Source organism: Oncorhynchus clarkii, chromosome 10, assembly GCF_045791955.1.
Source record: "Oncorhynchus clarkii lewisi isolate Uvic-CL-2024 chromosome 10, UVic_Ocla_1.0, whole genome shotgun sequence".
Taxonomy (NCBI): Eukaryota; Metazoa; Chordata; class Actinopteri; order Salmoniformes; family Salmonidae; genus Oncorhynchus; species Oncorhynchus clarkii.
In genome coordinates, this window is record NC_092156.1 from 20325714 (window position 1) to 20469892 (window position 144179).

Here is a 144179-nt window from a genome sequence, read left to right on the forward strand (position 1 = left end):
AGAACAATGATTCCAAGCACCACCCTCCTATTGAAGTTTTCAGTCTGTTATTCGAACTCAATCAGCATGACAGAGTGATCTCCAGCCTTGTCCTCGTCAACACTCACACCTGTGTTAACGAGAGAATCACTGACATGATGTCAGCTGGTCCTTTTGTGGCAGGGCTGAAATGCAGTGGAAATATTTTTGGGTGGCATTCAGTTCATTTGTATGGCAAAGAGGGACTTTGCAATGAATTGCAATTCATCGGATCACTCTTCATAACATTCTGGAGTATATGCAAATTGCCATCATACAAACTGAGGCAGCTGACTTTGTGAAAATGTATATTTGTGTCATTCTCAAAACCTTTAGCCAGGACTGTACTATCCAGGTCTGTGCCCAAACAATTCGAACTTCTACTTTTAAAAATCCATAAACAAGTTGCACACTGTTGCCGCTTGTTATAGACCCCCAGCTGTGCCCTGGACACCATATGTGAATTGATTGCCCCCATCTATCTTCAGAGTTTGTACTGTTAGGTGACCTAAACTGGGATATGCTTAACACCCCAGCCATACTACAATCTAAGCTAGATTCCCTCAATCTCACACAAATGATTAAGAAACCTACCAGGTACAACCCTAAATCCGTAACCATGGGCACCCTCTTAGATATCATCCTGACCAACTTGCCCTCTAAATACACCTCTGCTGTCTTCAAGCAGGATATCAGCGATCACTGCCTCATTGCCTGCGTGTGTAATGGGTCCGCGGTCAAACGAACACCCCTCATCACTGTTAAACGCTCCCTAAAACACTTCAGCGAGCAGGCCTTTCTAATCAACCTGACCCGGGTATCCTGTAAGGATATTAACCTCATCCCATAGTAGAGGATGCCTGGTTGCTCTTTAAAAGTGCTTTCCTTGCCATCTTAAATAAGCATGCCCCATTCAAAAAATGTAGAACTAAGGACAGATATAGCCCTTGGTTCACCCCAGACTTGACTGCCATTGACCAACACAAAATCATCCTGTGAAATTCTGCATTAGCATCGAATATCCCTCATGATATTCCAGGCAAGTCAAGAACCAATATACTCAGTCAGTTAGGAAAGCTAAGGCTAGCTTTTTCAAAAAGAAATGTGCATCATGTAGCACTAATTCCAAAAAGTTCTGGAACACTGTAAAGTCCATGGAGAATAAGAGCACCTCCTCCCAGCTGGCCACTGCACTGAGGCTAGGAAACACTGTCACCACCGATAAATCTACAATAATCTAGAATTTCAATAAGCATTTTTCTACGGCTGGCCATGCTTTTCACCTGGCTACCCCTACCCCGGCCAACAGCTCAGCAACCCCTGCAGAAACTTGCCCCGCTTCTCCTTCACCCAAATCCAGACAGCTAATGTTCTGAAAGAGCTGCAAAATCTGGATCCCTACAAATCAGCTGGGCTAGACAATCTGGACCCTATTACTAGCCTGTTCAACTTCGCTTTCGTATCGTCTGAGAGCCCCAAAGATTGGAAAGCTGCCATGGTCATCCCCCTCTTCAAAGGGGGTGACACTCTAGACCCAAACTGCTATAAACTTATATCCATCCTGCCCTGCCTTTCTAAAATCTTCAAAAGCCAAGTTAACAAACAGATCACCGACCATTTTGAATACCACCGTACCTTCTCCACTCTGCAATCTGGTTTCCGAGCTGGTCATGGCTGCACCTCAGCCATGCTCAAGGTCCTAAACAATATCATAACAGCCATCGATAAAAGCTAAGGCTTTCGACTCTGTCAATCACCGCATTCTTATTGGCAGACTCAATAGCCTTGGTTTCTCAAATGACTGCCTCGCCTGGTTCACCAACTACTTCTCAAATAGAGTTCAGCGTGTCAAATCGGAGGGCCTGTTGTCGGACCGGTGACACAGGGTTCAATTCTCAGGCCGACTCTTTTCTCTATATGTATCAATGATGTCACTCTTGCTGCTGGTGAATCTCTGATCCACCTCTACGCAGACGACACCATTCTGTATTTACAAAATATCCTCCAACACTTTACTCAGCAAACTCGATGTAGTCTATCACAGTGCCATCCGTTTTGTCACCAAAGCCTCATATACTACCCACCACTGTGACCTGTATGCTCTCATTGGCTGGCCCTCGCTTCATATTCGTCACCAAACCCACTGGCTCCAGGTCATCTATCTTTGCTCGGTAAAGCCCCGCCTTATCTCAACTCACTGGTCACCATAGTAACACCCACCTGTAGCACGCACTCCAGCAGGTATATTTCACTGGTCATCCACAAAGCCAACTCTTCCTTTTGCTGCCTTTCCTTCCAGTTCTCTGCTGCCAATGACTCTAACAAATTGCAAAAATCACTGAAGCTGGAGTCTTACATCTCCCTCTCTAACTTTAAGCATCAGCTGTCAAAGCAGCTTACCGATCACTGTACCTGTACACAGACAATCTGTAAATAGCACACCCAACTACCTCATCCCCATATTGCTATTTACCCTCTTGCTCTTTTGCAACCTAGTATCTCTACTTGCACATCATCATCTGCACAACTATCACTCCAGTGTTAATGCTAAATTGTAATCCCTACTCTTCTACATTTGCACAGACTGTACATAGATTTTTCTATTGTGTTATTGTTTATGTGTAACTCTGTGTTGTTGTTTTTGTCGCACTGCTTTGCTTTATCTTCGCCTAGTCGCAGTTATAAATGAGAACTTGTTCTCAACTGGCCTACCTGGTGAAATAGAAGCCAACACTGTTCCCTATCAGTGTTCTGGCTGGCTTTTGTAGAGTCAAATCAAATCCAACTTAATTCAAAGCACATTCAATGGACACTTTACATGCATGTGTTTTAGGTTAGGGCATACTGATACTCTACAGATGACAATTCTATGGAAGTCGGACACCTCAATTTAATCTTTGGATATTAACACTAAAAACAAAATCCAGGACCTTGATTTAACAGGCAGTTCAAATATTGTCTTTGTATGATTGTTAGACACTGGTCTGAGACAGCTGTGTTCTTCAATTAAATACAACTATATTTACCCAATCAGGGGCAATTAAGAAAACCATAGCCAGATTATATCAACATCCTCAACTAATACAAACAACAGACATCACCTGTCGCAATTACATCACCCTTTCTGTTGGTTATATAGGAAATGAGCGATGGTCCACAATTCCACCACTAGAGGGCACAGGAGGACAGAATGGATCCCTGGTGGTCCAAGAGTTAGAAGTCACTACTTTTGAAGTTTGCATGGAATCTATTAGTATTGACGTGCTTAAATCGTAAGTAAAGGTTTCTAAGCAAAGCAACCATCTTAAGAAATGTAACTAGTATCTTTGAATATGAGCTAAATATCAGTTCTAGATGTCTGACTCCTGACGCACTGTGGGCCTCAAAATACTTCTTTGTTATTGAAGATATCAAACACACCAGCCCATTATCTGTTCACATGATCTCTTCGACATCTATATTACAAACAGTTTTTAACATTTTCCAGAATATTGTATATGTTAGACTGACCGCATGTCGAAGCAGTGCAGGCGATTGTTTAAATGCTTCATAGAGTACATTTGCTTGGAAGCCATTGAAGATACACTCTGTTACTCAGGTCAATTCAGAATGTAAAAGCACCACACACTTATCAACTGAAGCTCAGACATTAATACAACACACACACACACACACACACACACACACACACACACACACACACACACACACACACACACACACAGTTTCCTCAGGAAAAAGCATAATTGTCAGCTACAATACAACCAGTCAGAAAAACCGGGTGAGCACAGTGCTCTCCTGAGCAACAGTGGAGATACACACACAGTGGATGACATTCCACTGAGACACTGCACAAGGTAAGAGGAATTAAGAATTTATCTTATTAAGGTGCAGCTCTGATTGCTGTGCCTCTTGCCGTCCTTTCTCTAAAACTTTAAAGCTGATACAATAATGCATATAGCTTTGCATTACCGTTGTGATGGTGTGTTCTGGTTTGCTCTAAAATACTGTCTCTGAGAGTTCATGAGATATCAAAACGTTTGATTGAGAAGGATACCTTACTGTAGTCTGTCTGTCATACGTATTATATTGTATCTTCAGGAAGTCCTTTAGATTTATAGCTCATAAAGTCTACCTTGTTACAAGGAAATAAAAAATGAAGTGTATGCCACTGTGGATTGTTTTGCTGTTCTTCAGAAACAGGTAGATGTTTGTTTACAATCATCTATGGTCTATGCTATAAGTACTTGAAAATAACAAGGTAATACTTTGTACTATTTAGTACTACAATTTGGTAACTAAATCCTAGGATTTGGTACATACAGGGTCATAATTAACCATTTCAGTGTGGGCCTTTTCAGACACTGACAAGGTTTCCAAGGAACAAAAAGGGAAAAACAAGTTTTATCATCAATATGATATATTTCTAGACAGGGCTAGGTATTTTCATATACCTTTAATGTTTCCATTTACCAGGACTTTAAGAACAACTAGTTACTATGTTGATTTCTAGAGATTAACCACTGTGTTCCACTTTATAATAAGTGTGGCTATAATACCTATACCTGTGCATTATACAGTAGTGTATGAGGACACATTGTTACATAGTAGTCTACAGTACTTAGTGTAATTACATACAGCAAACTAGTGTCCCAGGCAGCCAAGCACTAAAACCACTTGACCCAATCAATTCTTTCACCGTGAATTTAGGGAGGAATTTTAAGTGATTTCATCAAGACCGATGTTATATCAAGTTGTTTAAATACTTAAGTACTTTAGTGAAACAAAATAATGTAGACAGCCGCAGACAGACACCGCTTTTTATTTCCTGAGTTAAAAAGAGGGACTTTACATCAAATCTCCTCATAGAGTGGATATTAATTAATGTGCAACGTCATTTCCTTCCCAATATTTTATTTCAATAATTAAAATAAGACAACTAGACTTAGCTTTTAAGTATTACCTACTAAAGAATTTCAAAGTAAAACTGATAAAATGGATTTTAACACACTTGTGTGAAACCCCATGCCATAATCTTCCCCCGGGGTAACAGCACCCCCGGGGTGGGCCAGTTACCCATACACATGTTCTACTGTCGGTAACTTGAGAACGCTGCTGGGTAATCGTCTGTGTTTGTATTTAATCGCTGAGTAAAGCCAATACAGAATAGTCTCATTGCAACAGTTCTTATGCTATTATAATTTTCTGTAGGTCCTCAATTACAACGTTACTCTCTCATTCATTCTGGTTTTAGCTGGCATGTTCTGTTCAACCTTTTCCAGCCCACACTCATATTGAGCTCTTGGTATTGCTAGCCTAACTATGATCTGTGATCTCTTTCTCTGTTCTAACTAAGTGGCCTTGTGTCCTTGCAGTATTTGATCCCTGAGCACAAGCATCATGCCCATCCTTAAAAACCTTCCAGGGAGGACCAGGAGTAATCATGGGAACAGTGAACTCATCCTGCCCAGGTTAAACTTGGACCTGAGTCCCTTCGAGGAGGTGAACCTGGAGGAGGAGAGGAATGAGGGCGACCCCCCCATTTTGGTGGGCCGTGGAGCAAAATCCCTCCAGTGCAGGTTGTCGCGAGATGGGGAAGAGGAGGAGAATGAGGTGAACATGGAGAAGCACGGCACTGGGGCCCCTAAAGGAGGAAGTCCCCTGAGGGGGACTCTGGAGCGACTGTGCGGCTCTTCCCCCCTGAAGACCCTGGGGAAGTTGGGTAAGGGGCTGCGTATGTCGGGGTGCAGCGTGTGGGGGACCAGCCCGTCCCTGCGAAGCCCCACGGACCCCCACTCGCCCCCGCCAGAGAAAGAGAAGAGGAAGGGCATCCGCAGGAGCTCAGAGGAGATCATGACCCTGCTACGGTAAGTGGGATGGAGGGTGTTGATCTAGGATCAGATGCCTTTTAGATCATAATGAATAAGATTGCATGGACAGGGAGAACCATTTCCACTCTGAGACGCTTTATAAATACAGGTCCAGAGCCACAGATTAACATAAATGTAATGTCTCTCTATATATACAGTGCCAATAGAAAGTCTACACCCCCTTTAACTTTTTTCACATTCTGCTGCCTTAAAATGTAATCTTAAAAGGGATTCAATTAATTTGTTTCTACAGATCTACACAAACTAGTCGACATTTTCAAAGTGAAAGAAAGTACATTTTTCTAAATTATTATTATTATTATTATTATTTTTTACATACAGTGCCTTGCGAAAGTATTCGGCCCCCTTGAACTTTGCGACCTTTTGCCACATTTCAGGCTTCAAACATAAAGATATAAAACTGTATTTTTTTGTGAAGAATCAACAACAAGTGGGACACAATCATGAAGTGGAACGACATTTATTGGATATTTCAAACTTTTTTAACAAATCAAAAACTGAAAAATTGGGCGTGCAAAATTATTCAGCCCCTTTACTTTCAGTGCGGCAAACTCTCTCCAGAAGTTCAGTGAGGATCTCTGAATGATCCAATGTTGACCTAAATGACTAATGATGATAAATACAATCCACCTGTGTGTAATCAAGTCTCCGTATAAATGCACCTGCACTGTGATAGTCTCAGAGGTCCGTTAAAAGCGCAGAGAGCATCATGAAGAACAAGGAACACACCAGGCAGGTCCGAGATACTGTTGTGAAGAAGTTTAAAGCCGGATTTGGATACAAAAATATTTCCCAAGCTTTAAACATCCCAAGGAGCACTGTGCAAGCGATACTATTGAAATGGAAGGAGTATCAGACCACTGCAAATCTACCAAGACCTGGCCGTCCCTCTAAACTTTCAGCTCATACAAGGAGAAGACTGATCAGAGATGCAGCCAAGAGGCCCATGATCACTCTGGATGAACTGCAGAGATCTACAGCTGAGGTGGGAGACTCTGTCCATAGGACAACAATCAGTCGTATATTGCACAAATCTGGCCTTTATGGAAGAGTGGCAAGAAGAAAGCCATTTCTTAAAGATATTCATAAAAAGTGTTGTTTAAAGTTTGCCACAAGCCACCTGGGAGACACACCAAACATGTGGAAGAAGGTGCTCTGGTCAGATGAAACCAAAATTGAACTTTTTGGCAACAATGCAAAACGTTATGTTTGGCGTAAAAGCAACACAGCTGAACACACCATCCCCACTGTCAAACATGGTGGTGGCAGCATCATGGTTTGGGCCTGCTTTTCTTCAGCAGGGACAGGGAAGATGGTTAAAATTGATGGGAAGATGGATGGAGCCAAATACAGGACCATTCTGGAAGAAAACCTGATGGAGTCTGCAAAAGACCTGAGACTGGGACGGAGATTTGTCTTCCAACAAGACAATGATCCAAAACATAAAGCAAAATCTACAATGGAATGGTTCAAAAATAAACATATCCAGGTGTTAGAATGGCCAAGTCAAATTCCAGACCTGAATCCAATCGAGAATCTGTGGAAAGAACTGAAAACTGCTGTTCACAAATGCTCTCCATCCAACCTCACTGAGCTCGAGCTGTTTTGCAAGTAGGAATGGGAAAAAATGTCAGTCTCTCGATGTGCAAAACTGATAGAGACATACCCCAAGCAACTTACAGCTGTAATCGCAGCAAAAGGTGGCGCTACAAAGTATTAACTTAAGGGGGCTGAATAATTTTGCACGCCCAATTTTTCAGTTTTTGATTTGTTAAAAAAGTTTGAAATATCCAATAAATGTCGTTCCACTCCATGATTGTGTCCCACTTGTTGTTGATTCTTCACAAAAAAAATACAGTTTTATATCTTCATGTTTGAAGCCTGAAATGTGGCAAAAGGTCGCAAAGTTCAAGGGGGCCGAATACTTTCGCAAGGCACTGTAGATGTCTTGACACCCCAGAGTTAATACCTGGTGGAAGCACCTTTTGGTAGCCATTACAGCTGTGAATCATTTGGAATAAGATTCTACCAATTTTGCACTCTCTTATGGCAGCATATATCAATTGGTTTTTTTCCAAAAATTGCTCAAGCTCATTTAGTTTGGTTGGGAATGATTGATGAACAGCAATATTGAAATGTTGTTTCTGATTTTCTCTTTTAAGTCAAGATTGTGATTAAACCACTCAGGAACACTCAACACCTTTTGGAAAGCTATTCTGGTGTGTTTCGGCATAAATATTTGTGTAATTGTCTCTCTGAAAAATAAAACCCTATCCTAGGGTTAGGTTTTCAGAAGACTGAGGCTTTGCTCCTTTCATATTTATTTTGATCCTGACAAACTCCCCAGTCTCTGCCGATGACAATAGATACATTTTAGATACGATTTTAAGGCCACAAAATGTGAAAAAAGTCCAAGGGGGTGTATACTTTCTGTAGGCACTGTAATATGACTAAGTTAGACACTATTTTGTAGCACTGTGATAGCTGTAACGAAATGACGGAAATGCTCACAGCATATAGCATAATCATTTCCTAATTGGTTATGGAATGTAAAAATTCACCATGTTTATGTGTGGAACTCCCTTTGTTTGCTAATGCTATCTTGTGTACCTAAGCATTGAGTGAATGGCACTACGTATAACCGGGACATTGTTTTCACTTTGACTGTTGCAGCCAGGGAAAGGCAGCCATCAAAAATTCCAATCTGGATTGCTTAGAGCAGGGATGGGCAACTTTGATGGGGGTTGGGGCCACAAAAAATCAGAACTCATCATGATGGGCCGCAGTTTCTAACAGGTCTGTGTACCCACATCCATACCCACATCCATACCCACATCCATACCCACATCCAACCCACATCCATACCCACATCCATACCCACATCCAACCCACATCTATACCCACATCCATACCCACATCCAACCCACATCCATACCCACATCCATACCCACATCCAACCCACATCCAACCCACATCCATACCCACATCCATACCCGCATCCATACCCACATCCAACCCACATCCAACCCACATCCATACCCACATCCAACCCACATCCATACCCACATCAAACCCACAATTGACTATCAGTGACTGACATAATGAGAAACTGCTGATGCACAACCAAATTTTGAAATGGCACCTTGTGTGTTCTACTATTCTAACTATTCTACTATTCTTAGTTGAGACCCTGATTGAGTTCCTGGGAAATTTGGAAATTTAACTGAGGGCCTTCAAAAGGGGGGCTGTGGCCCCCAGTTGCCCATCCCTGGCTTAGAGCTACAAGCACCTCTCAAGCATTTAAATAACTGCTTATTTATAGCAAATGGTAGTCTGGATATGGTAGTCACCTGTTAGCATTGACCCTTACAGTATTTGATAACACGTATGTATCCCATTCCATTTATATTTGAGATGGAACCTTAATACCCACACAATATCTCTGACTCTGGGAATCCACACATAGCTCTTATCTCTCTTCAATGCCATATTGTGAGGTTGACAGCGTAACAAGCCATAATATAGTTCCTATTTTCTCCTGATGGTTCTCTTCTGCTTCTAGATTTGCAGGGCGGCGGAAGCAGACACAGCGTAGAGAGAGCCTGCCCTGCGGGGACCTGGGCATTGACAGCGAGGATGAGTCTCGCCGCCGGCCCTCCTTCCTCAGGATGGTCAACCTTAGCAAACTGAAGAGGGAGTCCCTGTCGGACCACAACTCCCAGGAGGCCGAGAAGGAGCTGGAAGAGGAAGAGCCAGTGGTCAAACCTAGGGAACCACTCTCAGGTATACAAGGTGCTCCAAAACAAACCAATCAAGTGGGGAGATATGGTATGTGTTCTGCTGGTCCAGCCAATCACAGGGCACATAATCTGAAACCTCTGAATCATGTAAGGATCAATGCAGGTTACCTCTGTCTGTGGCATGTCAGTCAGCGTTGTACGTTTCAGTGTTCACATTATGAGCCAACCTCACTTGAGTCTATTAAGTCGGAAACTCAGGAACTTCCTGGTCAGCTCCTGCAGTACTTCCTCCACCAATCCCACGCTGGTCTCTGATGAGCTGTGAGCGGTCCCCAGATCCCCTCAGTCATCGGGTTCAATCAGCACCAGACTATGAAAGCAGGAAATGACTGCACTTCCTCCCACTGCTGATCCCTTCAGATAAAACTTAATCCAGAGCTACTGTTCACAGAGCTCCGTAGGGAGCAAAGCAGACAAGGGACAGTCAAAGGACAGTATAGTATATAGCATGCCCAGAAAAAAAATTGCAGACCTCCACAAGTCTGGTTCATCCTTGGGAGCAATTTCCAAATGCACATTCATCTGTACAATCAATAGTACGCAAGTAAAAACACCATGGGACCACGCAACCGCCGTACCGCTCAGGAAGGAGACGCGTTCTGTCTCCTAGAAATGAACGTACTTTGGTGCGAAAAGTGCAAAGCAATCCCAGAACAACAGCAAAGGACCCTGTGAAGATGCTGGTGGAAACAGGTACAAAAGTATCTATATCCACAGTAAAAACGAGTCCTATATCGACATAACCTGAAAGGCTGATCAGCAAGGAAGAAGCCACTGCTCCAAAACCACCATAAAAAAGGCAGACTACGGGTTGCAACTGCACATGGGGACAAAGATTGTACCTTCGGAGAAATGTCCTCTGGTCTGATGAAACAAAAATAGAACTGTTTGGCAAAAATGACCATCGATTTGTTTGGAGTAAAAAGGAGGAGGCTTGCAACCTGAAGAACACCATCCAAACCGTGAAGCACGGGGGTGGCAGCAACATGTTGTGGGGGTGCTTTGCTGCAGGAGGGAGGGACTGGTGCACTTCACAAAATAGAATACATTTTGAGGAAGTAAAATGATGTGGATATATTGAAGCCACATCAAGACATCAGTCAGTTAAATCTTGGTCGCAAATGGGTCTTCCAAATGGACAATGACCCCAAGCATACTTTCAAAGTCGTGGCAAAATGGCTTAAGGACAACAAAGTCAAGGTATTGGAGTGGCCATCACAAAGCCCTGACCTCAATCCCATAGAAAATTTGTGGGCAGAACTGAAAAAGTGTGTGCATACAAACCTGACTCAGTTACACCAGCTCTGTCAGGTGGAATGGGCCAAAATTCACCCAACTTATTGTGGGAAGCTTGTGGAAGGCTCCCGAAACGTTAGACCCAAGTTAAACAATTTAAAGGCAATGCTACCAAATACTAATTGAGTGTATGTAAACTTCTGACCCACTGGGAATGTGATGAAAGAAATGAAAGCTGAAATAAATCATTCTCTCCACTATTATTCTGACATTTCACATTCTTAAAGTAAAGTGGTGATCCTAACTGACCTAAGACAGCAAATATTTACTAGGATTAAATATCAGCAATTGTGAAAAACTGAGTTTAAATGTATTTGGCTAATGTGTATGTAAACTTCCAACTTGAACTGTATCAGCACCCTTCAGTATGTCAATGTTGAAAACATGTACTTTTTCTCCTCACTTACCCCACACCTCCTACACATATGGCAATACTCTGTACAAACCAATAGACTAAATAGACTAAACAGTTTGAAAGGGATTCCTCTATCTGTCCTTTCCTCTCTTCCCTCAGTGCTGGAGATCCTACAGCTGGTCAACCAGAGGGACCTCCTCCTGGCCGACACACACATCCAGGAGCTGGAGCACGAGTGCGAGCTGCTGGCCTTCCTGCCACATCCCTCCACGCCTCCATCCACACCCCCCGTAGTGACCCCTCCTGGGTCCTTCGACAACCCCTCCAGTCCCAACGCTTCACGGGACGCCAGCAGGCGCAAGGCCAAGGATGTGGAGCTGCTGTATGAGGCCCTGCAGAAGGAGATGTGGGACGTGGTGAGGGAGTCCCTCCGCCAGCCAACGGCCGGGCCCAACCTGGGACTGGTGGTGCTGGTCATTCAGCAGGAGGAGCAGGCTGACATGTCCCAGGCCCAGAGAGAAGAGACCCAGACCCAGCCCGTAAGGGAGGGCCTCCAGCCCTATCATAGCCAGAGGCCCCGTCAGCTCAAGCTGAAATGGCGGCAGGCGGTGGCGGAAGCGGCAGACTGGAGCCTGCCGCAGCAGGTGGACACTCAGGCGGGGCAACTGGCCTCATACCTGGAGAGGTTAAGGGGACGCATGGTGGACGACCTGGACGCGGCACGGCGGAACGTGGTGTCGGTCTACCCGGAGGAGTTCCAGGCCTTCCAGGTGTATGTACAGAGCTACCACCGGGCGGTGGCCAGACGCCTGAAAATCATTACCAGCTCCCAGCTTCAGATCACTGACGTTTACTCTATGCTGGACTGGTTCTACAACATCTACAACAGGTCAGTGTCAGAAGTCATAACATAACAACATTAAATGTATACACTCTTAGAAAATAAGGTACTACCTAGAACCATAAAAGGTTATTTAATTGTCCACTTAGGAAAACCCTATGAAAATGGTTGCGTTTGAGCATATCAATTTTGTCAAGTCGCCTTTCAAAGTGTGTTACATTATGTGGATAAACATTTTCAGACTTGTGCCTACATGTCGACTGCATGAACTGCATGAACCACGTGATCAAAGGTTATGATGTTTTGACTGCAGTCAGCTGCAAATTCCGGCCGTTTCTCTTCATCAACTTCATCCTGCAGCCATCACCTGCATTGTTGGAGGCTCTATTGTCAACCAATCATTAGGGTGTTTTTGTTTGACCCGCGTGAAAGTCCATTGGTATACATTGGATATATACAAATTAATTATATATATATTTTCGCATCAAGTTTTTATTATTTCTATTCATGTATTTAAAAACTCCCACCCCCCATCCGGCAATCTGATAGCATATGTAAAATCAATCATGAGATAAACAAAAATAAACTAATACAAATAAATGCAATAGTAGAATAATGAATTAATAATACTCAATAATACATCACATTACATACATCAAAAAGAGTAACAAATCATAGAAACTCATTCATGGATGTACAGGTACTTTGGACAATAGTTCAGAAATTAATGTGATATTTGAGACCTCTCTCTCATCAACTGTACAATGTACACACATATGATTTCAGTTTGTGATTGTGTGATCTGGGGGTTAGAGACATGCTTATTTTGATATTATCAAGAAAAACTTTCACAAACAATGGCAACTACGTTGACACTGCCATGTTCATCTAAGCCTTGCTGTAGGAAAACCACAACAGTGTCTGACATTTTTGGCTGTTTCAGATGCACCTCCCCTGACTGCTCTTGTCGACATTCGTCTACAGTCGGCTACGTTAGCCTTACAACTCAAACGCCCCCATTATCAATTTTTGGTTCCAGTGGAACCCTTTCATTAATACAATGTTATACGTTCTTAGTAGAACCTGTTTCACCACCAAAAATATATATTTTTTAAATAAGAGTGTAAGACAAGAACATCAAGGAAGTCCATGTACGTGAATATTAACATAGATCTTTACAGGTATTAGTTCAGATCTGAAATGTGAGACTTGACTGGATGGTGACACATAGTATCTCTTCCTCACTCTCCCTCTTGTCTTTTTTAAGGGATGTCCTGGGCACCGTTGGCATGAAAACCCCAATTAACTACTCCCGACTGGAACCCCTACTGCACCAAGACACAGTGGACCAACTGGAACAGGACTGCCTGAACACTGTCAGGGTAAAATCACATTGCTTTTAAAGTGCAATTCAACCTCATATTCATTATCTCCAGCACCATACTAGTGTCTACATGTGTGAAAATGGCGCATTTATATGATCTGTGGTTGAAAAGATAAGGTCATAAAAAATGCTTCTCTTTTACATCACAGGGATGGGATTAAAAGTAAGAAAAACGGTTAGCTTTTCAAAACCTGTTTCTAGTCACTTTACCTTACATTCATGTACATATCTACCTCAAATACCTCATACCCCTGCACATTGATCTGGTACTCCCTGTATATAGCTCCACATTGATCTGGTACTGGTACTCCCTGTATATACCTCCACATTGATCTGGTACTGGTACTCCCTGTATATAGCTCCACATTGATCTGGTACTGGTACTCCCTGTATATAGCTCCACATTGATCTGGTACTGGTACTCCCTGTATATAGCTCCACATTGATCTGGTACTGGTACTCCCTGTATATAACTCCACATTGATCTGGTACTGCTACTCCCTGTATATAGCTCCACATTGATCTGGTACTGATACTTCCTGTATATAGCTCCACATTGATCTGGTACTGGTACTCCCTGTATATAGCTTCACATTGATCTGGTACTGGTACTAACCTGTATATAGCTCCACATTGATCTGGTACTGGTACTCCCTGTATATAGTTCCACATTGATCTGGTACTGGTACTCCCTGTATATAGTTCCACATTGATCTGGTACTGGTACTCCCTGTATATAGCTCCACATTGATCTGGTACTGGTACTCCCTGTATATAGCTCCACATTGATCTGGTACTGGTACTAACCTGTATATAGCTCCACATTGATCTGGTACTGGTACTCCCTGTATATAGCTCCACATTGATCTGGTACTGGTACTCCCTGTATATAGTTCCACGTTGATCTGGTACTGGTACTCCCTGTATATAGTTCCACATTGATCTGGTACTGGTACTCCCTGTATATAGCTTCACATTGATCTGGTACTGCTACTCCCTGTATATAGCTCCACATTCATCTGGTACTGGTACTCCCTGTATATAGCTCCACATTGATCTGGTACTGGTACTCCCTGTATATAGCTCCACATTGATCTGATACTGGTACTCCCTGAATATAGCTCCACATTTATCTGGTACTGGTACTCCCTGTATATAGCTCCACATTGATCTGGTACTGGTACTCCCTGTGTATAGTTCCACATTGATCTGGTACTGGTACTCCCTGTATATAGCTCCACATTGATCTGGTACTGGTACTCCCTGTATATAGCTCCACATTGATCTGGTACTGGTACTCCCTGTATATAGTTCCACATTGATCTGGTACTGGTACTCCCTGTATATAGCTCCACATTGATCTGGTACTGGTACTCCCTGTATATAGCTCCACATTGATCTGGTACTGGTACTCCCTGTATATAGCTCCACATTGATCTGATACTGGTACTCCCTGAATATAGCTCCACATTTATCTGGTACTGGTACTCCCTGTATATAGCTCCACATTGATCTGGTACTGGTACTCCCTGTGTATAGTTCCACATTGATCTGGTACTGGTACTCCCTGTATATAGCTCCACATTGATCTGGTACTGGTACTCCCTGTATATAGCCCCACATTGATCTGGTACTGGTACTCCCTGTATATAGTTCCACATTGATCTGGTACTGGTACTCCCTGTATATAGCTCCACATTCATCTGGTACTGGTACTCCCTGTATATAGCTCCACATTCATCTGGTACTCCCTGTATATAGCTCCACATTAATCTGGTACTCTCTGTATATAGCTCCACATTGATCTGGTACTGGTACTCCCTGTATATAGCTCCACATTGATCTGGTACTGGTACTCCCTGTATATAGCTCCACATTGATCTGGTACTGGTACTCCCTGTATATAGCTCCACATTGATCTGGTACTGGTACTCCCTGTTTATACCTCCACATTGATCTGATACTGGTATTCCCTGTATATAGCTCCACATTGATCTGGTACTGGTACTCCCTGTATATAGCTCCACATTGATCTGTTACTGGTACTCCCTGTATATAGCTCCACGTTGATCTGGTACTGGTACTCCCTGTATATAGCTCCACATTGATCTGGTACTGGTACTCCCTGTATATAGCTCCACATTGATCTGGTACTGGTACTCCCTGTATATAGCTCCACATTGATCTGGTACTGGTACTCCCTGTATATAGCTCCACATTGATCTGGTACTGGTACTCCCTGTAAATAGCTCCACATTGATCTGGTACTGGAACTCCCTGTATATAGCTCCATTCTTGTGCATTTTATTCCTCTTGTGCTACTATTTTTCTTTCTATTATGAATTTTAACTCTGCATTGTTGGGAAGGGCTCGTAAGCAAGCATTTCAAGTCTACACCCGTTGTACTTGGCCCGTGTGACAAATAACATTTTATTACATTTTATTTGGAGGGTATTTTCTTGCTCCCCAAGTCACCGCAAATCACATACTGTAGTGTTTGAAAATCATTGTTTTAACTTTCGATGATATCATCAGGTAGAACCTTTTAATTTTATATATCCTTCTACAAAACATAGAAATGCGCCATTTTCACATCTGTAGAGACTGGTATTGTGATGGCGATAATGAAAATTAGGTTGAAAAGTGGTGGAATTGTCCATTAATACTGAACACTGTCGGGGGGGAAAAATCCCACCTACCGAGGTAATGGTTCTGGCACTAATCTAATGGTACTGAAACTTCCCATACTTGTTTCTTGGGTAGGCAATGGACTTCATGGTTGTGTGTTCTGTTTATCGCAGGAGAAGGTGTCCACAGAGCTCACTCAGGTTCTGGATGAGGAGGAGAGGCGGTGGGCCCAAACGCTGCACATAGAGGAGTACCAGTCCAGTCTGGCCCGCTCTGTCATCCAGGTCTGTCACACTATCACTCAGAGACACTACTGTACAGTAGATCTGTAGGTCACCATTGGACATTGTGGCAAACAACTCAAAGACATTTGTAAATCTCCCATTAATATTGGAGTGACCTATTTTGGGTGGTTGGATTTTGAATTTCCTGCTCTGATCAGTATCTGTGCATGGTTGTTACAGAGACTAAAGGTAGACCTGGACAGATCCACAGCTGTAAACCCGTTTCTGGGGGCCAGGGTGGCCCGCTGCAATCTCAATGGACTGTCTGACTTCCTATATAGGTGAGGAGAAGATGTGTTTATAAAGACATGGACATTGAGTTCAATCAACAACCTCAATGTGAATCAATATATGGATTTAATTTCATCATGTTACTATGTCCAGTTTCCAGAGAAAGGTGGAGATGTTCCATGAGACCCAGGCTGAGTTTGGGGACCGGGGCGATGGATACGTCTCCAGGACCATCTCTCTGGTCAACTGCTGCCCGCCTCTCAGGTAGATACCCAGACAGAGAAGTCATCTCCTGTGGCATCTGTGTTAACTGATGCTCCAATCAAATGCTTATCAAAAACGTGTATTTTTCAGTTGGTGAAGTGGTGAATGGGACGAGAGCGTCTCCAGTTAGCTAGCTAACATTGCTTACAATTAGTTGGCAATCTTGTTAAAGTTGACAAGTAAAATTGTATTTGTCACATACGCCAAATACAACAAGTGCAGACTTTACCGTGAAAAGCTTACTTACGAGCCCCTTCCCAACAATGTAGTTAAAAAGTAAGACAATTAGCAAATAGATAACAAAGAAAATAGTAACACAATAAAATAACAATAACGAGGCTATATACAGGCAGTAGTTGGGGTGATTGATTGAGGTAATATATACATGTAGGTTTTGTTAGGTGATTGATTGATTGAAGTACTATGCACATGTAGGTAGGGGTAAAAGCAAAAAGTCTGGGTAGTTAGTTGATTAACTGTATAGCAGTCTTATGGATTTGGGGTAGAAGCTGTTAAGCAGTCTTTTGGTCCCAGACTTGACTTTCCGGTACCGGAAGATTTTTAGGTCCTTCCTCTGACACCGCCTGGTATAGAGATCCCGGATGACAGGGAACTCAGCCCCAGTGATGTACTGGGCCATACGCACTACCCTTTGATGCGCTTTGCGGTTGGATGCCGAGCAGTTGCCATGCCAAGCGGTGATGCAGCCAGTCAAGATGCTCTCAATGGTGCAGCTGCAGAACTTTTCAAGGATCTGAAGGCCCATGCCAAATCTCTTTAGCCTCCTGAGGGGGAAGAGGCATTGTTGTGTCCTCTTCACGACTGTGTTGTGTTTGCACCACGGTATGTCCTTAGTGATGTGGACACAGAGGAACTTGGCGCTCCACCGTCATGTCGTCAGCAAACTTAATGATGGGGTTGGAGTCATGTGCGGCCACACAGTCGTGGGTGAACAGGGAGTACAGGTGGGAGGTAAGAACGGGGGGACCCAGTGTTGAGGGTCAGTGTGGCAGATGTGTTTTTGCCTACCCTCGTCAGAAAGTATCCAATTGCAGAGTGAGGTGATTAATCCCAGGATCCTTAGTTTAGTGATGAGCTTGGAGGTCACTATGTAGTCAGTGAAGAGCATTCTCACATACGTAGGTGTTCCTTTTGTCCAGGTGGGGAAGGGCAGTGTGGAGTGCAATAGAGATTGCATCAACTGTGGATCTGTTGGGGCGGTATGCGAATTGTGGGTCCAGGGTGTCTGGGATGATGGTGTTGATGTGAGCCACGACCACACTTTCAAAGCATTTTATGGCTACATATGTGAGTGCTATGGGTCGATAGTCATTTAGACAGGTTACCTGGGCGTTCTTGGGCACGTGGACTATGGTGGTCTGCTTGAAACATATGTAAGACTGTAAGACCCATATGGGAGAGGTTGAAAATATCTGTGAAGACGCATGCCAGTTGGTCAGCGCATGCTCTGAGTACCCATCCTGGTAATCCGTCTGGCCCTGCGGCCGCATCAGATGAGCGTCAGAGCCGGTGTAGTAGGATTTGATCTTTGTATTGACATTTTGCCTGTTTGATGGTTCGTCGGTCGTAGGGGGATTTCTTATAAACATCCGAATTTGTGACCTTCTCCTTGAAAGCCGGAGCTCTAGCCTTTAGTTCAGTGCAGATGTTGCCTGTAATCTTGGCTTTTGGTTAGGGTATGCACGTACCGTCACTGTGGGGACTACATCGTCGATGCACTTATTATTGAAGCCGATGACTGATGTGGTAAACTCCTCAATGCCATCGGGTGAATCCTGGAACATGTCCAATCTGTGCTAGCGGAACTGTCCTGTAGCTTAGCGTCCGCTTCATCGGATCTCTTCCGCATTGAGCATATCACTGGTACTTCCTGTTTGAGTTTTTGCTTGTAAGCAGGAATTAAAAGGATGGAGTTATGGTCAGATTTGCCAAATGCAGAGTGAGGTAGAGCTTTGCATGCACCACTGTGTGTAGAGTTTGTTTCTCACTCTATTTGCACAGGAGACATGCTGGTAGAAATTTGTTAAAACAGATTTCAGTTTCCCTGCATTAAAATCCCCGGGCCATTAGGAGCCACATCTTCTTGTTTGCTTCTGGCCCTATAAAGCTTGTTGTGTGTGGTCTTAGTGCCGGCATAGGGCTGTTGTGGTAAATAGACAGCTACAAAAAATATAGATGAAAACTCTCTTGGTAAATAGTGTGGTATGCAGCTTATCATGAGGAATTTTAACTCAGGCAAGCAGAATCTTGAGACTTCATTAATATGAATGATCATGCACCAACTGTTGTTGACAAAGGGACAAATAGATCACATGGTCAAATGATGTTATCCACATTATTAAGGTTGTAAATGGTTCAAACGGGTTTTCCAAGTCAGAAATACGAGTTTCAGATCATTCTTACACTACCTGAACTCACCAACAGTGTTTGCATTCCACTTTTTGTGTAGATCCTTTGTACAGCGTTGCAGGCAGTGTGACCCACAGAGCAATGAGGAGTCCACACAGAGAGCTAACTCCTCCCTGGACAGGATTGTTAACCAATCAGTGAGGGTTCTGACGGAAAGACTATTTGAGCACATCAGGGTGAGGCAATGTGCTTTTTAAATGTGTCCTCTTTTGGTAGGGCGCAGAAAATGTTTTCCTTATAATTTATTGACACAAAACATACATTTATCTTAACATCCCTTCCCCAATACACAACTTGCCAATTCCACACTCATATATGACTGATCAAACACAAACACACATGCTCTAACGTTTACACAGATGTGCATTTTGCAATAGGAGCATAATGTTCATCACTTCATGTGGGTCAAAGCTGTGTATTTCTGTTCCAGCCGTTCTTTGACAAGCTGGTGAAAAGGAAGTGGCTAAACAACACTGAGGCCTTTGAAGCCATCGAAGCAAGCGTCAAACAACACTTTAAGAAGTTCAGAAGAATGGACTGCCCACCTTATCAGGTCTCCACCAATGACCACATACCTAACACATGATAACATGTTGCACAAAATACATGGAATAAATATTTGCCCTTTCTATCCCAATATATTTAGTTTATCAACAGTTACAGTGCCCTTGGAAAGTGTTCAGACCCCTTGACTTTTCCCACATTTTGCTAGGTTACAGCCTTATTCTAAAATTGACTCAATTGTTTTTTGTCAACCTACACACAATACCCCATAATAACAAAGCAAAAACAGGTTTTTAGAAGATGTTGCTAATTTATTGCAAATGAAAAACACATTTACATAAATATTCAGAACCTTTACTCAGTACTATGTTGAAGCAACTCTGGAGGCGATTACAGCCCTGAGTGTTCTTGGGTATGACGCAACAAGCTTGGCACACCAGTATTTGGGGAGGCAGGGTAGCCTAGTGGTTAGAGTGTTGGACTAGTAACTGGAAGGTTGCAAGTTCGAATCCCCGAGCTGACAAGGTACAAATCTGTCGCATGTCAGTTAAGAACAAATTCTTATTTTCAATGACGGCCTAGGAACTGCCCCTGAACTGCCTAGTTAAATAAAGGTTAAAAAAAATAAAACATTTGTGGAGTTTCTCCCATTCTTCTCTGCAAATCCTCTCAAGCTTTGTCAGGTTGGATGGGGAGTTTTGCTGCACAGCTATTTTCAGTTCTCTCCAGAAATGTTCGATCGGGTTCAAGTCTGGTCTGGGCCATTCAAGGACATCCAGAGACCTGTGCCGAAGCCACTCCTGCGTTGTCTTGGCTGTGTGCTTATGGTCTTGGCCTGTTGGAAGGTGAAGCTATGCCACAGTCTGAGGTTCTGAGAGCTCTGGAGCAGGTTTTCATCAAGGATCTCTGTATTTGCTCCGTTCATTGTTGCCTCAATCCTCAGTCCCTGCTGCTGAAAAACATCCCCACAGCATAATTATGCCACCACCATTATTAACATTAAGGATGGTGCCAGGTTTCATCCAGATGTGACGCTTGGCATTCAGGCCAAGAGTTCAATCTCGGTTTCATCAGACCAGAGAATATTGTTTCTCATGGTCTGCGGGTCTTTTGGTGCCTTTTGTCAAACTCCAAGCTGGCTGTCATGTGCCTTTTACTGAGGAGTCGCTTCCATCTGGCCACTCTACCATAAAGGCCTGATTGGTGGAGTGCTGCAGAAATGGTTGTCCTTCTGGAAGGTTCTCCCATCTCCACAGAGGAACTCTAGAGCTCTGTCAGAGTGACCATCCGGTTCTTGGTCACCTCTCTGACCAAGGCCCTTCTCCCCCTATTGCTCAGTTTGGCAGCGCGGTCAGCTCTAGGAAGAGTCTTGGTGGTTCTACTTCTTCCATTTTAGAATGATGGAGGCCACTGTGTTCTTGGGGACCTTCAATTCTGCAGAAATGTTTTGGTACCCTTCCCCAGATCGGTGCCTCGACACAATCCTGTCTCGGTGCTCTACGGGCAATTCCTTCAATCTCATGGATTGGTTTTTGCTCTGACATGCAATGTCAACTGTGTGACCTTATATAGACAGGCGTGTGACTTTCCTAATCATGTCCAATCAATTGAATTTAACACAGGTGAACTCCAATCAAGTTGTAGAACCATCTCAAGGATGATCAATGGGAACAGGATGCACCTGAGCTCAATTTCTAGTCTCATAGCAAAGGGTCTGAATAATTATGTAAATATGTTTTTTCGGTTCCAAAATTTCTAAAAACCTGTTTTCTCTTTGCCATTATGGGGTATTGTGTGTAGATTGCTGAGGATTCTTTCTTTATTTTTTCATCCATTTTAGAATAAGGCTGTAAGGTAACGAAATGTAGAAAAAGTCAAAGGGTCTGAATACTTTCTGAAGGCACTTTATGTTATGACTGAGGGACTGAATGGTTGAGTGGTTGACTGTTTGATTGACAGAAACTGGTGGGGGAGATACACAGGCGGGTTTTGGTGGAGTATTTGCGTGCGATCATGCGAGGACGGGTCATCTGCACATCATCGAAGATGAGGAAGAGGATGGCATTCCGACTGCAGGACGAGGCCAAGCAGCTCAAAGGGCTCTTTAAAGACCTGGTCAGTCATCCCTCTGATTTACGGTCGTAATGACCATAAACAACTACAGTTGAAGTCGGAATTTTACATACACTTAGGTTGGAGTCATCAAAACTTGTTTTTCAACCACTCCACAAATAGTTTTGGCAAGTTGGTTAGGACTGTGCCTTTGGTTTTAGAAGCTTCTGATAGGCTAATTGACATAATTTGAGTCAACTGGAGGTGTACCTGTAGATGTATTTCAAGGTCTACCTTCAAACTCAGTACCTCTTTGCTTGACATCATGGGAAAATCAAAAGAAATCAGCCAAGACCTCAATAAAAAAAAATTGTAGACCTCCACACGTCTGGTTCATCCTTGGGAGCAATTTCCAAACGCCTGAAGGTACCACGTTCATCTATACAAACAATAGTACGGAAGTATAAACCACATGTGACCGTCATACCGCTCAGGAAGGAGACACGTTCTGTCTCCTAGAAAGGAACGTACTTTGGTGCGAAAAGTGCAAATCAATCCCAGAACAACAGCAAAGGTCCTTGTGAAGATGCTGGAGGAAACAGGTACAAAAGTATCCATATCCACAGTAAAACGAGTCACATATCGACATAACCTGAAAGGCTGCTCAGCAGCATGTCCTCTGGTCTGATGAAACAAAAATAGAACTGTTTGACTGTAATGACCATTGTTATATTTGGAGGAAAAAGGGGGAGGCTTGCAAGCTGAAGAATACCATCCCAACCGTGAAGCTACAAAATACTAATTGAGTGTATGTAAACTTCTGACCCTCTGGGAATGTGATTAAATAAATAAAAGCTGAAATAAATCATTCTCTCTTCTATTATTTTCACATTCTTAAAATAAAGTGGTGATCCCAACTGACCTAAGACAGGGAATTTTTACTAGGATTAAATGTCAGGATTTGTGAAAAACTGAGTTTAAATGTGTATGTAAACTTCCGACTTCAACTGTATCTGAACGCGATAAGATGATTTAGTTTAACACTCCCAACAACTGTTTTGTAACCCCAATTAACCTCTTATGGTCCAAGATAGCACCTTTTATTCTAAGAATGTAGGACTACAAATCCTGATAGATGATGTTGGTATTAATGTCTATGGTACGTCCACACAGAGCTTTTGTTTCAGAAAATGATGGATTGCAACTATCTGTTGATGGCTGATGGACAATGAGATGATTGACCTTTGTACTTATGCAACTCGTCCATATCATTTGTTTTACAAATGTTTATAATTACTTATCTTACATAATATTTCCTCTTTCAGGAGTCAGGATCCTCTTGGCTGGACAGTGTCCTCACTCACCTGGCTGACATCATTCTCCTGGAGGACACTCCGTCCATCCAGATGGAGGTTGCTGTTCTGGTGAAAGAGTTTCCAGACATACGGTAAGGGTTTTCATCATTTTGGGGAATACAGTACTGCGCAATGTTTTGAAAGTCCAGAGTTGGAAAACAATGAACAAATTTGGCAAATGTCGTTCATTGGTCACCATTTCCTATATACGCTATGCCACAGTACTCAGAACCTGCATGTCACGGTGCAGTTTCACAAAGTGCTATTTTTGACATCTGGACAAAGGTAGCGGAATTTAAGTCCACGTATAGACTTTCTGTTGACATAATAGGTCAAAACAAGGGAAAAAAGCATGGGAACATACCATTATTAAACTTTTACACTCCTGCCCGTATACAAGTTGAAAATGGCAAATTTGGGCACTGATAAACGACTAAATTGGAACGCAGTGTCTGTAAAATAACAAGCTATACATGACGTCAGAGCTCTGGCTCTGAGTTCTTATGGCTGCAACCCCGCTAACGGGATGATATGACAACAGCCAGTGAAAGTGCAGGGTGCCAAATTCAAAACAACAGAAATCTCATAATTAAAATTCCTCAAACATACATTTATGCCGTTTTAAAGGTAATCTTTTTGTTAATCCCACCACAGTGTCCAATATCAAATATGCTTTACAGCAAAAGCACCACAAACTAATATGTTAGGTTACCACCAAGCCACAGAATAAACACAGCCATTTTTCCAGCCAAAGATAGGAGTCACAAAAAGCACAAATAGAGATAAAATGAATCACTAACCTTTGATGATCTTCATCAGATGACACTCATAGGACTTCATGTTACACAATACATGTATGTTTTGTTTGATAAAGTTCATATTTATATAAAAAAATCTTGAGTTTACATTGGCGCGTTACATTCACTAGTTCCAAAAATATCCAATGATTTTGCATAGCCACATCGATTCAACAGCAATACTCATCATAAATGTAGATGATAATACAAGTTATACACATGGAATTATAGATATACCTCTCCTTAATGCAACTGCTGTGTCAGATTTCAAAAAAACTTTACGGAAAAAGCATACCATGCAATAATCTGAGACTGCGCTCAGAAATATAATACAATTAGCCGCCATGTTGGTCAACAGAAACCAGAAATTACATGCTAAATATTCCCTTACCTTTGATTATCTTCATCAGAATGCACTCCCAGGAATCCCAGGTCCACAATAAATGCTTGATTTGTTCGATAATGTCCATTATTTATGTCCAATTAGCTACTTTTGTTAGCGCGTTTGGTACACCTATCCAAACGCTCGTGCATTTCTTCGGACAAAAACTTCAAAAAGTTATATTACAGGTCGAAGAAACATTTCAAACTAAGTACAGAATCAATCATTAGGATGTTTTTATTATAAATCTTCAATAAAGTTCCAACCAGAGAATTCCTTTGTGTCTTGAGGAGGAATGGAACGCAAGTCGATATCATGTGGAATGCGCGTGACCAGGAAATGGCTCTCTGCCAGTAAGCTGACTCATTCAGCTCTTATTCAGTCCCACAGCACAGTAGAATCCTCATTCAAGTTTCTAAAGATGGTTGACATCTAGTGGAAGCCCTAGGAAGTGCAATTTAATTAATATCCCAATGTGAATTCAATTGGGCCTGGTTTGAAAATCCACCAACCTCACTTACTGTTTGGATTTCTTCTCAGGTTTTTGCCTGCCATTAGAGTTCTGTTTTACTCACAGACATCATTCAAACAGTTTTAGAAACTTCAGAGTGTTTTCTATCCAATACTAATACTAATATGCATATATTAGCAACTGAGACTGAGTAGCAGGCCGTTTACTCTGGGCACCTCTGGGCACTTTTCACCCAAGCTACTCAATAGTGCCCCTGCAGCCATATGAAGTTTTCACAACGCTCTATGGGTTTTGACTGATAGCCGTTCTGAACATGATCACCTTGCGCGACAAGACATTGCCCCCATCCCTCCCACTAATTGGGCAACTTTTGCAAATGTTTTGTTGTCTGAGTGAGTGCTGTAATGCTGTAAATGCTGTAAATGCTGTAAATTAAGAGGACTATAATAAATACCACTTTGAAATCATACAAGCAAGCCAAACACCCATGAGTCCAAATGTGCACTTCACATTTCCATATCATAAAACTCATGTCATATACCGCGTCAATGTTTATGATCATTATGTTTGATGTACAGTTACAAGATGACATGGTGTCATACCCTGGTTTGTTCTGAACAGAATTAATATATACGTTTGTCTATTGTGAAGAAAATTAGCACGGAACAAGCACTAACATGATCTGATTCCCTGAATTGCATTGTGAAAGCCTAACGCTGTAATATCGTATTTTATAACCTAGTTAGTCATGTTTGCAATAGAACAAGCTTAAAAATGATGCCCACCTGGCCCAGATAGCAATTTATAATGGACTGTTCTTGAACAGTAATTGTGTGAGTGCTGGGATGCAGAGTTGTGTTCCAAACAAAAAACCTCCAAGTGTGCTTTCTGTAGTTCCTCAATTGCATAGCTAGGAGAGCTGAAAAAAACACCTTATAGTTGAAGACTCTACTTTGAGTCATGAAAGTGCATTAAAATGACTTAGGAACTGTGAACACTTTGGAGAGGTGTGTGGCCACTCTCACTCAAACCCTTGTAATTCGTTTTGGCTTATGTTGCACCTACCCCACATTTTCCAGGAATATTCCTTTCATATTACTGAATGTATCCAGAGTATTGTCAGATTTCGTTATCAACAAACGAAACGAAAGTACAGTAAATGTAAAATGCACATAAAATCATTGGATTCAGTATTGTGTCAGGTGAACTGTTGCGTCCTCACCTTTGTCCTAATAATTTTCCCATAATTTCCAAACTGTTTCCTACCATGGTTGTGCATATGCATTTCATATGTATTCTGTAAGAAACATTTCAATTTAGTCCATATAGGTTGAGTGTACTGGCTTTATTCTTGGAGAGGACCAAGTGGCTGTTTTGAGTGGCAGAGGCTGGAGGGCCCCACAAGGTCCCAGGCCCCTCGTTGTTTGTGTGTTTTGTGGGGTCAGCTAAGGGCTGGCTAGCTGGCAGCGTACCCAATGTGTGACGCATGACCTGTGGCCAGGCAGACAGGAAGCTGCTGCAGAGTACTTCCTGTTCCTGCCACCCTGTGAGAGACAGTCTGGTGCCACGCTCTGGAATCAAAGGAGGGAGCTGGAGCAGGTCAAGACAACCTGGACACATGTTAACTCACTCAGGCACAAGGAGTGTCTGCAAGCATCACTCTTTTGTTTTGTTACTAGCCGCCTGTATTTTCATAGATCAATGTCTGCCGCCTACCACTGGGACTCCCCCAAATGTCTATTTGGGGTGAAATATAATTGAAAAAATGATCAATAGATCAACTGAACATAATAAGTCATGGCCCTTTGCTCTACAACATGATTGAATCATGAAGCTACCTGAAACCACGAAACACACTAACATCGGTCTCTATCTTCCCTATCTTTCCTTTCTCTTCCTCCCTTCATCCTACCGCAGGAAGAAGCACATCTCCACCCTGCTAAATGTGCGGGGGATGATACGTCAGGCAGAGCGCCAAGAGATCTTGAACGTGGTCCGAGACTTTGAGAGCAGCAACAGCTCTGCCCTGCCATGCAGGGATCATGCCCTCTTCTCGGACATCCCTGTCACCTCCGAGGTACATTGCATCAACCTGGGCCTCATCCGTGTTGCCATGACCGTCGCCAACTGGTTCTCAGAGGCCCGGCTTCGACGACACCGTAAGAGAAGCCCCAGGAACAGAACCACGCTGCCACCGGAACAACTGAAAGAGGACAAGGATATGGATTATGATTGACTTCAAGGAAATCGTATGGAGTTGATGCAAATTAAGTGTTTGGTAGAACAGAGGCTCGCTCACCCGTAATTCTGTATCCATGTGTGCATCTCTATGACTACTTGATACTGATGGAGCTTTAAGATCGAATTGTTTGGATTTCTGCTTTAAATAAGAGAAGTAGAAGTTTGTTGATGACGACACTTCGAAGAGTACTCAATCTTAAATTCTGTCATATTACTATATGTGCTGCGACTACTACAATGGGGCAAAATCACAAATTACTGTGAAACTTACTACTACTGATAAGAAATGCAAAGTCCCCATAGAAACATGAAATTAAATGTTTTTAATTCTTCTGTAAATGATCTTCCCACTCATTTACAGACATTTGAATGGATAGCGATAAGAAGAAGAACTTGACATCAGGTACCATAGATACAAGCCCATCTACTGTACTTCAAGCTCAGATTTTTCTTCATGTTTAGAATAATTTTGTAAACCTCATTGGGTAACACTTTACATTAAGGTGTAATTGTATACATCCATAAGTAGTTAATAAACTGCTTAAAGATAGCTTACATGACTGCACAATTTTAACCAATGTGTTATAACTGTTTAACTAACCACTAATGGTTTATAAAATACGTATAAACCTTTAGTAAATCATTTTAAGTACACCTTAATGTAAAGTGTTACCGATTTAAATAAATTATCTGGTACTTTAGAATACCTTTTAGCCAGTAGTTCTGAAAGGACCACTCATGAGCCAAAAGTGGTCCCCAGAAATTGCACACTGTCACATACAGTATGTGCAGATATGTGCACTACGTCATTTTTCTCGCTCTCTCTCTCTCGCTCTCTCTCTCTCTCTCTCGCTCTCTCTCGCTCTCTCTCTCGCTCTCTCTCTCGCTCTCTCTCTCTCTCGCTCTCTCTCTCGCTCTCTCTCTCTCTCTCTCTCTCTCTCTCTCGCTCTCTCTCTCTCTCGCTCTCTCTCGCTCTCTCTCTCTCTCTCTCTCGCTCGCAAGATGTCACTCAAGCTCATTTGTCTAGAACTCAAATTGCTAGGGGCTAGCTCATGTAGGGAAAATGGCACAGCAGTCACTTTCAAAGTAGCGATGTCATCATAGCCGCGGGAAGTAGGGGTGCTGAGGGTGCTGCAGCACTAGAGTTTAATATTTTCCCGGTATTTTACAAACGTGCCATCTCAAGAATAAATAATTATTCTCCCGGGTAACCTGGTATTTCCTGCCAAAACAGTATGTGTAATTCAAAAGCATTATAAAACATATACAGTGCCTTCGGGAAAGTATTCAGACCCCTTGCCTTTTCCCAAATTTTGTTACGTTACAGCCTTATTCTAAAATTGATATAATAAAACAATTTAGAATTTACATAAGTATTCAGACCCTATTGCTATGAAACTCGAAATTGAGCTCAGGTACATGCTGTTTCCATGAATCATCCTCGAGATGTTTCTACAACTTGATTGGCGTCCACCTGTGATAAATTAAATTATTGCATATGATTTGGAAAGTAACACGCCTGTCTATATAAGGTCCCACAGTTGAAAGTGGATGTCACAGCAAAAACCAAGCCATGAGGTCGAAGGAATTGTCCGTAGAGCTCTGAGGCACAGATCTGGGGAAGGGTACCCAGAGGGGAAGCTCTGTCAGGTTGGATGGGGAGCGTTACTGCAACGCTATTTTCAGGTCTCTCCGGAGATGTTCGATCGGGTTCAAATCCAGGCTCTGGCTGGGCCACTCCTGCATTGTCTTGGCTGTGTGCTTAGGGTCGTTGTCCTGTTGGAAGGTGAACCTTCGCCCAAGTATGAGGTCCTGAGCGCTCTGGAGTAGGATTTCATCAAGGATCTCTCTGTTCTTTGCTTCGTTTATCTTTTCCTCGATGCTGACTAGTCTCCCAGTCCCTGCCGCTGCAAAACATCCCCACAACATGACGCTGCCAACACCTTGCTTCACCGTAGGGATGTGCTAGGTTTCCTCCAGATGTGACGCTTGGCATTCAGGCCAAAGAGTTCAATCTTGGTTTCATCAGACCAGAGAATATTGTTTCTCATGGTCTGAGAGTCTTTAGGTGCTGTTTGGCAAAGTCCAAGCGGGCTGTCATGTGCCTTTTACTGAGGAGTGGCTTCCATTTGGCCACTCTACCACAAAGGCATGATTGGTGGAGTGCTGCAGAGATGATTGTCCTTCTGGAAGGTTCTCCCATCTCCACAGAGGAACTCTGAGCTCTGTCAGAGTGACCATCGGGCTCTTGGTCACCTCCCTGACCAAGGCCCTTGGCCTGGCGGCCAGCTCTAGGAAGAGTCTTGGTGGTTCCAAACTTCCTCCATTTAAGAATGTTGGAGGCCACTGTGTTCTTTGGGACCTTCAATTCTGCAGACATTTTTTGGTTCCCTTCACACAATCCTGTCTCGGAGTTCTACGGATAATTCCTTTGATCTCAAGGCTTGGTTTTTGCTCTGACATGCACTGTCAACTGTGGGACCTTATGTAGATAGACAGGTGTGTGCCTTTCCAAATCATGTCCAATCAATTGAATTCACCACATGTGGACTCCAATCAAGTTGTAGAAACTTCTCAAGGATGATAAATGGAAACAGGATGCATCTGAGTTGAATTGTGTAGTCTCATACCAAAGGGTCTGAATACTTATGTAACTGAGTGATTTATGTTTTTTTTTTGGTAAGATATTAGCAAACATTTCTAAAAACCTGTTTTCGCTTGCTCATGATGGCTTATTGTGTGGATCACTTTTCGAAGGCAAAGTATTCAGACCCCTTGACTTTTTGACTTTTTCCACATTTTGTTAAGTTACAGCCTTATTCTAAGCCTTATTCTATTATATATATATATATGGGTCTGAATACTTTTTATTTAGGGGTCTGAATACTTTCTGAAGGCACTGTATATATATATATATATATATACACACACAGCGCCTTCGGAAAGTATTCAGACCCCTATATAAAAATGATTTGGACACACCTACTCCATGGTTTTCTTAATTTGTACTATTTTCTACATAGTAGAATAATAATGAAGATATCCAAAATATGAAATTTCACATATTGAATCATGTAGTACCTAAAGTAGCCACTCTTTGCCTTGATGACATTTTCTCAACCAGCTTCATGAGATAGTCACCTGGAATGCATTTCAATTAACAGGTGTGCCTCGTTAAAAGTTAATTTGTGGAATTTCTTTCCTTAATGCGTTTGAGCCAATCAGTTGTGTTGTAACAAGGTAGGGGCGGTACACAGAAGATAGCCCTATTTGGTAAAAGACCAAGTCCATATTATGTCAAGAACAGCTCAAATAAGCAAAGAGAAATGACAGTCCATCATTACTTTAAGGTCAGTCAATTCGGAATACTTTGAAATTTTCTTCAAGTGCAGTCGGAAAAACCATCAAGCACTATGATGAAACTAGCTCTCATGAGGACCGCCACAGGAAAGGAAGACCCAGAATTACCTCTGCTGCAGAGGATATTTAATTTACATTTGTTTATTTAACTAGGCAAATCAGTTAAGAACAAATTCTTATTTACAACGATGGCCTACATTAAAGTTACCAGCCTAAGAAATTACAGCCCAAATAAATGCTTCACAGAGTTCCACTAACAGACAACATTAACTGTTCAGAAGAGACTGTGAATCAGGCCTTCATGGTCAAATTGCTGCAAAGAAAACACTACTAAAGGACATAAATAAAATGAAGAGACTTGCTTGGGCCAAGAAACATGAGCAGAGGACATTAGACTGGTGGAAATCTGTCCTTTGGTCTGATGAGTCCAAATTTGAGATTTTTGGTTCCAACTGCCATGTCTTTGTGAGACCCTGAGTAGGTGAACGGAGATGATCTCCGCATGTGTGTTTCCCACTGTGAAGCATGGAGGAGAAGATGTGATGCTGTGGGGGTGCTTTGCTGGTGACACTGTCAGTAATTTATTTAGAATTCAAGGCACACTTAACCAGCATGGCTACCACAGCATTCTGCAGTGATACGCCATCCCATCTGTTTTGCGCTTAGTGGGACAATTTTCTTTTTTTTTAACAGGACAATGACCCAACACACTTTCAGGCTGTGTAAGGGCTATTTGACCAAGAAGGAGAGTGATGGAGTGCTGCATCAGATGACCTGGCCTCCACAATCACCCGACCACAAACCAATTGACATGGTTTGGGATGAGTTGGACTGCTGAGTGAAGGAAAAGTGCTCAGCATATGTGGGAACTCCTTCAAGACTGTTGGAAAAGCATTCCTCATGAAGCTGGTTGAGAGAATGCCAAGCATGTGCGAAGTTGTCATCAAGGCAAACGGTGGCAACTTTGAAGAATCTAAAATCTAAAATATATTTAGATTTGTTTAACACTTTTTTGGTTACTACATGATTCCATCCATATGTGTTATTTTAACGTATTGATGTCTTCACTATTATTCTACAATGTAGAAAATAGTAAAAATAAAGAAAAAAACTGGAATGAGTAGCTGTGTCCTAATTTTTGTCTGGTACTTAAATGTGTGTGGGTTACATGGATTGTAAATGTTTTGAACACTCACTGTGACTGGACGTGATATATGATATATCTGTTGCCACAGAGTAAATCGATTGGGTGTCAGAGTAAATAATCCCCAATTGATTTTGTGGATTGAACTAACGTCTCATTTAGTGGGTGGGGGGGAGCATTTATTTGATCATATAGAAGTACCTACTGTGTTTTTAGCCACATATGGGAGCAAACTAATCTTTAAAGGTGTAATCCGCAGTTGAAACAATAACAAAGCCATTTCCTACGTGAAATGCTGAGGGATGGGGCTGGAGAAATGTAACCACTCTCAAATTCATAGACAGAGCTTAACATGCAAGGTCGGATCATCCATGATACCAACATTATAGCATGTTTTGAGGCTATACAGTGTTTGTTTACATTTACCTTGTTTACAAACATTGGAGTAGAACAAGCTTATATTTTTGGTTCTGATGCCGTAGGACAGTTTAACTAAGCTAATGAGACATAAGTTATATTCTTCAAGAATCAATGGATACATATCAGTAATAAGTCCAAAAATGTATGTAGCAACTGCAGATTGCCCCTTTAAAATACAAAATGTCCTGTGCTTAGAAGCATCTGTTTGATGACGGAAAGGTGGTGCCCTGCCCAAGGGAGGAGTGCTGAATATCTTCAAAACAGAAGTGTTGAACAATACAAACCAAAGGGCCGTCTGACAAACTGATATAGTGTCTGACGCAGGATATGTTTGAGCACCTACAGTATATATACACCTCTGTTGTTTGTCTCTCTGTATGCGTGTTATGGCAGCCATGTCCAATTGGGCTCCACTGTAGCTCCTGTATGGACATAGCTGCAGAGAGAAACTGAAGGGTTGTACCTCCAGAGTTGACTGAAGGGATGTTTTGCAGTAAACAAAGGCTTCCTGTTGTCCACCACCAAGGTGGCAAACGGATGCTTTTATTGGAGCCAAGTTTACACCACGCACTAGGAGGGAACTTCCTTTTCACTGGTCGGAGCACAGGTTCAGCCACAGCGGATCTTTATGTTTGATCAATGCTCATGGGCTGTTCAAAACAAAGTAATGCGACCTCAGTATGGGTTCTGTACTGTGTGTTCCCTTCACACACTCCTTATATTGGACTGTATCTCAAAAAGCATGTTACTTCTCACTACATGTAACTTTCCATGGGGAAATTACAACACATATATAATATGCAGATAAGATGATTCACATCCAGGTTTTTCAATGCTTGCCAACAGTGCAGTGTGCCAATTCACCTGCATGGTCACCAGAATAAGTCCAAACAAGCCTGTTTATGTAGCAGCTTGATGAACAGGCACACCCTCTGGGCAGGCCCATATTTCACTCCTTACAGTGCCAAGCAGAGTTACATTTTTATAGTATTTGGTATTACTCAGCCAGGGCTTGAACTCCCAACCTTCCAAACTCAGCACAGATACTCTAACCACAAGGCCACTGAGCTACTAGGGTAGGGTGCACAATTCCGGTAACTTTACCAAAATCCTGGCTGGAAGATACCTGGACTCAGGACTCAGGAGGGAATATGTAGTTCTGTAATTCTGTAATTCTGGAAAATGTTAGACTTTTGGGAAGGTTACCGGATTTTCCTCTTGTAAACACACAAAAAAGTGCAAAAAGTAACCTAAATATTTTAAATAGTCAGGATGCGGAAGCTAACAAAAAACAAGTTACTAATACTGAGCTTGCGATTGCAGCGTCAGTGCAATAATACATTTAAAACAGGAAATAATAGACAAGACTTTTGCTCACAATTAAAAGATTTTAAGCTTTCATCAAAGCTTCAACTTAGCCAGTCCATGTTAATTGGGGCTAACATTTTAGCTGTAGCCATATTAACTTCTATGCTAACCCTGTTGAAACATTTAAAGTGTACAGAACACTGTGAGGCCAGGCTATTTGGCCTAGGAAAGCACATTGTTTTGTCCATTTAGGCAAGTCTTGTGAACACATTGAAGGACAGGAAGTAAATCAATTGAAGTTTGGCACTGCTTTAAATGTTGAGCTTGGCTGGCTGACTCTAACTCATATGGATATCTAACGGCATCATCAGACATCCTTTAATATACTTAGAAGACTACTGACACGGATGCCACCAGTGTGTATTTCAGGCAAGGACCAACTGTTCTGGCAGAGGCAGTCAGGTGGGGGCAGAAGCTAAACGAGCTCATGTACATGGAGGTTGCCCCTGATCAGGCCCTTTAATGGTGGAACAGCAACAGAACATCACAATGAAGTCCCTGGGAAGCACTACCCAGCTTCCTCCTAATTAATACAGGCCAGCACTGGAAAACACATCGGACGTTAATCACCAACAATCCACTGTTTGTTTTTGGAACAAGGCATCCTCAACCACCTCCCCCTCTCTTTTTCCGCTCAATCGATTATATTTTTAATGGTTTGGTTCCTCTATTTTTTTTGTTTTTGTTTGTTTACCCTGGAGTGCCTTGGCTGTTTTGAGGAGAGAAGGTGTTGTTCCCAGGTCTGGTTCATTCTAGATTGGCCCAGTCTGGAGCACAGCAGCCATCTATTCACATTGATTATAAATACAAGCTTCTGGTCTGGATGCGCCTCAGGGTTGTGTCCCCTCTCTTTTTCACTCCTAGTGGGTGACGTCCCAGCAGGGCAAGGGCTTGGCATTGACTGCTTACAGATTGCACAACAACATCCCTATAAATTCCCATCACAATGCAGGCCGCAATAACACGCCATGGCACATGCAGACAGAGAGGAAGACTCAATATAACCTCATGTCCTCTCCCACATATACTGTATATGCCTCATCCACGTCTGTCAGGATGTCTACCCACTTCAATCAAAACAATGCGGCACTTCATCAAACCTGATGGGATATCCTGATTTGTTATCACAGTGAATCCATCAGGTGACACTTTATTAAGCCTCGTAAGAAACGTATGGTTCAGCACCCTGTGAACTAAGAATAAGACTCAGGGTGCTTCTGAAATGGCACCCTACCCAGCTAGCACATTTGGTTACTTGGTAGTTGTGGGAACGTACGTTTTTGGTTTCCCATTGGTTCTGGGAATGAAGCCATACGTTTCCTGATCTGTAAAATGGAAAGCTTTTAAAACGTTGTAAGAACGGAAGTGAAAATGTCACGTGTTATGGGAAGATAGATTTTTTTGCTTGCAGGGCGGTTCTGAGAAAATTATACTATGGTACCCTGAAAGTTTTCCTGGAAGGTTTTATTAACGTTCCGAGAACGGAGATTCTAGGTTATTGAATAAATGAATGTTTCAATAAGACTTTTAGTAACACTGCTAGCTTAGGTTAGCTGTTTTGAAATCTAAGCACAGATAGAACACATGGAATTTAATTTGCTTAGGCATTAATCATGCAAACATTTTTATTTTTAATTGTGAGAAGGTAGCAGTGAGATTTGAACCTATGATTTTCAGTTTTTTTTATCATTGGAATTAGTCCAATGCGCCAGCAGGATGGAAGTAGCATGCCATGTTTTTTAAACATACAAACAACATTTTTGTCCATTGAAACAGACCCAATTTCAAAGGAAACAAGCACTCATTAAGATCAGGTGTAGCCAAGGCACCTGAACACACTTAACAAGATAGATGATAGAGAGCGTTTTGTTGACGCTCTAACAATATTACATGCTGACCAAACCGCCTGCGTTACGTGTTTGAGTGTTGCAAAATAAATGTACTGTACACATACATGTTATTCAATCATTTCATCCAAACTGCTTGCGTGCGTCCATGGTGACTGCTTACCCAGGTGCTAAACTCAACAAAAAAAGAAACATCCTTTTTTCAGGACCCTGTCTTTCAAAAATAATTCGAAAAAATCCAAATAACTTTACAGATCTTCATTGTAAAGGGTTTAAACACGGTTTCCCATGCTTGTTCAATGAACCATAAACAATTCATGAACATGCAACGGTCATTAAGACACTAACATCTTACAGACAGTAGAAAATTAAGGTCACAGTTATGAAAACTTAGGACACTAAAGAGGCCTTTCTACTGACTGAAAAACGCCAAAGGAAAGATGCCCAGGGTCCCTGCTCATCTGCGTGAATGTGCCTTAGGCATGCTGCAAGGAGGCATGACGACTGCAGACATTGCAATGTCCGTACTGTGAGACGCCTAAGACCTGGCCTGGTGGTGCCAGAATAACAACCTATCCCTCAACGTAACCAAGACTAAGTGGACTACAGGAAAAGGAGCACTAAGTGGACTACAGGAAAAGGAGCACCGAGCACGCCCCCATTCTCATCGACGGGGCTGTAGCGGAGCAGGTTGAGAACTTCATGTTCCTTGGTGTCCACATCAACAACAAACTAGAATGGTCCAAACACATCAAGACAGTCGTGAAGAGGGCACGACAAAGCCTATTCCCCCTCAGGAAACTAAAAAGATTTGGCATGGGTCCTGAGATCCTCAAAAGTTCTACAGCTGCAACCTTGATATAATCCTGACCGGTTGCATCACTGCCTGGTACGGCAATTGCTCGGCCTCCGACCGCAAGGCACTTCAGAGGGTAGTGCGTACGGCCCAGTACATCACTGGGGCAAAGCTGCCAGTCATCAAGGACCTCTACACCAGGCAGTGTCAGAGGAAGGCCCTAAAAATTGTCAAAGTCCCCAGCCACCCCAGTCATAGACTCTTCTCTCTACTACCGCATGGCAAGCAGTGCCGGAGTGCCAAGTCTAGGACAAAAAGGCTTCTCAACAGTTTTTACCCCCAAGCCATAAGACCCCTGAACAGGTAACCAAATGGTTACCCGGACTATTTGCATTGTGTGCCCCCCTCCCCCCAACCCCTCTTTTACGCTGCTGCTACTCTCTGTTTATCTTCTATTCATAGTCACTTTAACTATACATTCATGTACATACTACCTCAATTGTGGCCACACCAGATACTGACTGTTACTTTTGATTTTGATCCCCCCTTTGTTCAGGGACACATTATTCCATTTCTGTTAGTCACATGTCTGTGGAACTTGTTCAGTTTATGTCTCAGTTGTTGAATCTTGTTATGTTCATACAAATATTTACAGATGTTAAGTTTGCTGAAAATAACGCAGTTGCCAGTGAGAGGACGTTTCTTTTTTTCCCGAGTTTATTTTAGACTCTTGATGCACTGCAAGTCCCGCCTCTACCATTTACTCATTAGTTTTTAGGAGCATACTAACCCACATGGGTGATTGAAAGATGAACGATGTCCACACTCCAGTACAGTTGGTGATGTAATGCACCTTAAAGGGTGGCCAACTGGCATATTTATTTAAATGTACCTTTATTTCAACAGGGAGTCCAATTGAGAACAAAGTCTCTTTTACAAGGTTGCCCTGCATTTGACAATTTACACATTTTATAGAATACAAACAACAGCTAATACACAAACATCAAAAATACAATCATAGATAACATCTACATCTCTCAGATGCCAGGTCTTCAACCAATATCCTAAATGTTGTGGGAAGGTTGTATGCAAAAATAACCACACTCTCACCAAGCTCCAAGAAACACATGGTTCTCTGAACGTTATGTGCTAGCTGGGTATTCCCTATACAGTGGACTATGTTTGACCAGGGGCCATATGGCTTTGGTGGACCACTCACCCTGTTAGTGTAAGTGTCCACTGTAAATGATCACCCTTGACTAGAAGCAGAGAAGCGGATGTACATCTTTGTTCACGGGGCATCCTAAAATAACCTTGATAAAATCTAATCTGGCATAGAAGTCTTATGCAGATGTTCGCTGTAAGACTAAATCAGGTAAAAACGTGCCTGTGTTTGTGTCATGAAATGCACAAAAATAAATATTAATTGTGAAAACGTATCAAAACCAATGTGAGAACATACAGAAGAAGAAGGAAGATGAAAATAAAATCCGGGTGTAATAATTAAATAATTGCTTTACTCAAAGAGTTAACATTTTTGCCCACACAAGATATATTTTGTCTTGAGGGCAATTCATAATCCGGACAAAGTGATAGAGATTGACAGTATAAAAAATGATAATACAATCCCCCGAAACACAACACTAAATTGACTAAAGTAAATGTCCCTATACAGTGCATTTGGAAAGTATTCAGACCTCTTGACTTTTTCAACATTGTGTTACGTTACAGCCTTACGCTAAAATTGATTACATAAATAAAACATCTTCATCAATCTACACACAATACCCAATAATGACAAAGTGAAAACGTTTTTTTTCATGTTTTTTTGCAAATGTATTAAAAATAAAAACAGAAGTATTCAGACCCTTTGCTATGAGACTTGAAATTGAGCTCAGGTGCATTCTGTTTCCATTGATCATTCTTGAGAAGTTTCTACAACTTGATTGGAGTCCACCTGTGGTAAATTCAATTGATTGGACATGATTTGGAAAGGCGCGGGGGGGGGGGGGGGGGTTAAATAAATACATTTGCAAAAATGTGTAAAAACCTGTTTTGCTTTGTCATTACGGGGTATTGTGTGTAGATAACAATTTCATATATTTTAGAATAAGGCTATTAAAAAAAGTCAAAAGGTCTGAATACTTTCTGAATGTACTGTAACTATTTGGTTGGGTCTGAGCTCGCATGATGTCACGGACACTGTAAACATCCAAAGCGGCTGGGATATTTTTTTTCCTCTGTGTAAATTGTTTTGACATTTGAATAATAGTGAGAAAAAAAGGGGGATGCTTTATTCGTCATGTGTGCGTATGCAGCTGTCTTTATTTACGTGATCACATCCCCTGCCCTTTTAGACCTGGCTGCCATACAGGAGAACTATCTACACTCATCACACACAGGACAGGACACCTTACCTCACTTTCATAATGGAAACAGGGGCACAAATGCATAGAAATAAAGTACAATCTATTCTTTAATTATACATTTCCATGCCCAAAGTGGGGCGGCAGGCTAGCCTAGTGGTTACAGCGTTGGACTAGTAACTGGAAGGTTGCAAGTTCAAACCCCTGAGCTGAAAAGGTACAAATCTGTCGCTCTGCCCCTGAATAGGTGGTTAACCCACTAGGCTGTCATTGAAAATAAGAATTTGTTCTTAACTGACTTGCCTAGTTAAATATAGGTACAAAAATACTCAATAGGTGCCAACACTGTCTATTGCTTTATGTCTGTTCAACTCTTAATATTTTCTATATTTTATTTGAACAGACAGGGCAGTGACAGTGGCAGGAGACGTCGGAGAGATACAGTATACCAAAGAAATGGTGGGACCAGGATAGACCACACATGGACACATTTTATGTTCACTATATATACAAAAGTATAAGGACACCCCTTCAAGTTAGTGGATTTGGCTATTTCAGCCACACCTGGTGCTGACAGGTGTATAAAGCACACAGCCATGCAATCTCCATAGACACACATTGGCAGTAGAATGGCCTACTGAAGAGCTCAGTGACTTTCAACGTGGCATCGTCATACCTTTCCAACAAGTCAGTACGTCCAATTTCCGCCCTGCTAGACCTGCCCAGGTCAACTGTAAGTGCTGTTATTGTGAAATGAAACGTCTAGGAGCAACAACTGCTCAACTGCGAAATGGTAGGCCACACAAAATCACAGAACATGACCGCCGAGTGCTGAAGCGTGTAGTGCGTAAAATCATCTGTCTTCGGTTGCAACACTCACTAATGAGTTCCAAACTGCTTTTGGAAGCAAGGTCAACACAATAACTGTTAGTCGGGATCTTCATGAAATTGGTTTCCATGGCCGAGCAGCCGCACACAAGCCTAAGATCACCATGCGCAATGCCAAGCATCGGCTGGAGTGGTGTAAAGCTTGTCGCTATTGAACTCTGGAGCAGTGTAAACACGTTCTTTGGAATCATGAATCATGCTTCACCATCTAGCCATCCAACGGATTAATCTGGGTTTGGCTAATGCCAGGAGAACGCTAACTGCTCCAATGCAGAGTGCCAACTGTAAAGTTTGGTGAAGGAGGAATAAATGTCTGGGGCTGGTTTTCATGATTTCAACCCCAATAAGGTTGTTAAAATGTCATATTAAATTCAGTAAAAATGAACCCCAATTGGAATACAGTTAACTTCCGATCTCTCTGTAGGACAGGGTTGATCACTGCCTGGACAGATGTTTAGACAGTAAGAACAGTAGCACTGCTTCATCCTTGTGTGTGTGTGTGTGTGTGTGTGTGTGTGTGTGTGTGTGTGTGTGTGTGTGTGTGTGTGTGTGTGTGTGTGTGTGAAACTAGAAATTTAGTTAGCATATTTGGTTCCTTGGGAGTTGTGGGAACATATGTTTTTTGGTTTCCCCTTGGTTCTGTGAATGAAGCCAAACATTTCCTGACCGGTAAAAAGGGAAAACGTTTTTTTTAACATTCTGAGAATGGAAGTGAAAATTTTGCCTGTTCTGGGAATGTTATTTTGGGGTTTCAGAGAAGTTCTGAGAACGTTTTACTATGGTTTCCTGAACATTTTCCAGGGATGTTTTAATTATGGTTCTGAGAATGGAAATGATAGGTTATTTGAAGGTCATTAAATAATGTTCTGAGAACATTCTCTAAATGTTGTGAATGTTTTGAACAAAATGTAGAGCGTTTTTACTAACACTTCTAGCTTAGTTTGGGTTAACTGTTTTGAACTCCGAGCACAGATAGGATGCTTGGAAATTAATTTGCTTAGGCATAAATCATGCAAACACATTTCTATTTTTAATGTGGCACAACATCATTGAGATTAAAACCTATGATCTTCTCTTTTCTATCAATGAGTCTACAAAGCTGTTCTTTTTAGTCTATTCAAACAGACCCCATTTCAAAGTAAACAAGCACTCATCAGGTTTGGCCAATTATAGGGTGTGGCTAACACACCTGAAAAACACTTAACAAGATAGAGGCTAGAGAGAGTTTTGTTGGCGCTAAGAACGGTATGTATATGTTTTAAATAACATCCTTAGAATGTTATTTGAACGTTACTAATGTTTTCTTCCTGCATGAGAGCATCAGTTGTTCCGGTCAACTGTGTGATCACGCTCTCCGTAGTCGATGTGAGTAAGACCTTTAAACAGGTCGACATTCACAAGATGGATTATCAGGATGTGTACTGCAAGCTTGCGCTGAGCAACTGGCAAGTGTCTTCACTGACATTTTCAACCTGTCCCTGACTGAGTCTGTAATACCAACATGTTTCAAGCAGACCACTATAGTGCCTGTGCCCAAGAACACTAAGGTAACCTGCTTAAATGACTACCGACCCGTAGCACTCACGTCTGTAGCCATGAAGTGCTTTGAAAGGCTGGTCATGAATCACATCAACACCATTATTTCTGAAACCGTAGACCCACTCCAATTTGCATACCGCCCCAACAGATCCACAGATGATCTGATATCTATTATACTCCACACTGCCCTTACCCACCTGGACAAAAGGAACACCTACGTGAGAATGCTATTCATTGACTACAGGTCAGCATTTAACACCTTAGTGCCCTCAAAGCTCATCCCTAAGCTAAAGACACTGGGACTGAACACCTCCCTCTGCAACTGGATCCTGGACTTCCTGATGGGCCGCCCCCAGGTGGTACGGTAACAACACATTTGCCACATCCGCCACACCCTCAGGGGTGTGTGCTCAGTCCCCTCCTGTACTCCCTGTTCACTTATGACTGCATGGCCAGGCACAACTCCAACACCATCACTAAGTTTGCCGATGACACAACAGTGGTAGGCCTGATCACCAATAACGATGAGAAAACCTATAGGGAGGAAGTCAGAGACCTGGCCGTGTGGTGGCAGGATAACAACCTCTCTCTCAACGTTATCAAGACAAAGGAGATGAAGCGGTACCGGAGCGCCACGTCTAGGTCCAAAAGGCTTCTAGCCCCAAGCCATAAGACTCCTGAACAGCTAATCAAATGGCTACCCAGACTATTTGAATTGTTGTTGTTGTCCCCCTTTTACGCTGCTGCTACTATCTGTTTATTATCTATGCATATTCACTCCTATTCCTACCTACATGTATGTATTACCTCAATTACCTCGACTAACCGGTGCCCTGCATATTGACTCTGTACCGGTACCCCCTGTATATAGCCCCACTACTGTTATTTTACTGCTGCTCTAATTATTTGTTACTTTTTATTTGTATTTTTTACTTTTATCTATTTTTTACTCAACAGTTATTTTTCTTAAAACTGCATTGTTAGTTAAGGGCTTGTAAGTAAGTATTTCACTGTAAGGTAATACCTGTTGTATTCTGCGCATGTGACAAATACAATTTATTTGATGAGGAAACCTGCTGAAAATGTTACGCTAAAGTACTGAAATTCCCACAGAAGGACGTTGTTTCTTAACATTCTCTGAACTATTTGAGATCATTCCCAATGACAAACCAGTTGGACAACGTTAAATGTAACCATGTTTGAACTTTTAGGAAACATTCTGTTAAAGTAATGAAATACCAAGAAAATATTGTTATGTGCTGAGAATGAACTATCCTGCACCATTACCAGAACATTGTGGGAAGGTTGTATGCTAAATAACCATAAGAAAACCATGCTCTCACTAAGCTCTAAGGGGAGGGAGGGAGAAAAAGAGAGAGAGAGGAAACCCTCCAAAACAACTTCAGGGAAAAAAAGGTCTATTAATAGAGCGAGACAGTGAGTGATTGTGCTGTCAGATCTTTAATGGAAAACAGGGTGGACAAACGGACATCCTCAATGGCTGTGTATTCATTATGGATTATAAGGGGAAGTCCATGGGCCATGCTAGGTGGCTGTAGATTGATATTGTGATATTCTCTGTCAAGTCGTAATAATAGCAGTCTAGTCACAATAAGTTGACATTAATCTCATGAACTCAACGACAAAAGTTGCTCGTAGATTTGTGTTTGTTGATGTGAGCTCAATAATTACGCTGAAGAAAAATGTTGATTTAAATTGTGATTTAATTTATAATTTATAAATATGACACTCCTAATACAGCAAATATGTCTGTATTGCGAAATGTCTGTATTACCCTCTTCTTACCTCTCCTTAATGTGACCTTTATTTTAAAGCTGCTTTTGGCAGAGTGTCAGAGTTCTGAGCAAATGGAGCTAATAGCTATAGACAAAGCGAATGATAAAGACAGACAACAACTAAGAGGCCTCCCCCACTGGGTTTAGATTTTTCATTCACCTGCTACCAAAAAAATATGTTTCTGCAGAACAACAAATGTATTGGCGCGACCTGATCCCAGGAAAGGAAACTACTTTGCATGGTAAGAAAGAAGTCTAGAGCACAAACAATGGTGCCTCTCGTGAAATATGGCAACAGGGCCTCACCTTTGGCTCTGTGTGCTTTTCTCCCCCTGCCTTATTTACGTAAGCAAGGCTGTGTTCCCTGCTCTCTCGTACCCGATCAGGAAGAGGCGTTGCAGGAAGCACAAACCTGTGGTAGAATCCAGGGTAAACTCACAGCATTAGAACCCCTGTGTGATCCTTATCACAGATCTTAGAGCACCATGCACTCGGCTTGCCACTTCCCCCTCCTGGTGAGACACGTGCTGACTTTTGGACCTCCTTGGTGCCCTCTCTAAAGTCAGCCAATGTGGTACTACTACTGGGTCGTATTTATTAGGGCACACCGTAGCAAAAAAAATTGCAACAGAAAACAAAAATGACTGTTTCTTATTGGACAGGTTCAACAATAGCCCCCTTCGTCAGTCTGTTGTCTTCCGTTTGGTGCCTAATGAATATGACCCTGGACTCCCTATCAGATGTTATTGTCAAAATGTAGACTATATATAGAGCTGTGGTTTAGTTGTAAAACCCACTATTGTGAGTCAACATAACTATTGTTGAACATCCAGTACATCAAGACAGTCCCTAAATCATAAGATTGGATAGGATAGGGCAGTACGTAGCCGCGGGAGGTAGGGGTGCAGAGGGTGCTGCAGCAACCCATGAAAAATAAATATATACATATAAACAATACATATATATATATATATATATGATTTTTTCAAAAGTAGTGCACTGGGCCTTTACTAGTATTGTGGACCGATATAGATGTCTGTAGAGCTAGATGTCTGTAGAGAGGGTAACAAATGTTTCCAGCATCTCCACTTTGCCAAAAAGGTTGTTGTATAATTAAGAACAGTATCTTGCAGGATTCAGTAGTTGGAATTGTAAGAGTTGTTGCCCTGTCCCTTTCTCCATGATTGTACTTTTAATGGAATCAAGAAAGAACAAAACTCTGTCCTCAAACATTGTCACTCCCTGACCATAGAGAGCCCTTGGTTCTCTATGGTGTTGTAGGTCAGACTAGGGGGTGTTCTAGTCGCTGTATTTCTATGTTTGGGTTTGAGTATGATTCCCAATTAGAGGCAGCTGATTATCGTTGTCTCTAATTGGGGATCATATTTAAGGTGTCCCTGTTTCCACCTGTATTTGTGGGATATTGTTTTGTGTATGTGCATGTTGCACCACGTAGGTCACGTTTCGTTGTTTGTTTAGTGTTTTGCTGAAGTTTCACTTTAAATAAAGATGTGGAACTTGAATCACGCTGCGCCTTGGTCCGTCTAGCATAACAACCGTGATAGAATATCCCACCAAGCAAGGACCAAGCAGCGCGTTCATGAGGTGAAGAGCGTGTCATCAGTCCGTTGCCATCTGTGCCGGCTCCACGCACCAGGCCACCAGTGCGCCTCCCCAGTCCAGTATGTCCTGTGCCGGTTCCTCGCACTCGCCATGAAGAGCGTGTCTTCAGTCCGCTGCCACAAAAACCCCAAGATTCTTTAGGGGGGAGGCACATGGAGCTGGCAGCTGAGCAGAGGGAAGAGCCAGAGACCATCAGGGAGGCGATGAAGTTGGGGGAGAGAGAGAGGAGAGAGATGTTGGTCAAGTGTGTTCTGCTCAACATTCCACCTGAGGAGCCTGTCAGCAGTCTGGTGAAACCTGTGCCGGCTCCACGCATCTGGCCTCCAGTGCGCCTCCCCAGTCCGGTACGTCCTGTGCCAGCTCCCCGCACTCGCCCTGATGTGCGTGTCAACAGTCCGGTGTCACCTGTGCCGGCTCCATGCACCAGGCCTCCAGTGTGCCTCCCCAACCCGGAGCGTTCTGTGCCGGCTCCACGCACTCGATCTGAGGAGCGTGCCATCAGTCCGGTGCAACCTGCGCCGATGCCCAGTCCAGGCACGGCGTCCAGTCCCGCTCCAAGGCCGGAGCGTTCCTCTGTGCCGGTGCCCAGTCCAGGCACAGCGTCCAGTCCCGCTCCATGGCTGGAGCCCTCCTCTACGCCGGTGCCCAGTCCAGGCACGGCGGCCAACCCAGCTCCATGGCTGGAGCCCTCCTCTACGCCGGTGCCCAGTCCAGGCATGGCGTCCAATCCAGCTCTATGGCCGGAGCCCTCCTCTGTGCCGGTGCCCAGTCCAGACACGGCATCCAGTACCGCTCCAAGGCAGGAGCCATCCTCTACGCCGGTGCCCAGTCCAGGGTTGGCGTCCAATCCAGCTCTATGGCCGGAGCCCTCCTCTGTGCCGGTGCCCAGTCCAGACACGGCATCCAGTACCGCTCCAAGGCCGGAGCCTTCCTCTGCGCTGATGCCCAGTCCAGGCATGGCGTTCAGCCCGGCACCATGGCCGGATCTGGGGTCTGGGAGTGGGCTACAACCCCGCACCGGAGCTGCCACTGACACTAGTCATCCCCCCAACCCCCCCCCATTTTGTTTAAAGTTTTCTGGACGGAGTCCGCACCTTCGGGGGGGTATTGTCACACCCTGACCATAGAGAGCCCTTGGTTCTCTATGGTGTTGTAGGTCAGGGCATGACTAGGGGGTGTTCTAGTCGCTGTATTTCTATGTTTGGGTTTGAGTATGATTCCCAATTAGAGGCAGCTGATTATCGTTGTCTCTAATTGGGGATCATATTTAAGGTGTCCCTGTTTCCACCTGTATTTGTGGGATATTGTTTTGTGTATGTGCATGTTGCACCACGTAGGTCACGTTTCGTTGTTTGTTTAGTGTTTTGCTGAAGTTTCACTTTAAATAAAGATGTGGAACTTGAATCACGCTGCGCCTTGGTCCGTCTAGCATAACAACTGTGACAAATATATACATCAAAAGGTGCAAAGTTTTAGGCAGAGACACAAAACATCCAAATTAAATATTTTTCTTGATCAAATAACATGGAAAACATCCACTTTTTGTGCAGTATTGATTTACTATCCTTACTAAACACTTAATGTAAATTTCATCACCATCAGTAAAACAATGTACAATACAGTAATTGAGTACATTGAGACATCAAGTGGTTTGTGATGATGTGGCTCAGTTGGTAGAGCATGGCACTTGCAATGCTAGGGTTGTGGGTTTGATTCCCACGGGGGACCAGTATGAAAATGTATGCACTCACTCTGTAAGTTGCTCTGGATAACAGTGTCTACTAAATGGAATAAGGAGTGAATCGACCATTTCAGTTTTCACATAGAAATAAGTTACATTTGCAAAGTATTTCAAGAAACTGGAAAACATACACTACCGTTCAAAAGTTTGCGGTCGCTTAGAAATGTCCTTGTTTTTGAAAGAAAATAAAAAGATTTTAACATCAAGAAAATAACATCAAGTTGATCAGAAATACAGTGTAGACATTGTTTATGTTGTAAATTACTATTGTAGCTGGAAACGACAGATTTTTTAAATTAAAAATCATTAAACATCTGCCGTTTCCAGATACAATAGTCATTTACAACATTAACAATGTCTACAATGTATTTCTGATTAATTTGATGTTATTTTAATGGACATAAAATCAGCTTTTCTTTCAAAAACAAGGACATTTCTAAGTGACCCCAAACGTTTGAACGGTAGTGTATATCAAGCCAGTATTTTTATATTCTACAAGCAGTATCAGATGAACCTTTTTCCACAGATAAATATCACACTCAAGTAAAAAATGCTGGTAAACACTAAATACATTTAGTTAAACCAGTCCTGTATTAGCGGACCGATAAATCAAACGAAATGTAATGTTATTGGTCACATACACATGGTTAGCAGATGTAGCAGATGTAGCGAAATGCTTATGCTTCTAGATCCGACCGTGCAGCAGTATCTAAAAGGTAATATCTAATAATTCCACAACAAAACCTAATATCTAACAAATTCCACAACAAAACCCAATACACACAATCTAGTAAAGGAATGGGATAAGAATATATAAGTATAAAATATATGGATGAGCAGTGACACAGTGGCTAAGATGCAATAGAGAGTAAAGAATAGATAGACTCAGCAAAAAAAGAAGCGTTCTCTCACTGTCAACTATGTTTATTTTCAGCAAACTTTACATGTGTAAATATTTGTATGAACATAACAAGATTCAACAACTGAGACTTAAACTGAACATGTTCCACAGACATGTGACTAACAGAAATGGAATAATGTATCCCTGAACAAAGGGGGGAGCAAAATTAAAAGTAACAGTCAGTATTTGACTGCATTAGGTACTGCATTAGGCACTGCAGTGCATCTCCTCCTCATGGACTGCACCAGATTTGCCAGTTCTTGCTGTGAGATGTTGCCCCACTCTTCCACCAAGACACCTGCAAGTTCTGGGGGGAATGGCCGTAGCCTTCACCCTCCGATCCAACAGGTCCCAGATGTGCTCAATGGGATTGAGATCTGGGCTCTTCGCTGGCCATGGCAGAACACTGACATCCCTGTCTTGTAGGAAATCACGCACAGAATGAGCAGTATGGCTGGTGGCATTGTGATGCTGGAGGGTCATGTCAGGATAAGCCTGCAGGAAGGGTTCCACATTAGGGAGGAAGATGTCTTCCCTGTAATGCACAGTGTGGAGATTGCCTGCAATGACAACAAGCTCAGTCCGATGATGCTACGACACACCGCCCCAGACCATGACGGACCCTCCACTTCCAAATCGATCCCGCTCCAGAGTACAGGCCTCTGTGTAACGCTCATTCCTTCGACGATAAATGCAAATCTGACTATCACAACTGGTGAGACAAAACCGTGACTCGTCAGTCACTTTTGCCAGTCCTGTCTGGTCCAGCGATGGTGGGTTTGAGCCCATAGGCGACATTGTTGTCGTTGATGTCTGGTGAGGACCTGCCTTACGACAGGCTTACAAGCCCTCAGTCCAGCCTCTCTCAGCCTATTGCAGACAGTCTGAGCACTGATGGAGGGATTGTGCGTTCCTGGTGTAACTCAGGCAGTTGTTGTTGCCATCCTGTACCAGTCCTGTGCAGGTGTTGTTAAACGTGGCCGGCCACTGCGAGGACGATCAGCTGTCCGTCCTGTCTCCTTGCAGCGCTGTCTTAGGTGTCTCACAGTACATACATTTAAATGTATTGCTCTGACCACATCTGCAGTCCTCATGCCTCCTTGCAGCATGCCTAAGGCATGTTCACACAGATGAGCAGGGACGCTGGGCATCTTTCTTTTGGTGTTTTTCAGAGTCAGTAGTAAGGCCTCTTTAGTGTCCTAAGTTTTCATAACTGTGACCTTAATTGCCTACCGTCTGTAAGCTGTTAGTGTCTTAATGACCGTTCCACAGGTGCATGTTCATTAATTGTTTATGGTTCATTGAACAAGCATGGGAAACAATGTTTAAACCTTTTACAATGAAGATCTGTGAAGTTATTAGGATTTTTACGAAATATCTTTGAAAGAGAGGGTCCTGAAAAAGGAGTTGGAGATGAGTAATGCGAGATATGTAAACATTCTTAAAGTGGCATTATTAAAGTGACTAGTGTTCCATTTATTAAATAGGCCAATGATATCACGTCTGTAGGTACGCAGCCCCCTCTCTGTGCTAGTGTTGGCTGTTTTACAACCTGATGGCCTTGAGATAGAAGCTGTTTTTCATTCTCTCTGTCCCAGCTTTTATGCACTTGTACTGACCTCGCCTTCTCGATGGAAACGGGGTGAACAGATAGTGGCTTGGGTGGTTATTGTCCTTGATGATCTTTTTTTTCCCTTCCTGTGACATCGGGTGTTGTAGATGTCCTGGAGGGCAGGTAGTTTGCCCCCGGTGATGCGTTGTGCAGACCGCACCACCCTCTGGAGAGCCCTGCGGTTGTGTGCGGTGCAGTTACCATATCAGGTGGTGATACAGCCCGACAGGATGATCTCAATTGTGCACCTGTAAAAGTTAATGAGGGTTTTCGGTGACAAGACCATTTTTTTCAGCCTCCTGAGGTTGAAGAGGTGCTGTGCGTGGACCATTTCAGTTTGTCGGTGACATGTACAACGAGGAACTTAAAACTTTCCACCTTCTCCACTGCTGTCCCATCGATGTGGATAGTGGGGTGCTTCCTTTGCTGTTTCCTGAAGTCCACAATCATCTCATTTGTTTTGCTGACATTGAGTGTGAGGTTATTTTCCTGACACGACACTCTGAGGGCCCTCACCACCTCAAACTTGATGATTGAGTTGGAGCCGTGCATGGCCACGCAGTTGTGGGTGAACAGGAAGTACAGGAGGGGGTTGAGAACGCACCCTTGTGGGGCCCCAGTGTTGAGGGTCAGCGGAGTGGAGATGTTGGTTCCTACCTTCACTACCTAGAGGTGGCCTGTCAGGAAGTCCAGGACCCAGTTGCACAGGGTGGGGTTGAGACCCAGGTTGAGACCTAGCAAGACATTGATGTCCACGACGGGGCTGGTTTTCTTTTTGTAATCTGTGGTAGTCTGTAGACCCTGCCACATACGTCTCGTGTTTGAGCCATTGAATTGCGACTCACTTTGTCTCTATACTGACGCTTTGCTTGTTTGATTGCCTTATGGAGGGAATAACTACACTGTTTGTATTCGGCCATTTTTCCAGTCACCTTGCCAGGATTAAATACGGTGGTACGTGCTTTCAGTTTTGAGCGAATGCTGCCATCAATCCACGGTTGCTGGTTAGGGAAGGTTTTAATAGTCAGAGTGCGTACAACATCTCCTATACACTTCCTTATAAACTCGCTCACCGTGTCAGCGTATACGTCAATGTTATTGTCTGAGGCTACCCGGAACATATCCCAGTCCATGTGAGAGAAGCAATCTTGAAGTGTGGAGTCCGATTGGTCAGACCAGCATTGGATAGACCTAAGCACGGGCGCTTCCTGTTTCAGTTTCTGCCTATAGTAGGGGAGCAACAAGATGGAGTCATGGTCAGATTTGCCAAAAGGAGGGTTGGGGAGGGCCTTGTATGCATCGCGGAAGTTAGAGTAGCAATGGTTGAGCGTGTTAGTCGCTCGTTTATTGCAATCGATATGCTGATAGAATTTAAGTAGTCTTGTTCTCAAATTAGGTTTGTTAAAATCCTCAGCTACAATAAATGCAGCCTTGGGTTATTTGGTTTCCAGTTTGCATAAAGTCCAGTGAAGTTCCTTGATGGATATACACAGCTGTGACGATAACCGAGGAGAGTTCTCTTGGGAGAAAATACGGTCGGCATTTGATTGTGAGGAATTCTAGGTCAGGTGAACAAAAGGACTTGAGTTATTATATGTTGTTACAATTACACCATGAGTCGTTAATCATGAAACATTCACCCCCGCCCTTCTTCTTACCGGAGAGATGTTTGTTCCTGTCGACGCGATGTACTGAAAATCCGGTTGGCTGTACGGACTCCGACAGCATGTCCCCAGCTAGCCATGTCTCCGTGAAACAGAGTATGTTACAATCCTGGATATCTCTTTGGAAAGCAACTCTTGTCCTAATTTAATTTACTTTGTTAACTAGGAAATGGACTTTAGAGTAATATACTCAAAAGCCGTGGACGGTGTGCGCACACTCGAAGCACCCTCTCCTCCGGCGGCATTATTTTGGGTCGGCCTCTGGAATCAGTTCAAATGCCCTGGGAGGTGTAGACAAAGGATCCGCTTTGGGAAAGTTGTATTCTTTGTCGTAGTGCTGGTTGTGTTTGTAAATTGACATCTCTCTGATATCCAATAGTTATTCCCGGCTGTATGTAATAACACTTAAGGTTTTCTGGGCTAACAATGTAAGAAATAATACATAAAAAAAACAAAATACTGCACAGTTTCCTAGGGACTAGAAGCGAAGCTGCCATCTCTATCGGCGCTATCATTGCTTACCAGATCTACTAATATAGACGTCTTTAGCGCGGGTATATTTTTAAGCAACCCCCCCGCAGGGGTTATATGGTGTTGGGTTCTGAGAATATGAAATGTACTTATTCATGTCACTGAGGTTTAGAGGTTCTACACCAGAAGTTAATGGCTATCTGTAGGAGTAAGGTATATAGTGTGTGCAATTAAGCTTGGAATCTACTGAGTGTAGGGAAAGCGATCACATGTGGCAGGCATTGATAAAGGGAGAGAGCCATGGATTAATGATGAGTGGGGGTCGAGATCAGGTCAGGTTAAGTTAAGGGAGAAATACAAGTTTATGGCCCATATTACTTAGTTTCCTGCTTAAGCAATAAAGATACAATGTTTGTTCAGATGTGTAGGAGGAGACTCAGCATAGAGAAAGGGTTAAATATCCGTGCTTGTGTGAACAATGTCTTTGTCTAATTGCAGCTGTGTTGACCCTCTGGGAAGAATAGACATGGGTTAAACTTTCATAGCGTCCGTTGAGTTTTTACTCTGAGAATTAGAACCTATCAATGGGCAGGCAACAACAATAAAAGTCTAGACTAAAATCATTCCAAACCTGATTTAAAATGCATTTGCTGTGTACGAAATGGATGGCTTCAGGACCATGTGGACCATTGCTCAGAGAGTAGCTGCCAGCCTGTGCAACTTTTCTGTCATTTTTAGAAAGCAGAGGGCAGTGACCGGGCCATTTGCTTTGCCGGTCAGTTGTTTGGGCAGTGCACCGAGTGCTTTGAATTTGATGCTGGCATTTGAACTTGGCCTTTATTGCTATTAAAAGATAGGTTTTGATAGCTGTAAGCATAATAGTTATTTTCATTTTTTCGCCCAGTAGGCTAGTGAAATGTGGTTTCATGTACACCTATTGGTATGAAAATAAACAACTGGACAACTTGGTATTTAAAGCATTTCCTCAAAACACATGTCTTGTTTTTGGCTTCAAAGACAGTAACAATTATAGGCTATAACAAATGTGCATTGTCATGCAGTGACAGAACGACAATTGAGATAATAGCGTTGGCTACTACACTGCTCAAAAAAATAAAGGGAACACTTAAACAACACAATGTAACTCCAGGTCAATCACACTTCTGTGAAATCAAACTGTCCACTTAGGAAGCAACACTGATTGACAATCAATTTCACATGCTGTTGTGCAACTGGAATAGACAACAGGTGGAAATTATAGGCAATTAGCAAGACACCCCCAATATAGGAGTGGTTCTGCAGGTGGTGACCACAGACCACTTCTCAGTTCCTATGCTTCCTGGCTGATGTTTTGGTCACTTTTGAATGCTGGCGGTGCTTTCACTCTAGTGGTAGCATGAGACAGAGTCTACAACCCACACAAGTGGCTCAGGTAGTGCAGCTCATCCAGGATGGCACATCAATGCGAGATGTGGCAAGAAGGTTTGCTGTGTCTGTCAGCGTAGTGTCCAGAGCATGGAGGCGCTACCAGGAGACAGGCCAGTACATCAGGAGACGTGGAGGAGGCCGTAGGAGGGCAACAACCCAGCAGCAGGACCGCTACCTCCGCCTTTGTGCAAGGAGGAGCAGGAGGAGCACTGCCAGAGCCCTGCATAATGACCTCAAGCAGGCCACAAATGTGTCTGCTCAAACGGTCAGAAACAGACTCCATGAGGGTGATATGAGGGCCCGACGTCCACAGGTGGGGATTGTGCTTACAGCCCAACACCGTGCAGGACGTTTGGCATTTGCCAGAGAACACCAAGATTGGCAAATTCGCCACTGGCGTCCTGTGCTCTTCACAGATGAAAGCAGGTTCACACTGAGCACATGTGACAGACGTGACAGAGTCTGGAGACGCCGTGGAGAACGTTCTGTTGCCTGCAACATCCTCCAGCATGACCGGTTTGGCGGTGGGTCAGTCATGGTGTGGGGTGGCATTTCTTTGGGGGGCCACACAGCCCTCCATGTGCTCGCCAGAGGTAGCCTGACTGCCATTAGGTACCGAGATGAGATCCTCAGACCCCTTGTGAGACCATATGCTGGTGCGGTTGGCCCTGGGTTCCTCCTAATGCAAGACAATGCTAGACCTCATGTGGCTGGAGTGTGTCAGCAGTTCCTGCAAGAGGAAGGCATTGATGCTATGGACTGGCCCGCCCGTTCCCCAGACCTGAATCCAATTTGAGCACATCTGGGACATCATGTCTCACTCCATCCACCACGTTGCACCACAGACTGTCCAGGAGTTGGCGGATGCTTTAGTCCAGGTCTGGGAGGAGATCCCTCAGGAGACCATCCGCCACCTCATTAGGAGCATGACCATGCGTTGTAGGGAGGTCATACAGGCACGTGGAGGCCACACACACTACTGAGCCTCATTTTGACTTGTTTTAAGGACATTACATCAAAGTTGGATAAGCCTGTAGTGTGGTTTTCCACTTTAATTTTGAGTGTGACTCCAAATCCAGACCTCCATGGGTTGATAAATTGATTTCCATTGATAATTTTGTGTGATTTTGTTGTCAGCACATTCAACTATGTGAAGAAAAAAGTATTTAATAAGAATTTTCATTCATTCAGATCTAGGATGTTATTTTAGTGTTCCCTTTATTTCTTTGAGCAGTGTAGTAAAAAAAATGACTGAAGTATGTTGATACAGTTCTTATATACATGTGTAATTGACAAAAAAATCGAAAGACTTTCGAAAAAACGGGGTGATAAGTTTTGTCAAATTTTTTGCTATTTTCGACTTTTGACTTTTGACTTTCTATGAAATTATATTGCAAATGGACAAAACATATGCCTTATGGACAAGTCTTTTTTTATTTGTATTTTTTACAAATTATGATAATAAAATTTGACAAAAGTATGTTCATACAGTTCTTATACATGTGTAATGGACAAAAAAATCGAAAGAATTTCGAAAAATGGTCCAGAAAGCACTTTTCTAAGGGGGTGATACGTTTTTGAAATTTTTTTCAAATTTTCAACATTTTACTCTTGGGTCTTGACTTGTGTTACATTTGCAATATGAAAAATTACGGTGGAGCGCACTCGCCATCTATTGGCTTTTTGCAGTGTTACACTTGGTATTTGCCATATGGCATTTGCAATCAACTTTGAATGAAAGACGTCCAATTGAGTGGTATTGGACATTGTGTATATGTTTCGTATGGTGCCAATATGTTCCCATTCATTTTTGTCCATTTCAGGGGGGTGTTCCCTTACATAAGTACTCAGACCATTTATTCAGTACTTTGTTGAAGAACCTTTTGCAGCGATTACAGCCTCGAGTCTTCTTGGGTATGATGCTACAATTTTGGCACTCCTGTATTTGGGGAGTTTCTCCCATTCTTCTCTGCAGATCCTCTCAAGCTCTGTCAGGTTGGATGGGAGTGTCGCTTCACAGCTATTTTCAGGTCTCTCCAGAGATGTTTGATTGGATTCATGTCTGGGTTCTGGCTGGGCCACTCAAGGACATTCAGAGATTTGTCCTGAAGCCACTCCTGCGTTGTCTTGGCAGTGTGCCGTGACCAAGGCTCTTTCCCCCCTGATTTCTCAGTTTGGCCGGCCGGCCTGCACTAGGAAGAGTCTTGGTGGTTCCAAACTTCTTCCATTTAAGGCCACTGTGTTCTTGGGGACCATCAATGCTGCATAATTATTTTGGTACCCTTCCCCAGATCTGTGCCTCGACACAACCCTGTCTCGGTGCTCTACGGACAATTCCTTTGAACTAATGGCTTGGTTTTTGCTCTGACATGCACTGTTAACTGTGGGACCTTATATAGACAGATGTGTGCCTTCCCAAATCATGTCCAATCAATTTAATTTACCACAGGTGGACTCCAATCAAGTTGTAGAAACATCTCAAGGATGATCAATGTTAACAGGGTGCACCTGAGCTTACTTTCGAGTCTCATAGCAAAGGGTCTGAATACTTATGCAAATAAGGTATTTCAGTTTTTTTATTTTTTTATACATTTGCAAAAATCTCTAAAAACCTGTTTTTGCTTTGACATTATGGGGTTTTGTGTGTATATATGAGGGGGGAAATAGTTTAATTGATTTTAGAATAAGGCTGTAACGTAACAAAATGTGGAAAATGTCAAGGAGTATGATTTACTTTCCGAACGCACTGTATGTGGTACATTTTCATAACTCTTAGTACAAAACTCCAAACTGGTCACATGTAAGGCAGCCAAGCTTTCATTAAAAACATGTCATTGTGCATTCATTTGGATTGTAAACATCTCTCACCAAACGACCATGGATTGAAAATATAAGTTGTGAAATGTAATGAGAACATTGGTTTAATCACCGAAACCCAAAATAATGATATATTTTCAAGTAGTTTTAACTACCAGTTAATCCAATAGCAAACAATGCAAGATACACGTTTGAAATCGCTCTTAGAAGTGCTGAAAGTAATATGCTACAGTACTATAAATTACAGTTTTCACTTTAGGCAATACACTTACATTACTAAACAAAATGTACAGAAAATCTACAATTTCCATAATATCTATGCAATGTGTAATCGAAGGTGATTTCAATGAAGACATCCTCTACAATCACTCATGCAAAAAAAACATTTTTTCAGATATAATTGCAACGTACTGCCTGTAATCAAATGTAAGAAATTTAATTAAACGAATGTCACAACTAATTAAATGAATGTCACAGTGAATGTCATTGTTTATGCACCGCGGGAAAAACCTTTTGGCATGGCGAATCCAAGTTTGAGGTTGTGTGCCTCATCCATGGCCAGAAGTAGGGTGGCACGCTCATGGTGATCGTAAACACATTCCACCTCTATGCTGAAAAAAATAGGGTTGAGGAAAGGAATGTATGGGGGCAGGTATAGGGTCAAGAATTGGGGAAGGGCCCAAAACCATTCCTGAAAAACCTCTGCATGGTGGAACCTGACATTGTCCCACACAATGACATAGGTGACCCCTTCACCTTGACAGGCCTGCTCAATTTCATTGAGAAACACAATGGGGTGCACAGCATTACAGGATCCAAGTAATGGCCTACGTGCTACGATACCATCGTCAGTGATGGCTGTGCACATGGAGATGCTTCTCCCACGTTGTCCAGGCACTTGGACGGTCGCCCGTTTACCAATGAGGTTCCGCCTACGGCGCTGAGTTTTGGTCATTTTGAAGCCTGCTTCATCAACAAAGATATACTTGTGATGGTTCACAGCAGCATCAAGCACCATCACCCTCTAAACATATATTTTGATTAGTTAATTTTTACAATATAGATCCAATATGGTATTGTGAAGTAACATGTGCATCATAGTAACTGTAATACAGTATATAGTGCTGCACCTGAACATACTTGGCCAGCAATTGTTTCACCAGGTCGTTGTTTCTCTCAAAAGGTACCAGGTAAATGTGTTTCAAAGATACCTGGTGCCGCCTCAAAAGGCGGGATGATTGTTGGTAGGCTGATGGATGCCACATCGGCAAAGATGTCATCGTTCTCCTCAATGGCCTGCTTTATTTCGGACAGCCGTATGTCATTCCTGGCCCTCACCCTTTCAACCACTGCTGGACGGTCAGCACACGGCCACCACCATAGGGTCCTCTATTACTTCTGAGGGTAGGACAGAGTATACAGTCAATAAATCATACTGTAAGAATACTGTAACATGTTCCGTGAATTTACACGCATTATAATGTAATTTACTGTAAATGTAATGGTAAAGCATAGTATATATCCTGCAGATTTATCTGTTTTCTTGGTGAAGCGTTTCCATGATCGAATTGACAGTTGATCTTGTCAGACTGAGGTGAACTAATCTGTCAGCCTCTGCCATGGTAAGGCCTATTTTTATCACATGGTCAACAACGATGGCCCGGAATTCATTAGACACAACAGTTCCCTCTCTCTTATGTCCACATATTTGACGGGGCCCATGCCCATCTCGCTGACGGGCCCCTTGTCTACAAGCTCTTTGATTTCTTCCTCTCCCTTGCTATCTATCCTGCTCTATCTATATTGAAAGAAATTGCAAGTGTTCACACACACCCTTTTATATGGTGAACATATTGTGGCTATCACTATGTGAAATCAATTAGCAATAACGAGTAGTCATTATGTATGCTTATCAGGTATCATACATGTAATTTAGATGTTTATACTTAACAAAATCAAAATCCATTTATAGTAGACAAACCAGTTTAAAATCTATAGGTTTATCAAACGGTGAAGTGATTAAACCTTAAGCGCAGTTGGATTAAGTGATGGTCAGATGTATTTAAACAAATTAAAAGAGAATCATATGAAAAGTACTGTGACCATTGCATTGTGAAAGGCAATAACTTTATATGAAAGTTATTTCTAGATTAGGTTTGGTGAAAAGGTTACTGTGTGATTTTGTGACAACACACTAGTACCATCTGCTGGAAGCTTTAAAGCACTGCAGAGTTGTGCCCCTGCTAGGTAGACCAAGGGATTGTTTAAAAACATCTTTCCTTCCATCCTTTCACCCTTCCTTGAAGTAATCACCTATCTAACATCAAGATTTCCACTACATTAATTTCACCAATTCACATAAGCTCAACGGAGGAAGGAAGGGATGAAAGATGCATATTGTGTGTATTTGAACAAGGCCCATACCTGAATAGGAAAGGATCCCAATCTACTTGGTTGCTCTAGCATCAATATGACCAAACTCATGGGTTAGTATGTGCTGATAGTATATGTGTTAATAGACAATGCTGCATATAGACAGGATTTACGTCCCAAATGGCACCCTATTCCCTATATAGTGCACTACTTTTGACCAGAGCACAGGGTCAGCCACAGCAGCTCTGCTGGATGGAGTGCAATTTAGGGTTAAGTGCTTTACTCAAGGGCACAATAGCATTGATTTGTATGGTTTCAGGGAAATTCTTAGGATTTGGGATGTAAATTTGTATCCCTCCATTTAGTTATGTTACGTTACGAATGGAATTGCAGTTGTACAATATAATCTGAATTAGAGTACGTGTTATCATACGTTTTACCCGTCATATAATATAATCTGAATTAGAGTACGTGTTATCATACGTTTTACCCGTCATACAATATCATCTGAATTAGAGTACGTGTTATCATACGTTTTACCCGTCATACAATATCATCTGAATTAGAGTACGTGTTATCATACGTTTTACCCGTCATACAATATCATCTGAATTAGAGTACGTGTTATCATACGTTTTACCCATCATACAATATCAGATGAATTGGACGTAGCTTGTTTCTTTATTAGAATTTGTGATAAAGACAAAGTTCAGGAGAATTTATGTTGCAGCTTAAGAGAACTAATGACAAAGTTTAGGAGAATTTATGTAGCAGGTTTGGATAAATAACGCAGCAGGTTAAGAGATTTAGGTTAAGGTTAGGAAATGGGTTAGTTTAGAGTTGCCAAATTCCAGTAACTTTCCCCAAATTATGTTTGGAGGAATTTTGCAACCCTATGACTGAGATATTGTTAGATCCTATTTTTACCCCATTGCACCCCCACCCAAATCAAAATTCACAATAACAAAGACTGGCCTATATTTGCTCAAATCAAAATATCAACATTGTTGTTACAAAGGCTGCTTAACTGTTATAACCATGTAATTACACATTGCTACATAGTCTACCCTCAGCGGCGGCTTGCATTTTATAACACATACCATTTTTGTTTTTATATATGATTTAGATGTACAAACATTTGAATTCCTGTATTTCTTATACACTTTAATATTAGGCTATACACTTTAGGCCTAGTCCTGATTTTATCTGCAACATAGTTGTAACTAGGCTAGTCTACAATACCGAAAGTGATGTCCAATTAACTCTCCCTTTTGGAATCATTTATTCATATTAATCTTCATATCATAAAAAATGGCCAGGCTCCCGATTTGACTAGAGAAGGTATATTGGTCGATCTGTAGGCTAGCCTACAATAATCCCAATGTGTGCACCTGCTCTGGAGTGATGGCTTTGGTTGGGAGAATACCTTAAAAATGGATTGATGCATTGGAGAGCGTGGCGGGGTGTTTGTTTATCTAAATACTGGTTTAGGCTATAGCTAACCAATCAGAATAGCACCGATCGTAATGTACTCAAACGGTTTGGATACAAATGCAAGAACAAACAATAGGCCACATAAATGATGCAGTAGGCCTATAATACATATTGAAGATGGGTCAGTGATTTAAACACGCTCATTCCCTCTGCAGTTTTGGATAGGTTTATATTACGCTCAAGTTTACGCTCATAAAATAGGCAGTGCGTTTTCGGTCGGTGGATGTGTCAGTAAGCGTCTTTGACGGGAGAATTGGCGCATCTCACGGAGCAGCCACCAGGACAATCGGGTTATGAACGATTCGGCCTTTTTGCAAAAATACCCTATGTTTTCCCGTGGAGTGATGCAATCACCGTCGGTTGCATGCAGGACAGCGATGGGCCATTGGTAGATCATACAGTTGTATTATTATAAACGGGGACGCTCCTCCCGAAGCCATATTTGTTTTGTATGCCAAACTGAGGCAGGGGGTGGAGAGTCGCTACAGAAACATTGGGCTTTGGCCAAACATCACCCTGTATTAGTCCATAATTTACGTTTAGTCGTGGGTTTGCGTTCCTTTTCGTGCAAAATTTCCGAATTGAGCGAATTTTGCCAGAGAAATGCAGCTTGCTTGAGGACACCCCCGATATCGGTTGGCTGCTGCTGCCATGATTGGCAGAAGTCTCCTCTCGATCACTGCTTCGCGGGTTGGAGAAGAAGCAGATTGATTTGGACCTGGTCTCAGCTGCGGAACTGCCGATGTCGGATGTTATTATCAGTGGAGCCTGATCCTGTAAATATTAGAAGCGCAAACAAAGAGTAATTCTGGAAAAACTCAGGGAAAATGTCTTCTCGTTCTGCGTTACCGTCTGGGAACGACAGGGGCACGGACCATGTAAGTGGAATTATTAGGCTATCCCCATAATTTGTGTGCATGCAGAAATTCTGCATCCTATGTGGATTATTGTTTTATGTCTCATAATATGGTGCCTTACATTCACCATATGTATTTGTAGCGCATTTTGCATGGTGTGCATTTTGGTTGTTTGAAAAGGGAGCCAGTTTATGAGAGTGGATGGATATTTAGCATAGCAGGTTCTTTCAAAATGGGCCGTATCCTTGAACGTTTTAACAGCGAAAGAGATGATGGCAAAGGCGAACAGACCGGGATGAGTCCATCCGCATACGATAACACTCAGTCAGTGGATATGCGCAGAAGCTTCATACTAACCGTCACCTATTTATAACGCTGTATAGATAGTGATGTCACGTACTGCCGGTGTATTCCAGCCGTTATGACTGGCATATTGTCGTACACTATTAATAAAAACCAGAAAACTTCACTAGTCCGATTGATTTTAAGATAACTCTTTCGGATCATTGCATACAATGTTGTGCAAATGCAATTGATTGCTGCGTATAGCGGACTATACAGAGCTATCGGGTTAAACAGCGCAGCGCCATCCGCTACAGCCTCTAGCCAGTAGCAGTCGGGCCCGGACAAGCAACAATAGAGATTAGTAATAAACATAATCTATCTATCTACAGCGCCTTCGGAAAGTATTCAGACCCCTTGACTTTTTCCATATTTTGTTACATTACAGCCTTATTCTAAAATGGATTAAATGAAAAATCCGCAATCTACACACAATACCCTATAATGACAAAGCAAAACAGGTTTTTAGACATTTTTGCAAATGTAGTAAAAAAATATACTGAAATATGACATTTACATAAGCATTCAGACCCTTTACTTAGTGCTTTGTTGAAACACCTTCGACGATTACAGCCTTGAGTCTACTTGGGTATGACACTACAAGCTTGGCACACCTATATTTGGGGAGTTTCTCCCATTCTTCCCTGCAGATCCTCTCAAACTCTGTCAGATTGGATGGGGAGCGTTGCTGCACAGCTATTTTCAGGTCTCACCAGAGATGTTTGATGGGTTCTAGTCCAGGCTCTGGTTGGGCCACTCAAGGACATTCAGAGAATTGTCCAAAAGCCACTCCTGCATTGTCTTGGCTGTGTGCTTAGGGTCATTGTTCTGTTGGAAGGTGAACCTTCATCCCAGTCTGAGGTCCTGAGCGCTCTGGAGCAGGTTTTCATCAAGGATCTCTCTGTACTTTGCTCCATTCATCTTTCCCTAGATCCCGACTAATCTCCCAGTCCCTGCTCCTGAAAAACATCCCCACAGCATGACGCTGCAGCCACCATGCTTCACCGTAGGGATGGTGCTAGGTTTCCTCCAGACGTGACGCTTGGCATTCAGGCCAAGAGTTCAATCTTAGTTTCATCAGACCAGAGAATCTTGTTTGTCATGGTTTGAGAGTCCTTTAGGTGCCTTTTGGCAAACTACAAGTGGGCAGTCATATGCCTTTAACTGAGGAGTCACTTCCGTCTGGCCACTCTACTATAAAGGCCTGATTTGTGGAGTGCTCCATAGATGGTTGTCCTTCTGGAAGGTTCTCTCATCTCCACAGAGGAACTCTGGAGCTCTGTCAGAGTGACCATCGGGTTCTTGCTCTAGGAAGAGTTCTGGTGGTTCCAAACTTCTTCCATTTAAGAATGAATGGAGGCCACAATGTTATTGGGGACCATCAATGCTGCCGAAATTTTGCGGTACCCTTCCCCGGATTTGTGCCTCGACACAATCCAGTCTCTGAGCTCTATGGAAAATTCCTTCGACTTCATGGCTTGGTTTTTGCTCTGACATGTACAGTCAACTGTGGGACCTTATATAGACAGGTGTGTGTTTTTCCAAATCATGTTCAATCAGTTTACCACTGGTGGACTCCAATCAAGTTGTAGAAACATCACAAGGATGATCAATGGAAACATGTGCACCTGAGCTCAATTTCGAGTCTCATAGCAAAGGGTCTGAATACTTATGTAAATAAGGTATTTATGTTTTTGTTTTTTTTATACATTTGCAGAAATGTCTAAACCTGTTTTTGATTTGTCATTACGGGGTATTGTGTGTAGAATGATGAGGAAAAGTTGTATTTAATCAATTTTAGAATAAGGCTGTAACATAACAAAATGTGGAAAAGGGGAATTGGCCTGAATACTTTCCAAATGCACTGTAGGCCTATCTAATTTGCTTAACGTACTATACGCACTTGTGTATGGGGGTTCCTCTTTAGATGTGATTCCATAAATGGTCATTTCTCTGCTGAAATGTGTGTTTATCAAGGAACTGTTTGATGAAGCAATCTGTCATTATTACGAATCCCAAATGTTTGTGTGGAGATTGTGGTTGCATCCCAAATGGCACCCTATTCCCTATAAAGTGCACTACTTTTGACCAGAGCCCCATGGACCTCTTCCTTATTTAATGGACATAAGCATTTCGCTACACTCGCAATAACATCTGCTAACCATGTGTATGTGACCAATAAAATTTGATTTGATTTGATACTTTTGACCAGATGGGCCCTGTTCAAAAGTAGTGCATTTTAAAGGGAATAGGTTACCATTCAGGCAGAGAGCAGGAGGACATGCTGAGGGGATGGAAGTGTTACGCCTCAGGCCTCGAGACCGGCCAGGGACCACTGTGCCTGCATCTGCTCTCTCGCTCACTCACTCTCTCTCTCGTGCTCTCTCTCTCTCTGCCTCTCTCTCTGTCCACCTCTCTTTATCTCTACCTCTCTCTCTCTGCCTCTCTCTCTCTCCACCTCTCTCTCTCTCTCTCTCTCTTTATCTCTCTCCACCTCTCTCTACCTCTCTCTCTCCACCTCTCTACCTCTCTCTCTCTCCACCTTTCTCTCTCTCTCTCCACCTCTCTCTCTCTCTCTCTCTCCACCTCTCTCTCTCTCTCTCCACCTCTCTCTCTCTCTCTCCACCTCTCTCTCTCTCTCTCTCCACCTCTCTCTCTCTCTACCTCTCTCTCTCTCCACCTCTCTCTCTCTCTCTCCACCTCTCTCTCTCTCTCTCTCCACCTCTCTCTCTCTCTACCTCTCTCTCTCTCCACCTCTCTCTCTCTCTCTACCTCTCTCTCTCTCCACCTCTCTCTCTCTCTCCACCTCGCTCTCTCTCCGCCTCTCTCTCTCTCTCCGCCTCTCTCTCTCTCTCTCTCCGCCTCTCTCTGTTTCTCTCTTTTCTCTCGCTCTCTTACTGGCATCTTATTCTCGTGTTTTTTTGGGCCCTGTTTCCTTTTGATCACATGACAATTTTTTTCTTATGCTCTGCTGCCTGCCTGAATGACTGAAAACTAGCCATGACTCAAGCTTTGGATTGGATCTTCACAGCACCTATTACTAAAGCTGTTGGGTTCTGGAATCGAGCACTTACTAGCATGTGATGCATACCAGTCCTGGGTTCAAATACTTTAGCTGTGTTTGATTGAGCTTGCCTCTTGCAATAGAAACTCCCAAAATTGCAAATCCTGCACAAATGACACTCCAGGCAGTTTAAAACAAACTCAGCTCAGTATTTGTAGTGCTAGAAGTAACATCAGTGATCTTGGCATCTTGGCCCCTGACTAAGTATTTAACACGGACATTATGTGACTGGTCACCAGTGGTGTAAATGACTTAAGTAAAAATACTTTAAAGTACTACTTAAGTCTTTTTGGGGGGTATCTGTACTTTACTATTTATATTTTTGAAAACATTTCCTCTTACATTCCTAAAGAAACTATGTACTTTTTACTCCATACATTTTCCCTGATACCCAAAAGTAGTTGTTACGTTTAGAATGCTCAGGCAGGGTAGCAATATGGTCCAATTCACACACCTATCAATATAACGCGTTGTCAAACCTAATACTTCTGATCTGGCGGACTCACTAAACACAAATACTGCGTTTGTAAATGATCTGAGTGTGCTTCTGGTTCTCCCTAAATTAAAAAAAACATGAAAATGGTGCCATCTGGTTTGCTTAATATAGGAATTTTGATGTATTGCATTTACTTGTGCTTTTTACTTTTACTCAAGTATGACAATTGAGTACTTTTTCCACCACTGTACTAAAGTACATTTAGAACCAGATACGTTTAGACATTTATTCAAGTAGTATTTTGCTGGGTGACTTTCACTTAAGTCATTTTAGATTAAGGTACCTTTATTTTTTACTCAAGTAGAACAATTGGATACTTTTCTGACCACTGATAGTCACCTCACACAGTAGTACATTTGTCTCAGGTATCAGACAGATCAGAAAGTCCAAAATTGGCACAAGATGTTCTATGAAAGTAGTATTTATAATGACATATTCATATGTTCAGCAACATCTGTTACCTAGAAGTGAATGATCTCCCGTATTTCTATTCAAGCCGCACTAGGGCCACGTTCCATAGGTAAACCTTGTGAAGCATCGCAAATATAAGTATCATGAATAGAACATGGTTCTTTAGTCTACATGTTTGTAGCGAGACATCTGTTCTACATTATATGTTTCTATCTAAACGTTCCAAAACATTGTGCATTGTGCCCAGCAGCCCAGGCATGATGTTGTCCAAATCAAAGATAATATACCAACTTAGAATATAATTTCAGTGTAGAACTATGGTATACCAGCAGTCCTGGGTGTTGCTTTCAGTCCATTAATCCTCCGCCTACAGTTGAAGTCGGAAGTTAACATACACTTAGGTTGGAGTCATTAAAATTATTTTTTCAACCACTCCGCAAATTTCTTGTTAACAAACTATAGTTTTGGCAAATCGGTTAGGACATCTACTTTGTGCATGACACAAGTCATTTTTCCAACAACTGTTTACAGACAGATTTTTTCACTTATAATTCACTGTATCACAATTCCAGTGGGTCAGAAGTTTACATACACTAAGCTGACTGTGCCTTTAAACAGCTTGGAAAATTCCAGAAAATGATGTTATGGCTTTAGAAGCTTCTGATAGGCTAATTGACATCATTTGAGTCAATTGGAGGTGTACCTGTGGATGTATTTCAAGGTCTACCTTCAAACTCAGTGCCTCTTTGATTGACATCATGGGAAAATCAAGAACTCAGCCAAGACCTCAGAAAAAAATTGTCGACCTCCACATGTCTGGTTCATCCTTGGGAGCAATTTCCAAATGCCTGAAGGTACCACGTTCGTCTATACAAACAATAGTACATAAGTATAAACCACATGGAACCACACAGCCGTCATAATGCTCAGGAGGGAGACGTGTTCTGTCTCCTAGAAATGAACGTACTTTGGTGCAAAAAGTGCAAATCAATCCCAAAACAACAGCAAAGGACCTTGTGAAGATGCTGGAGGAAACAGGTACAAAAGTATCTATATCCACAGTAAAATGTGTCCTATATCGACATAACTTGAAAGGCCGTTCGGCAAGGAAGAAGTCACTGCTCCAAAACCGCCATAAAAAAGCTAGACTGTGGTTTGCAACTGCACATGGGGACCAAGACCATACTTTTTGGAGAAATGTCCTCTGGTCTGATGAAACAAAAATAGACCTGTTTGGCCATAAGGACAATTGTTATGTTTGGAGGAAAAAGGGGGAGGCTTGCAAGCCGAAGAACACCATCCCAACCGTGAAGCACGGGGGTGGCAGCATCATGTTGTGGTGGTGCTTTGCTGCAGGAGGGACGGATGCACTTCACAAAATAGATGGCATCATGAGGAAGTGAAATTATGTGGATATATCGAAGCAACATCTCAAGACATCAGTCAGGAAGTTAAAGTTTGGTCGCAAATGGGTCTTCCAAATGGACAATGACCCCAAGCATACTTCCAAAGTTGTGGCAAAATGGCTCAAGGACAACAAAGTCAAGGTATTGGAGTGGCCATCACAAAGCCCTGACCTCAATCCTATAGAAAATGTGTGGGCAGAACTCAAAAAGCGTGTGCGAGCAAGAAGGCCTACAAACCTGACTCAGTTACACCAGGAGGAATAGGCCAAAATTCACCCAACTTATTGTGGGAAGCTTGTGGAAGGCTACCCATAACGTTTGACCCAAGTAAAAAAATGTAAAGGCAATGCTACCAAATACTAATTGAGTGTATGTAACTTCTTACCCACTGGGAATGTGATGAAATAAATAAAAACTGAAATAAATAATTCTCTCTACTATTATTCTGACATTTCACATTCTTAAAATAAAGTGGGGATCCTAACTGACCTAAGACAGGGAATGTTTACTCTGATTAAATGTCAGGAATTGTGAAAAACTGAGTTTAAATGAATTTGGCTAAGGTGTATGTAAACTTCTGACTTCAACTGCATGAACAAATGGATCTAGGGAAAACAATGTTACATCAGTGTTATCTTGCTTAGAAGTCTTCACTCTCAGTATTACCATAAGCATGCCCCATTCAAGACATTTAGAACCAGGGACACCAGGGAACCAGAGAACCTTGGTTCACCCCAGACCTGACTGCCCTTAACCAGCACAAAAACATCCTATGGCGTTCTGCATTAGCATCGAACAGCCCCCGTGATATGCAGCTTTTCAGGGAAGCTAGAAACCATTATACACAGGCAGTTAGAAAAGCCAAGGCTAGCTTTTTCAAGCAGAAATTTGCTTCCTGCAACACTAACTCAAAAAAGTTCTGGGACACTGTAAAGTCCATGGAGAATAAGAACACCTCCTCCCAGCTGCCCACTGCACTGAAGATAGGAAACACTGTCACAACTGATAAATCCACTATAATTGAGAATTTCAATAAGCATTTTTCTACGGCTGGCCATGCTTTCCACCTGGCTACCCCTACCCCGGTCAACAGCACTGCACCCCCCACAGCAACTCGCCCAAGCCTTCCCCATTTCTCCTTCTCCCAAATCCAGTCAGCTGATGTTCTGAAAGAGCTGCAAAATCTGGAACCCTACAAATCAGCCGGGCTAGACATTCTGGACCCTTTCTTTCTAAAATGATCTGCCGAAATCGTTGCCACCCCTATTACTAGCCTGTTTAACCTCTCTTTCGTGTTGTCTGAGATTCCCAAAGATTGGAAAGCAGCTGCGGTCATCCCCCTCTTCAAAGGGGGAGACACTCTTGACCCAACTGCTACAGACCTATATCTATCCTACCCTGCCTTTCTAAAGTCTTCGAAAGCCAAGTCAACAAACAGATTACCGACCATTTCGAATATCACCATACCCTCTCTGCTATGCAATCTGGTTTCAGAGCTGGTCATGAGTGCACCTCAGCCACGCTCAAGGTCCTAAACAATATCTTAACCGCCATCGATAAGAAACATTACTGTGCAGCTGTATTCATTGATCTGGCCAAGGCTTTCGACTCTGTCAATCACCACATCCTCATCGGCAGACTCGACAGCCTTGGTTTCTCAAATGATTGCCTCGCCTGGTTCACCAACTACTTCTCCAACTACTTCTCTGAGTTCAGTGTGTCAAATCGGAGGGTCTGTTGTCCGGACCTCTGGCAGTCTCTATGGGGGTGCCACAGGGTTAAATTCTTGGACCGACTCTCTTCTCTGTATACATCAATGATGTCGCTCTTGCTGCTGGTGACTCTCTGATCCATCTCTACGCAGACGACACCATTTTGTATACTTCTGGACCTTCTTTGGACCCTGTGTTAACAACCCTCCAGGCAAGCTTCAATGCCATACAGCTCTCCTTCCGTGGCCTTCAATTGCTCTTAAATACAAGTAAAACTAAATGCATGCTCTTCAACTAATCGCTGCCTGCACCTGCCCGCCTGTCTAACATCACTACTCTGGACGGCTCTGACTTAGAATACGTGGACAACTACAAATACCTAGGTGTCTGGTTAGACTGTAAACTCTCCTTCCAGACCCACATCAAACATCTCCAATCCAAAGTTAAAACTAGAATTGGCTTCCTATTTTGCAACAAAGCATCCTTCACTCATGCTGCCAAACATACCCTTGTAAAACTGACCATCCTACCAATCCTCGACTTCGGCGATGTCATTTACAAAATAGCCTCCAATACCCTACTCAACAAATTGGATGCAGTCTATCACAGTGCCATACGTTTTGTCACCAAAGCCCCATAAACTACCCACCATTGCGACCTGTACGCTCTCGTTGGCTGGCCCTCGCTTCATACTCGTCGCCAAACCCACTGGCTCCATGTCATCTACAAGACCCTGCTAGGTAAAGTCCCCCCTTATCTCAGCTCGCTGGTCACCATAGCATCACCCACCTGTAGCACGCACTCCAGCAGGTATATCTCTCTGGTCACCCCCAAAACCAATTCTTTCTTTGGCCGCGACTCCTTACAGTTCTCTGCTAGCAATGACTGGAACGAACTACAAACATCTCTGAAACTGGAAACACTTATCTCCCTCACTAGCTTTAAGCACCAGGTGTCAGAGCAGCTCACATATTACTGCACCTGTACATAGCCCTCCTATAATTTAGCCCAAACAACTACCTCTTTCCCTACTGTATTTATTTTATTTATTTATTTATTTTGCTCCTTTGCACCCCATTATTTTTATTTCTACTTTGCACATTCTTCCACTGCAAATCTACCATTCCAGTGTTTTACTTGCTATATTGTATTTACTTTGCCACCATGGCCTTTTTTTGCCTTTACCTCCCCTATCTCACCTCATTTGCTCACATCGTATATATACTTGTTTCTACTGTATTATTGACTGTATGTTTGTTTTACTCCATGTGTAACTCTGTGTCATTGTGTGTCGAACTGCTTTGCTTTATCTTGGCCAGGTCGCAATTGTAAATGAGAACTTGTTCTTAACTTGCCTACCTGGTTAAATAAAGGTGAAATAAAAAATAAATAAATACCCTGTCCTATTGGAGAGCCAGAGCCACCATGCTATAATGGCAGTCCAGTCCAGTAGAATAGTACCTTAAACACTACCATGCCGAGCCAAACTGTAATGGCCTGGTTACACATCCACCATAGTTGCTGAAACCATGCTGGAAGGGGCCATTTGAAAATAAAAATTCCTTCCATCCAAGCCAGCACAGTAGTGTGGTTCAGGTCATCGGTTGGCACAGTAGTGTGAAAGGGCTATTGGTCTCACAGTTGGTCTTGTACCCTTTTCAGCCCGCCGAGCTGTACTGGGCTGGCCTGGTTACGCATCCACCATAGTTGCTGGAAACGTACTAGAGAAGGCAATGTGAAAATAAAATATCAGATCCAGCTAAGTATACTGCACAAACATATAAACGCAACTGTCACGTTCGTCATATTGATGAGACCAAGGCGCAGCGTGATAGGAATACATACTTCTTTAATTAACAAAGAACACTTAAACAAACTAACAAAATTAACGTGAGGCTATAAGTTGTGTGCTGACATGCAACTACACTTAGACAATAACCCACAAAACCAAAATGGCAACCTAAATAGGATTCCCAATCAGGGACAACGATAAACAGCTGTCTCTGATTGGGAACCAATTCAGGCCACCATAGACCTACATATACCTAGACAATACCAAAACCCCATAGATATACAAAAAACCCTAAAAAACACACATACCACCCTCGTCACACCCTGACCTAACCAAAATAATAAAGAAAACAAAGTTAACTAAGGTCAGGTCGTGACAGTATCACCCCCCCCCCCCCCCCCCCCCCAAAGTCTGCAAACCTAAACCTATATGGGAGGGTCTGGGTGGGCATCTAACCTCGGTGGCGGCTCTGGTTCTGGATGCCGCCCCCCTTCCGGGCTGGTGACCGTCGCTGGAGACCCCAGGCTGGGGACTGTCGCTGGAGGTTCCGGACTGTGGCCCGTCGTTGGAGGTTCCGGACTGTGGCCTGCCGCCGGAGGTTCCGGACTGTGGCCCGTTGCCGGAGGTTCCGTACTGGGTACCGTCGCCGGAGGTTCCGTACTGGGTACCGTCGCCGGATGTTCCGTACTGGGTATCGTCGCCGGAGGTTCCGTACTGGGTACCGTCGCCGGAGGTTCCGTACTGGGTACCGGTGGTGGTACCGGGTTGGGGACACGCACCTCAGGGTGAGTGCGAGGAGCAGGAACAGGGCGTACTGGACTGCCGAGGCACACTGTAGGCCTGGTGCATGGTGCCGGCACTGGTGGTACTGGGCTGGGGACATGAATCTCAAGGCGAGTGCGAGGAGCAGGAACAGGGCGTACTGGACCCTGGAGGCGCACTGGAAACCTGGTGTGTGGTGCCGGCACTGGTGGTACCGGGCTGGTGACATGCACTTCAGGGCGAGTGCGGGGAGGAGGAACAGGACGTACTGGACTGTGGAGGCGCACTGTAGGTCTGGAGTGTAGAGCTGACACAACCCGTCCTGGCTGGATGTTTATTTTCAGGGCGCTGGCACAGGACGCACTGGGCTGTGCAGACTCACCGGAGACACAGTACGCAGAGCCGGCGCAGGATATCCTGGTCCAAAGAGGTATACTGGAGACCAGGAGCGCTGAGCCGGCATCCCCCTTGGGCTGGATGCCCATTCTAGACCGGCCAATGCGAGGAGCTGGAATAGAGCACACCAGGCTAGAATAGCGCACTGGAGACACCATGCGCTCTACCGCATAACACGGTGCCTGACCAGTAACACGATCCCCACAGTAAGCACGAGGAGTTGTCTCAGGTCTCCTACCTGACTCAGGCAATCTCCTCATGTGCACCCCCAACATTATTTTATTGGGGCTGCCTTTCGGGCTTCCGTGCTAGCCGCGTACCTTCATATCGTCACCGTTCCTCTATTCTCCTGTATTTCTCCTCGTAGTATCGCCGTTCCTTAGGACGCCGATACTCCCCCGGCTGTGTCCAGGGTTCTGCTCCATCTAATATCTCCTCCCAGGTCCATTTCCCCATTAAGCACCGTTCCTCCTTTTCACGCTGCTTGGTCCTGGTTTGGTGGGTTATTCTGTCACGTTCGCCATATTGATGAGACCAAGGCGCAGCGTGATTGGAATACATACTTCTTTAATTAACGAAGAACACTTAAACAAACTAACAAAACAACAAAATGAACGTGACGCTATAAAGAACACGTGCTGACATGCAACTACACATAGACAATAACCCACAAAACCAAAATGGAAAATGGCAACCTAAATAGGATCCCCAGTCAGAGACAACAGCTGTCTCTGATTGGGAACCAATTCAGGCCACCATAGACCTACATATACCTAGACAATATCAAAACCCCATAGATATACAAAAAAATCCTAGACAAGACAAAACACACATACCACCCTCGTCACACCCTGACCGAACCAAAATAATAAAGAAAACAAAGATAACTAAGGTCAGGGCGTGACAGCAACATACAACAATTTCAAAGATTTTACTGAGTTACAGTTCATATAAGGAAATCAGTCAACTGAAATAACTGAAAATTCATTAGGTTCTAATCTATGGATTTCTCATTACTGGGCAGGGGTGTGGTTAGGGGTGGGCTGGGGGGGCATCATCCACTGGAGAGCTAGGCCCAGCCAATCAGAATGAGTTTGTGGAGGTCCTGGGCTGGCGTGGTTAAACATGCTCTGGGGTTGTGAGGATGTTTGGACGTACTGCCAAATTCTCTAAAACGCAGCTTATGGTAGAAGGCAGCTCATGGTAGAAAAAGGTACATTCAATTCTCTGGCAACAGGTCTGGTGGACATTCCTGCAGTCAGCATGCCAATTGCACGCTCTCTCAAAACTTGAGACATCTGTGGCATTGTGTTGTGTGGCAAAACTGCACATTTTACACACCTATGTAATGATCATGTTGTTTACTCAGCTTCTTGATATGCAACACCTGTCAGGTGGATCCATTATCTTGGCAAAGGATAAATGCTCACTAACAGGGATGTAAACAAATTTGTTCACCAAATTTGAGAGAAATACGATTTTGTTTCTATGTACTGTAGCATTTCTGGGAATTATTTGATCAGCTTATGAAACATGGGACCAACACTTTATATGTTGCGATTTATATTTTTGTTCAGTGTATGTTTCGGGTCACCAGGATAGTGTGAAAAGAGTTTTAGAGTTCCCAGGCTTTGCGTGGTCGTTGTCATCGGGGTACTGGTGGTGACCCCCCCCCCCCCCTTTCCCATATATTCTCTCCCCCCAGCATGTGACCCTGGCTGCCAGCCGCTCAGACAAGGGAACCAGCCTGTCCAGCCGCTCGCTGGGTGCCCGCTGCAGGAACTCCATGGCCTCCTGCTCTGACGAGACTCCGCACATCGGCAACTACCGCCTGCTCAAGACCATCGGCAAGGGCAACTTTGCCAAGGTCAAACTGGCGCGCCACATCCTGACGGGCAAGGAGGTGAGGCTGGGGCACAGGGAGGGTGGGGGGTTGTTGGGTAAGGTACATGATGCAAAGGAAGGGTGCTAGTCATAGAAAGCGTAGAAATAGTGTACATTTCTATGGTAGTGAGTTGGACGGATGCATGGGGCCCAATCCCAAATTGACCCCTAGACCCAGCATAGCCAGAAGCTTCACTCTAGTGTTTATACCAAGCAAATTATCTCAAATCTCTTCAGATGCATAGGATGTCAAGTCTAGGGCAGGGATCATCAACTAGATTCAGTCGCGGGCCGATTTTCTTGGGCGGCTGGTCGGGGGGCCGGAACATAATTACAAATAATTTGTAGACCGCAAATTGACTGCAAGAAGCCTAAACAGATATAATATTTGAATTAAACATAAGAATTTCAAACCTTGCTTACATTTGTATAGCATCACATGTCTCTCTATTATGCTTGGGAATACTTGGGAACAGATTTCCAAAATTAAAATCACTTGGAGCTGATTTCCTGGTGTTTTTACATTATTTTATGTCCAACAATTACAGAGAGAGGCACGGGGAGAGAAAAAGAGCGGCACAGAGAGAGAGAGAGAGCAGCGTGGAGAGAGGGAGAGAGGCGGGAGGGAGAGGAGGAGGAGAGAGAGAGGAGGAGGAGGAGGGAAAGCAAGAGAGATGGAGAGAGAGCAAGCGGAGGCAAAGAGAGAGGGGGAGGTGGGAATAAAACCACCCACGGGTTGTCAGTTGGGGAACCCTGGTCTTAGGTTTGGGTTGTTGTAGTGATTGGGGGAGACATGGGATATAGGGCAGAGATGTGAGACTTGGTCATGGATAGGAAGTGGATGGGAGGGGGATCTGTAGTTGTGGTTGTTCTTTTATTTAGATGGATCCCCATTAGCTTTGGCCTTAGCGACCACTAGTTTTTCTACTGGGATGTTTTTGTCTTCTTGTTGTGCTTTTTTGTAAAATGTCCTTCTTTGCTTTCTCTGACCCCAAGTTCTCCTCATGCCTCCTCCAGGTTGCAATAAAAATCATTGACAAAACTCAGTTGAATCCAACCAGCCTACAAAAGGTGAGTATTGGCCATTTGCATTTTTAAATTATCAAACTGTTTTTTTTCAGTCACAGTGGACGTGACTTTAATAAACGCTTAATGAACACTTAATAAATGCTTAATAAACTCCCTCTTTTCCCATTGACATTACACTGAGTAAGATCACCATAAGTCTCACAATCAGGCAGGGGCATCTTTATTAAGTGAGTTTTTTCAATGACTGAATTACTAAAGTAAAGCACCAGGAAACCTGCAGCAGGATCAGTGTTTTTGTGGAACGCTGCTAATCTGGTCTCCCGATTAGTGAGAGAGCAAGAGAGAGAGAGAGGGACGTGATACTGTTTGGCAGGTGCTGTGAACTGCATGACTGTATTACTGACTGAAAGGAAGGATGTCTGGATGACTGGTTGACTAGATGGAAGGATGTCTGGATGACTGGTTGACTAGATGGAAGGACGACTGGATGACGAGTTGACTGCATAATTATATGACTGGGTAACTGGATTACTGGGTGACTGGATAACTGGATTACTAGATGGAGGATGGCTGGCTGACTGGATAGAAGGACGACTGGATGACTGACTGGGTGACTGGAACATGGAACAGCTGTGGATTTGAAGGTGTATAAATTGGTTGTTGCTGTGAAAGCAGCTATTTTGTTTTGCGGTTGGCATGAGTTGCAAGTGTGTCTTTGGGAATGGTGAGGTCTGTCACAGTGAGATGATTTGATGTTCATCAGCACGTTCAGGGTATATCCCGAATGATAGACAGTGGACACTTGGGTTTTACCAGAACCAGAATGGTGGACAAACAGGCTAGTTGTTCCTGTGCATAAATGGAAGACCCACAATGGACGCTCAGGGTTTGCTGTGCATGAAGGGTATAAGAAACATGGCTGACAATCAGGGATCATTGACCATTGGCTACGTTCCAATGTCCATACTAGCACATCGCTTTCAATGCATGCCCAATATATTGCCTAATTTTAAGTCGTATGCTAGTATATGGATATTGGAACCGAGCCTTCAGGATGACGCCAGGATTTTTCCTGGCTCAAAAAAAGGTAGTAGGTGGTAACTCAGTGAGGCAGTAGTCACGGTCAGCCGACCTAAGAATTCACTATGCAGGAAAAACCCTGGACTCATCACATGCAAGTATCTTGATCCTATCATCCAACTACCTCACAATACTGAATGCTAACTTACTTCCTGTTTTGAGAATATTTCTCAGGTCACACCATCAGGGCAGAATTTAACATGCAACACAAACATGCAATACTCAGAGTAAAGAGAGAAAGGGAAAATGTAAAGACACAAATACACATATAGTACTTTAACTTGTAGTGCACATGGTAACATTGCCTCATAACCCCCCACTTGCACATACATGTTTGTTTCACGTTTGTTTTACTATACTTGTTGGGTCCAAACAATTGAATCCCATTCAAAATCCTGTTTCCCTTACCCCTAACTTAACCCTAAGATTTGAATGGCGCTGACGGAGATGGCAGCATCGCAACTAGCTGTTTTTTTGTTTTGTTTGTTTATGTATTATTTTTTCCGTTATTAGCTCAGGAATGGATTTGTGTCATTACATACAGCCGGGAAGAACTATTGGATATTAGAGTGGCAGTAACTCACCAGAACTTCCAGCATTAATACCAGGATTAGGACTTCAAGTGGATCCTTTGTTTGCTCTCCCCAGAGCAATTTAACTTATTCCAGAGGCTGACCCAAAACAACGCCGCCGGAGGAGAGGTACTCGGGGCGATCTTCTGGTCCGACTTAGGAAGCGTGCACACCACCCACCGCTCCCGAGTATTTTACTCGCTAATGTCCAACCTCTGGATAATAAAATTGATGAGTTCAAGGCGAGAGTTGCTTTTCAGAGAGACACCAGGGATTGTAACATACTCTGCTTCACGGAAACATGGCTCTCTCGAGATATACAGTCTGACTCTGTAAAACCAGTTGGGTTCTCAATACATCGCGCCGACAGGAACAAACATCTCTCCGAGAAGCAGAAGGGTGGAGGTATATGTTTTATGATTAACGACTTATGGTGTAACTGTCATAACATACAGGAACTCAAGTCCTTCTGAATATCTCACGATCAAATGCCGACCGTACTATCTCCCAAGATAATTTTTGTCAATGATAGCCACAGCGGTCTATATCCCCCTCCCAATCCCCCTGATGGCCCTCAAGGAACTTCGCTGGACTTTATGCAAACTGAAAACCACATATCCACAGGCTGCATTTATTGTAGCTGGTTGTTTTAACAACGCAAATTTGAGGAAAAGGCTCCCGAAATTCTATCAACATATTGATTGTTGTACTTGCGCTGCTAAAACGCTCGACCATCGCTATACACCTTCCAGAATGCATATAAGGCCCTCCCCAGCCCTCCATTCAGCAAATTGGACCACGATTTCGTCTTGCTCCTCCCATCCTACGTATAGGCAGCTACTCAATCAAGAAGCACCCGTGGTAAGGACTATTCAACGCTGGTCTGACGCTTCAATATTCCACGCTTCAATATTTTGATCACGGCGGACTGGGATATGTTCAGAGTAGCTTCAGAAAATATTATCGACACATATACCGATACGGTGAATGAGTTTATCAGGAAGTGCATATGAGATTATTGCATAGGAGATTGAGACAGTTGTACCCACTGTCACTATTAAAACCTACCTCAACCAGAAACTGTGGCTAGATGGGAGCATTCACGCGAAAAACTGAAAACGCGAACCAACGCATTTAACCAGGGCAAGAAGACTGGGAATATGGAAAAATACAAACAGTGTACTTATTCCCTCTGCAAGCAATCAAGCAAGCTAAACATCGGTATAGGGACAAAGTGGAGTCCCAGTTCAAAGCTGACTTCCACAATTAGTCACTTTAATTGTGTGTAAATATTGCATCACCCATCTCATATATATATATACTGTACTCTCTACTATGCCATTGTATCTTATCCAATGCCTCTCTGACATATTTATTTATATTCTTAATCCATTCCTTACTTAGATTTACATGTATTTTGGGTATATGTTGTGAAACTGTTAGATATTACTGCACTGTCGGAGCTGGCATTTCGCTACACCCGCGATAACATCTGCTAAACACGTGTATGTGACCAATAACATTTTATTTGATAACCTCAAACCCCTAACCCTGACATCTAACCTCTAACCCCACAAGGATAGTAAAACCAAACACACACACACACTATGTCGACTCAGTGCTGAGATGTGTCTCCCTCGTTGTGCTAGTCAGAGGTCCGTCTCTCTCTCTCCTCTCTCTCTTTCTTCTCCTCTCTCTCTCTCTTTCTCGTCCTCTTTCTCTCTCTTTTTCAATTTGTCCTCCCCTCTCTCTCTCTATCTCTTTCTACCCCCCTTAGCTCTGTGGCGGCACACATGAACTCCTCCACTGGGGGGCACGAATTGAACAGACCGGAAGGAGCCAATCAAGGATGAAATAATTGTTCATAATTATGCGCTGTGTGTGTGTGTGTGGGGGGGGGGATAGTGTTGGATTGGGAGAATGTCTGTAGTGGCCAATAAAATGGCCAATACTCACATAAATATATCTTACTATTTAGAAATTAATGCACTTATCATGTCCAATAGTAACTAAATGATGGATGATATCTGGAGTAATTTTCTTTCTAAGTGTGGAAATAAGAAGTTTGTTAATACTTCTCAATTGATCCTGATAATACCATGATAAAGAAAAAACATGAATGGATCATGAATAATGATGCACAAAAAACATGCTAGCCACTCACCTTTAGGAATAAAAGGGGAGGTTAGCATTTTTTGGGGGGGGGTATGGTCTTTGTGCCTCTTTGGGACTTTTTTGTGTTTAGGAACCTGTTCTATTCTCACTTACCAAAAAAGTGACTCCAAAATGACACAAGACATTATTCAATATTCACTTACTATTGGACAAGACATTACCCAAAACACAGCCAAAGCAAACTGTAAATTAATCTAACACGAAGATGATAATGAAGCATAATGATGCAGTTATTGTGTGCAAGGGATATGAGACCATATACTTAACTTTTGACTACTTTAAAACACTATAAGTGGATCTGTCCAAATACTTAGGGCTTCTTACTTATGGGACTAGATACATAAAGTGCTTTTTATGGCTTAATGGTAAAACTGATATATATATACATATACATACAGTGGGGCAAAAAAGTATTTAGTCAGACACCAATTGTGCAAGTTCTCCCACTTAAAAATATGAGAGAGGCCTGTAATTTTTATCATAGGTACACTTCAACTATGACAGACAAAATGAGAATGGATGATAGCGGGGTGAACAGGCAGTGGCTCGGGTGGTTGTTGTCCTTGATTAACTTTTTGGCCTTCCTGTGACATCGGGTGCTGTAGGTGTCCTGGAGGGCAGGTAGTTTGCCCCCGGTGATGCGTTGGGCAGACCGCACCACCCTCTGGAGAGCCTTGCAGTTGTGAGCGATACAGTGATGTGTACGGCGAGGAACTTGAAGCGTTCCACCTTCTCCACTGCGGTCCACGATCAGATCCTTTGTTTTGCTGACGTGTGGTGAGAGGTTATTTTCCTGGCACCACACTCCCAGGGCCCTCACCTCCTCCCTGTAGGCTGTCTTGTCATTGTTGGTAATCAGGCCTACTACTGTTGTGTCGTCTGCAAACTTGATGATTGAGTTGGAGGCGTTTGTGGCCACGCAGTCATGGGTGAACAGGGAGTACAAGAAGGGGCTTAGTACGCATCCTTGTGGGGCCCAAGTGTTGAGGATCAGTGAAGTGGAGGTGTTCTTTCCTACCTTCACCACCTGGGGGAGGCCCTTCAGGAAGTCCAGGACCAAATTGCACAGGGCAGGGTTCAGACCCAGGGCCTCAAGCTTAATGATGAGCTTGGAGGGTACTACGGTGTTGAATGCTGAGCTATAGTCAATGAACAGCATTCCTACATAGGTATTACTCTTGTCCAGATGGGATAGGGCAGTGTGCAGTGTGATGGCGATTGCATCATCTGTGGATCTATTGGGGCGGTAAGCAAATAGAAGTGGGTCGAGGTTGTCAGAAAAGGTAGAGGTGATGTAATCCTTAACTAGCCTCTCAAAGTACTTCATGATGATGGGGTGATAGTAATTTATTTCAGTTACCTTTGCTTTCTTGGGTACAGGAATAATGGTGTAATGATGAATAAATAAATAAATGAATAATAATGGACATGTTGAAGCATGTGGGGATAGCAGACTGGGATAAGGAGAGATTGAATATGTCCGTAAACACTCTAGCCAGCTGGTCTGCGCATGCTCTGAGGATGCGGCTAGGGATGCCGTCTGGGCCAACAGCCTTGCGAGGGTTAACTCACTTAAATGTCTTACTCACGTCGACCACGGAGAAGGAGAGCCCACAGTCCTTGGTAGCGGGCCGTGTCGGTGGTACTGTGTTATCCTCAAAACGGGCGAAGAAGGTGTTTAGCTTGTCCGGAAGCAAGACGTGACTGGTTTTCCCTTTGTAATCCATGATTGTTTGTAGACCCTGCCACATACATCTTGTGGCTGAGCCATTGAATTGTGACTCCACTTTGTGTCTATACTGACGTTTTTCCTGTTTGATTGCCTTACGGAGGGAATAACTCCACTGTTTGTATTCGGCCATATTCCCAGTCACCTTGCCAATCTTAAATACGAATGTTGCCATCTATCCACAGTTTCTGTTTAGGGTAGGTTTTAATAGTCACAGTTGATACAACATCTCCTATACACTTCCTGATAAACTCAGTCACCGTATCAGTGTATTCGTTGATGTTATTCTCTGAGGCTACCCGGAACATATCCAGGTCCGCGTGATCAAAACAAACTTGAAGTGTGGATTCCGATTGCTCAGACCAACATTGGATAGTTCTTAGCATGGGTACTTCCTGTTTAAGTTTATGCCTATAGGAAGGGAGGAGCAAAATGTAGTCGTGATCAGATTTGCCGAAGGGAGGGCGAGGAGGGCCTTGTAGGCATCCCGCAAGTTGGAGTAGCAAGGGTTGAGTGTTTTAGCAACGCGAGTACTACAGTCAATGTGTTGATAGAACTTCGGTAGTGTTTTTTGGCTTGAGGGGGAATATACATGACTGTGACTATAACCAAAGTGAATTCTCTTGGGATGTAATACGGTCGGCATTAGATTGTGAGGTATTCTAGGTCGGGTGAACAAAAGAGCTCGAGTTCCTGTATGTCAGGGGGTTCTTAATCTTTTTCAGCCTGGGACCCAAATGAGATTTTCTGTATTTTCTTGGGACCCAAGCTTAGGAAAATATGCAACTATACATAAATATTTATAGAATAAATATTTAATTGCCCTTATGCCTAAAACAAATGCAATATAGACAAAACAAATAACATGGAAATTAAATATCCATATAAATATCTATTCAGGTTTATTTTCCCCCATTAAAAACTCTTACATATCTGTCTAGGTTGGAACTGGTGCTGTTAAAATACAATACATGATTTTTATTCTGAACTGAAATAAACTGATCGATCACATCACACAGATATAGACCAGAAAACACACACATACACTGTCCTAATGAGAGGTGTGTGGCTGGTTGACGTTTTCAACAGGCATGTCTATTTGGGCTCTGTTTTTTAAACCATTTCTGTACTTGTTTTTTTAAGTATGTCAGAGTTAAGAACCCTGACTTGCATAGGTATGTGGTGCCAAACTGGATGAGAACATCTACTGCTTTCTCAGTCAGGCAGGAGACCACTTTCTGCTGTAGATGAGCAAACAAGAACTGTGTGAGTGACAACAATGCCTTGCTAGCTGACTTACTTTTCCACCGTTGAAGCACTGTTTCCTGAAGCATTCTGCCCTGAAGCATTCTGCCCTGATTTTCAAGAAAACTGCAGAAAAAAGATCCGGTAAACCGTGAAACACACAGCATCTCCTTCTCCCACTAAGCAGAGACCGCTGCTAAGCAGAGAGCGCACTGAACAGAGAGCGCAGATGCACTTGGCCAAATCAATTCCAGTAATTAATGAAATAATTATAAATTTACTCTCACACGTCGCGACCCACCATTAACAGGTCCGTGACCCACCCATACTTTAAGAAAGGCTGCTGTATGTTATCACAATCACACCATGAGGAGTTAATCATGAAACATACACCCCTGACCTTCTTCCCAGAGAGATATTAATCCTGTCTGCGCAATGAACTGAGAACCTAACTGGCTGTACGGACTCAGACAAGCTCAGGGACTCGCCCTGAGCTCGTCAACTTTATTATCCAGAGACTGAACATTAGCGAGTAATATACTCGGAAGCGGTGGGTGATGTGCGCGCCTCCTGAGTCGGACTAGAAGTCCACTCCGAGTACCTCTCCTCCGCCGGCAGTGTTTTGGATCAGCCTCTGGAATCAGTTTAATTGCCCTGTGGGGTACGAACAAAGGATCTGATTCGGGAAAGTCGTATTTCTGGTCGTAATGCTGGTAATGCTGGTTACCGCCAGTCAATATACCCAAAAGTTCTTCCCGGCTGTATGTTATAACACACAAAAAAATCTGGGCTAACAATGTAAGAAATAACACATTAAAAAACACTGCAAAGTTTCCTAAGAGCTAGAAGCACGGTGGCCCTATCTGTCGGCGCAATTTTAACAGAATGTAGAAGCATGGTGGCTAGGAAAAACTCCCTAGAAGGCAGGAACCTAGGAAGAAACCTAGAGAAGAACCACTCTCTGAGGGGTGGCCTGTCCTCTTCTGGTTGTTCCCGGTGGATATTATAAGAGTACATGGCCATTAAGGCCAGATCATTCTTCAAGATGTTCAAACATTCATAGATGACGAGCAGGGTCAAAAAATAATCACAGTCGTGGTAGAGGGTGCAACAGGTCAGCACCTCAGGAGGAAATGTCAGTTGGCTTTTCATAGCTGAGCATTCAGATGTTGAGACAGCTGGTGCGGTAGAGAGGGAGAGAGAGAGGGAGGGAGATACAGAAAAATACCCTCAAATAAAAAGTGACATTCTGTCTCCTCTAAATTTGATTTCAAATCCAAAATGCTAGAGTATAAAGCCCAAATTCTAATTGTATCTTCACTGTCCATAGATGAGAACTGTATTATGTTATGTATGTAATTTATAGAATGAACTTGGTGTGAGAGTCTTAATGATCGTATAACATTTATTTTTGATCTATTGTACCTGTTATTTCTTTGAAGATATATAGGATGATTCAAATTCATCATCTTTCAGATGGCCACTGTGTGGGTTCTAATGCATGGCTACTTTGTATTTCCTTTGAGATAGCACTGTTCTTGCCTGGAGGACATGTCTTACCAAGATCTGTGATCTTATGCCTATGCCCTTCCTTGATAGGTCCACCTGAATTCTCTCGCTTATCTTCTATTGGGCAGCAGTGCAAGAGAGGAGACTGATTGGATGGCTGCTTGAGACCAAACAATGCGATTGGGCCATTGTCAGAGACAACACCTACTGTCTATCAGATTTGGCCTAGATTGATGAGAGTGGTCCAGGATTGGCAAGCAACGACAATTGGCGTTGATAACATGCTGCTTTACATACCCGTGGCTAGAGAAAATCCTCAATACAGAAGACATGAAAGAGCCCATATTAGCATAATCTGGTCTGTTACGCATAAAGAAGGAAGGGGTAGAGGGGAAGAGAGAGTTGGGGGAGGTAAAGAGACAGAGGAGAGAGTTTGGTGAGAGAGTGACGTGTTGGGAAGTGTTAATGCTATCTAGAGGTGGTCAGAACTGTGTCAATTTTAAGTACTTGTCACTAATAAGCCTCACAAGATGATTATACGACGGACAATCGAATGCATCTGTACCCTATATACTGTATTAATGGTATATCAATGACAGTAGGTCAGATAGACGTTTGTGATAGCAAATGTGCTGGGGCATGTTTGGTCTGTGGAATTATGGAATTTCTGGACGACGACGGCAAGACATCAGGGGGCGGCATCATCGTATCCCATAATTCCCTCTGGCACAGCTGAAGAAGCGAGGAAGGGCCTAGTCTTAATACCCGGGTCGCTATGGCAACAGTGACGTTGGGCAGTGCCGGAGTCTTTAGACTGAGAAAATAAGGGATTGAATGAAGGAGGAAACGGAGGAAGAGAGAGACATATAGAAAGAGGGGGAGGAATGAAGAAAGAGGATATTAAAGCTTATCATACTATCTTTTTTTTGAGTCTGACTTGAACCCCACCATATTCCTGCAAAATTAGACACGTGGCTGACGTTAAACCACGCACTTCATGCGAGACTTCCTACCACAATCTACCACTGTTTAGACAGCAGGAATATGGTGCGGTTTGGACAAAAGTTGGATTAAAATGTTTATTTTGATATCAAGGAACACATTTCACTTAACGTAGAGTTGCTACAGATTATACATATGCTTTTGTTTTTTTTTGTGGTATGGTTATTTTTCCTTCGCCAGATGCACAACTCAGAGACTCCAACCAATACACAGACTCTCGATGTTGTGTCACAAAGCTAGGAGCTTATATATATTGTGAACCAGATGAGTCAGATAGATGGTTCAAATAAAAAATCCTTCTTTGTGACAATGCATTTGAACTGATTTCCTCTAATACTGTAAGTGTAAGCCTTACAGCAGTTTGAATTGAAAATGCATAACATTTTGAAAAAACACATGGTACACATTGCTGTAACATTTTCTCTCAGTTGAAAACCCCATATGGATATGTTCTATATAGATTATTTTTATTCTATTCACTTCTAACAAAAATCCTAATGCCTTTCGCAGCTTTTTCGAGAGGTTCGGATAATGAAAGGTTTAAATCACCCAAACATAGGTAAGGGCCTGCATTAAGAGTGTGTGTGTGTGTGTGTGTGTGTGTGTGTGTGTGTGTGTGTGTGTGTGTGTGTGTGTGTGTGTGTGTGTGTGTGTGTGTGTGTGTGTGTGTGTGTGTGTGTGTGTGTGTGTGTGTTTTGTTTATGTTGATACATGCTGTGTTGTATCTATTCTATATTTCTATCAAGCTTTTGTGCTAGTATGTACTGAACTGTACCACCATCCTATGCATTTGTGCTGGTGTTTATGCTGTTTGTCTGTCTTTCACATGATCACACTATGACTATATGTAGGCTATTACAGTGCTGTATACTTATGTTGTGGCCATGGCTTAAATGTACTTTTAGTCCGCAGTCAATGTTCTAGTCCATGTTGTTTGTGTATAGTTAGTATAGCATAGCATAGTATAGCATAAGATAGCATAGCATACTAATAGTAGTGTGTGTAGTCTAAATGGCTGGTCCACTCCTGTCTCATCCACCCAGACAGCAGGATTTTGTCTAGGCCTCTCACTGTATGTGTTGAATAGACTATACTACTAGAACATACAGTTGCTAGCTAGACGTGGGGAAGGAGGGCCCAGGGTTGGGTTGGCAAGGGGAACGGGATTTTCTAAAGCTGAAATGTGATCAAAATAAATAAAAAACACATGGCATGAGACTAGACCGCTTTCATGCCCTGATGGATTTATCAGATATGTCTTTTTTTCGTTTTTTTTTTACAAAAGGAGATTTTATTTATTTATTATTTTTTATCTGATTTTGTTTGTGCCTATTACAGTGCAGCTGTTCGAGGTGATTGAGACTGATAAGACCCTTTACCTAATCATGGAGTATGCCAGTGGAGGTGGGTGCATCTGCCTTCCTGTCTGTTTCAATAGACCTAGCTACTATGTCTCCGTAATGGCGGATTAGCTTGTGTTTGATTGACAGGGGAGAAAGGTATAAATAAACCAATGGAGATGACTCAAAACCATTACCGAACACAATGGTTGTACAGTACGTACTACTACTGTATGTGTAAGTAAACATAACCTAATGTTGCGTATTTTACCTTTGGTGTTCTACGAAATTATATTGTAAATGTAGGGGGGGATTTCGGTAATAGGCTTATAGCTAATGACAGGGTTTAGTGGCCAGGGAGAATATTTCTACCAGCTGAAATGTCATTAGGATCAAATCTGGGAGGAAGCAGGCCACAGCCCCACAGTCTCTGTCACTATAACATTAGTGTTAGGCCTTTGATATTAGCTACTGGAAAGATATTAGTTTAACTGTTAATGATGGTTGAAAATACTGCAGATTCAACGAGCACAATATGAGTACATTATGTAACCAGGAAAGGGTTTAAGGAAGATTGAGTGTACAGTATGATGCATTGAAACATATTTTGTCACATACAGTATTTCCCTCATCATGTTGACTACTCTCTTTGTTTTAAGGTGAAGTATTTGACTACCTCGTATCTCATGGTAGAATGAAGGAGATTGAAGCCAGAGCCAAATTTCGACAGGTATGACGACCACGGTGCCTCGCACACTTGTCTGTCTGTCTGTTTCTCTGGATGTCTAGCTGTCTTTTTAGTCAGTCTGTTTGTCTGGCTTGCTGGCTGGCTTGCTGCTTGCTAAAGCTGTCTGTCTGTGTGTGTATATCAATCTGCCTGTCTGTATGTATGTATGTTTGTGTGTCTGTTTGTCTGTCTGTCTGATTACCTGTCTCTCTGCCCTCTAGATTGTGTCTGCTGTCCACTACTGCCACATGAAGAACATTGTCCACCGAGACTTGAAGGTGAGAATGCTAATTGAATATACACTTAGCAAAAATATAAACGCAACATGCAACTATTTCAGATTTTACAAAGTTACAGTTCATAAAAGGAAATCAATCAATTTAAATAAATTCATTAGGCCCTAATCTATGGATTTCACATGACTGGGAATACAGATATGCATCTGTTGGAAACAGATACTTTTTTAAAAAGTATGGGCGTGAATCAGAAATCCAGTCACTATCTGGTGTGAACACCATTTGCCTCATGCAGCACATAGTGTTGATCAGGCTGTTGATTGTGGCCTGTGGAATCGTGTAACACTCCTCGTCAATGGCTGTGTGAATTTGCTGGATACTGGTGGGAACTGGAACATGCTGTCGTAAACGTCAATCCAGAGCATCCCAAACATGCTCAGTATGTGACATATTTGGTGAGTATGCAGGCCATGGAATAACCGCAACATTTTCAGCTTCCAGGAATTGTGTACAAATCCTTGCGACATGGGGCCTTGCATTATCATGCTGAAACATGGTGGCGGATGAATGGCACGACAATGGGCCTCATGATTTCGTCACAGTATCTGTGCATTCAAATTGCCATCGAGAAAATGCAATTGTGTTGTCCGTAGCTTATGCCTGCCCATACCATAAACCCACCACCACCATGGGGCACTCGGTTCACAACGTTGACATCAGCAAACCGCTCCCCCACATGACGGCTGCCATCTGCCCTGTACACTTGAAACCGGAATTCATCACTGAAGAGTACATTTCTCCAGCCATGGAAGGTGAACATTTGCTGGTTACAACGCTGAACTACAGTCAGGTCAAGACCCTGGTGAGGACGACTTGCACACAGATTAGCTTTCCTGAGACGGTTTCTGACAGTTTGTTCAGAGATTCTTCGGTTGTGCAAACTCACAGTTTCATCAGCTGTCCGGGTGGCTGGTCTCAGAAGTCCTGGGCTGGCGTGGTTACACACACAATTGGACGTACTGCCAAATTCTTTAAAACAACTTTTATGGTAGGGAAATTAACATGAATTATCTGGCAACAACTCTGGTGGACATTCTTGCAGTCAGCATGCCAATTGCACATTCCCTCAAAACCTGAGACACCTGTGGCATTGTGTTGTGTGACAAAACTTCACATTTTAGAGTGGCCTTTTATTCTCCACAGCACAAGGCGCTCTTGTGTAATGATCATGCTGTTTAATAAGCTTTTTTATATGCCAGACCTGTCAGGTGGATGGATTATCTTGGCAAATAAGAAATGCTCACTAAAAGGGATGAAAACAAATTTGTGCACAAAATTTGAGAGAAATAAGCTTTTCGTGTGTATGGAACATTTCTGGGATATTTTATTTCAGTTCATGAAACATGGGACCAACACTTTGCATGTTGCGTTCATATTTTTGTTCTGTGTAAATTATTTGTGATTGTAATCGTCATTATAATCCTAAACATAAAAATTGTGACCTTGCAGTCAGTCATCCTCCTATTTTATAGATGTGAACATTTATGGATGTACAGTACATGTATTTATAGATGTGGAATGGGTAAAGGAAATAGATATGTCTTCTGATTATTATGGTATATTATGTCCCTAAACATAAGCACAGACAGACGCAGTGTGAGTCACTTCTTCTCCCAGTCTTTCCGGACTACTCTATCTATATAAATCCTGGATGACTGCTCTCCTTCTCCATCTCCCCACCTCCATCCCTCCATCCCTCCCCCTCTATCCCTCCGTCCATCTGCTCCATGTATCCCTCTACCCCTCCATCCTTCTTTCCCTCTACTCTCTCTCCGCCCTCTCTTTCCTCCATCCCTTCTCCAGGCCGAGAACCTCCTGCTGGACGCCAACGCCAACATCAAGATCGCCGACTTCGGCTTCAGTAATGAGTTCACGCTGGGCAACAAGCTGGACACGTTCTGTGGCTCCCCGCCCTACGCTGCCCCGGAACTGTTCCAGGGGAAGAAGTACGACGGGCCCGAGGTGGACGTCTGGAGCCTGGGAGTCATACTATACACGCTGGTGTCAGGGTCGCTGCCCTTCGATGGGCAGAACCTCAAGGTGTGTGTGGGGGGGAGGTGAGGCAGTGAGGCGGGGGGGGGGGTATAGGATATAGTGTTGTAGTGAGTGCAGAGTGTATTGAGTGTACAATTGGTGTCTTATTTCTTCTGTACTGTATGTCTGTGTTGGTGTCGGGGTTGGCCTGTTGTTTGATGTGTGTTTGACTATTTCTGTTTTCTTGTGCTTGACATCAAGTTTGGTGTGTGCTTGACGATGTGTTTTTGTCTGTGGTTGACAATCCGCGTTTGGTGTGTGTGTTCGGTGAGTGTTTAAAAACGTGTGTGTATGTGTGTGTGTGTTTGTCACTGCCCACAGGAGCTGCGTGAGCGCGTCCTGAGAGGGAAGTATCGTGTGCCCTTCTACATGTCCACAGACTGCGAGGGGATCCTACGCCGGTTCCTGGTGCTCAATCCCACCAAGCGCTGCACCTTAGATGTGAGGAGAACCAATCACACATGCCTGATTCACACTATAGGACCAACCCAAACCATATTGTGCTGGCTTGGATATTGTCTTTTCACATTGTCCTTTGCATAGTTTTAACAATTATAGTGGATGTGTAACTATGCCAGCCCAGTACAGCTTGGCTCGGTTCGGTTTGGCTCAGTAGTGTAAAAAGGGTATAACATGTCACACACTAATACCCCAACATGTAATAAAGCTCCAAACCACTAGGCCAGGACCATACCAGTATCGCAACATTTTTTACACAAAGCAGACCAATACACTTTGGTCCTTTAAAAACCTCCTGTATGTTAAATATTGTGTGCTGTAGCTTGGAAAATAAATACATATGTCTCTGGATGACAACATAATGGTTTTTTCCAACATTTGGGTGGTTCAATCCACTTTGTGTTTTGTTTCCTTGCCACGATACTAACGAGTATTACGATACTGGTATCGCCACCGGCCTTACAAACCACCACAACATGAATTTCACCTACATCCCCAAAACTCACACACACACACACGCACACACGCACGCACGCACGCACGCACGCACGCACGCACACACACACACACACACACACACACACACACACACACACACACACACACACACACACACACACACACACACACAGGTTTCCAACTTTAGCTACTCTCTAACATGGAATCTTGTTGTGATCTCCACAGCAAGTCATGAAGGACAAGTGGATAAACGCAGGGTATGATGAGGATTCCTTGAAGCCCCATATAGAGCCTGTTGAGGACTACAGTGATGCCGCTCGCATAGGTGAGCCAGCTTAGCAATGCCTTGCTATCCACCATTTCGGCACTAAAGGCAATGTGTTACTCTTCCACTTTGGCTCTGGTGGCTTATTTAGCCAGGTCACTTCATGCCTTTTGACATTCTTATGAAACACATTTCAGATACAGTATCCTTTCAGTTAATATCTGATGATTTCCAAAATGGCCACCTTCTTTTTCCCCATCTCCCCTTATTTGTGGTCTTCAGAGGTGATGGTGGGGATGGGCTTTACTCCCGAGGAGATCAAGGACGCTCTGCTCAACCAGAAGTACAACGAGGTCACTGCTACCTACCTATTGCTGGGCCTCAAGAATGAGGTGAGCAGTCTGGGCCTGGCCACCAGAGGGCAGCACAAGATATCAATGTGCTATTACACAGAAAAACACTGCAGCCCTAGTAATCAGTATGTATACTGGATTTAGGTAAGAATATGTATTTTTGTAAGAACATACTAAAATGCTTATTTGATTAAGAATTATGTAGACAAACAAAATAGGTATTTTGAAATTTATATAGGCGTATTATGTGAATGTAAAACAACATATCGGTACACGGAAAGCCACAGTGCTCTTGGTGGCTCCACATTTAGTCCATGCATCTAGTTAACACCCGTGCTGTGGTTGTCTTGGTAACAGGATGGTGGCGAGTCTCGTTCGGCCAGTACCCTGTCCCTGGCACGGGTCCGGCCCAGCCCCATCACTAACGGGACCAACAAGCACTCCTTGGCCACTGCAGGCTCCTCTTCCTCCTCTTCATCCTCCTCACACAGCAAGACCCAGCGTAGCGCTTCCACCTATCACAGGCAGCGGCGGCACAGTGACTTCTGTGAGTGTTCAACTGTGCATTCTGCTGCACCTTCTACTGTACCCTCTTGTTTACTTTCTACTGTAGATTAATTATACTGTACCTTCCCTCACCATCTCATATCCCCCCCCCACAAACACAGAAATCCCAATTCCGCTAATGGTGTAGTGGACATTGTTTAGGTGCCGGAGCGCAATACAAATGTAAATAACATCATAATTTCTCAAAGTTTCTACCAACAGATAGTCTATTGAATATCATTATATAAAATGCATTCTCCAATTGCGACATCTGACCACATATTGTAACAAGAAAATGTTATATTTTTTATACCCTCTAACACCAAGTTAGGCATACCTCATTTCAAAATAGGCCATCATCACTGTCAATCGTGAATGATAATTCTTCACGTTATACGGTCATATGTCCAAACGGCATATGCATGCCAATTATTTGATCTCAATCAGTTTAATGGGAATATGCATTTAGTTCTTCTTGAATTACCGTGAGCATATTAGAGCAGATGGTGTTAAACTATGTAGACTTCCTGTATTTAGTTTCAATCAAAGCACATTTTGTCTAGTGGCACACGCTGTTGAGTTTTGGCCGCATTAAATTTTTTTATTTACTATTCTGCTATCCAATCATAAAATCTCATAAGAATGAGGTGGTGTTTTTGGTGTAAGAGCAACGTTATAGTATTCATTTATATTTGGTTCTGTTATGTAGAATATCAATTCATCATTATGTGATCTTCCAAGACATCATATTGAGCTTTGATCTAACTTTCCTAAACTATCCCCATTGTGAGAAGTGGCAGAGTGGTCGCTCAGGTGCGCTGCGGCTGCACTACACTCCTGCTCCTGCTGTTAATTGAGTTAATTGAAGCGCACCTACTGTACCCTATTCTTTTGCAGCACTCAAAATTTGGTGATGCAGAAATGAGAAACCACATGTTGCTTTTTTTTATGAAAATCTGGGAATATGTGGCCAAGGAAACATTTCTGGTTAGTCTCGGGGAATGTTAATCAGTTACGAAGAGAGACTTTTAAAATGTGGTTGAGTGAATTAGTAAATATGTTGAATGAACAGCTAATGAGTATGGAGTGCCTCACACGTTTGATGAAATTACCTTATCTTTCAGTCTAATACGGCTATTTACTTAGACAGAATCACACTTTTGTAAGTAGTTAGGCCTAATTGTCCTCTCCAAGATTAGCTGGAATTTTGTTGAAAGAATTTGAGAAATGTGATTGGTTGAAATCTTGTTTTGCGCTGCGCAGAATATTAGATCTCAACAACGATTGGAGAAGTGTTTAACATCACCAGTACCACATTCTTATGATACATATATTTTAAGCTCAACATGAGTTCGTGACTACAAGAGACAGGTTGGAATTGCAGTCACATTGAGCTTAAAATATATGTATCATAAGAATATTAAATAATGGCGTCGGTGGAGATGGCTGCCGATTTACGGCGTCCTAACCAATTGTGCTATTGTGTGTGTTTTTTTTGCGTTATTTGTAACTTATTTTGTACATAATGTTTCTGCCACCGTCTCTTATGACCGAAAAGAGCTTCTGGATATCAGGACAGCGATGACTCACCTCAAACTGGACAAGTATTTTTTCTTTAACGAGTCGGACGCGTAGGATTTACTTCAGACACCCGACAAGGCCCACATCCCCGTCATTCACATGAAGAAGAGACAGAGATATTGGGGACGTAGGTCATGGTGCCTGGTAAGGAGCCGATGGCGTGGAGACTCTCACACGTTTGACGAAATGACCTTATCCTTCAGTCTAATACGGCTATTCACTTCATCAAACTGGACCATGTTAGCCCCTATATGGTCCAAGCACACCAAGACAGTCGTGAAGAGGGCAAATCTCAAAAGATTTGGCATGGATCCTTAGATCCTCAAAAAGTTCTACAGCTGCACCATCGAGAGCATCCTAACTGGTTGCATCACTATCTGGTATGGCAACTAATCGACCTCCGACCGCAAGGCCCTACAGAGGGTAGTGCGTACGGCCCATTACATCACTGGGGCCAAGCTTCCTGCCATCCAGGACCTCTATACCAGGCAGTGTCAGAGGAAGGCCCTAAAAATTGTCAAAGACTCCAGCCACCCTAGTCATAGACTGTTCTCTCTGCTACCGCACGGGAAGCGGTATCGGAGCACCAAGTCTAGATCCAAAATAATTCTTAACTTCTACCCCCAAGCCATAAGACTCCTGAACTGATATTTTTTTATTTAACTAGGCAAGTCAGTTAAGAACAAATTCTTATTTTCAATAACTGCCTTGTTCAGGGGCAGAATGACTTGTCAGCTCGGGGATTTGATCTTGCAACCTTTCTGTTAGTAGGCCAACACTCGGCTACCTGCCACCCTAATCAAAAGGCTACCCAGACTATTTGCATTGTCCCCCCACCCCCTCTGTTACGCTGCTGCAACTCTCTGTTTATTATCTATGCGTAGTCATAGTATCTACATGTACATACAGTTGAAGTCAGAAATTTACATACACTTAGGTTGGAGTCATTAAAACTCATTTTACAACCACTCCACAAATTTCTTGTTAACAAACTATAGTTTTTGCAAGTTGATTAGGACATCTACTTCGTGCATGACACAAGTCATTTTTCCAACAATTGTTTACAGACAGATTATTTCACTTATAATTCACTGTATCACAATTCCAGTGGGTCAGAGGTTTACAGTGCCTTGCGAAAGTATCCGGCCCCCTTGAACTTTGCGACCTTTTGCCACATTTTAGGCTTCAAACATAAAGATATAAAACTCTATTTTTTTGTGAAGAATCAACAACAAGTGGGACACAATCATGAAGTGGAACAACATTTATTGGATATTTCAAACTTTTTTAACAAATCAAAAACTGAAACATTGGGCGTGCAAAATTATTCAGCCCCTTTACTTTCAGTGCAGCAAAATCTCTCCAGAAGTTCAGTGAGGATCTCTGAATGATCCAATGTTGACCTAAATGACTAATGATGATAAATACAATCCACCTGTGTGTAATCAAGTCTCTGTATAAATGCACCTGCACTGTGATAGTCTCAGAGGTCCGTCAAAAGCGCAGAGAGCATCATGAAGAACAAGGAACACACCAGGCAGGTCCGAGATACTGTTGTGAAGAAGTTTAAAGCCGGATTTGGATACAAAAAGATTTCCCAAGCTTTAAACATCCCAAGGAGCACTGTGCAAGCGATAATATTGAAATGGAAGGAGTATCAGACCACTGCAAATCTACCAAGACCTGGCCGTCCCTCTAAACTTTCAGCTCATACAAGGAGAAGACTGATCAGAGATGCAGCCAAGAGGCCCATGATCACTCTGGATGAACTGCAGAGATCTACAGCTGAGGTGGGAGACTCTGTCCATAGGACAACAATCAGTCGTATATTGCACAAATCTGGCCTTTATGGAAGAGTGGCAAGAAGAAAGCCATTTCTTAAAGATATCCATAAAAAGTGTTGTTTAAAGTTTGCCACAAGCCACCTGGGAGACACACCAAACATGTGGAAGAAGGTGCTCTGGTCAGATGAAACCAAAATTGAACTTTTTGGCAACAATGCAAAACGTTATGTTTGGCGTAAAAGCAACACAGCTGAACACACCATCCCCACTGTCAAACATGGTGGTGGCAGCATCATGGTTTGGGCCTGCTTTTCTTCAGCAGGGACAGGGAAGATGGTTAAAATTGATGGGAAGATGGATGGAGCCAAATACAGGACCATTCTGGAAGAAAACCTGATGGAGTCTGCAAAAGACCTTAGACTGGGACGGAGATTTGTCTTCCAACAAGACAATGATCCAAAACATAAAGCAAAATCTACAATGGAATGGTTCAAAAATAAACATATCCAGGTGTTAGAATGGCCAAGTCAAAGTCCAGACCTGAATCCAATCGAGAATCTGTGGAAAGAACTGAAAACTGCTGTTCACAAATGCTCTCCATCCAACCTCACTGAGCTCGAGCTGTTTTGCAAGGAGGAATGGGAAAAAAATTCAGTCTCTCAATGTGCAAAACTGATAGAGACATACCCCAAGCGACTTACAGCTGTAATCGCAGCAAAAGGTGGCGCTACAAAGTATTAACTTAAGGGGGCTGAATAATTTTGCACGCCCAATTTTTCAGCTTTTGATTTGTTAAAAAAGTTTGAAATATCCGATAAATGTCGTTCCACTTCATGATTGTGTCCCACTTGTTGTTGATTCTTCACAAAAAAATACAGTTTTATATCTTTATGTTTGAAGCCTGAAATGTGGCAAAAGGTCGAAAGTTCAAGGGGGCCGAATACTTTCGCAAGGCACTGTACATACACTAAGTTGACAGTGCCTTTAAACAGCTTGGAAAATTACAGAAATCAAGGTCAAGCTTCTGATAGGCTAATTGACATCATTTGAGTCAATTGGAGGTGTACCTGTGGATGTATTTCAAGGCTTACCTTCAAACTCAGTGCCTCTTTGCTTGACATCATGGGAAAATCAAAAGAACTCAGCCAAGACCTCAAAAAAAAATTGTAGACCTCCACAAGTCTGGTTCATCCTTGGGAGCCATTTCCAAATGCCTGACGGTACCACGTTCATCTGTACAAACAATAGCACACAAGTATAAACACCATGGGCCCACGCAGCCGTCATACCGCTCAGGAAGGAGTTCTGTCTTCTAGAGATGAACAGATTTTGTGTGCGAAAAGTGCAAATCAATCCCAGAACAACAGCAAAGGACCTTGTGAAGATGCTGGAGGAAACAGGTACAAAAATATCTATATCCACAGTAAAACGAGTCCTATATCGACATGAACTGAAAGGCTGCTCAGCAAGGAAGAAGCCACTGCTCCAAAACTGCCATAAAAAAGCCAGACTACGGTTTACAACTGCACATGGGGACAAAGATCGTACTTTTTGGAGAAATGTACTCTGGTCTGATGAAACAAAAATAAAACTGTTTGGCCATAATGTCCATCGTTATGTTTGGAGGAAAAAGGCGAGGCTTGCAAGCCGAAGAACACCATCCCAACCGTGAATCACGGGGGTGGCAGCATCATGTTGTGGTGGTGCTTTGCTGCAGGAGGGACTGGTGCACTTCACAAAATAGATGGCATCATGAGGAGGTGAAACTATTTGGATATATTGAAGCAACATAAGACATCACTCAGGAAGTTAAAGCTTGGTCGCAAATGGATCTTCCAAATGGACCCAAGCATACTTCCAAAGTTGTGGCAAAATGGCTTAAGGACAACAAAGTCAAGGTATTGGAGTGGCCATCACAAAGCCCTGACCTCAATCCTATAGAAAATGTGTGGGCAGAACTGAAAAAGCGTGTGCGAGCAAGGAGGCCTACAGACATGACTCAGTTACACCAGCTCTGTCCGGAGGAATGGGCCAAAATTCACCCAACTTATTGTGGGAAGCTTGTGGAAGGCTACCCAAAACGTTTGACCCAAGTAAAACAATTTAAAAGCAACGCTACCAAATACTAATTGAGTGTATGTAAACTTCTGACCCACTGCGAATGTGATGAAAGAAATAAAAGCTGAAATAAATCATTCTCTCTACTATTATTCTGACATTTCACATTCTTAAAATAAAGTGGTGATCCTAATTGACCTAATACAGGGAATTTTTACTAGGATTAAATGTCAGGAATTGTGAAAAACTGAGTTTAAATGTATTTGGCTAAGGTGTATGTAAACTTCCGACTTCAACTATATTACCTCAATTACCTCGACTAACCTGTGCCCCCGCACATTGACTCTTTACTGGTACCCCCTGTATATAGCCTCGCTACTGTTATTTTACTGCTACTCTTTAATTATTTTTTATTTTTGGCTTATCTATTTTTGACTTAATACTTATTTTTCTTAAAATTGCATTGTTGGTTAGGGGCTTGTAAGTAAGAAAGTAAGCAAGCATTTTACTGTTATACCTTATATTCAGAGCATATAAGGTATAACAAACAATCATGCATATAAGGTATAACAAACAATCATGTCCCGCATTTCAAATTTAATTTGATTTGGAGAAAAAAAATGTCTGACTTACATATGGGACAAAAAAAATGTGGTGTTTGAATTTCTAAAATGCGGGACATGATTGTTTGGTTACGGGACAAAATGTGGGACTGCCCTGCACAATCCGGGACATGTGGTCATCCTACCCATATCCTCAGCTCCTCTCCTGTCCACTGACTAAGTGTCTGTGAGTGTGTGTATCTATCTGTCTGCCAGTGTTAACATGTGTGTTCCCCCCTCAGGCGGGCCCTCCATGCCGGTCATGCACCCCAAGAGAAGCCCCACCAGCACAGGTGATCGGGAGCTGCGGGAAGGGCGCATGCCCCCGCGTAAGGCCAGCTGCAGCGTGATGGGCAGTCGCTCGCTGCCACCCTCCAGTCCCATGGTCAGCAGTGCCAATAACCCCAACAAGTCAGAGATCCCCGACCGCCGAAAGGAGATGACTGCCACCACGGTGAGAAACAGTGAGGTAGGATGGGTGGGTTGGTTGGTGGGGGGGTTATAGCGCTGCATTTGAAATGGCACCTTATTCCATAAGTAGTGCATTACTATACAGATTACAATACCATTTCGGACGCGCCCTGGGAAAGATATGCGTTTTAAATGACTTCCTATTCCCTAAGTAGTGCACTACTACACAGGAAATAGGGTACCATTTTGGAACACAACTCGTCTACAGAAGGCCAGTTTTATTGCTTCTTTAATCAGGACAACAGTTTTCAGCTGTGCTAACATAATTGCAAAAGGGTTTTCTAATGATCAACTAGCCTTTTAAAATGTTAAACTTGGATTAGCTAACACAACGTGCCATTGGAACACAGGAGTGATGGTTGCTGTTAATGGGCCGCTGTACGCCTATGTAGATATTCAATAAACAATCTGCCGTTTCCAGCTACAATAGTCATTTACAACATTAACAATGTCTACACTGTATTTCTGATCAATTTGATGTTATTTTAATGGACAGAAAATGTGCTTTTCTTTCAAAAACAAGGACATTTCTAAGTGACCCCAAACGTTTGAACGGTAGTGTATATCAATAGCAATTAAACCCGCATAAGCAAGCAATGGCATTAAGAATCTTTGAAGAACACTGAGTGGGGTCCATTTGTTGTTGCTGGCTCTGGTTGAGATTTCACTTTGCAAAAATATGCAAACCGCAATAAACTCTGCTTCCACTGGTTACATTTTGGATAAATCCAACAGGTCGTCAGTTGCTTGTGGCTAGAGTAACGGAGGTGCAGGTGCTTGTTGTGATGTTAATCTCGTGCTGTTGGTGCTAGGCTCTGGCTCGTCTCGATCTTGTTGGTCAGTAGGCAGCGTAAGGGATGGGCGAATATTCCATTTGATGCTAGGCTCCTCAACCTCCGTGGTCGGGCCAGCAGGCTGTTCAGTGAGCTAGGGATCGCTCTCGACATGGTGGTCCTCAGTGTTTTGCTCTTGGCAGTGCCCAGCCATTAGCCAGCTATAATTATCCAGCTTGTCGCTACCAAAACTTAACAAAACTAGAAAATACTAGCTAGACTAGTATTAGCTGTAGCTGTCTGCAAAAGTGAACTTTTTTTCCCTCTGTGTGTGAAAAAAACGGTCAATTTGACCCCGCCCTGGTTGGGATGCAATGACATTCCTAAACAAGGTAATGAAGGCGTACCTTATGAAATTGCATGGCTAGGTGCCCAATCAGAATGCATTGGATTTGAACTACTACATGTTACATTATTACATCCCCCCTCCTCAGATCTTGAGCACTGACCCGGCATATAGCCTCTGGCAAGCCCGGCAGCGCTACACTGGCAAAACCAACCAATTTGTTATGTTTATGGGGTAACAAAATTGCATGGGCACAAATAATTTTTCCGCCTTTGCCACCCCGTAGAGCTGGCCCATGTAGTAGCCTACTCCGCATCGGATGCGCTTAGAAATATTGTATTGCATGCAGTTATTGTATTGCATGCATTTACTCAAATGCTTGCAGTTAAACAACCAATAATACTGCGGGACTCTGATTGTTCAAGTTTGTTTATTCGTCATATACACATGATGTACATGGAGTACACAGTGCAATGAAATGCTCTCTTGCAGGCTCATCTCTCAACAGTACAACAACAATAGAGAAAGTCAATGGGTAAAGAAGGGTAATAAAAATACAAAATGTATATATAAAATAAAACTCAATGAGATAAAATAGAATAATAATTTTAGCAAGAATGTCCCTGTCCCAGGTTGTAGTCCCCACATGTTTCAAGACAACCACCATCATACTCTTCTTTGGTAGTATGATGTGACATCTGGTATCTATGGTAACGTCTGATATGATCATTTGCCCTCTTACTTTCCCAGAACAACATCCCGGGAAGTGCCATGACCCGGCGGAACACATATGTCTGCACGGACCGCTCCAGCACCGACAGACACTCCCTGCTGCAGAATGGCAAGGAGAACAGGTGAAGGACATGAAGGGACAAGGGAAGGAGAGCGAGAGAGAGAGAGAGAGAGACTCCCAAATATATCCCCACTTGTCCCCTGATGATGATTAAGATTAAGAGATTAAGATTAAGATCAATTTATTGGTGAATTGAACACTAGGCCCAACCCGAAATTTGACTTCTGCTTTGAAAGGAGAAGTTTTAGTTTTTACAAGCAAATATATATTTTGTATGTAAAGTACCAGTCAAAGGTTTGGACACACCTACTCATTCAAATCTAAATAGATTTTAGATTCTTCAAGTATCCACCCTTTGCCTTGCATTTCTATTTGTATTTATTATGGATCCCCATTAGATGCTGCCAAAGCAGCAGCTACTCTTCTTGGGGTCCAGCAAAATTAAGGCAGTTTATACAATTTTAAAACATTACAATACATTCACAGATTTCACAACACATTGTGTACCCTCAGGCCCCTACTCCACCACTACCACATACAGTCGGGAGAACAAGTATTTGATACACTGCCGATTTTGCAGGTTTTCCCTCTTACAAAGCATGTAGAGGTCTGTAATTTTTATCATAGGTACACTTCAACTGTGAGAGACGGAATCTAAAACATTTTTTTAATTTTTTTTGATTTTTAAGTAATTCATTTGCATTTTATTGCATGACATAAGTTACTGCCACTGTCTTAGACGTCTCACAGTACTGACATTGCAATTTATTGCCCTAGAAACATCTGCAGTCCTCATGCCTCCTTGCAGCATGCCTAAGGCACGTTCACGCAGATGAGCAGGGTCCCTGGGCATCTTTCTTTTGGTGTTTTTCAGAGTCAGTAGAAAGGCCTCTTTAGTGTCCTAAGACCTTAATTGCCTACCGTCTGTAAGCTGTTTTTGACCTCTTATACACTATATTAGGCCCAGCCTTTGGAACTTTGGTTTTCCTAGATATGGCTATTACGTTGTGATCACTACATCTTATGGATTTGGATACTGCTTTAAAGCAAATATCTGCAGCATTAGTAAAGATGTGATCAATACATGTTGATGATTTAATTCCTGTGTTGTTTTTAACTACCCTGGTAGGTTGACTGACAACCTGATCCAGGTTGCAGGCACTGGTTACAGTTTGAAGTTTTTTCCTGAGTGGGCAGCTTGATGATAGCCAGTCAATGTTTAAATCACCCAGAAAATGTACTTCTCTGTTGATTTCACATACATTATCAAGCATTTCACACATATTATCCAGATACTGACTGTTAGCACTTGGTGGTCTATAACAGCTTCCCACAAGAATGGGCTTTAGGTGAGGCAGATGAACCTGTAGCCATATTACTTCAACAGTATTTAACATTAGATTTTTATCTAAGCTTTACAGGAATGTGGTTCTGAATATAGACCGCAACACCGCCACCGTTGGCATTTCTGTCTTTTCGAGTATCTTCTGTTTCCAGAAGGTGTCAAAGTTATCAATAAAAGTGACTCCAGCAGAGCTACAGTAGTATTGTAGCCATATGTGTAATGACAGCAGTCTGCTAAATCTTTCACACCCGCGGCTCAACAATGGTACTGGACCTGAAGTTATTGTCTGTTTTTTGGAGTCTTTTAATGCTAAAATCAGTTCTTTAAAATCCATTTTCAAATGTTCCGAGCTAGCCCTCCTGATGTCGTTTGACCCCAAATGGACTATGACAGTGTCAGCTCCTAGCATCTGTGATAGAACAGTCGGAAGCAGCCTTGATATGTCCTGTACTCTTGCTCCTGGAGAGCACAGGGTTTTTGCCTTCAGGACCGAGATGTTTCTCACCATAGAGCTGCCTTTGATGACAGCTGGTGATGGTGAATGGGCCGGTCTCTCAGGCAGCCTCACAGTCTGGTGAGGCTGGGAGCTTCGAGGATCTGAACCAGAGGTAGAAGTCACCGGAGAGGGATACAGAGCCGAGAATGAAGATGCAGGTACCTCCGGATCCGATCTTGATTGGGAAGCCACCACAGACGAAGGCACCAGAACCTCTGGTTCCAGGGCGGTAAAGCTGTTTCTGGTCTGTGTCAGTTCCCGGCTCAACATCTCCATGAAGACCCCCGTTGCCACTTCCACGGCGAGTGACGTACCTCCATGGCTGGTTGGTTGGGTCGAGATCAGCTCTGTTCTCCAGGGAAGGGGGAGACCCCTTCGGTGATGGAACCCTGCCTACACCGGCCAGTCGGCTGTGGGGAACCGACACGGCAGTTCATCTTCCACCTGTCCAGAGCGGCAACCGGCTACTGGGGTGGAAGAAAAATAAATAGTAGGTGGGCATGGGTTCCCCATTAGCTTATGTAGGTTTTCTTCTTGCTTGCTAAGAGTAGTTACTTTGCTCCTGTAGTCCTCTGCAAGCAAGCAGTTGCTACATTGAAAGTCAACGTGGTCCACATTGTCCCGGAACAAAGCAGTGTAAACTCAGCTCCTGCAACCTTGGAAACGTTCAATAGCGGCCTCCATTTGAGCCGCCGAGCCAGCTAGGCTAGCTGGGCTTTCGCGTCTCTCCCCCTGTACGGAATCTGGCAGGATCCCGGGACAGATAGCAGCGCTCACAGCAATTTAGCCCAACAGAACCGCAGAATTCAAAATACAATTAAACTATATAAAAACACTGTCGGCTTTTAAATCGAGGTCTTTAGTTCAGGTTTCAGTTTCGGCGTTCGACAGCGTTCAGCAACAACAAATGTGCTTTAATGACTGCTTTGCACACTCTTGGCATTTTCTCAACTAGCTTCACCTGGAATGCTTTTCCAACAGTTTTGAATGAGTTCCCACATATGCTGAGCACTTGTTGGCTGCTTTTCCTTCACTCTGCTGTCCAACTCATCCCAAACAATTTAAAGTTGTTTGAGGTCAGGTGATTGTGGAGGCCAGGTCATCTGATGCAGCACTCCATCACTCTCCTTGGTCAAATAGCCCTTACACAGCCTGGAGGTGTGTTGGGTCATTGTCCTGTTTGGTATTTGGTATTTTAATAGGATCCCCATTAGCTGTTGCAAAATCAGCAGCTTCTCTTCTTGGGGTCCACACAAAACATGAAACATAATAAAGAATGACATAATACAGATCATCAACAGACAAGAACAGCTCAAAGACAGAACTACATAAATGTTTTAAAAAGGCACACGTAGCCTTCATATCAATGCATACACACAAACTATCTAGGTCAAATAGGGGAGAGGCGTTGCGCCGCGAGGTGTTGCTTTCTGTTTTTTGAAACCAGGTTTGCTGTTTATTTGAGCAATATTAAATGGAAGGAAGTTCCATGCAACTAGGACTCTATATAATACTATATGCTTTCTTGAATTTGTTCTGGATTTGGGGACTGTGAAAAGAACCCTGGTGGCATATCTGGTGGGATAAGTGTGAGTGTCAGAGCTGTGTGTATGTTGACTATGCAAACAATTTGGGATTTTCAACACATTAAGGTTTCTTATAAAAAGAAGAAGTGATGCAGTCAATCTCTCCTCAACTCTTAGCCAAGATAGATTGGCATGTATAGTATTAATATCAGCCCTCTGATTATAATTAAGAGCAAAACGTGCCGCTCTATTTTGGGCCAGCTGTAACTTAACGAGGTCTTTCCTTACCACACTGGACCACACGACTGAACAATAATCAAGATTAGACAAAACTAGAGCCTGCAGAACTTGCTTTTTGGAGTGTGGTGTCAAAAAAGCAGAGCATCTCTTTATTACGGACAGACCCCTCCCCATCTTTACAACCATTGAATCTATATGTTTTGACCATGACAGTTTACAATCTAAAGTCTCCTCAACTTGTTCAACAGCCACACCATTCATTACCAGATTCAGCTGAGGTCTAGAACTTAAGGAATGATTTGTACCGAAAAGAAATGATAGTCCCACCAAGCACAAACCATATGGGAATGCTGTGATAGCCATGCTGGTTAAGTGTACCTTGAATTCTAAATAAATCACAGACAGTGTCACCAGCAAAGCACCATCACACCACCTCCTCCATGCTTCACGGTGGGAACTACACATGCGCCGATCATCTGTTCACCTACTCTGCGTCTCATAAAGACACAGTGGTTGGATCCAAAAATCTCAGTTTTGGACTAATCAGACCAAAGGACATATTTCCACCAGTCAAATGTCCATTGCTCGTGTTTCTTGGCCCAAGCAAGTCTCTTCTTCTTGTTTGTGTCCTTTAGAAGTGGTCTCTTTGCAGCAAATTGACCATGAAGGCCTGATTCACGCAGTCTCTTCTGAACAGTTGATGTTGAGATGTGTCTATTACTTGAACTCTGTGAAGCTTCTATTTGGGCTGCAATTTCTGAGGCTGGTAACTCTAATGAACGTATCCTCTGCAGCAGAGGTAACTCTGGGTCTTCCTTTCCTGTGGCTGTTCTCATAAGAGACAGTTTCATCATAATGCTTGATGGTTTTTACGACTGCATTTGAAGTAACTTTCTTGAAATTTTCCGCATTGACTGACCTTCATGACTTAAAGTAATGATGGACTGTCGTTTCTCTTAGCTTATTTTAGCTGTTCTTGCCAAAATATGGACTTGGTCTTTTACCAAATAGGGCAATCTTCTGTATACCACCCCTACCTTGTCACAACACATCTGACTGGCTCAAACGCATTAAGAAGGAAATCAATTTCACAAATATACTTTTAGCAAGGCACATCTTTTAATTGCAATGCTTTCCAGGTGACTACCTCATGAAGCTGGTTGAGAGAATGCCAAGAGTCTGCAAAGCTGTCAAGGCTTTTGAAGAATCTCAAAATTAAAATATATTTGTTTTAACACTTTTTTTGTTACTACATGATTCCATATGTGTTATTTCATAGTTTAGATGTCTTCACTATTATTCTACAATGTAGAAAATAGTAAAATATAAAGATAGACCCTTGAATGAGTAAGTGTGTCCAAACTTTTGACTGGTACCGTAAATTGTATGTTATAGAAGTGTCCAGACACCTTTTGTGATTTCACTTGTTTTTTTAGACATTTTCCCCAAACAGCAAATCACTTCCTCATCCTAGTGTGTGGGCGCTTCCTCATTCTCATTGTGTAGTATGGGAGCCCCGAAAAAACATTAACAAAGGCTCCAAAAACACCCCAATACTTATTTTTAGAAACTTCTAAGCTCTCAGAATAGGGAAGCAGGTATTTTTTGTTGTACACATGAAATTGTGTAGTTCTTAATTTTATCCGCAACATTATATTCCATTTTGTTGCGACTCGAGCAAAACCTTTACATCCATTCTACAGGTAACTGCTAAAATAAAGGAAACACTTGAGTAAATGTGGTATGCAATGTCTTCACAAATGTGGGACCAGCACCGTTCTAACTACCAGCGCTGTTGCTAACTAGCATAGCTGGTACCATTTGTTGCAAAGAGTAATGGGATATTAGAATCACGTTGTCTTAACCTTTGTCTTCTTCAACCTCCCTTCCACACAGGAAATTCCAGACACTTGTAGAATCTATGCCAAGGCACATTATTAAGACACTTTATGTTGGGGTTTCCTTTATTTTGGAGTTTACCTTTAGCAGCGGGCTACATGGAGAATAGAACAGCTGGATAGCGGAAATGGCTTGAGTCGCACAAAAGGGAATATGTTGCGGATAAGTTCGGAATGACACAATTTCATGAGTACAACATCTAAAGAACTGCATTGCTATACTGAGAGCTTTTCTGTATCTAAAAATAACTATTTGGGTGTTTTTGGATCCTTTGTTCATGTTTTTTAAGGGCCCCATACTACACAAGGAGGATGACTGTCACGATTGTCGTAATAACATTCGGACCAAAGTGCAGAAATGGGTTCCACATGTTTATTGAATGAAACTCACAAAAACAATAAAGAACGAACGAACACAACGTGAAGTAAATGAAGTGCTCACAGGCAACTACACATAAACAAGATCCCATAAAACACAGTGGGAAATGGCTGCCTAAATATGATCCCCAATCAGAGACAACGAAAAATAGCTGCCTCTGATTGGGAACCATACCTGGCCAACATAGAAATAAACAACCTAGATTACCCACCCTAGTCACACCCCGACCTAACCAAAATAGAGAATAACAAGGCTCTCTATGGTCAGGACGTGACAATGAAGAGTCCACTGGGCACACATGGGTTAAATTTCAAAGAAATTATGTTGAACCAACATAGAATAGAGGTTGAGTCTACATCTGTGCCCAGTGGGAGATTTTCTGTTTGGGGTAAGTTTCTCAAAAACAAGTGAAATCACAGAATAGGTGTCTGGACCCATCTATAACATTTCATTTACATAAAAAATTGAGATTTGATTGTTAAAAGCAAAACTTCTCCTTTAACCCAACTCATACGAAAGACACACACACATACAGGCTTTTGGAGATGTGCAGGGGGCTGCCAGACTGAGTGCCCGGGGAGCTGTTGTTGTGGGGGGTTGAGTGCCTTGCTGAAGGGGACAACGGCAGGCAATGGCATCTAGGATTTGATACCAGCAATTCTCCGGTTGGTTGCCAGATCACTTCCCATTTCCTGCCAGGTCACTTCCTACAGATTTTTCCTGTTGGACCTGGGATTTGAACTGGCAACCCTCTGGCTGCTGGATCACCTCTCTAACTGCTAGGCTACCTGGCACCCCATTTCTAGTGTTGTTTTTTGTCAACCATGTTATTGTGAAGCCGAAAACAAGTTTCCACTTAGTGTGGACAGTAACATTTGTCTAATTCTAATTGTCTCTCTGCTCCAGCTCCCTGTCCCACCGCCTGCCCCCCACATCCCCCTCCACCCTGAGCATCTCTGGGGCCGGGGCCTCCTCCTCCTCTAGCGAGCGCTGCCGTCTGACACGGGGCTCCACCATTCGAAGCACCTTCCACGGGGGCCAGCTGAGAGACCGGGGCCCGCCCGTCTACTCGGCCCCGCCCACCTCCCCCACTCTGTCCCACCATGATGCAAGTCCCCTGCCGCACGCCCGCAGCCGTGCCACCTCCAACCTCTTCACCAAGCTCACCTCCAAACTCACACGCAGGTAAGCGGTCACCTCTGTAACGGTCACCTCTATAACGGTCACCTCTGTGACAGTCACCTCCGTAACAGTCACCTCCGTAACAGTCACCTCCATAACACTCACCTCCAAATGCAGGGGACAATCACCTTAGTGAATTGTAGTAGTCTCCTCCGTAACACCTGCCCCCATACTCATGCGCAGGTAATCGTTTACCTCCGCAACACTCACCTCAGTAACGTTTGCCTCCAAATGCAGGGGACAATCACCTTAGTGAATAATAGTAGTCACCTCCGTAACACCTGCCTCCAAACTCACAAGCAGGTAGTTGTGGACCAGGGTTGTGTTTATAAGGGGAAACGGGGGAGGTAGGCACACTAACTGAATTTGTTACACAAAGTTACAGACCACAGCCCTGGGCCCTGACATTGGAAACGGAGCTTACCCAGCTATCCCTGGAATCAGCTATAATATACAGTATAATCACATATATGTAATGTAATGAAACATATGCTTCCTCCATGCCAATCAGCTACAGCTGCGCTGTTATCCACCATTCCTTTGGCCATGATTCAATTATTTTCTCTTTCTCCCCTTCCTCTCCTATTTCTTTTTCTATCTCTCTCTGTTGCTCTTCCTCTCCTTATATCAGGGTCAATCTAGAACCCTCTAAGCGCCAGGGCTCAAACAAATCAGTCTCGGGTTGTACCCTTCCCCAGGGATCAAAAACAGTTAGTAAGTTCCCATGTCTCTAGATTCTCTCTGTCGGCCTGCTTGCCTGCCTGCCTGCCTTCTGGACATACTAACGGTGTGTGTGTGTGTGTGTGTGTGTGTGACTGCATTCCTGTTTACTTACAGTACCAGTCAAAAGTTTGGACACACCTACTCAAAACTATGTAATAACACATATTGAATCATGTTGTAACCAAAAAAGTCCAAATATAAACAAATCAAAATATGTTAGATTCCTCAAAGTAGCCACCCTTTGCCTTGATGACAGCTTTGCACACTCTTGGCATTCTGTCAACCAGGTTCATGAGGAAAGCTTTTCCAACAGTCTTGAAGGAGTTCCCACATATGCTTAGCACTTGTTGGCTGCGTTCCCTTCAATCTGCGGTCGAACCCATTCCAAACCATCTCAATTGGGTTGAGGTCGGGTGATTGTGTAGGCCAGGTCATCTGATGCAGCACTCCATCACTCTGCTTCTTGGTCAAATATCCCTTACACAGCCTGGAGGTGTGTTGGGTCATTGTCCTGTTGAAAAACAAATGTTAGTCCCATTAAGCGCAAAACAGATGGGATGGCGTATCGCTGCAGTATGCTGTGGTAGCCATGCTGGTTAAGTGTGCCTTGAATTCAAAATAAATCACAGACAGTGTTACCAGCAAAGCACCCCACACCATCACACCTCCTCCTCAAAGCTTCACAGTGGGAACCACACATAGGGAGATATTCTGTTCACCTACTCTGCGTCTCACAAAGACACGGTGGTTGGAACCAAAAATCAGAACAAAGGACAGATTTCCACCGGCCTAATGTCCATTGCTCGTGTTTCTTGGCCCAAGCAAGTCTCTTCTTCTTATGGTGTCCTTTAGTAATAGTTTCTTTGCAGCAATTCGACCATGATGGCCTGATTCACACAGTCTCCTCTGAACAGTTGATGTTGAGATGTGTCTGTTACTTGAACTCTGTGGAGCATTCATTTGGGCTGCAATCTGAGGTGCAGTTAACTCTAATGAACTTATCCTCTGCAGCAGAGGTAACTCTGGGTCATCTTTTCCTGTGGTAATCCTCATGATAGCGCTTTTGCGACTGCACTTGAAGAAACTTTCAAAGTTCTTGAAATTTTCCGAATTGGCTGTAATGATGGACTGTCGTTTGTCTTTGTTTATTTGAGCTGTTCTTGTATTACCAAATAGGGCTATCTTCTGTATACCACCCCTACCTTGTCACAACACCCTTACCTATACCACCCCTACCTTGTTAACTTTTAACAAGGCACACCTGTTAATTGAAATGTATTCCAGGTGATTACCTCATGAAGCTGGTTGAGAGAATGCCAAGAGTGTGCAAAGCTGTCATCAGGCAAAGCGTGGCTACTTTGAAGAATCTCAAATATAAAATATATTTTGATTTGGTTTAGACTTTTTTGGTTACTACATTAATCCATTTGTGTTATTTCTTAGTTTTGATGTCTTCACTATTATTCTACAATGTAGAAAATAGTCAAATGTGTCCAAACTTTTGACTGGTACTGTACCTATCTGTTTACCTTTCTGTTACATACCTTTGTTTCTGTCTGTACATACTTGTCTGTCTGTCTATGTCTTACTGACCTGTCTGTCTGTATGACTTCCTTTCTCTAACTTCCCATGTGCCTAGTACTTACCTGTCTGTATGCCTGTCTGTCGGTCTGTCGGTCTGTCTGTCTGTCTATATGCCTGTCTATATGCCTGTCTACATGCCTGTCTGTATACCTGTCTGTATGCCTATCTGTATGCCTGTCTGTATGCCTGTCTGTATGTCTGTCTGTATGTATGCCTTACCTGTCTGTCTGCATGTCTGTCTGTAGGCCTGTCTGTCTCTACGCCATACCTGTCTGTATGCCTGTCTGTCTTACCTGTCTGTATGTCTGTCTGCCTTACCTGTCTGTCTGTAGGCCTGTCTGTCTGTATGCATGCCTGTTTGTCTGTCTATCTGCATGACAGTGTGTCTACCTACTTGTCTTTATTCTATAGCTCTCTCACACTGCTTTTTTGGTTCATTCCTTTGGCATGCCTGGGGGATTACACTTTACTTGAAACCTGCATCATAAGGGCTACATAACACTGTCATAACAATGACTTAACGTGACACAAACAATGAATTAGCTATGGCAGTTTTGCTAGACAATTGGCTGATAAACAGTAAACATGGTCTTAGTTGTCATAAAGTGACACCTATGATATATGTTATGAAAGTGTTATTTATCCTTTTATTATACGGAAGGGCTTGCGTTAAAATAATGGTTTGTTCCAGGGGCACCATCCTAGTGCATAAGGTCTTCCTGTGACTCCATCTACCTTGTTTTATTTTGAATGACAGTTGATTCCTGGACATGCGGACTGTCTTTGTTGTGTGGTGGAATTGATAGTGACGTACAGTTGGTGTCACAGAATGCACCAACATTTACGCTGCTGTGGATTCTCCCACCTCCCCCTAAAAGACGTGGAGTACAATCATATCAGTACAGATTCACTGTTGCCACCGAACAAACACAATATGAGAAGCATGGGGTTGTTTTTTATATTTTTATATTGATACAGCCTTATTAGTTGACTCTGTTGTGCGAGTCAGGGCCTCTGATACGGGGTAATATTGCAGCAATATCACTCCATACTCTGACCCGTATTCATGGGTTGCACTTACGTCACCCAGTCGTGTCACACCATCTGAACGGCGGCTCACTAATGTTTTACGAATTTCTTTTTATAACTAAACCAAGATACTAAACCTGTCGTTTCCAATGGGAGCAAATTAAGCATAGTGGGCAGAACAAGCAAGGAGGTGGGCAGAGCCAAGCACGAGCTAGCGAGGTCCTATTGGCACGTTCTAGCATATGTTTGCATATTTCCGATATTTCCATATTTATGAACTGCGTGTGTGCAGTAAGTCAATTTGCCATTGCCCTCCTTCTAAACAACAACACATTTTACCACTTTGGCAAAGGTTAGAGTCTACAAGACTTAGTCAACTCTGTTCGTAACAGAATATTGTTTTGTGAAAAGCAAACTGTATTCAGATCAAATGTTTAATCGCTGAGAAAACTAGCGTGTCGGACCAGTTCCATCTGGCTCCATATTCATTCACTGCCGGCCACTGGTGCTTCCTCTCCTCACCATATTTGGTGGGGAGTGGAACTTCAAACCGGATGATTCAGATTTATACATCTGGTGAAACATATGGCTCCTTGTTCTATCTGTGGTTATACTGCATCGAAAGTTAATCTGACGACATCACAATGATGACAAAAGGCTTTCCTACTCATTATTTGTCTCCTTTAGAAATTACATTGAGGGCCTCCCAGGTGGCGCAGTGGTCTAGGGCACTGCACCGCACTGCCACCGCACTGCCACCAGAGACTCTGGGTTCGCGCCCAGGCAGCCGGCCGCGACTGGGAGGTCCGTGGGGCGACGCACAATTGGCCTAGCATCGTCCGGGTTAGGGAGGGATATCTTTGTCTCATCACGCACCAGCGACTCCTGTGGCGGGCCGGGCGCAATGCACGCTAACCAAGGTCGCCAGGTGCACGGTGTTTCCTCCTACACATTGGTGCGGATGGCTTCCGGGTTGGATGTGCACTGTGTTAAGAAGCAGTGGTTGGGTTGTGTCTCGGAGGACGCATGACTTTCGACCTTTGTCTCTCCTGAGCCTGTATGGAGTTGTAGCGATGAGACAAGATAGTAACTACTAATAATTGGATACCATGAAATTGGGGAGAAAAATAGGGTAAAATGTCAAAAGAAAAAAAAGAAAAGAAATGACATCGTATTTCCAAGCCACTAAATCCACAAAATCTTCATCAACAGCGCCAATTGACAATACATTGACTCAGGAGTCAATAGATCTTACATAATAATATTGTGAGGAAACATGCAACCCATGAACACCTGGAGGTTTTTGTTGCTGTTGTTGTTTGCTTGTCCTCACTCTGATTTATGTTAATTTCTTTTTGAATGGCTTCACTGTATTGTGGATGGATGATGACTGTGTACTTGGTGGACATGGAACTGCATCTCCCATAAATCACCTCTCCGATTCCCCCTTTAACTGTGTGTGTGTGTGTGTGTGTCTGTTCTCTACGCAGGGTCACAAATGAACCTGAGGGAATCTGCCGATCTGCGGTCACAAGGTCAGTATATGTCACAAGGTCAGTATATCCGGCAACCCTTCGTCAACCCATCTAGAACTCATGTTTCAGACAGTAAACTTGCACACCTTAACTGGACATTAAAGTTTAGATTCAACAACCCGTCACAAGTTTTTCTACTTACCCACATTTACTACCCCTTTCTCTCTAACAGCTGTTCTCTCCTCCTTTTTCCTCCACTCTTCCACACCTCTGTCCTTTCTCCTACTCTGTCCCTTTCTGGCCTCCAGTCGCCATTTACCTGGGCATCAAAAAGCGCCCGAGCCCCGGGCCGTCGGACGTGGCTGGGATCTGAGGGGACCTGGGGGGCGGCGGGACCCGGCGGAGGTGGTGCTGGCTCTGCGGGAGGCGGCACGGGGTTGCGGCTGCCAGGTCCACCATGCCGGCCCCTTTCTGCTCTCCTGCACCCACGGGGCGGCCGGTGGTCAAGTGGCCTTTGAGGCCGAGGTGTGCCACCTCTCCACAGGGGGCAGCGCCGCCAACAATGAGTCTTCCAACGGGGTGCGCTACACGCGACTCTGGGGGGCACCGCTTGCTTTCCGGGACATCGCCACGCAAATCTCAAAGGACCTCGAACTCTGAATATAATGGGGGTTGAGAAGGATGGAAAGTGAAATAGATAAAGGGACTTGGGGCTGCAGATAAATACATTTCCTCCTGTCTCTTACGTGGCTAAAGACCTACCCCCCTCCACACCAGTCTCAACCTAACCACCCAAACCCCCCACGCCACACAGACTCAAGCATCTCCTCCCCCCAACTTCATCCACTGGATCCGGACCAGAGAGATATCCAGCTTCATATTTTTTATCGTTAACTCTAGCCAGAATGACTATTACTTTTATGATTGGTATCATTGTGGTTTTTAACCATCACCACCTCCGAACCGACACTATCGAAAACATTCTCGAAAACATTTCTTGTGTCTCGCCGTCTTTGATTGTCTTCTGCGTGTCACTGTATGTGTTTTTGGTCATTCTTCTCCCATTTGAACATTAATATGGATAAAGTGATTATCCAAGGACTTGTCGCCAGTGGACAACATGCACAAATAGGGAGACAGTTGCTCTGTCTTTCATTGTGTGCATGGTATGGGCGGGATTGATTTATTGGCAATGACAGAGGAGTTGACAGACACTTTGAACCAGCCAATGGTGACCTTCACATCCATTTTCCGCTTACAATATCATCAACAGAATAAAATAGCAGATGGGGATGTTTTCTCAGACACACCATGAATCTTTCTCAGTAAGTCTTATAGCACATGACAAATATAAACTGGACAGATATAGGTTTCAGTTTTGTAGTATTGTACAACCCACACCGTAATAAGCTGTTTTGTTAATGTATAAGATCAGGTAATATACACTTTGGTACACATCATGCTCCATTAGCGGCAATATGAAAACCTAATCTATGTAGATCAAAACTGTGGTTCATAGTGCTATTTTTCACCTTCATACCTCTTTAGCTACCTGTACATTTCGTTTCCTGCACACACCCTTCCAAAGTAATTCCATTGGCACATTCCTTTTCCTGAGAAACTCTTTTAACCCTCTGATTGGCTGGGATCAATGTCTGTGTTGGAACTGGTCATTACCAATAATCATATCAAGCTGTTTTTAAGCATTTCATCCCATACTTCTCACGATATGATCTATCCCTTTTACCTTTCTTCAGCAAAGTTGAATTCAAGTAATGAAAGAGTTACACAGTTCCTCTGCATAAAATAGCCTAACTCAATGTATTATGGCTGAAAGGGTGGCTGGAAAGGAAGCAAATCCAACCGCGGTTCACTGCAGAACATTGTGCCCTTGAATGCCACATGGCTTTGCCAAAATGAAAAGCTGTCAGACATACTAGTGAACCAAATTTGTAACAGACAATGTTTGAAGTACATGATTATTTAAGTATTTGAAATATTTTATTTCTGTGTATTTGAGTAAGTCGTATATGTATATATGTATATATGAATGTGTATATGTGTATATATGTATATACATATATATATATATATATATATATATATATAGATATATAAATGTCATATTGCTTTCAGTGCAATGCGATGCAATGCAATTTCGTTTGATTTCTATTCTGTGCCATGCCGATTTATCTTCAGCCATCTCACTACATTGAAGGTGAACATCAAATTCTGTTTTTTTCTGAGGCAACTGAAACCACCCAATCCCATTTCCACTGTTACACACACTGGTGCCTCTACTCTGACACCCTTCAGCATTTTGACATTGGTGAACTTCAGATCAAACTGGTTTTGTCTACTGCTGATGACTATCCCACATGACAAAATGCTACAGTTTACTATATAATACTATAGTACTTACTATATAATTATGTAGTTAACTGAAGTATACTGTAGAATACTATACTCCACACTGTAGTATCCCTCGATCATGTGTAGCACTTACTATATAATTTTGTAGTATACTGTAGAATGCTATACTACACACTGTAGTATCCCTCGATCGTGTAGTTCTTACTATATAATCTTGTAGTATATTGTAGAATACAATACTCCACACTGTAGTATCCCTTGATCGTGTGTAGTACTTACTTTAGAATATTGCAGTGTTCTGTATAATGCTATACTCCATACTGTAGTATCCCTCGATCGTGTAGTGCTTACTATAGAATTTTGTAGAATACTTAACTCCACATTGTAGTATCCATTGATCATGTGTAGTACTATAGCATGTTGTAGTATACTGTAGAATACTATAGTAAATACTACAGTAATTTCCTCAAAAATACTACAGTACCGGCAAAAAACACTACAGTGTTCTAACTATAGTAATTCTACAATATTCATGTGCATATACCTCACCCATTCCCATACCCCGTACCCCAATTTGTGCCACCCATGAATGAGAAACCTACATGCCAAGTATAGACCATATATTATGTTCCCTACAGGTTATATAAAAGAGCAGAAGCTCTAAAGTATCCGTTCAGACTCCATTCCTACCTACAGGTTATGGAAAATGAGCTCTTTTAGTGTTTGTCCTGTTGGTTTCCTTCAGGGCGGCAAGTAGCCTAGCAGTTAGAACGCTGGGCCAGTAATCAAAAAGTTGCTGGTTTGAATGCATGAGCTGACAAAGTGAAAAATCTGTGCAATGTGCCCTTGAGCAAGGTACTTAACCCTCATTTTCTAAAGGGGTGCCATACTACTATGGCTGACCCTGTAAAACAACACATTTCACTGCACCTATCCGGTATATGTAACAATAGTAAACTCTATAGTAAACTGTAAATCATGTCTGCAAAAACACTACAGTATATACTACAGCACACTACAGTCATGTCTGCAAAAACACTACAGTATATACTACAGCATACTACAGTCATGTCTGCAAAAACACTACAGTATATACTACAGTACACTACAGTCATGTCTGCAAAACACTACAGTATATACTACAGTACACTACAGTAATGTCTGCAAAAACACTACAGTATATACACTATAGTACACTACAGTCATGTCTGCAAAAACACTACTGTTGAATACTATAGTAAAGTCTGCAAAACGCTACAGTGAATACTATAGTATATAAATATAGTAATACTACAGTATTTTTACCATAGTATATTAATGTATTTTTTCATGTGGGGTCGGCTACTGTGGGTTGTAGGGGAAGTGCATAGACACGCAGAGGAGTCATTTAGAGAGACAGAGAGAGACATAAAGACAATGTGACTGGGATGCTGTGTTTTCCCTGTTGCTCCTCTTACAGTATGCCTACATACAGTAAAAGTACAATGTTGGAAAATAAGAACCTCAAAAAGGCTTCCTCACCCTCCTCCTGATTAGAATGAAGGATGTACTGTGATGTTCATGTAGGCTACAGGGACCAATATGTCTGCCTGGTTATTTACTGTTAACGCTCTCGGTCTCAGTTTTGGCTTTTTGCTCATGGTGACTTAACCAGTCAGACCAACGTGATCATGTAGGGTTTGATCTTCATCACAAGTGTTTTTGCTGTCTGTATGTCAGTTTGTTTTTGAAATCCTCCTCCTGTCGTTTATTTTTTCAAAAACACTCACAACTGTCATCTGCTTCACAGACACGTTGTTGAATCATCTCTTCTGAATCTCCTTGTGCTGTTTTGTCTGCCCCATGACAGGATCCCCTATATAGGAGAACAATACTAGTCCACTACATTTCACCGCCCTTTACAGTACAGACAGACACACTTATTGACCTGAAGAGGGTCAGTCCTATGTCCTATAACATTGTGGTGTATATTAGCATTAGGTAATATAGACCTCAATGCACTTTGCTTTGACTTGAATCAGCTCCTTCCAGTGGACCCTAGGGTCATGCCCATAATGAGCCACTGGATGGCGCCAATGTCTTAAATGTGAACACTTCAATTTGTGGATATTTGCACAAGTACTTTTATTTATTTTTTAGATGAATATCGTAATAAAAAAAACTGGATTCATATCAGCCAGTTAATGGCTGAATATAAAATATATGAATATAGTATATATCTTAGCGGTCAAGGTTTATTTATAGCTAGAACAAGGGAAGTGCTTCTAGTTTTAAGCAGTTTCTGTCAATGACAATAGGGAACAATACCAACTTGCAATCCTGCATGACTTCAGAGTTTGGGTTTTGGTGGTAAAAAATGGAATGATTCACACCCATAGGTGGATGCTTTATGAAATAAAGATGCAGTCAGTGTTTCGACATGATTATGGACACAGAGAAACTGTACTGGGTATTGTCCCTGCTCCCCCCCCCCCCCCATCACAAGTACAGATGGCAGATTTGGGGTAAATTCCAATGATTTGACTCCTATTACTTACAGGGAAATTGATTCACTTGATATTCCGAAATGTAATTCACAAATCTCTGAATTTCTCTACTGTATAACAAAATGTAAAATAACATACTTTTTTTTAAAATTCCAATGTGTTGTTACAAATTCTGCAATTTTACAAATGTTTAAATTGAGACCATCTCTGATAATCAGGCACATCTGGGGTTGGGTTGCGTTCAAGCCATAGAAACGTCCATTTAAGTTTTTACAGAATGAAAGGGAAGCATCTGGTTGAACATATCCACAGTGGTTGCTAAGGTGAAGGAAAAAATTGTTTCCAGGTGGAATACAAACCTATGAAATGCATTTAGAAAAAGATAGTACAATGTGTGCTGGTATGCCTATAAGAGACTGTCAGTGGTATAGATGGTTGTTGGAAACAGTATTATGGCCCCAGGGGCTCAGTATTTAAGTAATGTGCATTGTCATGCTGGAACTGTTTATTTGTTTTAACCGTTGATGTAATATGCAATAGAGGCCAATGAGATGGATGAAGAGACACGTTTTGACCTGGACGCCTAATTCTGTTCACCCATTGACCCCTTCAGAAACAAACAATGTGAGATTGTGTAGCCCAAAGGCCCTGGTGCTTTTGGTCTACAGTGAAAGTGAGAAACATGGAGCTGACGAGAAATAAAATTCACAAATGTTATCTTTTCCCTTTTCTTTTCGTTTTTTCTTCCAATGGATCTGTCAGTTTGCTGCGTGCGTGATCATCACTTGATTCTTGCTATTGCTCTTACTGCTAATAATAACTTTTTTCCTCCTTCATTGTTGGACAGTTAGGCTTTGAATATCATCTTTACCTTACTACCCAGCAAACACACAAGCACCACACGATGTTGTCTCAGTGTTTAATCCAGGTTGTGAGCTTCAACGTGCCCTTGAAAACCATGTAAGTGCTGCCATGGCTTAACAGCACTTTTAATAACTATTAGTCTATTCCATTATTGGAAAAAGTACCCAATTGTCATACTTGAGTAAAAGTAAATATACAGTGCCTTGCGAAAGTATTCGGCCCCCTTGAACTTTGCGACCTTTTGCCACATTTCAGGCTTCAAACATAAAGATATAAAACTGTATTTTTTTGTGAAGAATCAACAACAAGTGGGACACAATCATGAAGTGGAACGACATTTATTGGATATTTCAAACTTTTTTAACAAATCAAAAACTGAAAAATTGGGCGTGCAAAATTATTCAGCACCTTTACTTTCAGTGCAGCAAACTCTCTCCAGAAGTTCAGTGAGGATCTCTGAATGATCCAATGTTGACCTAAATGACTAATGATGATAAATACAATCCACCTGTGTGTAATCAAGTCTCCGTATAAATGCACCTGCACTGTGATAGTCTCAGAGGTCCGTTAAAAGCGCAGAGAGCATCATGAAGAACAAGGAACACACCAGGCAGGTCCGAGATACTGTTGTGAAGATGTTTAAAGCCGGATTTGGATACAAAAAGATTTCCCAAGCTTTAAACATCCCAAGGAGCACTGTGCAAGCGATAATATTGAAATGGAAGGAGTATCAGACCACTGCAAATCTACCAAGACCTGGCCGTCCCTCTAAACTTTCAGCTCATACAAGGAGAAGACTGATCAGACATGCAGCCAAGAGGCCCATGATCACTCTGGATGAACTGCAGAGATCTACAGCTGAGGTGGGAGACTCTGTCCATAGGACAACAATCAGTCGTTTATTGCACAAATCTGGCCTTTATGGAAGAGTGGCAAGAAGAAAGCCATTTCTTAAAGATATCCATAAAAAGTGTTGTTTAAAGTTTGCCACAAGCCACCTGGGAGACACACCAAACATGTGGAAGAAGGTGCTCTGGTCAGATGAAACCAAAATTGAACCTTTTGGCAACAATGCAAAACGTTATGTTTGGCGTAAAAGCAACACAGCTGAACACACCATCCCCACTGTCAAACATGGTGGTGGCAGCATCATGGTTTGGGCCTGCTTTTCTTCAGCAGGGACAGGGAAGATGGTTAAAATTGATGGGAAGATGGATGGAGCCAAATACAGGACCATTCTGGAAGAAAACCTGATGGAGTCTGCAAAAGACCTGAGACTGGGACGGAGATTTGTCTTCCAACAAGACAATGATCCAAAACATAAAGCAAAATCTACAATGGAATGGTTCAAAAATAAACATACCCAGGTGTTAGAATGGCCAAGTCAAAGTCCAGACCTGAATCCAATCGAGAATCTGTGGAAATAACTGAAAACTGCTGTTCACAAATGCTCTCCATCCAACCTCACTGAGCTCGAGCTGTTTTGCAAGGAGGAATGGGAAAAAATGTCAGTCTCTCGATGTGCAAAACTGATAGAGACATACCCCAAGCGACTTACAGCTGTAATCGCAGCAAAAGGTGGCGCTACAAAGTATTAACTTAAGGGGGCTGAATAATTTTGCATGCCCAATTTTTCAGTTTTTGATTTGTTAAAAAAGTTTGAAATATCCAATAAATGTCGTTCCACTTCATTATTGTGTCCCACTTGTTGTTGATTCTTCACAAAAAAATACAGTTTTATATCTTTATGTTTGAAGCCTGAAATGTGGCAAAAGGTCGCAAAGTTCAAGGGGGCCGAATACTTTCGCAAGGCACTGTACCTTAAAAGACAATGACTCAAGTGAAAGTTGCCCAGTAAAATACTACTTGAGTAAAAGTCAAAGTACTGTATTTGGATTTAAATATACTTAAGTGTGAAAAGTAAATGTAATTGCTTTAAGTATCAAAAGTTAAAGTATAAATCGTTTTAAATTCCTTTATATTAAGCAAACCAGATGGCATAATTTTCTTGTTTTTTAATTTATTTACTGATAGCCACACTCCAACTCTGACATAATTTACAAAGTATTGGTGTTTCGTGAGTACGTCAGATCAGAGGCAGTAGGGACGACCAGGGATGTTCTCTTGATAAGTTTGTGAATTTGACAATTTTCCTGTCCTGCTGAGGCCTCACCGAGGACTGGAGTTGCCCACCCCTGTAAGCATTCAAAATGTAAGTACTTTTGGGTGTCAGGGAAAATGTATGGGAGTAAAAAGTACATTCTTTTTTAGGAAGGTAGTAGAGTAAAAGTAAAAGTTGTAAAAAATATAAATAGTCAAATAAAGTACAGATACCCCCAAAAAAACAACTTAAGTAGTACTTTAAAGTATTTTTTGCTTCAAAGTACTTACACCACTGGTCTAGTCTACACCTTACTGTGGTAAAAGGTAGTCTACTCTATTAGTGGCCAAACATTTACACAGAGCTGATTTTGTGTAACAATTCATGTTTACACTATACTGTTCAAATGTAGTCACTATTAAAGTTCAAATTTATTCTGATGGAGTTTAATTTTAACACTTGACGCCAGTGAAGAGTAAATCCAACAAGCAGTGTTAGTATATGTTAAATTTCAACTATTCACAGAGCAACAAACAGAAATTGTTAGAAAGCTAGTGTAGTGTGGGACAATATAAGAACAGTGTAAACTTCAAGTTGATTTAACACTTGTTATGCTCTTACCTTGAGTGCATGACCAAGAGACCAAACATCGACATCTGTATTGGTTCATGGTAATAGGTTTATTGGACCACAGTTTCAATGATAACTTTCAATGATAACTTTTTACAACCAATGTAATGTTCACGTCTGTCAGGTAAGCCCAACTTTGGTGGAGGCGGATACCAGGATGTTACCGACTGAACAGGAAAGAAGTGGAAAAGATTGGCATAAGGAAGAAAATGAAAGTAAAAAACAGAAGACTGACAAAGGAGAGAGAGAGAGAAGAGGCAGAAGGAAAGAAGAAAAATATCTCCACTACACGCAGGTTGGTTGGCGTTATTGTACCGCGTGATTCCTAGGGCCATGCGTTGGAGATGTCGAACACTCCACCCACGGAGGCGGTGTCCACGCCACCTGTAGAGAGCAGGGAAAAGGGAGAGAGAAGCGGGTTTAAGTGTATGTCTCAGACAATCTCTGCAAAATTACTCATACTGTAAATTATCCAAATGTCCCAAAAATCAGTGGTGTAAAGTACTTTTAAGTAAAAATACTAAGTACTACCTAAGTAGTTTTTGGGGTTATCTGTACTTCACTATTTATATTTTTGCCAACATTTACTTTAACTTCACTACATTCCTAAAGAAAATAATGTACTTTTTACTCCATACATTTTCCCTGGCTATTTCTTAATAGCTTTCGCTTATTTTAATTTCTGTTCCTTTTTACTTGTTGTGTGGTAAAAGGGAAGACTGTCGTGATCTGTGATGATTTAGAGTTGAATATATCAGCAGCATCATCAGGATGTTTTTTGTTGTGTGTGTGTGTACCTGTGCCACGCTTCTGCAGACGCAGCCTGGTCGTAGTGGTAGTAGTAGTGTTGATCTGCCATGATACAACGGGATGTGTGAGATAACAAGCAGCATTAGTTCCGGTGCTTTGAACAAATCATGATTTCGCCGGTGTTAGAGTCTTTCTAATTCCAAAATCGGAGGGGACATTTGGCACATAGAATTGCCTGTAACTTGAAAAGAGCGAGGGGTTGAGCTCTTTGTTCTGGTTCCGATCCTTGTTCTATCGCTTCTCAAGACTTCTTATGGATAGGCGTCCCGTCAACGGGACAGTTGCAAATCATACACCGCCTTGTCACGATCGCAGATTTTTAGAGAAACAACAAATATCGGTACATATAAGTGTCTTATATCGGCTGAAAGCTTAAATTCTTGTTAATATAACTGCGTTGTCCAATTTACAAGAGCTATTACTGTGAAAAAATGACATACTATTGTTTGAGGAGAACTCCTAACAACAAAACACTGCGATAGTTTTGATAAATTCACCTCTGAAAGTGAAATGTGCACTTACATTTTGAAGTCTTGCTCTGATTTTTCATCCAAAGGGTCCCAGAGATAACATGAAGTGTTGTTTTGTTAGAAAAAATTATTTTTTATATCCTAAAATGCTCCATATAGCATGCACGATCGGTTTTGTATTTCCACTCGTTCAATTTGCAAAGAAAGGAATCTGTGAAAATCTAACCCTAAACGTTGTTTCAACCAGTCAAATCACATTAGTATGTATTCCTCAGAGATCCTAGAATGTAACCAGACTTCACCATATCATTAGGGGTGTAGTATATCCTATATGGCACCATATTTGGTCAGAGAGCGATGCCTTCATGGCACACCGATGACGTGAGCAGTCTTCACTTGAACAACTCCAATCGGGTCAAAGCTAGCTAGATAGCCAATGATCAGGGCTTTACGGGAGTATCCGGAAACCATGTATCTGTTGTAAAATGTAGCTACTAACCTTGTACGACAGCATGCCTTTTCCTTTAGGACAAAAATTCTAAGAATATTCAGTTATGAAGTTATGAAAACTGGTTGTTTTGCAAATGTTGAACTTATAATATGGCTACTAATACTGGAAAAGCTCAATTAAAGTCCAAGTATACAGATTTGATGATATTCTTGCAGAAAAATGTAATATGAATGCAAATGTCTCCTTCACGATTTGCCCAAATGTACCTGGGTGACTTCACACTAAACGTCATGTAGTTCGCTCATACTTCAAGTTATCCGTCTGAAACTTTGCACATACACTGCTGCCATCTTGTGGACATAATTGGAATTACAACCAGAGTGATGGCTGGAACATTGACCTTTCTGTTTTTTCAGGTAGCAAAAAACTGTTTTTATTTTTTGGGTATTTTCTACTACCAGATCTATTGTGTTATATTCTCCTACATTCAATTCACATTTCCACAAACTTCAAAGTGTTTCCTTTCAAATGGTACCAAGAATATGCATATCCTTGCTTCAGGGCCTGAGCTACAGGCAGTTAGATTTGTGTATGTCATTTAGGCGGGAAAAAAAAGAGAAAAAAAAGTGTATTATCCCTGGACCGAAATCTTAATTGAGCATCGGACCAGTTACGCAAGACTTTAGTTCTGGGTTAACCTAAATTAATATTCTTATAATTGTGCCCCTGCGCTTCCATTGTGTTAGGGGTGTTTTTGTGCCATGTCAAAATGGTTTGAGTACCAGTACATACCCTTCTCAGACCAACGCAGAAGCGTCTGAAGACCTCCTTCATGTTGCCGCCCTTCTCCATGGAGATGACACGCAGGTGATCCTCATTCATCCAGACAAAGAAGCTCTTGGCATCGTTATGCCTTCAGAAAGGATGGATGAGGTTTCACATGATACATCACCATGATACATTGTGGGATATTCTGTACAGTACAATACAGTATTGTTTTGGTTGACTATTGGTATGGGTCTGTGTTCTGGGTGCATACCAGATTCCTCTTGCATCGGGCCAGTCAGGGGCTATACCAGCGCCCGGGCAGCAGGGGGGAGACGGGCTTGTCAAACAAGAAATGGTCAGCGATAAGCTGCTCCTGCTCGGCATCGGTCATCTTATTCAAGGGGTAGTACTTTCCCTTGAATTCACCGTCCAGGGTGTTCAGAACTGGAGATACAGAAAACCCCTGTTTTCCCTTACTCTTAACATGGTATCTCCCTGCCTGGAGTTATCTGACACCATGCACTAGTTATTGCAGCTAAGGATTCACTTTTGATCTCAATTTCCAATTCATCTGAGGAGTGGCTAAGAATTCAGATCTCCATTTCATGTGTTTTACTGCCTAGCTTCATGCATAATCCTACGTATACATATGTCCTGTAGCTATTGATAGCTGGAAGGCTCACCCTCAACAGACAGTTTCTCCACTGCTCTGCGCTCGCCACGGCTGTTGTGGGGGGGGGGGCAGGGTGTATCCCTTGATGCTGCGGCCAGTACACACACGGCTGGACATAGTTGGGGTTCAGGTAATTATTTTTATACTTTTTTATTTATTTAACTAGGCAAGTCAGTTAAGAACAAATTCTTATTTTCAATGACAGCCTAGGAACAGTGGGTTAACTGCCTTGTTCAGGGCAGAACAACATATTTTTACCTTGTCAGCGCAGGGATTCAATCTTGCAACCTTTTGTTTACTGGCCCAATGCTCTAACCACTAGGCTACCTGCCATCATTACATCCCTACTCAGAGAGAAGGTCACAACAGAGTTTCAGACCAGAACATTTAAAGTGTCTCAAAGAAGTTTGTGATTCCCAACCTCCTATGTAGAGATTATTCAAACATTTTCACACTGATTTTACTCAGCAGTACTCTTTGGCATTTCTTATAGGAAATTAAACCCATAAAACATGTCAGAAGAATTAGACACTACCTTCAGGTTCTCAAAGTTCAGGTCGGTCTTGTGCTTGTCTGTGGGCTTGTATCCACTATGACGGTCTGAGATGATGGGGTCCAACAGATCCTTGAAGATCTCGTAGGACTCCTCATCACCAGCCACGCAGCCAACGGTCATGATGAAGCGGTGACCTGAGGAGAGGAGGGGGAGGACGGTAAAAAGGTAGCACATCTACATAGTAGGCAAACAGACATTAATATACCACTGTTGTGTGAAAAATAATAAGGGGGTGTTTGGGAGATATGTGGCACTCACCAGGGTTGTCGACACCAGTCTGGATGACGTCATCCAAGGTGAAGCCAGAGGGGGTCTGCTTGTCCCTCAGCTTGGCGTACATGTCCTTGGTCAGCACCTTGGCCATGTGGTTGTTGTGCTTGGTGAGGTCAGGGTACTCCTCCTCAACTTTGAAGTTGAGTTTGAAGTTGTTGTGGGTGTTACCGAAAGGCATGATTGCATTTCTAACACTGCAGGGGGGTACATTATAGAATAGCTTGGATCTTTATCTGAGTCCATAATTTGCACGGAAAACAGCACAGTATAGAGACATTAGGAACCCATGGAAAACGTTTAAACCACCAAACCTAATAGTAACCTATCAAGGACATTCCCAGACACTGACAGTGGAAGATAGTCAAAAGTCAGTCAATGTCCCCATCCACTGGGTCAAGTTTCTGTTTGGAATAGATACAGGGGAGGAGCACTTGTGCGTTGGATATTTTTAACATCCTTATCCCAAATCGCATAGTTTCCCTTCGAAATTCGCAGTTTATGGATAAACGTCTATTTTTTAAGTGTACGGTGTGAATGTGGACAAAGGGAATAAATGGAAGGGCTGTTCAAGAGAGGGGTTGAGTGTGAGATATAGGTAAGGGGGCTGAAGAGATGATTATATATGGTGCCTGGAATGTTGATGAGGTTGTGAGGTCAGCCTGATCACTAGAAATTGCCCACTGGGCAGAAACTGGTTGCATCAATGTTATTTCCACGTCATTTCAACAACAACAAAAATAAAATCTGATGACGTTGAATCAACTTCGAAAACTGATTGGATTTGCAAAAAGTCATCAATATAATGGATTTTTTAAAATAGTTTTCACCCAATTTATAACCTAAATCAAATTATGTGAAATCCTTTGTTGATTTCACGTTGAATTCATGTTAGTTGACATCTCAACCAAAATTAAATCAAAACTAAATGTTGAAATGACATCTGTGCCCAGTGGGAGACTTCGATTTAGGATGTTTGAAGATCCTGAGGATGTCAATATATGAACTCTGCAAAAAAAGAAATGTCCTCTCACTGTCAACTGCATTTATTTTCAGCAAACTTAACATGTGTAAATATTTGTATGAACATAACAAGATTCAACAACTGAGACATAAACTGAAGAAGTTCCACAGACATGTGACTAACAGAAATGGAATAGTGTGTCCCTGAACAAAGGTGGGGACAAAATCAAAAGTAACAGTCAGTATCTGTTGTGGCCACCAGCTGCATTAAGTACTGCAGTGCACCTCCTCCTCATGGACTGCACCAGATTTGCCCGTTTTTGCTGTGAGATGTTACCCCGCTCTTCCACCAAGGCAACTGCAAGTTCCTGGACATTTCTGGGGGAAATGGCCCTAGCCTTCACCCTCCAATCCAACAGGTCCCAGATGTGCTCAATGGGATTGAGACCCGGGCTCTTCGCTGGCCATGGCCAAGACATTCCTGTCTTGCAGGAAATCGCTCACAGAACGAGCAGTATGGCTGGTGGCATTGTCATGCTGGAGGGTCATGTCAGGATGAGCCTACAGGAAGGGTACCACATGAGGGAGGAGGATGTCTTCCCTGTAACGCACAGCGTTAAGATTGCCTGCAATGACAACAAGCTCAGTCCGATGATGCTGTGACACACCGCCGCAAACTATGATGGACCCTCCACCTCCAAATCGATCCCGCTTCAGAGTACAGGCTTCGGTGTAACGCTCATTCCTTCGACAATAAAAGCAAATCCGACCATCACTCCTGGTGAGATAAAACCGTGACTCGTCCAGCCTCTCTCAGCCTATTGCAGACATTCTGAGCACTGATGGAGGGATTGTGCGTTCCTGGTGTAACTTGTGCAGTTGTTGTTGCCATCCTGTACCTGTCCCGCAGGTGTGATGTTCGGATGTACCGATCCTGTGCAGGTGTTGCTACACGTGGTCTGCCACTGCGAGGACAATCAGCTGTCCGTCCTGTCTCCCTGTAGCGCTGTCTTAGGTGTCTTACTGTACGGACATTGCAATTTATTGCCCTGGCCACATCTGCAGTCCTCATGCTACCTTGCAGCATGCCTAATGCACGTTGACACAGATGAGCAGGGACCCTGGGAATCTTTCTTTTGGTGTTTTTCAACTGTGACCTTAATTGCCTACCGTCTGTAAGCTGTTAGAACGGTCGTTCCGCATGTGCATGTTCATTAATTGTTTGTGGTTCATTGAACAAGCTTTGGAAACAGTGTTTAAACCCTTTACAATGAAGATCTGTGAAGTTATTTGGAATTTTACGAATTATCTTTGAAAGACAGGGTCCTGAAAAAGGGACGTTTTTTTTTGCTGAGTTTATTTGCACGGTGAAAAGCTAGCTAGTTAACGGCCGTGATGTCTGTAAAGTTAGCTAGTGGTGGGAAAGTTAGCATTACAGTAGAACTGCATTTACTCGCCTCAGCGCTGTTTCTAACCTTTGTCATTTTGTGTACGTTTTATATTAACTGAAATAGCTATGTTACCAAAAAAATGTATCGTCAGCAAACATTACAGTAGAACTGAACACATGGTGTCCCTGCAATTTAATGTTTGACTGCTAGGCAAGCTAGCCAGGCAGAGAGGAATAAACAACGTAGCTAGTTATCTAGCGACACCTGTCCTTGCAGAAACCTTTGTGTTGTTCACGTATTCACAACATGTTAGGCAGCACTGCAAATGTTAACCTTGTGCAATAGTTATCTAGTCAATAATCTAACAGCCAAACTAGCTAAATTAAATAACTGGGCTGGCTGGTAAGATAGATAACAAGCAGCTCTTCCAAGTCCGATAGGATTGCGATGTTTTCGTTTTTTAGCTAACCATCTAAAGCTGAGTTTTCGAGTTTTATTTTCCTGACATTGTCATAGAAGTCTTCTTTTAGGTATAGGTATTCAGACGTTCCTGAGTACTGATACAGAGCTCATTCTTGAGGCAGCTAATGAAGCACACACAAAGAATGGAACACTACTCAACAATCTGTCTGTGAAATGAGACATCCTGGAAACTGTCTGAAAGGATCTTCCAGTTTACAGCCTATCCGCCAAGTCTACAAATTTTCCAAGTTGCAGTAGCTTTGGTAAGAAAGTAGCCATGCCTTAAAGAGTCTGGGTCCTTCTCAGGCCTGTACGGATGGCAAACCAGCCTGAAGAAACTGAGAGGAGTTGGATTTTCCAGAACTGAGAGTGAACTCTGTCAAGAGAAAATCAGAGGACAGGCCCGTTGTCAAAAACATATATTTTTTAAACAAAGAAGGCAGAGGTAAATTACCTCCCACCTTGCTGGAGAAACGCTGGAGAGGGAGCGAGTGGAACTTCTGGGAAAAGTACAAGTATATGACAATGTTTGTATGCCCAATAATGTTTGTACCATGTTTTTGTGCTGCTACTATGTTGTTGTCATGTTGTCTTGCTACCATTGCTGTGTTGTCATGTATTGCTGCCTTGTTATGTTGTTGTCTTAGCTCTCTTCATGTAGTGTTGTGTCTCTCTTCTTGTGATTGTCCTATATTTATATATATATTTTTTAATCCCATTCCCCCGTCCCCGCAGGAGAACTTTTGGTAAGCCGTCATTGTAAATAAGAATTTGTTCTTAACTGACTTGCCTAGTTAAAGAAAGGTTAAATAAAATTAATAAATAAAAAACTACAACATTGTGATTTCCAAAATGCCGTTCAGGCCCTTCCTGCGAAGGACTTCAAAGAAAGATGGCTAGCCCTGTTTGAGCCCACTCAGGAACAAAATTCAGCTGAATGAAAATAGTTATTGTAGGTAAAAAGTGTATATTGATTTAAATATTTTGTGTTGTCTTGACCTAATATTCTAATCTACAATTAAATATGCATTAAAGATTAGTCTGAACATTCTCACTCTGCACATGATTTGGGAGGGGCTTCCCAATAGCATTATGACTCTCAGATCATCTTTTGTTCTTATCTGTTCAGAAGATCTCTCTCATTAAGGAAGAGTTCAGAAGAATTACAACTGTTGCTCGAGTCCACCTTTATGCAGAATCTGGACGATTATACACCAAAACTATTGGACTTGTTTAGGTCAAAAGGAGGTGCTGTGAAGGCGGACATGCAGAAAATCCTTGAAGTTCTGTACGGGGTACAGTATGCACAGTAACACCTTCACAATAGTATATAGGTTACACTGTACCGCTGCCTGAGCATACTACCCCTGTAGGGGATGTTGCTGCTCCTGTAAGCCCATTGGTGTCTGATAATGAGGGCGAGGCTAAAACACCAGCCACATTGTCCCATTTTGATCCACTCTCCCCACTGTCAAACGGTGATGCCAGGAGGGATGTCCGTTTAGCACAGTTACAACTAGAGGTGGAAGAGAGAGCCTAAATTAGGCGAGAGACTCTCCAGTTGGAGATTGAGGCAGAAAAAGAACGAGAACGAGAACAGCGGCATTTAGATTTGGAGATGTGTAAAATTGAGGCAGAAAAAGAACGAGAACGAGAACAGAGGCAGATGACGTTTAAAATGCGCCAGATGGAACTGGAGGCAGAGACAGCGAGGCTAGCCTTCGTTCCTACTGTGCCTGTTAGTGAGCCGTCCTCACCTGCTGTGTCCTCAAACACGTTTGACGTTAGTAGGCAGATTGCCTTAGTACCTTTGTTCAGAGAGTCAGAAGTTGACTCCTATTTTTGTGTATTTGAGCGTATAGCAGTAGCATTGAAATGGCCTGAAGAGGTATGGTGTAAATTAACTGGTAAAGCCCAAGAGGTTTTGTCAGCGCTACCTCTGGAGGACAGTTTGAATTATGAAGTGGTCAAAGCTACTGTTCTTCGTGCCTATGAGCTTGTGCCTGAGGCATACCGACAGAGATTTAGGTCTCATAGAAAGTCTTCTAGTAAGACTTATGTGGAATTTGCTAGAGACAAGGGAAATCTGTTTGATAAATGGCATGCTGCTAGTAAGGTAACTGATTTCAACTCTCTCCGGGAGTTAATCTTGTTGGAAGAGTTTAAAAATTGCTTACCCGAACGCATTGTAGTTTACCTAAACGAACAGAAAGTATCCTCCCTGGCAGAAGCGTCTGTGTTGGCAGACGAGTTTGTGTTGACGCACAAGAGTGTGTTTTCGGCTCAAACTGAGAGTAGAACCACTGAGTTTCCTACCTTTAGCCCTAGTCGGCCAGCAGTAGTATATCCAGCACGCCAGAAGAATGAGCGTCCCTGTTTCTATTGTCATAAAGTAGGACATATGATTAATGATTGCTTCCTGCTTAAACGCAAACAAGGGATGCCTCTTCGTGCCAAGCCACCAACATGTGTTGGTCTAATTCGTACGGTTGTGAGGTCTGCAACAAAACAGGTGCCTCAGAGTAACTGTAGTTTGAAAGACCCAGTCCCCGACCGCAGTTATGAACCATTCATTTTCGAGGGGTTTGTGTCCCTAACGAATGACGGAGCGTCTCAGCGTCCGGTTAAAATCCTTAGAGATACTGGTGCGGCGCAGTCGTTTATATTGTCTGATGTGTTGCCCTTATCTGACGATACATACTGTGGTTCCAGTGTGTTAGTACAGGGTATTGAAATGGGTTTTGTCCCAGTGCCGTTGCACTTTGTGAAAGTACACTCTGAGTTAATCAGTGGAATATTCAGAGTGGGGATACGTCCTATGTTGCCAGTGAAAGGTGTGACCTTTATAATGGGTAACGATATTGCCGGAGGAAAGGTAGTACCCGTATTGGAAGTATTGGATAAAAGTGACCACTCTCTCTCGAATGAGTTGGCACAGAGTTATCCACATGTGTTCCCCGCTTGTGCTGTCACTCGTGCTCAGGCACTACAAGAGGGTGACGTGATAGATTTGTCGAACACTGTTCTGTTCAAAGAGGATGATCAAGAGGATGGATTGTGTGATACCTCTGAGAAGTTGATCACCTCTGACAAACAGCCCAGGAAAGAATTAAAGAACGTTGAACTTATTGCTGATGCAATACAGTTACCAGTCACTCGTGAGCAGCTGATTGCTAACCAAAAGGTTGACAACAAACTTGCTAAATGTTTTTCTAGTGTTGTCTCGTTAGAAGAGGTGAAGAAGAAGAATGTGGCTTACTTCATTGATGGTAATCTCCTCATGCGTAAATGGAAATCCCATGTTGACGCGGGTGGAGATTGGAATGCTGTTTACCAAATAGTGATTCCTACAGCCTTTCGACAAAATGTGTTATCCCTTGCTCATGATCACCAGTGGTCTGGTCATTTAGGAATTACAAAGACTTATGATCGGATCCTTCGACATTTCTTTTGGCCGGGTTTAAAACAAGATGTGGCTCAGTTTTGTCGGACATGCCACACATGTCAGATAACAGGAAAACCAAATCAGGTTATTCCTCCCGCTCCTCTTTGTCCCATACCTGTCATAGGTGAACCATTCGAGCATGTGGTGGTTGATTGTGTCGGACCGTTACCGAAGACAAAATCGGGTAACCAGTTTTTGTTAACGATAATGTGTATGGCTACAAGATACCCCGAGGCTATTCCTCTGCGAAGGATTACAGCCCCAGTAGTGAGTAAGCAATTATGAGTTTTTGTCTTGTGTCTAATGATTGTTGTATGTTTTGCAAGGTTGTTGCTTTGTTGTTGTGAGTATTCATTTATACTGTGGTCGCAATCCCCCCTAGGGTTGCTCTTTTAAGGGTGGGAGTGTTACGGATACAGTTATCCTGTGTGTGTATCCTGTGTGTTTCTTTTCTCTCCTTCTCCCCTCACAGGTGAAAATCATCACTCCCCAATCAGTCAACAATCAATCATCAATCAGAAGACACACCTCCTCCTGTTTCCTACCCTATCACAGTTCCTTCCCCATGGTTTAAAAACCCCATCATTTGTTTGCTCTAGAGCTCAATCTCTTTGTAAATGCCATGTTTGTAGATCTCTGTTCTTCATAGATTTCAGTAGCTTAATCTCTTTGTAAATTCCATGTTTGTAGATCTCTGTTCTTCATAGATTTCAGTAGCTCAATCTCTTTGTAAATGCCATGTTTGTAGACCTCTGTGTTTCACTCACTCTCTGTGTATTAATTAACCTCTCTTTTGTTTGAGCACCTCCATAGCACTTTGTCATCCCCTGTGAGTATTGTTTTGGTTATGGTGTTTGTTTGTTGCAGGTGGGAAAAGGGGGAAACCAAGACAAGTCGCCCATGGGCATACACTACCCGTAGGTAAACTTTGTTAAACACACTAGTTAGAACTGGGCGGACCACCCACTGTATTTTTGGTTAGTTAGCTGTTAAAGTAGGCTAGTCTAGCTTAGGGGTGTTTTTGCATATTTATTGTTTCTTTCCTTGGGTCCAGCTCAGCCCCTTTTCCTGCTCCCCCCATTACCGTGTGTTTATAAATAAACCCTGAGATTGACGGTATTATTTCAGTTGTCGTGGTTATTTCGTTTACACTTTGTCACAACTATAATTTGCATGAGATATGTTACGGGTCTCATTACCACCCCCCCCCCTAGACTGTCGGGCCAAAAGGGATTCGTAACACCTGGATTTCTGCATAAATTCGTCATAAAATTTGATCTGATCTTCATCTACGTCACAACAATAGACAAACAGTCTGCTTAAACTAATAACACACAAACAATTATAAGTTTTCATGTCTTTATTGAACACACTGTGTAAACATTCACAGTGTAGGGTGGAAAAATGTGAATTGGATTTAATAACTGGTTGACCCTCCTTTGGCAGCAATAAACTCAACCAAATGTTTTCTGTAGTTGCAGATTAGACCTGCATAACTGTCAGGAGGAATTTTGGACCATTCATCTTTACAAAACTGTTTCAGTTCAGCAATATTCTTAGGATGTCTGGTGTGAACAGCTCTCGAGATCATGCCACAACATTTTAAATCGGGTTGAGGTCAGGAATCTGACTGGACCACTCCAGAAGGTGTATTTTCTTCTGTTGAAGCCATTCTGGTGTTTTACTTCTGTGTTTTGGGTCGTTGTCTTGTTGCATCACCCAACTTCTGTTGAGCTGCAATTGTCCGACAGAGCCTTGCATTCTCCTGCAAAATGTCTTGATAAACTTGGGAATTCATTTTTATGTTGACGATAGAAAGCTTTCCAGGCCCTGAGGCAGCAAAGCAGCTCCAAACCATGATGCTCCCTCCACCATACTTTACAGTTGGGATGAGGTTTTGATGTTGGGTGCTGTGCTGTGCCTTTTTTTCTCCACACATAGTGTTGCGTGTTCCTTCCAAACAACTCAACTTTAGTTTCATCTGTCCACAGAATATTTTGCAAGAAGCGCTGTGGAACATCCAGGTGCTCTTTTGCAAACTTCAGACGTGCAGCAATGTTTTTTTGGACAGCAGTGGCTTCTTCCTTTGGTTGAAAACGAATTTCTATGCGGGTAAACGTAAGAAAAATGGCACAGCATCCAGAAAAACTGTTGCTTTCAAACTAGGGATTTTGTGTAATTGTGGTAAACAGTAATTTTGCTCATAGATTACGCATGTATAAACTACACATTGACGCATCCAGACCAAAGTGGGAGGTTTAAAAAATACTTAGTAGTCGCCAAAAGTTTGGGAGCATGTCTCAGTTTCTCAGAAGTTTCACAAATGGATTATATATTTTTTACATTTTATACCAAAGTAGAGTAATTCCAATAAAAACCAGTGATGGCCAGTGTTATCTTAATTTGCAACTATTTACTGAGTTACAGAATATCTGTGAAATTTACACTTTTGAATGTGTACCATTAACGCAGTGTAGTGTGGGACCATATAGAGACTTTGACTGTTAAATTGAACACTATTAGACTTGATTTAACATTTGCAGTGACTTATCATGAGTGTATGACCAAGAAAGACCAATCTGTTTTGGTTCATGAGTCCAAGTTTATTTAATCAGTTTCAATTATCATTTTTCTAAAACCAAATTTCAAATGTACGTGATGCCACATCTGTCAGGCAAGCTGACTTCAGTGGAAGCTGATCCAGGATGTTACAAACTGAACAGGAGAGAAGTGGAAAAAATGGCGCAAGGAAGAAAAGGAAAGGAAAAAAACTAAAGAGAAAGAAAAGGCTGAAGGAAAGAAGAAAAATAGGTGAGCAGTGAAGAGTCTCTAGAGCGAGCATCAGTTTCCCCTACGCGCCGGTTGGTTGGCTCAATGGCACATAACTTGACAATAGAAAAACAAAATACGATCAGCGACGTCAACAACTCTTTACTTCTGGGCGGGGATCATGCCGTCGATGGCCTCTCCCTTCTCCAGCTTCTTCTCCATCTCCACCATGAGCTTGACACCATCCACCACCATCTGGACCTGATCTACCTCAGAAGATCCCAGACGGTCAGCGTTGGAGATGTCGAACACTCCACCCACGGAGGCGGTGTCCACGCCACCTGTAGAGAGCAGGGAAAAGGGAGAGAGAAGCAGGTTTAAGTGTATGTCTCAGACAATCTCTGCAACATTACTCATACTGTATATTATCCAAATATCACCAAAAATAACAGACTCAATAAACAGACGTCCTAACCGCTGTGGACATGGCTATTTCAGAATAGCTTTTGCTCATCTTAATCTCTGTTCCTTTTTACTTGTTGTGTGGGAAAATGGAAGACTGTCGTGATCTGTGACGATTTAGAGTTGAATATATCAGCAGCTGCTCTGGATGTTTTTTGTTGTGCGTGTGTACCTGTGCCACGCTTCTGCAGACGCAGCCTGGTCAGGATCTCCTCAAACTTGGGGTGTGTGCTCAGCTTGGGCAGCTTGACGTGCACGCCACCACGCAGACCAGTTCCCAAGTTGGAGGGGCAGGTCAGCACGTAGCCAAGATGCTCGTTCCACATGAAGCCGTGGTTGTGCTTCTTGAAAGTCTCCTCAATCTGTCAGGTGAAATAAACCCTGTATCAACATTCTTGTAATTGTCTCTCTGCGTTTTCATGTCTTTTCATTGTGTTAGGTGTGTTTTTCTACCATGTCAAAATGGCAGCCAGATTACCCGTGATACAAGTCAGTATTCAATGCCCATACATATCTGAGAACGTCAGGAGATGACATGGAAACCGGCCACTAGGGGCAACAGTGAGCACTGTTACCTTCAAGTAGGTGTCAGTTTTGCTAGTGTGTTGTGGACGGGGCTGGTGGATGGGCATAAGCATCTGCCTCTGATTCCAAAGTTATTGAGATTTTTGTTTCACGTCAATTCTTAAACTTAACCCTTACCTTAACCATTCAGAGTTAATGCCTAAATTTAAGATTTCGGGGCCAAAACTTAACCCTAACCTTGAAAATGTAACCTTAAATATTTTGAAACGTGATGTTTGCATCAACTTCAAAACTTGACATTTCAGAAACATGGATGAATGTCTAATTCTGACGTGAGACTGTGAGAGCTAGTAAAATGATGGTTTGAATACCAGTACATACCCTTTTCAGACCAACGCAGAAGCGTCTGAAGACCTCCTTCATGTTGCCGCCCTTCTCCATGGAGATGACACGCAGGTGATCCTCCTCATTCACCCAGACCAAGAAGCTCTTGGCATCGTTATGCCTTCAAAAAGTAGGGATGAGGTTTCACATGATACATCACTATGATACATTGTGGGATATTCTGTACAGTACAATACAGTATTGTTTTGGTTGACTATTGGTATGGGTCTGTGTTCTGGGTGCATACCAGATTCCTCTTGCATCGGGCCAGTCACGGGCCATACCAGCACCCAGCAGCAGGGGGGAGACGGGCTTGTCAAACAAGAAATGGTCAGCGATAAGCTGCTCCTGCTCGGCATCGGTCATCTTATTCAGGGGGTAGTACTTTCCCTTGAATTCACCATCCAGGGTGTTCAGAGCTGGAGGGACAGAAAACCCCTCAGTTTTCGCTCACTCTCAACATGGTATCTCCCTGCCAGGAGTTATCTGACACCATGCACTAGTCATTGCAGCTAAGGATTCACTTTTGATCTCTATTTCCAATTATCTAAGGCGTTCCTAAGAATTGGATCTCCGGCCTCCCGAATGGCGGTGTTGCCACATCACTACTGCCTGGGGTTCGATCCCAAGCTGTGTCACAACAAGCCGTCACCGGGGGTCCCATAGGGCGGTGCACAATTGGCCCAGTGTCCTCCGGGTTAGGGGAGGGTTTGGCCGGGGGGGCTTTACTTGGCTCATCACGCTCTAACAACTCCTTATGGCAGGCCGAGCGCCTGCAGGCTGACTTCAGTCGCCAGTTGATCAGTGTTTCCTCCGACACATTGGTGCAGCTGGCTTCCTGGTTAAGCGAGCGGGTGTTAAGAAGCGCGGCTTGGCACGTCATGTTTCTGAGTAAGCATGATTCAACCATCGGCTCTCCCGAGCCCGTTGGGGAGTTGCAGCGATGAGACAAGATCATAATTGGATCTCACGAAATTGGAGAGAAAAAGGGGGTAAATGTTTTTAAATAAATACATTTGGATCTCCATTTTCCATTTTGTTTGTTTTATTGCCTAGCTTCATGCATAACCCTGCGTATACATATGTCCTGTAGCTATTGATAGCTGGAAGGCTCACCCTCAACAGACAGTTTCTCCACTGCTCTGCGCTCGCCACGGCTGTTGTGGGGGGGCAGGGTGTATCCCTTGATGCTGCGGCCAGTACGCACACGGCTGGACAGGACGTAGTTGGGGTCCAGGTCATCACCTCCCTATACAGAGAGAAGGTCAGAGAGTTTCAGACCAGAACATTTAAAGTGTCTCAAAGAAGTTTGTGATTCCCAACCTCCTATGTTGAGATTATTCAAACATTTTCACACTGATTTTACTCAGCAGTACTCTTTGGCATTTCTTATAGGGAATTAAACCCATAAAACATGTCAGAAGAATTAGACACTACCTTCAGGTTCTCAAAGTTCAGGTCGGTCTTGTGCTTGTCTGTGGGCTTGTATCCACTATGACGGTCTGAGATGATGGGGTCCAACAGATCCTTGAAGATCTCGTAGGACTCCTCATCACCAGCCACACAGCCAACAGTCATGATGAAGGGGTGACCTGAGGACAGAGAGAGACGGGAGGAGGAGGGTAAGAAGGCAGCACATCTACATTGCGCATCCACATTAGTAGACTAACTGACATTAATATACCACTGTGGTGTGAAAAATATGCAATAAATATCTGCTGCATATTTAATAAGGTAACCTGCATATCTATACTAGAAATGGCACCGGAGAAGAAGACTGATGATCTATGTGTCCCCAACCAATTGTGTTTGTTTATTTGTGTTGCTTGTAACCTATTTTTGTACTTATTTTGTACATAATGTTGCCGCTATCGTCTCTTATGATCGAAAATAACTTCGAATAAACCCCACTTCCTTCCATTCTGCTAGCATACGTGCAATCTTTGGAGATTAAAATTGATGACATACGCAGAAGATTAAACTACCAACGGGACATTCAAAACTGTAATATCTTATGCTTCATGGAGTCGTGGCTGAACGACGACACTATCAACATACAGTTGGCTGGTTATACGCTGTACCTGCAGGATAGAACAGCGCCGTCTGGTAAGACAAGGGGTGGCAGACTATGACTTTTTGTAAATAACAGCTGGTGCACGATATCTAAGGAAGTCTTGAGCTATTGCTCGCCTGAGGTAGAGTATCTCATGATAAGTTGTAGACCACACTATCTACCGAGAGAGTTTTCATCTGTATTTTTCGAAGAAGTTTACATACCCCCACAGACTGAGGCTGGCACTAAGACAGCATTGAATGAGCTGTATTCGACCATAAGCAAACAAGAAAACGCTCACCCAGAGGAGGCGCTCCTAGTGGCCAGGGGACTTTAATGCAGGGAAACTTAAATCCGTTTTACCAAATTTCTATCAGCATGTTAAATGTATATACTCCACACTATACTCCACACACAGAGATGCATACAAAGCTCTCCCTCGCCCTCCATTTGGCAAATCTGACCATAATTCTATCCTCCTGATTCCTGCGTACAAGCAAAAATTAAAGCAGGAAGCACCAGTGACAAGATCAATAAAAAAGTGGTCAGATGAAGCTAATGCTAAGCTACAGGACTGTTTCGCTAGCACAGACTGGAATATGTTCCGGGATTCCTCCGATGGCATTTAGGAGTACAACACATCTGTCAATGGCTTAATAAGCGCATCGATGATGTCGCCCCCACAGTGACCGTGCGTACATACCCCAACCAGAAGCCATGGATTACAGGCAATATCCTCACTGAGCTAAAGGCTAGAGCTGTCGCTTTCAAGGAGCGAGACTCTAACCCAGAAGCTTATAAGAAATCCTGCTATCCCCTCAGACGAACCATCAAACATGCAAAGCGTCAATACAGGACTAAGATGGAATCGTACTACACCGGCTCTGACGCTTGTCGGATGTAGCAGGGCTTGCAAACCATTACAGACTACAAAGGGAAGCACAGCCGACAGCTGCCCATCAACACAAGCCTACCACATGAGCTAAACTACTTCTACGCTCGCTTCGAGGCAAATAACACTGAAACATGCATGAGAGCACCAGCTGTTCCAGACGACTGTGTGATCCCGCTCTCCACAGCCGATGTGAATAAGACCTTTAAACAGGTCAACAGTCACAAGGCCGCAGGGCCACATGGATTATCAGGACGTGTACTGCGAATATGCGCTGACCAACTGGCAAGGGTCTTCCCTGATATTTTCAACCTCTCCCTGTCCGAGTCTGTAATACCAACATGTTTTAAGCAGACCACCATAGTGCCGAGAGGACCGAGCATGCCCCCATTCTCATTGACGGGGCTGCAGTGGAGCAGGTTGAGAGCTTCAAGTTCCTTGGTGTCCACATCAACAACAAACTAACATGGTCCAAGCACACCAAGACATTCATGAAGAGGGCATGACAAAACCTTTTCCCCCTCAGGAGACTGAAAAGATTTGGCATGGGTCCTCAGATCCTCAAAAGGTTCTACAGCTGCACCATCAAGAACATCCTGGCTGGTTGCATCACTGCCTGGTATGGCAACTGCTCGGCCTCCGACTACAAGGCACTACAGAGGGTCATCTATGCATAGTCACTTTAATAAATCTACATACATGTACATATTACCTCAACTAACTGGTGCCCCTGCACATTGACTCTGTACTGGTACCCTTCTGTATATAGTCTCGCTATTGTTATTTTACTGCTGCTCTTTAATTACTTGTTACTTTTATTTCTTATTCTTAGCCATATTTTTTTAACTGCATTGTTGGTTAGGGGCTCGTAAGTAAGCATTTCACTGTAAGGTCTACCTGTTGTATTCGGCGCATGTGACTAACACAATTTGATGTGATTTGAGTTATATGGTTGTGGTATTAGTATGTCTTGAGCTAGCTGAGGATTTAAAAACAATCTAAGTATGTATTTCAGCATCCCGGTGCTGAAATACACAACCATATAAATCAAATCATTTTTTAATCCTCAGCTAGCTCAAGACATACTAATACCACAACCATATAATATAACATTTCAGAATTGACATTATTACAAGTAAGTTGACTGATGGTGACTCAGTGTTGTTGCTAGCAAGTAGCGTGAAGAGGTCTTGAGCAATGTATGTACAGCTCTGTAAGTCACTTTGGATATAAGTGTCTGCTAAATGGAATATATTATTTTCATGTGTAATTATTGCAATGGTATTAGGATCGATCAAACCCTAGAGCGCTAACTTGGTTGTGCAGACCGTCTCAGTTCTACCTTTGACAGTTGTGTGTTTGTGGAGGTCGGTGGCTATCCTCAAGGGGGTGTTTGGGAGATATGTGGCACTCACCAGGGTTGTCGACACCGGTCTGGATGACGTCATCCAAGGTGAAGCCAGAGGGGGTCTGCTTGTCCCTCAGCTTGGCGTACATGTCCTTGGTCAGCACCTTGGCCATGTGGTTGTTGTGCTTGGTGAGGTCAGGGTACTCCTCCTCAACTTTGAAGTTGAGTTTGAAGTTGTTGTGGGTGTTACCGAAAGGCATGATTGCGTTTCTAACACTGCAGGAGGGAAAGAAAATAAGAAATCTTCAGATATTTATTGTCTATTTGCACAGAAAACAATCCACAAATCCTAATAGTAACCGATTTGAAAGGAAGTTCCCTGACACCGACAGCTGAGTAAAGTCTACAAGGAGTGCTCTGTCTCAGGGTAAGAGAAGCTTCCTTAGCCAAACATTTAAAAGATTACTACGGGATACTCAATAGAACAGCTGCAAAAACTCCTAGTGGTGTGGATACCCCGTATCCTAGTTACAAATGTCAGTCAACGTCCCCGTCCATTGGGTCATGTTTCTGTTCTGGAATAGATAAGGGGGGGGAGCACTTGTGTGTTGGGTATTTTTAACACCCTCAACCCAAACCTCACATCCTCTTCAACATTCCACCCTTATCCTATATTCCCTTTGCCCTCTTACATATGCAACATATTTCCAAACCCTCCTCTCCACTCATGCAAAGAGCCCCCCTCTTCATGTCATTACCCTTTGCAGCCCCTCTTGGTTTTCCATCACAATATCTTGGAACATTTAGCTACCTTGATGCTCATCACACATGAAGTCTTGTGAAACAACATTGCTGTTTTAAAGGTCAACTCATTAATTAAATTGTATTCACTATACTTGATAGGCCATTCTCAAATTCATAAATTGTATTTCACTTATTTTCCTTAAATGCATTTGGTTGGCATGGAATTTACCTCAACCTTTCTTGAAATATTTATTTAAAAAATGAGCACATGATCTGGACTTAACTATTGACGCACTTGTTGCATCACATGCCCATGTCCAAAAGCAATGAAAAGGGTGTGACTGTTACAGTAACTGTCCGAAAGCAATTGCTGGACATTCTAGACCAGCTATCTTTTTACACCTGTTCCACAGCTGTGTATAGCCCTCATACTTTATCTGATTGTGATACACTTACTTATGTATCTCAGTATCCGCACCAGAGAACCATTTGCTGACACACAGCTTATAAAACTTTGCAACAGTTCACAACTTTACAATTCACATCTTCATTTCCAGAAAAATAAATAATCATCAAATGAGCCAAGAGAATCAGACTCCTAGTAAAATATCCTGTTCATTATCCCACTGATCTGAAACCCTCCCAGATTGCCCCCATATGTACATTTACTGACCCAGGACTTATTTTTGCATCATTAAGTATATCGTCATTTGAATTAATTATTTGCACAGAAGAAAAATGCAAAATTATATGATTAAAACTAAAAAAACGAAAGAAGTGTGTAGGAGAGGTAAAAAAAAAAACCTGAGGAGCTTAAAAAGCACATCTCCCTTTCAAATAGGGACACACCAAAATAACAGAACTCCGCTAACTCAAAAATGTGCACCATTCAATTTTTCAAACCTTTTCTCCCAAAAATGTTTTAGGTCAGAAGCCTTTCCAAGTCCAACTAATCCAAACCGCCACACTGCCCTTATCCCAAAGCATTAGCTATTCATACAAAGCACAGCGTTGCATTTTTACCTGCACACCAGACAAGAAAAAAAGTAACAGTCCTTGGGATCAGATCCTGTTCACCAGAGCCAAAATATAGAGGTCACCCAACTCTGAAGATTCTTGAGCTCTTCTTATATACCAGGCAGACACGCAGCCATTGGCTGCCCATTTTACTGCATGCTGGTCTCTCATTGGCCCAATCCTGTGTCTCTGATACCCAGTTTAGTTTACGGAAGGCCTGGATTTACATCTGTCATCCAAGGCGGGGCTGCAGCTGCACCTTACCCCTCCCTGCTCTCCCTTCCCTGTCCGCCGCCATAGTGCCTGTGGTAGGGGATCTAGTGTTTTTGTGGAGTCGATCCAGGAATTTTGCAGTCGACTCCTGACTCTAGCTATAATTGAGAGTGTGTGTATACACACTCGTGAACTGTGTGATTGACTAGCGATGCATACGGAGCTGTCTGACAATCTACTAACCAAAATAATCAAGGCTAATCAGTACATCAGCCTAGCTGAACAGACAGCTTGAAGCTGCTCTTTAATCTAAGAACATGCTATTGTATTGCAGATATGTGTTACTTACATTATCCTAAAATAATCGATATTAGCAGCAATCAATTGTTTTTTAAATAAAATGAGAGTAGACTCGCTGAGTCGATGGTCAAGGAGTCGAGGAATTTAGCATTTTGGAGTCGACTCTCCACGGGGTCATCAGGATGGTGGGAGGGGTTGTGCGATGGGGTGGAAGTAGTAAGTAGCACACTCCAAAAAAGCTGAGCAATGCTTTTGCCAAACATGCCATGGATAGCAGGGGTCCTTATGTCAGTAGCACAGGTTGGGAAAAGCTGGAATTCTTTTCCCTTATCACATGGATTCTTATACCCCACAAACGCTACTCAGTTTAACCTAGTAGGTTTGTCTTTTAATGTGTTTTGTATATTACAGATTAATTAGTAATGCATGTGTAATGCATGTTATTTACATGTGAAGTGAATGATATGAACATTATCTATAATGTCACCTTAGATCAATGCAGGTCATTTAGATCAACGATCTGGCATTAATGATCACATGCACTCTTAAATCTCTACCCGGTACAGCCAGAAGAGGACTGGCCAATCTTCTGAGCTTGGTTCCTCTCTAGGTTTCTTTCTTCCTAGGTTCCTGCCATCTAGGGAGTTTTTTCTTTGCACTGTGCTTCTGCATTGCTTTCTCTTTGGGATTTTAGGCTGGGTATCTGTAAAGCAATTTGTGACAACTGCAGATGTAAATAGGGCTTTATAAAATGCATTTCATTGATTTATTGAACAGCAGGTCTAGTTTGCTCATCATTATGTTTTTATCCAGACAGAATATTTGCAAGAAGGAAATTTTAGCAGCGTTGGAAGCCCATCATGGGGCGGGGATATGTAGCTGTTGGTGGATGAGGGCAGGCCCATTGCTGATGATCCAGGTTTGACAGATGCCTCCGTGATGGAGCGTAATGAACCCCTGAAGGGGATCAGTCATTTCTTCACCACAGCAGCCCCAGAATAAAGATGATGGAACATGCCACTGCAATAGAACAACAACATCAACAACAAAGCAATGAAATATAAAGCAAAGGAAGAATTACAACTTTTTTTAAAGTATAATCTGACCAATTCCCGTCTAGTGCAAATTCCTCCATGCATCTCCCACTATAATTTTAATATGATCAAATGACCCCCAGTATTCAATCACATTACTTTGCACACATAATGGACACTACAGACCCCTTCCCTAATTAAATTCATTTATTAATTCTTATGATGTCGTGCTGCTCTCAAATGCTCCTCTGTGTGTTATATTTCCGAGTTATTGAGGTCATAAATATGACATGATGGCATTCAAGTGTTTTTTATTCAAAACAATTCTTCAACCAAGTTAGCAGGCTAGATAAGCTAGCTAACATTGCTGATATCTTGACAATATCGTCTTGATCGAAAAGGTGAAAGGTCAGTGAAGAAACATCACAATTCATTAACTTGGGTACTAAAATAATCCTATTCCAGAATTTTCTGACAGCACTTGAAGGCAGCATCATTGTCATCCTCCTGTCGGGATGTACTGCTTGGTCTATTTGCAGCAGGGTTACAGAGTCTGGACAAAGCGAGAGGAGACCAACACTGATGCAGAGCCATTGTGACGGGTGAAGTGCCTTGAGATAGCCCCAGGGGAGATGGGCATCCTGCCAACGCTGCAAGTCGATGGTGTGATTTGGCCAACAGGCAACGGCAACAGCTTGCACCCCTGGTTCGTCCCACCACAACACTTGCCTTACCCAATCACACCTGTCACCCACCACGCCACCTTGTTCCTAACCCTAACCGAACACTCAATCCCACACACTATGTCTTCACTCTTTCTTTCTTGACCCCTGATAACTCCCTCGGTCCCGCTGCCTTCCCTCACCCCAATTGCAACCGTACCTAGTACACCCCAACCCATTAGTCTACTCCCTCCCTCCTCTACCACTGTGAGGGGATACGGAGGGGTGGAGTGTGGGCTGGTCACGCTGCCCTTGCCCTGAATTGACACTCTGTCTCTTATTACACAGCTGTCTGCGGCATGTCCACCTTCAACAGGGGGCAGGGGGCTGACCAAATTAGTCTCTTTCCCAGCTCCTGCCACCCACCCCTCTCCCTATGCCCAATCCCCCACACCACAAGACTCATCAGCAATATTTAACTGTCAGACTTTCTTTATTTTATTTTAATTTAACCTTTATTTAACTAGGCAAGTCAGGTAAGAACAAATTTTTATTTACAATGACGGCCTACCAAAAGACAAAAGGCATCCTGCGGGGACGGGGATAAAAAACATATATATATAAATATTGGACATAACACACATCATGACAAGAGAGACAACACTACATAAAGAGAGACCTGAGACAACAACACAGCAAGGCAGCAACACATGACAGCACAGCATGGTAGCAACACAACATGGTAGCAGCACAAAACATGGTACAAACATTATTGGGCACAGACAACAGCACAAAGGGCAAGAAGGTAGAGACAACAATACATCACGCAAAGCAGACACAGCTGTCAGTAAGAGTGTCCATAATTGAGTCTTTGAATGAAGAGATTGAGATAAAACTGTCCAGTGTAAGTGTTTGTTACATCTTGTTCCAGTCGCTAGCTGCAGCGAACTGAAAAGAGGAGCGACCCAGCCCTGATTAAAGCTGACCATCCAACTTTTTGCAATGGATACACGTTGTAAATTAAAGATGGCATGGTTTTTGCATTATGAAATTGGAATGAGTCTACTGGGCTGGAATGGGTTGACAACACTGTTAACTCACAACTTGATAATGGTAACCTCAGCAGTGCAGTAATTGGCCTGTGTGTTTTGAGTGTGTTTCTTCCATACCGATCATTAGTCGAGCTGTAGGTTGAAAGACAGTCAAGTAATAGCGTCTAAGAATGACTCTCTCAGTCTCCTGATATAGCAGCTGCAAAGTGCAAACGTCACACACTACAGCTGCCCAGATCTGAGCTAGAACAGTTATGCAACGGAGGGCTGTTATACCATGCGTGTGAACCGACAGACCACACTACAGAAGCTACGGAATCACTGCGACTTCACAAGATATGGAAACCCCTCTGCTCCGACCTCAAAAATTAGCTCACAGTCTGTCCACCTCACTACATACAGATGTAGGATCTTAATTTGACCTGTATTGTCACAGCAAAATAATACTGCAGCAACAGGATTTGAACATTTAGTCCATAATGTCGCTTGATCGTGGTTAAGCTAATAGCTGGACAAAATGATGCTACATGAAAAGTGGAATACTGTTAATATACAGGTGTGTTAATGCAGGTTTTCAGTGAATTTATGTCAATCATAAAGCTCATCTGCATTTCCTGTGGCAGAGAAATTCTCAGCAATGAAAAGTGATCGAATTAAGATCCTACATCTGTAGACTATAGATGCTTTTTATACTGTCTTGTTGTCAATGGTCAATGGTCAATGTTTCCTAATGCAGAGAGTTGGTTAATCTTTTTTGGGTTATGCAAGGGATGACGAGTTCAGGAACCACCGTCCAAGGCTGGAGAAACCTAAATGCCAGTGCCTTCTCACCCCATAGACTACAGACTACAGACACATTTTTTGGGCATACACTATTCTTTCAAACGCAGACAGTCCACAGACTCTCTCCTAGCGCACTGCACACTGATCAATGGATGTTTGAGCCAAATTTGGTTAGAAATGTTGTTTCATGTAATGTTGTCGCTATAAAATATAGATTACTTTTTTATCCTGCACTTTAATGACTACACTGGTCAATGTCTACATTGAGGTTTCGTGATTTATATTGATTAAATTGATTTATTGATGGATTGATACATTTTTGGGGGGTAAAACAATTTGTACAGTTTAAAAACTACAAGAAGCCCACATGAACAGACCTGGGTTTACATACATGTGTATTTGAGTATTTATTATTTAAATACCTTTTTCTGTGTATTTTAGTATTTTCAAATGCACAGCCGAAAACAAGTACATTTGTTTGAGTATTTGAACGGTTATTTTTTTTAAACCAAATAGTGTAATTGAGTCAGTGTATATGAATCAGTGTAGGTGGGGAATTTTCAAATAATTTTCCAAGTGTACATTTTAAACTAAACGATATCTGAATACTTACGTTGAATGTATGTGAAAGTAATTGAGATACATGAAAGCGTAAAAACACTTATTTCAATGTTGTCCTCGGTGTAAGACCAACACAGGACATAAAACATAGGAAAATACATGGAAATACATCGGCCTATGATAAGCAACTAACTAGCCTACATCTCAATTAATACATAATTATTTTTTTTACCCCTTTTTTCTCCCCAATTGTCTCATCGCTACAACTCCCGTACGGGCTCGGGAGAGAAGATCTCCCAAGATGGCATAGCAGTTCAGACGTATTTTTTTCCTCGTCCTGTCGTGTCCCGTATATATTTACAACTTTTTTTTTTCACATACATTTTTAATTTTCCAAAAACTCATCTTCAGAACACTCTCCTGCAATCCGCTTCACCGATTTATATTTATATAAAAAAAGTATTATTTACCTCAGATCTGTGATCCTCCGAGAGGCTAGCCAGAAATTAGCCAGAAGCTAGCCGGGAGCTAGCCAGAAGCTGGTCCAGAAGCTACTCTGAAGCTGGTTCAGGGGCTAGTTCAGAAGCTAGTTAGCTTATTTACTGGCTAATCGTTGGTACTCAGCTGACCACGGTTTGTGGTCATCGGCTGTCCTTTGGCTCGAGAATCTATCGCCAGTTTTGTACGGCGCGGTGCAGCGCAGCGCGGCTCGGAGCGGAACATATCGGACCAATTTTTCTCTCCATGTCCCTGGATTTCGGCCGCTGGCTCTGGACGTCCATGCCTGGATCTCGCAGCTAGCTAGCTGCTATCCGTGTGACTTTCGGCTTTCGTCGATTCCGGAGCTAACATCAATTGTTCCGGAGCTAGCCAGCTGAAGAGTTCCATCAATCACTCCTGGGCTGCAGTCACCTATCCGGACCCGTTTTGCTGCCTACGCGGAGCCCCGCCGGGCCTTCACGGCTAGACTGCCGACGTTGTCTACCCGAGGGAATTGTCCGGCTGGCTCCTCCGGCGCAACGTTGCCTGGGCGCCCATCTGCGGCCTGCTAGCCGTTGGCTATCTTATCGACTGCTATCTGAATAGACAATCGGACAATTTTTATTTTATTTTATTTTTATTTATTTATTTATTTTTCTTCTTGGGCCTCTATAACTATATCTATTGTTTTTATTTTTGTTGTTGTTGTGTGATTTGGATTCATCCCCTCTACCACACGGAAACCCACTAATCTACTGACGGAACGCAAGAGTTGGCTAATAACAGACCTCCATCTTATGCTAGCTTGCTCCTATGCTAGCTTGCTACTGATTTAGCTGTCTAAATCGCCGTGACCCCCAACCAACCTCTCCACTCACTGGACCCTTTTGATCACTCGACTGAGCATGCCTCTCCTTCATGTCAATATGCCTTGTCCATTGCTGTTCTGGTTAGTGTTTATTGGCTTATTTCACTGTAGAGCCTCTAGTCCTGCTCATTATACCTTATCCAACCTATTAGTTCCACCACCCACACATGCAATGACATCTCCTGGTTTCAATGATGTTTCTAGAGACAATATCTCTCT

At 42.7% G+C, this 144179-nt stretch overlaps 4 protein-coding genes across 10 annotated transcripts; 2 read left to right on the forward strand and 2 right to left on the reverse strand.

Moving 5' to 3' along the window:
- The first annotated feature begins 3624 nt into the window (after positions 1 to 3624).
- On the forward strand, positions 3625 to 27564 carry LOC139418107 (exocyst complex component 3-like 2a). 2 transcript variants are annotated; one of them, XM_071167300.1, is made up of 13 exons: positions 3625 to 3875; positions 5394 to 5885; positions 9472 to 9692; positions 11520 to 12249; positions 13469 to 13583; positions 16387 to 16497; positions 16678 to 16778; positions 16882 to 16992; positions 19463 to 19598; positions 19853 to 19975; positions 21886 to 22041; positions 23304 to 23425; positions 26902 to 27564. In XM_071167300.1, exons 2-13 carry the CDS (start codon positions 5419 to 5421, stop codon positions 27218 to 27220), a joined length of 2712 nt encoding a protein of 903 aa, XP_071023401.1. In that variant the 5' UTR covers positions 3625 to 3875; positions 5394 to 5418; the 3' UTR covers positions 27221 to 27564. The 2 variants fall into 2 exon arrangements, with proteins under 2 accessions (XP_071023401.1, XP_071023402.1); XM_071167301.1 differs by lacking the exon at positions 3625 to 3875 and adding an exon at positions 8583 to 8705 and having other exon boundaries at positions 5780 to 5885.
- Positions 27565 to 59185: 31621 nt separating this feature from the next.
- LOC139418108 (MAP/microtubule affinity-regulating kinase 4a) lies at positions 59186 to 111900 on the forward strand. Of its 6 annotated transcripts, none has more exons than XM_071167305.1 (18): positions 59186 to 59751; positions 71817 to 72014; positions 73013 to 73066; positions 82847 to 82895; positions 83675 to 83740; positions 84336 to 84406; positions 84625 to 84681; positions 86503 to 86739; positions 87055 to 87174; positions 87877 to 87976; positions 88199 to 88308; positions 88627 to 88816; positions 95083 to 95309; positions 97181 to 97284; positions 104014 to 104292; positions 104921 to 105003; positions 109116 to 109178; positions 109409 to 109556. In XM_071167305.1, exons 1-18 carry the CDS (start codon positions 59701 to 59703, stop codon positions 109471 to 109473), a joined length of 2124 nt encoding a protein of 707 aa, XP_071023406.1. In that variant the 5' UTR covers positions 59186 to 59700; the 3' UTR covers positions 109474 to 109556. The 6 variants fall into 6 exon arrangements, with proteins under 6 accessions (XP_071023406.1, XP_071023407.1, XP_071023404.1 ...); XM_071167306.1 differs by having other exon boundaries at positions 109116 to 109160; XM_071167303.1 differs by lacking the exon at positions 104921 to 105003 and having other exon boundaries at positions 109409 to 111900.
- A 9313-nt stretch (positions 111901 to 121213) lies between these two features.
- LOC139419190 (creatine kinase M-type-like) lies at positions 121214 to 121748 on the reverse strand. Its single transcript, XM_071169183.1, has 2 exons — positions 121541 to 121748; positions 121214 to 121416 (listed from the first exon to the last, which is right to left on the reverse strand). The coding sequence occupies exons 1-2, from the start codon at positions 121731 to 121733 to the stop codon at positions 121214 to 121216; spliced, it is 396 nt and encodes a 131-aa protein (XP_071025284.1). The 5' UTR covers positions 121734 to 121748.
- An 8647-nt stretch (positions 121749 to 130395) lies between these two features.
- On the reverse strand, positions 130396 to 138317 carry LOC139418109 (creatine kinase M-type). The gene is made up of 8 exons (XM_071167308.1): positions 138014 to 138317; positions 136314 to 136522; positions 133391 to 133545; positions 133070 to 133202; positions 132201 to 132372; positions 131951 to 132074; positions 131217 to 131406; positions 130396 to 130923 (listed from the first exon to the last, which is right to left on the reverse strand). The coding sequence occupies exons 2-8, from the start codon at positions 136504 to 136506 to the stop codon at positions 130745 to 130747; spliced, it is 1146 nt and encodes a 381-aa protein (XP_071023409.1). The 5' UTR covers positions 136507 to 136522; positions 138014 to 138317; the 3' UTR covers positions 130396 to 130744.
- Positions 138318 to 144179: the final 5862 nt, after the last annotated feature.

Coding starts and splice junctions, on each gene's coding strand:
- LOC139418109 (XM_071167308.1), bottom strand. CDS start 136,506: ATGCCTTTCGGTAACACCCACAACAACTTCAAACTCAACTTCAAAGTT. Junction 133,546..136,313: donor GACCGGTGTCGACAACCCTG/GTGAGTGCCACA, acceptor CTCTGTCCTCAG/GTCACCCCTTCATCATGACT. Junction 131,407..131,950: donor TCTGCGTTGGTCTGAAAAGG/GTATGTACTGGT, acceptor TTCACCTGACAG/ATTGAGGAGACTTTCAAGAA.
- LOC139419190 (XM_071169183.1), bottom strand. CDS start 121,733: ATGCCTTTCGGTAACACCCACAACAACTTCAAACTCAACTTCAAAGTT. Junction 121,417..121,540: donor GACTGGTGTCGACAACCCTG/GTGAGTGCCACA, acceptor TCCTCTCCTCAG/GTCACCGCTTCATCATGACC.
- LOC139418108 (XM_071167302.1), top strand. CDS start 59,701: ATGTCTTCTCGTTCTGCGTTACCGTCTGGGAACGACAGGGGCACGGAC. Junction 88,309..88,626: donor TGCTGGGCCTCAAGAATGAG/GTGAGCAGTCTG, acceptor TCTTGGTAACAG/GATGGTGGCGAGTCTCGTTC. Junction 97,285..104,013: donor CAGAATGGCAAGGAGAACAG/GTGAAGGACATG, acceptor TCTCTGCTCCAG/CTCCCTGTCCCACCGCCTGC.
- LOC139418107 (XM_071167300.1), top strand. CDS start 5,419: ATGCCCATCCTTAAAAACCTTCCAGGGAGGACCAGGAGTAATCATGGG. Junction 5,886..9,471: donor GAGATCATGACCCTGCTACG/GTAAGTGGGATG, acceptor TTCTGCTTCTAG/ATTTGCAGGGCGGCGGAAGC. Junction 16,779..16,881: donor CTGTCTGACTTCCTATATAG/GTGAGGAGAAGA, acceptor TACTATGTCCAG/TTTCCAGAGAAAGGTGGAGA.